Source organism: Phyllobates terribilis, unplaced genomic scaffold, assembly GCF_046119375.1.
Source record: "Phyllobates terribilis strain yellow unplaced genomic scaffold, ASM4611937v1 Scaffold_13__5_contigs__length_258822181, whole genome shotgun sequence".
Taxonomy (NCBI): Eukaryota; Metazoa; Chordata; class Amphibia; order Anura; family Dendrobatidae; genus Phyllobates; species Phyllobates terribilis.
Window position 1 is genome coordinate 28,337,611 of NW_027362773.1, and position 126,528 is coordinate 28,464,138.

Genomic DNA, 126,528 nt, shown 5'->3' on the forward strand with positions numbered 1-126,528 from the left:
CACTGTAGTCTATATATATTATATAGGTGATTCTGTGACTGCTGTATATACATTATATAGGTGATACTGCAACACCGGTTTATAGTCGCAGTATCACCTACATAACATATAAAGCAGTTGCAGTATCACCTATATAATGTATATACAGCAGCAGTCGCTATCATTTTTATTCACCAGTCGCAGTGTCTCCTATATGATAAATATATATCTAAATACACATATGTGTGTCTCCTATGTGATATATGCATCATAAAATAGTATATAGTGTAATGCTGTCTTAATGTAGTGTATAATGTAGAGTTTTGTATATATAGTATATAGTGTACAGATGTTTATATAGTATGGTGCTGTGTATATAGTGTGGAATCCATTTTATATACTATGCCATATCTCAACACTATATAGTATATACACAGCTCCACTGTATATTGCTTAACACAGTATATATTGTGGAGCTGTCCTGTATACATATTGTAAGGTAGTGCTATTCATCACGCTGGGGGCACCCGCTTCACCGGGTCAATCAAAGCACACATGCAACGTCTTTCGGTAATTCACAGTACAGCAGTTTATTACATCTCATAAACCGCTCATAACATAGTCCATCTCAGTGGCTCGCCGACATGTTACACATAATATCCCAGAGCCTTTCTAGTGACAAACATGCCCACTTGGCTCCAGATACAGCCTTCAGCAAGGTAACAATATCAATGTCCACATCAAGCAGCATTTTTACCTTTGCCGGGTCGTAGCTGCTTCAGTCAGCTCAATTCTGCCACAGCTGTGGCTTTAAGGCTTCCCAGATGGGGCCTCCGGGCCACGTACCTTCAAAGGCTACTGGTATCTCAAACACAGGGGGGATCCAGCCTCTTCCTTCCAGGCTAGTGGAGTCCCACACAGGGACCAGGCCTCTCGCCCTCCAAGGCTACTGGTATCCTAAACACAGGGGGATCCAGCCTCTGCTTTCCAGGCTTCACCAGGCCTCTCTTTCTCTCCCTGTTTCAAAACTACCAGGGTTTATATATCCTTTTGTGCACACACGACCTGTGATGTCACAGTCACGTGATCAGTCACCTGAGGGTGAGGTAAATGGTCAGCTAGAGCACACCCCCTGGACATTCTAGCAATGCAGCAAGCCGCTGCATTACATACCCCCCCCTCTGTTCAAACTTGTGGGGTTGAACACATAGCATACACAATGAGATTATAACCCACGGTTCACACAGAGACCATGTACTTGACAATTGCGCTGCTCAGCCCCTGGAACATTAGTCATCGACATTATCCCATTCCTTAGGGACCTACCATCTGTCATTGTCACTAACTTCGTCAAGTCACATTTCCGAGTAGTAACCGTGTCAGACTTCCCCCGCTCCCAGCGGTCAGTCGTAACCTTGTCAGACCTCCCCCGCTCCCAGCGGTCAATACAGCAGTGTGACTTACTTGCCCTTGTATCTACGGTCAGGTCTGACTTTGTGCTGTCCCGTACTCTATTGGGTCGTTTCTATGGGCCTCTCAGACCTGAGTTACTGGAGGTCTCACTACCTCTAAAGCCACGCCCACTATCCTCAGGACATCTTGAAAGGTCTCTAACTTCTACTGTAGCCGTCCTAATATTTGAAGGGCCCTTTCTCTGTCTGGTCTCACAATTTATAGATGGCTGCCATCTTCCGCTGCTCAGACGATGCTGTCTTTCCATTCGCAGTCTGGCGAGATTCAACTGTTCTACGTCTCGCAAGTAGGTCACTCGGTACCCTATCAGCATTCGTATATATGCAAGATTTTCTTCCTTTCCTACAGCAGAGAATGACACCATGCCGTCTTCATCTGGTATCCAGTCCTGATGATCATGTGGACTGCTTACTTTCATCACACCAGACTTCTTTACCATCATTTGCATGACTTGGCCATTTCTCCCAATGAGCTTTCTTACCAGAGCATGAGGCACCCGGATGACTTCTTCCTGCAGACTTTGAGCTTTTCTCATTAACATCCCCATTGACACTTCCCTCTCAGCTGCCTCTAAGCTTCTATCCCTCACTTCCTCCTTTGGTCTTACTCAGTGGTCTTCCACACCCACCCACAAAGACGGCCACACACTGGACCTCATCTTCACCCGCTTCTGTTCCCCATCTAACCTCTCTAACTCACCTCTCCCTCTTTCTGACCACAACCTACTCACATTCTCTTCTCTCTCCTCCCCGGGGCAACAATCCCCACTCCACAAACTTGCATACCCTCGCAGAAATCTCAAACACCTTGACCTACACTCACTCTCTGAATCCCTCCTCCCTCTTACAGACATTAGTTCCTTACATGATGCAGATGTTGCTGCCACTTTATACAACACCACAACCGCTGCAGCTCTCGATTCGGTCGCCTCCCTCACACATTCCAAGGCTCGCACAATCAACAGACAACCCTGGCACACCAGCCTAACTAAAGAACTGCGACGGGCCTCCAGGGTTGCTGAGCGTAGATGGAAAAGGTCCCACTCCCATGAGCACTTTATCGCATTCAAACAGTCCCTCACTACCTTCAAGTCCACACTCACTGCAGCAAAACAAACATACTTCACATCTCTCATATCCTCCCTGTCTCACAACCCCAAAAGACTATTCAACACCTTCAATTCTCTCCTCCGTCCCCCAGTGCCTCCTTCCTCTCCTCTTATTTCAGCCGAAGACTTTGCCTCATTCTTCAAGCAGAAGATTGATACCATCAGACACAGCTTTTGCCTAAAGCCCCCACAGCCCCTCCCCACACCTACTCAACCCTCTTCCTCCAAAACCACCTTCTCCACCATTTCTGAAGATCAACTTTCCTCCTTACTCTCCAAATCACACCTCACCACCTGTAAACTTGACCCAATCCCGTCCCACCTCATCCCAAACCTTACCACTATCTTCATCCCAGCCCTAGTCCACCTCTTCAACCTGTCACTAACAACTGGTGTCTTCCCCTCATGGTTCAAACATGCCTCAATCACACCCATCCTCAAAAAGCCCTCCCTTGACCCATCCTCTGTGTCTACCTATCGCCCCATATCACTTCTCCCCTATGCCTCAAAACTACTGGAACAACATGTCCATTCTGAACTGTCCTCCCACCTCTCCTCCTGCTCCCTCTTTGACCGCCTACAATCTGGTTTCCGACCGCACCATTCTACTGAAACTGCACTGACTAAAGTCACCAACGACCTACTAACCGCCAAATCTAAGCGACACTACTCTGTCCTCCTCCTCCTAGACCTGTCATCTGTCTTTGACACAGTGGACCATTCCCTCTTACTACAGACTCTCTCATCTATCGGCATCACAGACTTGGCCCTATCCTGGATCTCCTCATACCTAACAGACCGGACATTCAGTGTCTCTCACTCACACACCACCTCCTCATCTCGCCCCCTATCTGTCGGAGTCCCCCAAGGTTCAGTTCTAGGACCGCTGCTCTTCTCCATCTACACCTTTGGCTTGGGACAGCTCATAGAGTCTCACGGCTTTCATTATCACCTCTATGCTGATGACACACAGATCTACCTCTCTGGACCCGATATTTCCTCCTTACTAACCAGAATCCCACAATGTCTGTCTGCTATTTCATCCTTCTTCTCTGCCAGATTTCTAAAGCTTAACATGGACAAAACAGAATTCATCATCTTTCCGCCATCTCATTCAACCCCCCCAACTGACCTATCTGTCAACGTCAATGGCTGCCCACTCTCCCCAGTCCCTCAAGCTCGCTGCCTTTCGGTAACCCTGGGCTCTGAACTCTCCTTCAAACCACATATCCAAGCCCTTTCCACTTCCTGCCGACTCCAACTCAAAAATATCTCCCGGATCCGCATATTCCTCAACCATGAATCTGCAAAAACACTAGTGCACGCCCTCATCATCTCCCGCCTTGACTACTGCAACCTCCTGCTCTGTGGCCTCCCCTCTAACACTCTCGCACCCCTCCAATCTATCCTAAACTCTGCTGCTCGACTAATCAACCTGTCCCCCCGCTATTCCCCGGCCTCTCCTCTCTGTCAATCTCTTCACTGGCTCCCCATTACCCAGAGACTCCAGTTCAAAACCCTAACCATGACATACAAAGCCATTCACAACCTGTCTCCTCCATATATTTCTGACCTAGTCTCTCGTTACATACCCGCACGCAACCTCCGATCCTCACAAGATCTCCTTCTCTACTCCCCTCTTATCTCCTCCTCCCACAATCGCATACAAGATTTCTCCCGTGCTTCCCCCCTACTCTGGAACTCTCTACCCCAACGTATCAGACTCTCGCCTACCGTGGAAACCTTCAAAAGGAACCTGAAGACCCACCTCTTCCGACAAGCCTACAACCTGCAGTAACCACCGCTCCACCATACCGCTGCACGACCAGCTCTACCCTCACCTACTGTATCCTCACCCATCCCTTGTAGATTGTGAGCCTTCGCGGGCAGGGTCCTCGCTCCTCCTGTACCAGTCGCTGTTACATTGTGTTCAAGATTATTGTGATTGTTCTTGTATTATACCTTTTTCACATGTAAAGCGCCATGGAATAAATGGCGCTATAATAATAAATAATAATAAGCTCCAGTTGTGTAATGGCTTGTTCCGTCTTCAACAGGACAAACCGCTTCGTGCGAACACATCACCAGTGCATGTCACTTAGGATAGCCACCCTCTTCACTGTGAGTTCGGTTGTGGACAGGACCACCAGCTGTTTAGCTTCTGAGGTCGAGTACACCTTACAGGCTCCCACGGCCTTCTTAAACTCTTCATGCACTGACTCTCTGGTGCATTCTTCTCTCAAATTTTCGTGTACATCTATAAGACACTTGTACCGAGACATTTCTGTCTCACCAGTGGTCTCCAAATGATCATCTGGCTCAGGTTTCAGGGACAACTGACTTTCAGCTTCTTCACCCTGTATGCTTCCCCTGAGCTGACTCACAGCTATGAACTCAAGAATTCTCGTCTTGACCACTCCCATTTCATACTTATTTTCTTTCAACACTCTCTCAGCTCTCCTCAGGTTCACCCTCTCATGGCCAAAAGGACTGAGAGCAACTTGTTTGCCATTCCCCAAGGAGGCCTCGTTCACTGATTGGTACTTTGCCAGGCGACCTTTGAGCTCGACAACTTCTTTCTCTAGCTCAGCTATTCACCTCTCAGCAGCCCATCTCTGAAGCTCTTCCGGCTTCAACTGCTCCAGAATTTTCTCAGAGCTGTCTCCAATGCGCCCACTCGGCTCTCGACAGCCAGTCTCTCAAGCTTCTCTTGCTTCAAATGGGCTTGTAGCGACTCCTTGATCTCGGCTCTCACATCCACCGAATCACCCAAGCTCGCATTATCCGAAGAGGCATTTGCTTCATAACTCCCTTCTCCGATGGACTCCTCCATCCTGCAGATTCTATCCTTAAAGCACGTCTCTGCCCTCTGGAGATCACCACAGAACATCTGCAGCTCCTTCACCTGAGCTTCCAGACCTGGGATCTTTCTGCGGAGATCATCATTCTCAGCACGGGTGTCCTGTAGAGTAGTCTCAATCACTTGGCGCATGAGCTCTGCATCAGTTTTATCCTCTAGTTTTTCCTTAACCTTGAGGAGATCCTCATAGTCTCTCTTGATTTGTTGCAGTTCCCTATTGAACTTTTCATGCCTCTTTTCTGCCTCACGGTCGAGACCCGACACTTCATCTTTTATTGCCTCTTTCAGGGCGGATAGCTCCCGGTCTCGCTGGTACAGAGAGTCCACCAGCCTCTCCTTCTCCTGCATATACTGCTGCCTGATAGGCTCCAGCTCTTGGTCATGACTGGCCGCCTCCTCTTTCAGGGCTGTCGGATCCTGATCCTTCTGTCTCAGTACTGTACCGGAGGTTGCTACTGGCAACGTCACCTCCTCTTCTGCTTCTAAAGGAGGACCCACACTCGGAATAAAAGCACACAGCATTGCATTTTCTTTATTTGCGCTTTCAGCAAAGGCTACAGGAGCAACCTTTTTGTGGCCCTTGCGCCGTCGACGACGAGAGGGGGACTTTCTCACCTCGTCTAGCTCCTCCTGACTGAACTCTCTTTCTACTTTCGTAGTGTCACCGTCAGTTGTGGGGTCTGTGTCACTCCCCATGGTGTTGTGGACCAACAAGTCACCTCCCACTTTGACGTCAACCCCTTCTACTGGAGCTACCCCGTTATCAACGGTCAAATTGTCATTTTTAGGCGGTACCAACCCACAACCAGTAACCAATTTTGGTTTTCTATACTCTACGCTCTTTTGAAACTCCGCCCCCTTTTGAGACACCCACACCTGTAGGGGGATTTTTACAACAAAAACCAGCAATAGTCTTAGGACCCAGTTCACAACATCTCTTACCACCTCCCCGGGCACTCTGGGACAATATCGGCGCCCCAGGAGAACTCACAGAATGGTCCTCTGCCGCCATTCTGTCCAACAGCTCCTGCTTTTTCCGCAGCAATTCCTGATGTCGTTTCTCAAATGCTTGCTGCGAGTCCTGTTGCTGTTTCTCAAATGCCTGCTGCTGCGCTTTTGACAGGCACTTTAACCGCTCAATAGCTTCAGTCTCATTTGCTGCTCCTTTCACAGCCATCTTTATCAGCTCCTGCATTTCTTCAGGACACTCCATTATGCCGAAGAGCGATTGCACCCGGTCATCCAACCACTTCTCCATTCCGTCTGGGGATACTGCTCCATTCATAGCCATCGCGGTACGGTACACTGTTCACACTAGACACTTCACACCGCTCTCCCCGGAAAATTTTCGTGGCCCCACAAAGCCAGAGCAAACCAGGTTTGAGTGCGACGAAAATTTTCGTAACCCCGCCGTGTTACAGCCAGATGCTTTAATCTTCGTAACCCCGCCGAGCCACAGCAAGATGCTTGCATCCACAATCGTCGTCCTGTGCCGTTACCCCTAGCAACAAGGCTGCAGTTGCCCGCATTTTCCAACCACATGAAAGGTAGCGGTATTCATCACGCTGGGGGCACCCGCTTCACCGGATCAATCAAAGTACACATGCAACGTTTTTTGGTAATTCACAGAACAGCAGTTTATTACATCTCATAAACTGCTCATAACATAGTCCATCTCAATGGCTCGCCGACATGTTACACATAATATCCCAGAGCCTTTCTAGTGACAGACATGCCCACTTGGCTTCAGATACAGCCTTCAGCAAGGTAACAATATCAATGTCCACATCAAGCAGCGTTTTTACCTTTGCCGGGTCGTAGCTGCTTCAGTCAGCTCGATTCTGCCACAGCTGTGGCTTTAAGGCTTCCCAGATGGGGCCTCCGGGCCACGTACCTTCAAAGGCTACTGGTATCTCAAACACAGGGGGGATCCAGCCTCTTCCTTCCAGGCTAGTGGAGTCCCACACAGGGACCAGGCCTCTCACCCTCCAAGGCTACTGGTATCCTAAACACAGGGAGATCCAGCCTCTGCCTTCCAGGCTTCACCAGGCCTCTCTTTCTAGGCCTCACCAGGCCACTCTTTCTCTCCCTGTTTCAAAACTACCAGGGTTTATATATCCTTTTGTGCACACACGACCTGTGATGATGTCACAGTCACGTGATCAGTCACCTGAGGGGGAGGTAAATGGTCAGCTAGAGCACACCCCCTGGACATTCTAGCAATGCAGCAAGCCGCTGCATTACAATATGTATATGTATCATCTGCTTCTTTCAATGTTCCATGGAAATAGAGGTGAATCCTGACAGTGTGTGCATTGCACACTGTCATGATTCCACAGTCTGCAGCCATATAGAATGACTATAGAATTTTTTTCTTGAGCCAGAAAAAACCCTTCAAATATGACAAGGGAGTATAATGTAAGCGGGTAAGACTAAAATTTACATTCAATAACAGGACAACCTCCCCCATAAGAATGGAGATACATGGCCAAGGATTGCAATTTGTCGCTACTACATCACAGCACAGTGCATGTAAACGGGGACTTATTGCATCCTGCAAGGTACTGCGACCGTGAAAAGCAAGTCACAAAAAACCCAAATGACTTTTTGTGACTTTCCTGTTGTGCTATCTGGTGGGTTACAATTTACTTTGCACTATGCTGCGATGTTGCAGTAGCATACAAGGGTCTTTGGCCGCGTGACCTATGATAACAGCAAAGTCCTCAGCATTACACCGTGAAATAATGTACCTGATCTAGGACGGCAACGAAGCCGACCGATTCATTTCTTCAAGACGCAAATATCCTAAACTCAGTCACAAGTGTTTGGTTGTTTATTTCAGGAATGGAACAGGAGAATATATTTCTTGTATGAAAAGACATTTGTGGCAGAAGCAGAAATGCAATGGTTTTCTTCTAGATCTGGGTGCTGGCAGTCAATCAGGTTAGTAAATCAGTTCTGCTAGAAGTCAGGAGAGCGTAGATTGTGACTGAGGCATTACGAGGTGTGGACTCCGGCTTTGTGGCCAGTTTACCCACATGAGAATTGTGCAAAAGTCAGAATAGACGCCAGCAGGGGGAATAAGGAAAACTCCCCTGCTACTGATCCAAAACATAAAGTGAATATGGAGGTCAGGTCTCATATGATTGAGCAGTTAGTACATTAGAGGAGATGTCACTGTTCCTAAAGTGTCTGTTTCAGTGAATAATTGTAATTCTAATTGTATAATAATTCTGAAACATTTTTTTCTTAGAACTGTTCCTCTGTTATTCCTCCTAGAAATTTATGGATAAATTGAGAACTCCGTGTTACCAGCTGGCGGTGGAGCCCCTTTACACTATGGCACAGATATAGTAACACCTAGTTGTCAATTTATTCATAAATTTCAGGAATAACAGAGGAATGGAACAGTGTAGGGTTCTAAAAAAATCCTCCAGAATTCTTATGTAATGAGAAATGTTTACTAAAAGGTTTCACAGACAAATCTGCATTAAGACCTCTGGTTCTGATTTAAAGGGAAAGATGTTAGAATAACCATCAGCCTCCACCCTAAGACTGGTCATTCAAACCATCCCATATTGCTTGTAAGATAGCCGCAGCAGCTTTGGCCCCTGGATCTGGACGGCTGAGCGTGGAGGACCCGATGTAACTGGCCCGGCCAGCTCCGGCTGTCATGTGCTTTGTCTCTTCTGCAGCATCAGACGCTTTCTACAAGAAAAGACACCATCAGTTCACCCTATACCAATGTTCCCAAACTTTACCTACACTTCATGAGATCTCACCTTTACAGCCCGGCCAAGAATCTCCATGGCCTTGGAGCCCGGGGAGCCCATAGACTGCAGGACAGCATTAGCAGCAGACAGGGAGTCCAGCTACAGAAAAGGGGGAAGGCATGAAGCAGACGTAGACTCGCAGGATGGAGACTGCGGCTGGTACTTACCATTGTCCTGTCACCCGGCTCTGCACCTCCATATCTGGGGACAAAATCAGAGGGGGCAACATGCAGTTAGAATCAAAAGGTGTCTGCTCTGGGGTCACCGATCCACATTCTGGTCTGGGCACTAGTATGTAGTTATTGCTTTTTATTTCCCCGAGAAAAAAAAGGAATGGACTAGTATGGTCAAAATATGAGTGATGACCAAATGTCTATAACTATATGGCACAACACATCAGAGAACATCTCCGAGCAGATAAGCTCTATCTAAGGGCACAATACAGCGAGACCCTTGGTACGACATCAGCGTTGATCGCCCCTATTAACCAAACAGCACTGTGTTTTTGAGTCTTTTGGGGCACGCACTTACACAAAGCAGTATATTCAGGTAACATCCTCCATAAAGGGGTTGTCCAGGATTAGAAAAACATTGATATATTAGAGTTAGCCCTGGCCTGAATCCTAGCTTCAGAACATCGGGGTATTCTTTTTCTACCACTCTTTACCTTTTCATAGTCTCTATCCCAGTGTCCATTGCGGCTGCCCATGCCTGGGGTCCAGATTGATTTTGCAAGGGTTGAGCAGCAGCCATTAAGAAAAGACTGTACAGCTAAAGTTAACGAGAAAATGGACAGATGTCAGCACAGTGATGTTTAGAACATAAAAAAAGAATAAAATGTGATTGCACTCTAGGCCGGCTTTACATTATATGATTTGTGGCATTAAATGACCAGTAATCAGTGAGATTTTTGCCCTTTGACGGATGTTTAATAACGCATTTAGAAAGGCTCCGATGTGCACAGAACAATCAGTAACAGATTGTACTATGTACACGAAGGCTAACGCCGAAACGCGCATCGGGGTAGGCGCTTCATCGCGTGTCCCCCTTGGCGCCAAACTCCTACTCAGGTACATACACCTATATTATCTAGACCATTTATCTCTACTTGGGTCTGCTCTACTGAAGCATACATGTCAGGAGCTCTCTCCATCATTGCGCTTGCCTTTCATTTTTGAGGCTTTCCTGTACTATAGCACTTTACATATGGCCTGACCTGAGAGATCTATAATGCCTCACATATTATATACCTTCCATGTTAAAAATATTCCTTGTTCTATTTTGCTCTGATGTATTGATATATTTATTCTAATTATGTTCACTTGATATATATGCACATGTGGGGAACACATTATGTTTTAGCGCCTTCTTCCTGGTTGTTTCCTTCCCACCACCTTCTTCCTGGTTGTTTCCTTCCCACCCCCCCTTATATGTATTTTAACTTGATTCAATAAAGTTTGTTATATTTTACTAGATTTGGCCTCCTTTTCGGTTCAATATCTTTGGTTTAAATGCATCTTTAGTCAAATCTGATGAGATCAGGCGACTTCTGCTAAACAATGAGTTGCTCCGCACTATGTATGTTACCCATCCCAGCACTCAGCTGTAGACTGGGGTTCACTGTTGCCATCCTCAAGGTTTGTGGTTCAGATCAATCCAAATTGAAGCTTATAGTAAGCACTTCAGTACATGATTTTTATTTATAACTAGAGTCACACTTTACACAAGACAGTGGCATATTAATGCAATGATATTTCCTCACCGCGCCCGAAGTGCCCCCCATCTTCTCCAGCAGTACGTGTGACAATGCTGCCAGGAACTGCGACGGGTGAGAGGGAAGCTGCCCACTGCGGATCCAGTCCTCGATGGCTGCAGAGATTCAATGCTTAGAAGCAATGCACAGCCGCATCATACATCACCATTTTATAAGCTGTAACTCACCGTGGGCTGCTCTGGCATGTGTGCTCCCACAATCACCGTCCCCGGCAGCCCGGTCCAGATCATTTAACTCCCCCTCTAGGGATAGAAGAGAGCTGCACACGTACCCGAGCACCCGGCTGTAGATCTGCACACTCACGGCTGACACAAGGAAGTCATGTGAGTCTATATATAACACTCAATATATCAAACAACTATAATGCTTGTAATAGTCAGATTAAAGACAAGAGCCAGGAGCCACTTGTGTGGTACGGGTAGCTACCTATTCACAGTTATTAAATGAAGAATTGGTTTGAATGGTGAGGGGATACAACTTTATTTTTTAACAGGATTATAATTTCATTTTGCAACTTCACCTACAATTATTATTATTTCTTTTTAGAGCACCACTGATTTCATGAGAAGGGGTTACATATAGGATACAAACATAAAATAGTGAACACACTAGCAGTGACAGACTGGTACAGAGATGATCAGGTCTGCCCTTGTGGGCTTACAGTCTGCAGACATATAAGTTCTTTACAGTTGTGCTAATGCAAAGATCAAGACATGGTGACATATCAACAGCAATCCTATACCCGGAGAAGAGAATCGGGGGGTTGCCCTCGTCTCATCTAACAAGAGAACCCTCCACAGTTTTGGATGCTGCCCATGTGTCAAATAAAGAGGTTTTACCATAATAAGAAAAATCAGTCTGGTCTAAAATATTGTGGAAAAACAATACACTTTTCAAATAGAATCCAATTATAGAAATGTACCTGTATCCTACAGCTGGCGTATCTATGTACCCGATCATTGGTCTTCCCATTTGCCTCTGACTGCATAGTCGTCTTCCATCGGCTTCTCCTGCTGTGTCCGAGCATGCACAGATGATGTCTGTAGTATCCAGATGGACAGGGCACATATAGTTCACATGGGCCCAAACAGAGCCAGGTGTCAGAACCAGGCCGGGCAATGACCACTGCAAGCAGTACTCATGATTATATGCCAGTCCGAGCAATCATTAGGGTGCATGAACCATGCAGTTAGATTTAAATTAGAAGACCAGGTATGTAGGGGGCCTGATGTGGAATAAGGGGGCATCTCTGGAATTGGATTCTATTTGTAAAGTGTATCCTATTTCCGAGATCTTTTACATTGGCTGGATTTCTTGCAAAAGAGTCACAAAGGAAATTTCTTGCCCAATCCTTCTCCTCTCTAGCAGATATGTGGGTAGAACTAGATTAACCAGCACTTCATGGATGCTACTATATGAACCCTGCTCTGTGATGTTATCGCATACGTGACACAGACACATGCATTGGACTCACCGTCTGGCTGAGAGTCCTTTGGCTGCGGACTTTCAGGAGCACATGGGAAAGTGCGTGTCCGACCGGTCACAGACACAGGTGGAATCCGTGGCCAAGCAGGAGCAGATGTGCCCTTGTCTGACGACACATTGAACGGTTATTAGAAAATGACAATAAGATGAAGCGCAAGTACGTGGCCTACAGCAGAAAGCAAAGATGTCATTACCAAAGAGCTGCAGAATTTCTGCAGATGTCTTCATTACAGAGAGGGAGACTCCGCTCATCTCCAGCGCCGTCATGAAGGATCCAGTCATTGCACGCTCGATGTGTAGCCCACGACCCTCTGTAGCAGGAGATGATTAGTGTTACGGTCAGGTTAATAATGAGCTGTATGGAAGGCTGATCTACAGGAATGGCTCATGTATTTGTACTCACCTAGAAAACGCACAGCCGAGCTGGCTACGACCTGTAGCTCCAGACAGGACAGACCTCCCAGATTATTCACAATCAGTATAATGGAGTCCCCTGAAGGAACAACAACATCATGAGAAAAGCAATCCATGGAGAGAACTAAAACTGGACACAATTGGCAAAAAATGGAACAATTTGGTTAACATTATATTAAATTTGTGTTCTTTTCACTAGGATTTTGGATGTGCATGAAGACCAGATTCTGATCTGCATCTTTTTGTCACATGAATGAGTGTGACAGATGCAGTTCAATGGTATAAATCTGTTGAAAAATGTGTTTCTTTTTTTTTTGGGCAAGTGCTGTAGTTGCAAAGTTGTTCATGACCTTGTGATTTTTTTTATTTTAATTGGTATCCAACATCCTTTACAGACTAACAAAAAACAACCAATCATTCAGAAAGCAGCCATGTTGAAATACCTAATTGTTTGGCCGGATTGATACCAGCTCTTATAATGCCTTCAGACCGATGTAAAGACTTTGGCCCCAGAAATATAGTGTAAAACACTTTGAAAAGTCGCAAAAATGTTTGTGATGACAAGCCTTGTTTACACAGGATGATGTGCTGCCAAGCGCTAATATTTCTAAACAAGCTTAAATTTCGTTTCACCTGACGAACAAGGGTTTTGCACTTTTGTTGAGTGATTGTCAGCCTGTTCACACCGCACCATTATGGGGAAATGGGTGTTCCTAGGAATGAGAGTCCATATAATTGTGCGGTGTAAACCTGACAATACAGATCACCATTGACCAGCAGAACAAAAGGGTATACAGCAAGTAATGTGACCCCTTCTCTGGTGAATGAGATCCAGCCTTACAGAAGAGCCGCTGTGCGGAGGACAACAATGAACTGCTCCGGCACACACCGCAACGTGTGTGATCCGCTGACCTGAAGGATAGGCCTTCTGTGTAAACTCCTTATACTATAAATCTACAGGTAAAGTCGGTTGGCTTGTGCTCACCTGACTGTACATCCACTCTGGACTTGCTGGCTGGATCAGTCATATGATCAATCATGATCTTCACAACTTCATCACAAGACATCATCTGTTGTATTACAATGTCACGGTAGAGGCAATCAGAGGAAGCCATTGCAGGAGGTTCCTACTAATCAGTATTCAAGGAGATGGGATCACCCAGACCTGGCCCATCTTCCCTCAACGGCCCTAATAGCAGAAGTGTGGTTTGTCTAAATGGTACATAGGCTCCTGTCTAATGTGAGGTGAGAACTAGAAGAGTTAGGGACCGTCTTGATGGGTACACCTTGTCGCGGTGGGATGGCTTTTTAGCTTTTTTGATCAAAACACTGTCAATTAAGTGCTCTATGTTATTTACATGTACTATAACTATTCACTTACTTATTACAGGGTATTTGCTCATTTTATTTTAGGTTCTGCTTGTGTGAATGTACACCTATGCATTGCACTTCTACCAACATGTGCTCATTTTTTTGGATGTCACTTTAAAGCGACACTCAGTATATAAAAGGCTTAAAAATCCATAAAATGCCACAGAAACAGTACATACCTCTCTATTATGCCGAAATTAAGAAAAAATGTGCTGAAACAGTTCAGGCTACATAGGATAAGGTGAAAAGTAATTTTATGTAATCGCAAAAATTGCATTTTTTTGTCCAGACAGTTTCAGCAGCGCTTTTATATTGTCATCAATCATCTAATCAGGATTATAGGGACAGTGAGTTCACACAGTGTTGTGCCTGGTGGCTGCACATCCACATAAGTGGATAGGTGGGGGATGAAATTATGGTTCATAATGATGGGGCTTATTTTGATCTATGCTATGGGGCTCTATCTTTTCTAAGTACGCCCCATCTCGCCAGGGTTGTCACCTTCACCATAAAGGAAACCACATGAAAGATGACAATGGGTCAGCGGAATACCTTGTATCTCTGCACCCCGGCTTCTCCATGTATACCTGAGCAAACACAAACCGTTCAGTGTTAGCAAGTGAGTATTTCCCTAATGTGCCCCTGTACAGAGATCATAGAGATATTTACAGCACTGGACCGCTGCTGTCAGTCTCCATACCTAGTCCCAGTTCTAGCTCATCAGAGCTAAGTGTAAAAGTTGGTCCTGAGCCTGGCACACTGCATGGCGAGAGGCTGACTCCCAGTGTACCTACAGAAGGTAAGAGAGAAGTAATCATCCATGTAAATCAAGCTTGTCTGAACACATATGTACTTATCACATTGAAAGCGATAAGTAGGGATTGCTATGATAAATCTGCATGCCGATATATAGACCAAGCCCAGTGATCTCTGTTACAGAAGTACCAATAGCGCTCATTCATTATGCAGTAGAGGAAGGACAGTGGCCCCCAGGTCTGGCAGGTAGCCATATGGCAGATACCAGAGCAGGAAGACAAAAGAGACAGGGTCTCACTATCAGAGAGCTGCAATTGCCCCACCTAGTGGCAAACAGATATAACTGCATATTCAATAAGCCAGGGTGTTGGTAAGTGAGGAAATGCTATGACATGAGATCTCAACAGTTTCATACATTCAGTTTTATTGTAGGAAAATAATGAAACTTTTTTATACCAATTCCTGCAGCAGCAGTTTTCACAAATGAAGAAATTTCTTGCAAACTTTTTCCTTCCTCCGCTAGAGCTCCAGCGATCTACAAGTAGTAAAAAAAAGAAAAAAAAACATGAGAAAAGTTCACAATACTGACATAACTAGAAGCAACGGGGGACATGGTTGAGTGAAATAGTTTCTAATTATTCCCAAGGTCATGGCCGCTGTCTTTGCATGAACGTTACTACACTTAGATTACGTCCCTGTATTCTGGGGATTAGTCTTTCCAATCCTGAACCATATGTAACCCTCAGACCCTGCGCATTAGCCGGTGGGAAAGGCTGATACAAACAGCTTCCCTCCCTCTCTTTGGAGGACTGGTTCATGCATTACATCAGACCTGTGCACATTAGGCCCAAACCCTGGAAATGAAATGAAATGTAAGCAATGGTGCAGTGCTGGCTTGGATCCAGTGTGCAATGATATGGTTATGATTAGCTTTTACTGGAAAGGATAAGCGGCAGGGAGCGTCGACCACAGAGCTGCAGAGATCAGGTGCAGGAGTGCACAGCATTACATGTGGTATGTGCTCCTGACCTGCGCCTAAGGCTCAGGTCTATGTGTCTACGCAGGTCAGGAGCACATACCATATGCAATGCTGTGCGCTCCTGCACCTGATCTCTGCAGCTCTGTGGTCGACGCTCCCTGCCGCTTATCCTTTCCAGTAAAAGCTAATCAAAACCATATTCCCATCTCCAAGATCCTATCCCAATATGTAGTAGGTGTAATAATAATATTATTAGCAAATACCTCCAATTAGAAATGTAGTATAGTTCTTCTGATTCACTATGTTGCCTACCCCATGTGCAGGGCATTACAGTAGCTTAGATATCCATGGTTACGACCAGTAACAACTAACTAACTGTCACTATATGAGTGGTCATAACCATGGATACCTAAGCTACAGCAATGCCATGTACGTGGGGTAAGTGACAAAGCTAATCAGAAGAACTATACTACATTTCTAATTGGAGGTATTTGCCAATATTAATATTACACCTACTACATATTGGCATAGGATCTTGGAGATGGGAATACCCCTTTAAGTTCTGCCTATTGATTCGGTCCTACACAACAGTCTCCAGTCTCTCATGTGGACCATTAGAAATATGAATTTCCCACCCCTGGATTAGACATTTGTCCGTTGCATTTATACTACAGTAAAAAAATTGTCTTCCCTGACTACAGAAGTGGATCACCAGGGGTGTCAGTAGCTGGGCGTATAAAAGAGGATGGACACCCCCTTGAAGAATTATACAATGTAATCAAAACTAGACTAAACCTACTTCCAGTACAAGAAATTCTTATTATCAGTTACGTTTTATTGCGGTAATAGAAAGTGCGTAAATGTAAAAATGTAATAATGTGATCCTTGGATCAAAAAATGTCATGTACCCCTCTACTGGAAAGTATTTATTTAGCAAAACATGAATGAACACTATTCCCAGGCAGCTTGGAAATCTGAATTGATGGGTGGATCCCTGAAGAATTCTACCAGATTTCCTCCTGCCTGGGATCGGGGTTCATTCATGTTTTGTTGAATGTATACTATCTAATAAAGCAGGTGTGCTCATCACGTTTTATTTTAAAGGTCCCATTGTTCACTGCAATCCAAATTAATAGAAGGATCCCTACATGTGACACTGTCAATACTATGTGCAGATCATTTTTCACCTATAGTTTGATATTCTCACCTTATGAATCAGTATGATGCCGCACAGCCCTCGCCGTCCAGCCTTGCGAGGTGAGACGAAAGCGCAATCATCAGCGATCACCGCCATGTCCACATCCGCCCCATCCCTCCTTGCACGCTCAAGAGCCAAACCAAAATTCAGGCGGTCACCTGTGTAATTCTTCACCAGTAACAGAACTCCAGCTGTCAGGAAGAAAGAAAAGAAGTTTTTGTTTGGACGGTAACTTTAACCCTTTGCAGCTATAATGGGTCTTGAGGTGACAGGGATTTTTCGCCTTTGAATCTCTGCGCTCCAAGACTCCTACATTTTTTAGCTTTTCTGTTTATGTGGCCATTTGAGGGCTTGTTTTTTGTTTTTTTTGCGGAAGCATTTGCATTTTTTTCATGGCAAAAAATATTATTCATTTTTGGAGAGGAGGTTAATAGGGAACAAAACTCCAATTTTTGGGTTTTGTTTCTACAATGTTCACTGTGTAGAATAAATGAGGTCTGAACTTCTTCTGTCGGTCACTATGATGTACAGTAGGTACCAAACGTGTTACTTCTGTGAAGGGTTAACATGACTTTTTGACCACTTTCTATTCCATTTTTTTGTAAGGTAGAAGGAATAAAAAACACAATTCTATCACTGTTGCTTTTTTTATTCATTGTTTTCCTTTTACCAGCATTTGTTGTGTCGGATAAATAATACGTTAGTAATTATAGTCTGCGCGGTTATGATTGTGGTGATACAAAGTACGTCTACTCTTACATTATTTTTTACATAATAAAGCAATTTTTGTGGTGCCATCCCAGGCGTGGATGCTACGGATCACAGAACCAAAGTGGTTAAAGGGTTGGGATTTGAGATTTCTCTAACTATTTGACTCAGAGGAGGGTGAGGGCGCAGCGTCCGCAGGGGAGGGTGAGGGCGCAGCGTCCGCAGGGGAGGGTGAGGGCGCAGCGTCCGCAGGGGAGGGTGAGGGCGCAGCGTCCGCAGGGGAGGGTGAGGGCGCAGCGTCCGCAGGGGAGGGTGAGGGCGCAGCGTCCGCAGGGGAGGGTGAGGGCGCAGCGTCCGCAGGGGAGGGTGAGGGCGCAGCGCCCGCAGGGGAGGGTGAGGGCGCAGCGCCCGCAGGGGAGGGTGCCTGGAGACGATTCCCTTCTTGGTACTCCCTTTTAGGTCAGAACAGAGAACCTCTCCCTAAAAGAGGCTTCTGCTCTGGTGCACTTAGCACATCCGTATATTGCAGCATCAACGGCATGAAAATATCAGGCTAGCTGCGGCTTCCACTGGCAATTTCAGCTGATCTCAGCACTGAATTAGTCATCCAGCTTTTGTTTAAGGAGGAACTGCCTCCATGAAACAACCTCTTTAAAGGGAATCTGTAAGCAGGCTTTTGCTATGTAATCTGACAGCAGCATGAAGTAGGGGCAGAGACCCTGATTCCAGCGATGTGTCACTTAGTTTACTGGGTGCAGCAGTTGTATTCCAATGATTTTTACTGGCATTTTTTAATTGGGAAAGGGAAGAGATAAATATGGGGGAAGGGGGAAAGGGTTGGGAATGAAGGGAAAGGAAAGAAAAGAAGGGAAGGAGAACTCAATGATTTACATAAGGTAAACAATCAAGAAGAAAACAAAATAATATATTACATACAATAGGTAACCAATAAGTAACAATAGAGAGTTACTAAAGAATTATAATAAGTTAACAGGCCCAGTAACGGTTTCATATATAAGGGACAAATAAGACATAAAACGCGTTGATCTAAGAAAAAACTTCAGACCAACGTAAACATTTTTTGGAATATTTGTTGCGATAGTTATTTATGGTAGCAAATTTTTGTTCGGAAGTTTTATGAAGAGCACTTCTCTAAAATGTCAGAAAAAGATGGTGGTTCTGTTTTTTTCCAGTGAAAAGCAATAGCATTTTTAACGACGAGGAAGATGTGGATTAAAATAGGTCTGTCCGAAGGATTAATGTTTTCCATTCCGATAGATAATAAAGCCATCTGTGGAGTAATAGTAATTTTACTATTGGAAATCTTATTTATGGAGGTCTGATGTTTGCGACCATAAAAATTTAATTCTCGGACAACTGCAGAATATATTAAGTAGATTTCTGTTTAAACCACAGTTTCTCCAACACCGTGGCGGGTTGTTTGGATTTATGTGGGAGAGTCTGGTGGGTGCATAGTACCACCTGGAAATTATTTTATAATATGATTCGTGGAGAGACATTGATATGTTGGATGCATAAGAGTATGATAAAGTATTTTCCCAGTTCTCTGGAGGAAGAGATAAGTTTAAGACTGATCCCCATTTTGTCATATAGGCGTTTTTTATTAGTTCAGTGTCATTATTAAACCAATTGTAGATGTTTTTGAGACTCCAGAATATTTTAGGATTGCTGTTGCTTAGGAGGTTTGAAGTAGCTTCAGAACATAGAGGCTTGTTGCGAAGAAAGTTATGGATAAGGTCTTTTAAAATCACGTAGTGTAGAAAATCAGTTGAGGGAAGATTGAATTTATTTTTAAGATCTTTAAATGGGAAGAAATTTTTCCCATCAAAAATGTCTTTAAAGTTTTTTGATTCCACATTTTGTTCAAGAAGGGGGGTAGAAGATTTGAATAGAGAGGCAATTGAGGGTAATGGGAGGGTTTTCAAATGATTGAATCTAGCTAGTTTTTTCCAGGTGTAGATAAGAGCATGAAAAATAGGATGAGAAGGGGGATTAGGAGATTTTGTAAATAAGTGTTTAAAAAGCAGGTCACGAGGGTGTATATTGTTATTTAAAGTAGTCTCTAAATCAAGCCAGGCCGGTGAGTCTGATTGTAATAACCAATAAGAGCGTTGTTTAATGAGGTTGGCTAAGTGGTAAGCCGTGATGTTTGGGAGATTGAGTCCACTGTGTAATTTATTTTTATATAAAATGTTTGTGGCAATTCTGGCCTTTTTATTGTTCCATATATAGGAATTGACTAAGGATTGAAGACTTATTAAGTATGAGGTGGAAATTTTAAGAGGAAGCGTTCTAAAAATGTAAAGTATTTAGGGAGGATAAGTGTCTTTATTGTTAAGTTTTTGTCTATCCATGAAAGATCTTGATTTCCATATAAAGAGAGGTCTTTTGAAATTGAGTTAATCAAATAGTCTAGGTTAGAGGAAACTATAGAGTTAACTGTAGTTAACTTAATTGTTAACGTATATTTTAGCGCTGGGGTTTGAATATAACGCCATGATGTTGGACACGGATTGATTATTAAAACCGAATTTCAGTAGCGTCAGTTTTAAAAATTCCCAGTTCAGCCTATCGAATGCTTTTTCTACATCCAGGGAGATTAAGATAGAGGGAAGTTTTAGAGAATTAATCAGTTTGATGATGTTGATGACTCTTCTGGTGCCATTAGTGGCCTGCCTACCTTTAACAAAGCCTATTTGATCATTATTAATTAAATATGGAAAGACACAGTTCAGTCTGTTAGTTAAGATTTTTGAGTATATTTTTATATCTGAGTTTATTAATGAGATAGGTCAGTAGTTTTTTACTTTATCTGGTTCGCTATTTGGTTTGGGGATTAAAATGATCCTGGCTTCTAGCATTTCTTGCGGGAAAGACCCCTGGGATGATGCCATGTTGAAGGTTTGGGTTAAGTGTGGAGTTAATATTTAATTGAAAATTTTATAGTATTCATTACTGAAGCCGTCTGGTCCGGGGGATTTAAAAAGTTTTAGATGTTGAATAACATCGGCTGTTTCTTTGAGTGTAAACGGGGCAGCTAATAATATTAAGTCAGTAGGGTTTATTTTTGGGAGCTTAATGGAAGAAAGAAATGATACGATGGTGTCCTTCACTGGTTGGGGAGTGGGGGACTGGGGGTTTATATTATAAAGGTTATGATAGTACTTAGCGAACATATCTGCAATGTCTTTGGGGTGTGATTTGGAACTACTATCATCAGAGGTAATTTTATCTATTCTATTGTGGATCCTTTTCTCTTTTATACGATTCATCATGAATCTAGTAGGTTTATTTAAGGATGAGTAGAGTTTGAATTTAGAAGTTTTTTTCATGGAATCGTAAGATGAAAATATTTCGTTTTTTAAATCTTGTCTTAGTTTAAGAATTTCTTGTTGAATTGTTGTTGAAGGGAAAGGAAGATTGGTTTGATGGGATTCTTTATCTTTAATTTGGGATTGAAGATTCATGATTTTGGTCCTGTTTATTTTTTTATGCCTAGAGGAAATTTGCATCATTATACCTCTTATAAATGCTTTATGGGCATTCCAGCCAGTGAAAGGATTTATTGATTCAGAACTATTATCGGTAAAGTATTTTTTTTAAGGCTGCCTCTATTTCTGATTTATTTTTGGGATTATGTAGCAGAGAAGAGTTGCACTTCCATAGAAAGTCATTTTTTATTGAAGTGCCTAAGATGATTTCGCCAATAACTGGGGAGTGAGCAGATACAGTTTTTGCACCAATTGTGACCTTCTTAAATTTAGAAAGGGTGAATACGTCAGTAATGAATAGGTTAATGCGTGAAGCAGACTGATGGGTTTCTGAAAAATTAGTATACCGTATTTTTCGGACTATAAGAAACACTTTTTTCCTCCAAAATTTTGGAGGAAAATGGGGGGGTGCGTCTTATAGTCCGAATGTTGGGGGGGGGGGGGGTATATATATATATATATATATATATGGGGTGTGGGGGGAGCGGTAGCGGTGGAGGAGCGGGGCACAGGAGGCAGCAGCCGCCCGCTGCAGCCTACACTGTCCCCGCTGCTAAAGAAAATGAATATTCAATTGGCGTGGGGAGCACTGAATATTCATGCTCCTTATTAGTGGCACACAGTGTAGCCGCGCTGCGGCTCCTGCTGCTGCCAGAATCGCCTGTGCCCGCTGTTAAAGGATATGAATATTCAACCATTCTCTCCACGCCCATGGGCGTGGGAAGGGGGTGAATATTCATGCCCTTTAATGAGCGGGCATCCGAGATAGCCGGCAGCAGCAGGAGCCACAGTGCGGCTCCGCTTTGTGCCGGCTCTGAAGGAGAGTGAAGTCACTGCTCCCCGCGCACACAGACCCGGCGTGGGGAGCAGTGACTTCCGGCAGCTGATCTCTCCATGTAAGCCGCGCATAGCAGTGACGTCATGCGCGGCTCACATGGAGATATCAGTGCGGGCAGACCGGACGCAGCGCTGGAGGAGAGAAGAGAGGTGAGTAGGAGTGTTTATTTTTTTTTTTTATGTGCAGCATGATGGGGATTAGGGGGACCATGCATACTAGGATAGGGATTAGGGGTGCTATGCATACCAGGATAGGGATTAGGGGTGCCATGCATACCAGGATAGGGATTAGGGGTGCCATGCATACCAGGATAGGGATTAGGGGTGCCATGCATACCAGGACAGGGATGAGGGGTGCCATGCATACCAGGACAGGGATGAGGGGTGCCATGCATACCAGGACAGGGATGAGGATTAGGGGTGCCATGCATACCAGGATAGGGATGAGGATTAGGGGTGCCATGCATACCAGGATAGGGATTAGGGGTGTCATGCATACCAGGATAGGGATTAGGGGTGCCATGCATACCAAGATAGGGATTAGGGGTGCCATGCATACCAGGATAGGGATGAGGGGTGCCATGCATACCAGGATAGGGATGAGGGGTGCCATGCATACCAGGATAGGGATGAGGGGTGCCATGCATACCAGGATAGGGATGAGGGGTGCCATGCATACCAGGATAGGGATGAGGGGTGCCATGCATACCAGGACAGGGATGAGGGGTGCCATGCATACCAGAATGGAGGGATGCCAGGCATACCAGGATGTGGATGGGGACCATGTATAAAAGGAAGGGAGGGGCATATATACCAGGATGGGGGATATTGTCAGAATTGGAGGACATTACCCCTATACCAGTGTCAGCAGAAGACCCCCCCCCTTAAAAGTGCATCATGACCACATTTTTTGCTTAAATTTTTTTTTTTTATTTTCCTCCTCTAAAACCTAGGTGCGTCTTATGGTCCGGTGCGTCTTATAGTCCAAAAAATACGGTATTCTCTAGAGGTGGTGTTGATGCATCTAAAAACGTCGAATAGATCATTTTTAAATAACCAGCTGTTGAGAGTAGTGGATAAGTGGCGAGTTGAGGACGAAGAGTCCAGGTTTCCCTCTGGGACTATGTTAAAATCACCCAGCATGAGTAAATCTCCTTTTTTGATTAATGAGATCTTTTTTAGTAGTTTATTAAGAAATTTGGAGTGACCTTTATTGGGGGCGTATATGTTAACAATAGTACAAGGTTGGTTGTTTAAAAGGCAAATTAGGATAGGATATGTACTTTGGGTGTCGTTGGGTTCTTCGATGAATTTGAAAGGAATGGAATTTTTTATTATTGTGGCTACGCCATTTAGGGATTCAAAAATATGTGGGAAGTTTTTGTGGTGGAATCTAGGGTGTTTGATCTTTGGAAATCTTGTTTCTTGTACGCAGATTAAATCAGCGTGGGAGTTTGTGATTTCTTTGCATAAGGTGAATCTTTTATTGGGACTATTTAGTCCCCTCACGTTATATGTCAGAAAATTGAAACTCATATTGAAGACTAGTAAGTTATGGTTTATAAGATTTAGTATATGTCTGTATGACCCGGGAATGTGTCACGAAATGAGACTCGAGTAAAAAAAAATGTGATTGACAGATATAGTCCAATAGTTTGTAACAGAACACAATGATTCATAATATAACAGTGTACAGCAATTCAAATACAGAAACTAAGGATGATAGTAAAGAATTAAAACAAAATAATATTCTGAACCAGAGTCCTCCTGAAGGAATCCAGCACTCTGGTGGATTCTACTTCTTCTTTTGGGGAAAAGTTTGTGGAAGGTGACTACCTCGTTTATAATGGATACAGTAAGAATGTAAATTAAAAGATAAAAATGAGACTTATATAAGTACTACATTGGTGTATAAGACCAACGAAATGATCACTTTGATAACAGTAGCTTATGAAATGAAGAGTTAACATAGTTATATATAAACTTAGTGAAGACTAAACTCATGTAATTAGAGTGGAATAGTACTTTAGGTGTGGCTTAGGAACCTTAAGATCTTTAGGGTAGTAATAATAAGGTGGTATAAGAAGTAGACTAACCTTATACCAACCGAGGGTTAATGTCAGTCTTAATTATTAATGAAGGAGCCTTCAGCGCTTGTCGTTGGATGGAGGATTGGATAAAGTTAAGACCTTCCGCAGGAATGTAAATGGGGATAGTTTTCCCCTTGAAGAATATAAGAAGTTTTAATGGAAAACCCCATCTGTAGGGTATTCCCATATTTCTAAGAGAGGAGGTGACTTCCGTAAATGTTTTCCTGGCATTGAATGTATCTTTTGACAAGTCTGCGAAGATTTTTAAGTGACAGTACGGATCAGGAAAGGATTTATTCTCTTTGATGTAATTTTGGATTTTTTTCTTGGTGCTGAAGAAATGAATATGAAGTATGGCGTCTCTAGGGGTGTCTGGTGGGATAGTTGTTGGGCGGGGCAGACTGTGGATTTTGTCTATATTTAGATCAGAATTGGATAATGAGGGAATAGTTTTCTTGAAAAATAGTTTTACGTAATCAGATAGATCTTTTGGAGTGATGCTTTCTGAAATACCGGGGAACGTCAGATTGTTCCTGTGGCTGCGGTCTTCTAAATCCGCAATTTTGGATTTAAGTTTTGCCAATTTCTACGTTAAGATCTTGTTTGTCACTGGTGAGTGTAGCATCGGAGTCTCTGCCCCCTGCCAGGCAGAGACGCCATCCCACTCACCTCCTCGCTCCCCGCGCTGCGTTCTCCAGCGCTCCTCTTCCTGCTGCCAGCGCGCCCAGCTCCCCGGGCACTGTGCTTAGGGCGCGCGCGCGCTCCCTCCCTCTTGAAGGGGCCGTGCGCCGTCCTAAGGAGTCCCCGGCCAATAGCCGAGGGTCCTCCCATATATAAGGCACCTCCTCCAAAATGGAGGTGCCCGAGCAAAAGTTGTTGCACAGTGTTTCTTACCTCTGCTTCAGCCCTCAGGTCCCGCTGCTAGCCTGACTATCAGTCCTGCCTGTTACCTGCCTGTTACCTGCCGTGCCTGCCCGCCCGCTCACCTGGGAGCACTTGCCTGTTGCCTGCCTGTTACCTGCCGTGCCTGCCAGCCCGCTCACCTGGGAGCACTTGCCTGTGACCTGCCAGTTACCCGCTTGTTACCTGCCGTGCCTACCCGGAGGCTCCTGCCGTCACTTGCCGTGACCACCTGCCAGCCCACCTAGAGACTCCTGCCGTCACTTGTCATGTCTACCCGATAGCCTACCTGGAGGCTTCTGCTCGCCAGCCTGCCTGCTATGCCTACCTGCTATTCCGGTCAGTCCCTGCCATCTGTACCGTGGGAGTCACCTGCTCCCTTACAAGGTCGTCCCCAGAGTAGCACCTGGTCCCTCTGCTCGGTCCCTCCCTGGTCACGGAGTTGTTAGCCGCCGTGCGACCAGGGTCGGTCCGAGTTGATACTTAGTTACGCCCCTCTGGGTCCCTCCTTGCACCGTAGCACAGAGGTTCCACCTCCCGGACCCGTAACAGTTGGCTCGGGCCATGGAATCTGGTGCCTCCCTGACCCCCGCATTCTCTAACCTACACCAGGAGGTCTTACGTCAGAGTGTACAACAAGAGACTGTCTTATCCTTTCTGCGGTATGTTAACTCTCGCCTAGGTGCATTATCCGCCCTGTCTGAGCCAGTCTCTGGCCAAACGGAGCCTGAACCCGCGGCAACGCAACCCAGTCTTCTATGGCTTCCAGCTATGGATCCCGGCTCTTGGCACCCCTACGTTTTGCTGGCAACCCTGCTTTAGCTCGTGGGCTTCATAAACCAGTGCACCCTGCACTTTGAACTCCTGGCACACCAGTTCATTTCCGACCGAGCCAATGTAGCATTCGTCATGTCTCATCTCACTGGTGAAGCACTGGCATGGCAAAACCCCCTGTGGGAGAGGGGGGATCCTCTGGTGTCCGATCTATTGTCCTTCCTCGCTGCTTTCCGGAAAGTCTTCGATGAACCAGGACGTAAATCCTCTGCTGCCTCCGCTCTGCTACGTCTCCGCCAAGGGAGTCTCACCGTGGGCCAATATGCCATACAGTTCCATACCCTCGCTTCTGAGCTTGCATGGAACAACGAGACCCTGGTATCCATCTTTTGGGAGGGTCTTTCCGGTCGGATCAAGGACGAGCTTGCCGGCCGCGACATTCCTACCACCCTGGACAACCTGGTGTCACTTGCTACCCAGATTGACATCCGATTCCAGGAATGAGCTAAGGAGATTACCCGGGAGAGAGGATGCCCTCGCCTCGCTCCTATTCTCCCAAGACCTGTCTCCCAGCCAGCAAGTCCTCGGGCACGCTCGCCTGAACCGTTGCAGATTGACCAAACCAGGATGGTCAAGTCTCGTCTGGAGACGCGCCGAGCCGAAGGGAGCTGCTTCTATTGTGGCAGTAAGGGGCACTTCATCCGTTCCTGCCCGGAGAAGCCGGGAAACTCCAGTGTCTAGGACCACTCGGAGAGGTCGTCCTAGGCAAAAGTAAATCCTCTCCGTCCCTGACTTTGTCTGTCTCTATCTCCTGTGGAGAGAACCGTCACTTTGAAATTGCTCACCTGGATTCTGGAGCTGCTGGAAACCTCATTTCCCAGTCCCTGGTAGAGAGATATCGGATTCCCACCAAACCTCTGGCTGAACCATTGGCAGTCGCCTCCGTGGATGGAAGACTCCTTCCGGTGACCATCCTGCTCGTCACAGAACCTATAACCCTGCAGGTGGGAATGCTGCACTCGGAGAGGATCTCCTTCCATTTGCTGTCCGGACTCTCTCACCCCCTATTGCTAGGTCTACCCTGGCTTCAAAGACATGAACCCGTGCTGAACTGGCAATCCGGTGAAGTACTCCGTTGGGGGCAGGATTGCCATAGGACCTGCCTGGTTCCGGTTCGCCCGGCTCGTCCTCCGCCTACCCAGGCTAATTTACCCGGTCTACCGGCACCTTACTGGTCCTATGCAGATGTCTTCGATAAAAAGGAAGCAGAGACACTGCCACTTCATAGGCCATATGATTGACCGATCGACCTGGTACCCGGTGCCACTCCACCCCGTGGGCGTATTTACCCGTTGTCGTTGGCCGAAACCCAGGCCATGTCGGAGTACATCGAGGAGAATCTGGCCAGGGGATTCATCCGGAAATCTACCTCCCCGGCTGGAGCCGGATTCTTCTTCGTCAAGAAGAAAGATGGTTCATTACGCCCCAGTATTGACTACAGAGGTCTCAACCAAATCACGGTCAAAAACAAATACCCCCTGCCGCTCATCTCCGAGTTGTTTGACCGTCTTAAGGGAGCTAGGATCTTTACCAAGCTAAATCTACGTGGGGCGTATAACCTTGTCCGGATCCGTCAAGGAGACGAGTGGAAAACGGCATTCAATACCCGGGACGGTCACTATGAATACCGTGTGATGCCCTTCGGTCTCTGCAATGCTCCCGCCGTCTTCCAAGAATTGGTCAACAACATCTTCCGTGATCTGCTTTACTCTTGCGTGGTGGTGTACCTGGACGATATCTTGGTCTTCTCTCCGGATCTTCCCACACACCGGAGGGATGTTCGTCAGGTCCTGCTTAGGCTCAGGCAGAATCACCTCTATGCAAAACTCGAGAAGTACCTCTTCGAGCAGACCTCTCTTCCATTCCTGGGCTATGTTATCTCCCAGACAGGCCTACGAATGGATCCCGAGAAACTCTCTGCTGTCCTGAAATGGCCCCGTCCGGAGGGGTTGAAGGCGATTCAGCAATTCCTGGGCTTCGCCAACTACTATCGTCTCTTCATCCCGCACTTCTCTTCCCGGGCTGCTCCCATATCTGCGCTCACCCGTAAGGGAGCAAATCCCAAGGAATGGTCGCCCGAAGCTGAGAAGGCCTTCCTTTCCTTAAAGCAAGCCTTCTCCTCTGCCCCAGTGCTGCACCGTCCGGACTGCAGCAAACAGTTCTACCTGGAGGTTGATGCTTCCTCCTCCGGAGCCGGAGCGGTGCTCACCCAAAAGTCTTCATCCGGGAGAATGGTAACCTGCGGCTTCTTCTCCAAACTCTTCTCCTCGTCTGAGCGCAACTACTCCATAGGAGATCGAGAACTGTTAGCCATTAAATTGGCGCTGGAGGAGTGGCGTTACCTGCTTGAAGGGGCTCTATACCCGGTGATCAGAAAAACCTGGCATATCTCCAGAATGCCCAAAGACTCTATCCGCGTCAGGCCCGGTGGTCTTTGTTCTTCGCCCGCTTCGACTTCATCCTACATTTCCGTCCGGCGGACAAGTATGTCAAAGCAGACGCCTTGTCCCGATCCTTCCTGTCCTCCGATCAAGAGGAGGAGCCTATGCACATCATCGACCCCTCCAAAGTGATGAATGTGGCCCCCTTGGATCTGACTCGTCTTCCACCCGGTAAGACGTTTGTAGCGGTACCAGATCGTGAGAAGGTTCTTCACTGGGGTCATTCATCTAAACTAGCTGGCCATGCTCATCAAAAGAAGACCTTCCTGCTCATTAGCCGGCATTACTGGTGGCCTACCCTGCGCAAGGATGTTGTAGACTTCATCTCGGCCTGTTCGTCCTGTGCCAACAACAAAGTTCCCAGTCGGTCGCCTCCTGCCTCTTCCCGTACCTGCTGCCCCGTGGCAGCACATTGCCATGGACTTTATTACTGATCTCCCTGTTTCTGCCGGTAGTACAGTCATTTGGGTGGTCGCCGACCGCTTCTCTAAAATGGCCCACTTCATCCCTCAGCCTGGTCTCCCGTCTGCATCGGAGCTGGCCAAGGATTTCTGGGTGGAGCTCCTACCATGGGCCGAGTTCTCCTACAACAACCATGAGAGCGAATCTACTTCTAAATCCCCGTTCTTCGTGGTCTACGGTCAACTTCCCTGGATTCCCTTTCCCATCTCCGCCTCGGTGGACAACCCTGCCGCGGAGGCTCTTGTCAGCGAATTCTCCACCATTTGGGAAAATACTAGGTCCGCACTTATTCAGTCCTCCGAGCGAATGAAGAAACATTTCCCAACTCCTTCCATGTATCTCTCCTCAAACCAGTTGTGTTTAACTCTTTTTCCAACAATCCAGGTACTACCCCTGCTCCGGTTTCCGCTGAGGATGTTTTTGAGGTAGAGAACATTCTGGCCACTAAGAGGGTAAGAGGAAAGACCCTTTTTCTAGTGGATTGGAAGTGGTTTGGCCCAGAGGAGAGAACTTGGAAACCCAGGGAGAACATTCATGCCCCACTTCTCCTTGAAAAATTCCTTTCTGGCCTAAAAAAGAGGGGGCGTAAAGGGGGGGGTACTGTAGCATCGGCGTCTCTGCCCCCTGCCAGGCAGAGACGCCATCCCACTCACCTCCTCGCTCCCCGCGCTGCGTTCTCCAGCGCTCCTCTTCCTGCTGCCAGCGCGCGCAGCTCCCCGGGCACTGTGCTTAGGGCGCGCGCGCGCTCCCTCCCTCTTGAAGGGGCCGCGCGCCGTCCTAAGGAGTCCCCGGCCAATAGCCGAGGGTCCTCCCATATATAAGGCACCTCCTCCAAAATGGAGGTGCCCGAGCAAAAGTTGTTGCACAGTGTTTCTTACCTCTGCTTCAGCCCTCAGGTCCCGCTGCTAGCCTGACTATCAGTCCTGCCTGTTACCTGCCTGTTACCTGCCGTGCCTGCCAGCCCGCTTACCTGGGAGCACTTGCCTGTTACCTGCCGTCTCCAGGGGATTTCATATGTAACAGCCTCTTGCACATTGCACCTTTTTTCTGTCAGGGTAAGCCATGGACATTATACTTGTTGGTACTTTACTGTTATGATATTACTTGTTCATGCTCATGAATGTGACTAAGTTCTGTTTCACACTACCCTGTACTCTGCATGTGGCAATTTGTCAATCACCATGTGTAGTTCCTATTGATTTTTGATACCATCCATTTAGGCATGTAACTAAAAATCCTCAACACGGGTTTTAGTTAATTTGGTGCATTAATCTTTGTATGTTTACATTCTGTGCTGTATACATATTTTCTTGTCATATTTATTCTTGTCTAAACTGTCTTTGCACTAGAAATTCACTTTTTACATATATTTAATAAAAAAAATTGATTTTATTTCATCTACAAATACTCCATTTTCTCCTTATTAATTATGCTATGTTCGGAGTGTGATGTGGTTGCAAAGCCGTAATTTCACGGCAGTGCTCCAATGTCTATATGTATAATGCCCCTTCTGGGATTGTCTGTGTTAATCTGTTACCTGCCGTGCCTGCCAGCCCGCTCACCTGGGAGCACTTGCCTGTGACCTGCCTGTTACAAGATTGTTACCTGCCGTGCCTACCTGGAGGCTCCTGCAGTCACTTGCCAGCCCACCTAGAGACTCCTGCCGTCACTTGCCGTGACCACCTGCCAGCCCACCTAGAGACTCCTGTCGTCACTTGTCGTGTCTACCTGATAGCCTACCCGGAGGCTCCTGCAGTCACTTGCCGTGACCACCTGCCAGCCCACCTAGAGACTCCTGCCGTCACTTGCCGTGACCACCTGCCAGCCCACCTAGAGACTCCTGTCGTCACTTGTCGTGTCTACCTGATAGCCTACCTGGAGGCTTCTGCTCGCCAGCCTGCCTGCTGTGCTTACCTGCTATTCCGGTCAGTCCCTGCCATCTGTACCGTGGGAGTCACCTGCTCCCTTACATGGTCGTCACCAGAGTAGCACCTGGTCCCTCTGCTCGGTCCCTCCCTGGTCACGGAGTCGTTAGCCGCCGTACGACCTTGGTCAGTCCGAGTTGATACTTAGTTACGCCCCTCTGGGTCCCTCCTTGCACCGTAGCACAGAGGTTCCACCTCCTGGACCCGTAACAGTGAGTTTTTCAGTGTTTTCTTCCACCGCCACTAATCTCTTTTCATGGTCCTCTAGTTTCTTATTGAAAAGGTTGAAAGCAGATTGAAAAAGTTCTGCCTGTTTCTCAAAATTTATCTTCATGTTTTCATTAATTTTGTTAGCGAGGTCTCTCATATATACCTCAGCGTTATTTCCCTCTGGTATTGGGAGTTTGCCTAGTTTAATTGTGTTAATGTCTATAGTGTTTGAAATGGTAGAAGACTCAATGTTTGTTATTTTCCCTTTTTAGGGGAGATCTTGATTTTAAAGGGATAATAAGGTTGTGGAGGTCTTCTGGAGGTGGTATTGGGATTGTTTCTCCCTCTGTGGTTTGGGTTGTTTATTAGAGGAGGAATATTAGATTTTGGGATAGTACCCGATTTACTCATTTTGTATAAAGGTTACACCAATAGTATCGGTTAATTGTAATAGAGAATAAGCAGGCGTGTCAAATGAGTTGTAGAAGGTGGTGTAAAAATAAAGAAACAATAGAGGAACAGTATTAAATCACAATAAATTAGTGAAAGTAGAAAGACCTAGATTAGGTAATTAAAACTGCGTAATGGATTAAGCAGGCAAATATAAAGCCTTGGAAGTGAGAGAGTTGGATTTTTCAGAATTAAGTTAACCAGGGTTCAGCCAGAGTACACATATACTTATTTCTAAATCTTCAAGCTAAAATAAACGGTAATATAGTGTTAGATCAAGAATATTCCCCTAAATATTTAATAATATCTTAGATTATCCTAAGTAAATAAAACTGGGTTTAGCTGTTGCTATAAATTCTTATGAATTAGGGAAAAAGAGGAGTATAATTGAAGACAGTACCCAAGGTTCACACTAGTACACTTGTTCCAGTGGTAGAACTACTGAGGTTAGAAAACAAAGCAGGATTCAGGTAGGAAGATCTTTCTGCAGCAGATATGTGTATTTAAGGACATGGGTAATATAAAACAAGCATTAAGCCTTATAAATCAAATATAATACCCATAAGACTGGTAAGTGGTTTGAGTGAAATAAGAGGGGAGCTTAGTTTGTACAGTAAAGTTGTTTCTTGTTAAGTTAAGAATCAAAGTATAATGAAAAAGTTGGGAGTCAAATAAGAACCGTGATGGTTCTAAAAGGGACCATACAGAAATCCAGGGCTTAATTATCACCTTAGGTACCAGACTCCACCAACCCCTATTAACTCCAGGGCTCAAAAGCCCCAAGTAAGTGGAGGTATCAGAGGAGAGCAGAGCAATCTGCAGTATAAAGAAATGGGGACGAGATATAGAGCTCCCCAAAGGTACAAAACCTAAGAGACCAATTGATCCAAGGACCACACACCAAGAGCTCCCCCCTACTGGAAGCTACAAAGCTCTTGCTGGGGTCCTGCTGCTGCTGTGCACTTAAATCCCCACGTTACATAGTTACATAGTTTATAAGGCCGAAAAAAGACAAGCGTCCATCCAGTTCAGCCTATTTCTTGCTTGGGCCCTACAGTTTATGCACCAAGGAAACGTCACTTAAGATGGTTGATATCCGTACTCCGGCCACTGCCTCTGGGAGGCACCACCGCACAAAAACTGTCGGAGCTTCCGGTCAGCCGCTGGCAAAGGTTTCTGTTACCTTAAGACTACCTGGCTCCTGCAGACTGTCACCTTCACTTATCGCCCGAGAGTATCAGGTATCGGGACACGGCGGGAGATCACGCCTGTTGAAGGCTCAAGCTAATGTGTCACCGGATTTACCCCTGTTCAGCGTTGATCTCTCAATTCGCGGTGCAGCTCCAATCAGACCGAGCAGCGGCTCTCTCTCCTGTTTGTCAAGTCGTCCAGAAGTCGCGGTATCTCCAGGATCGACTCTCCCAGAACCTGAGACACCTCCGGTCCACAGTGTCGGGCTGCGATGAGGGATTCTTTCCTCCGGTGATCCACCTGTGTCTCCTCTCTGTCGGGTCCGCTTGCCGCTGGCCAGAGTCACTCCCTTGGAGAGCAGTCCGTCTCCTAGCAAACGCTCCTACACCTCACTCTTGGTTAGGGAACACAGGAACCTCAGAGCCTCCGTTCCAGGCTCCCTGTCACCCCAGGTCTGGGTACAGGTGCCGAGGTGCTGCGCCAGAGACGTCAGTCCAGCTGGCTTGTTTCCGCAGCCTCTGTGTGCTGTAAGCAGAGCAGGGGAATTCCCGGCCTGCAGCTCTGCAATCCCGCCGGCTTTAGAGAGGAATAACTCCGGCTAGAGAGGACCGATTTTCTTGTTTTTTGTCTCAAAAGATTCCTGAGACGTTCCTTGTTAAGTCTATAGTAAAAGGTTTGTGAAAATCCTGTTCTTGTAGCATTATTCGTCGGTTTTTAGAGTAGCCAACACAGAGCTCCAGACTCTCGCGTCCTACATCCTCCGAGTCCAGGCCATGTAGATGTAGCAGAGCTCGGAGTGCTGAACCCTGTATAACCCGACAGCTGCTAATCAGTGGTGGTGCTGGGGTATACAGAGCAGGATGACCAGGAAGCATGATAACCTCCTGCTGATAAAACACTGATTGTACTGAAAACAGCAAAACACAGAGCAGTAAGTGATACATCACTAGAATTAGGCTTTCTGCCCCTGCCTTGTGCTGCTCTGAGATTACATAGGAAAACCCTGCTGACAGATTCCTTTTAATATATTTTAAATGACAGTAATAACTAGCATCCAATGGCGGTGAGTGAGTAAGGGTCATATTACTAAAAACAACAAGTGATAATATATCATTGTAAAGGATTTTTCTTGTATCATATTTTAAAATTGTAAAAAGTTGAAAAAAGTTAATGCTAAACACATAGAAAACAAAGACAATGACTGCACCTGCTCCGGCCTCTGCTACTGTTCTGATAGCGGCTACGATGCTTCCAACTGGAGGTGATGTGAAGACAGGACCAGCAATGACCCCAGTGAGCATGCCCTGACCAACGTACCCTGCGGATAGGGAAACGTGAGAGTTACAAGTACATTAGATGGGCTTTCCTTAACCCTTTCATGACATGTGACGTAAACTTAAGTCATATGTCGTGTCACTGCCTTTGATGTGGTGCGGGCTCACAAGCTGAGCCCGCACATGATGGCTGATTTAATCAGCCATCATGTGCCTCTGGCAGCTGTGCTCTACCCGCGTCTGTTAACCTGTTAAATTCCGCAGTCAATCTTGGACAGCGGCATTTAGCACGCACCGGCAGGGGGGTGCATCATTCCAGGCTTCCACTGTCACACCTGATCGCGGGGTGCTGATGGGTTGACATGACAGCCAAGGGTCTGCTGAAGACCCCCCGTACCTGTCATTACAATCATCCTGTAAAAGTCCGCCTGTAGCTGGTGTTTATAGAGATAAAAATCACAGACTCTTATAGATAGCAACGCTGAAGCCCTGCTATGTACTGTATAACACAAGCAGACGATCGCAGCTTCAAGTCCTCTAAGGGGACTATAAATACAGTAAAAAAAAAATGAAAAAAAAAGTTTCAAAAATATGAAAAAAAAATAAAAAGAACACAAAAGTTAAAATCACCCCAATGTTGCCCCATTCACACTGAAGGCATCAAAACTATGAATTAACACATGTGGAATTATATACTTAACAAAAAAGTGTGAAACAAACTGAAAATATGTCTTATATTCTAGGTTCTTCAAAGTAGCCACCTTTTGCTTTGATGACTGCTTTGCACACTCTTGGCATTCTCTTGATGAGCTTCAAGAGGTAGTCACCGGAAATGGTTTTCACTTCACAGGTGTGCCCTGTCAGGTTTAATAAGTGGGATTTCTTGCCTTATAAATGGGGTTGGGACCATAAGTTGTGTTGTGCAGAAGTCTGGTGGATACACAGCTGATAGTCCTACTGAATAGACTGTTAGAATTTGTATTATGGCAAGAAAAAAGCAGCTAAGTAAAGAAAAATGAGTGGCCATCATTACTTTAAGAAATGAAAGTCAGTCAGTGCGAAAAATTGGGAAAACTTTGAAAGTGTCCCCAAGTGCAGTTGCAAAAACCATCAAGCGCTACAAAGAAACTGGCTCACATGAGGACCGCCCCAGGAAAGGAAGACCAAGAGTCACCTCTGCTTCTGAGGATAAGTTTATCCGAGTCACCAGCCTCAGAAATCGCAGGTTAACAGCAGCTCAGATTAGAGACCAGGTCAATGCCACACAGAGTTCTAGCAGCAGACACATCTCTTCAACATCTGTTAAGAGGAGACTTTGTGCAGCAGGCCTTCATGGTAAAATAGCTGCTAGGAAACCACTGCTAAAGGACAGACAACAAGCAGAAGAGACTTGTTTGGGCTAAAGAACACAAGGAATGGACATTAGACCAGTGGAAATCTGTGCTTTGGTCTGATGAGTCCAAATTTGAGATCTTTGGTTCCAACCACCGTGTCTTTGTGCAACGCAGAAAAGGTGAACGGATGGACTCTACATGCCTGGTTCCCACCGTGAAGCATGGAGGAGGAGGTGTGATGGTGTGGGGGTGCTTTGCTGGTGACACTGTTGGGGATTTATTCAAAATTGAAGGCATACTGGACCTGCATGGCTACCACAGCATCTTGCAGCGGCATGCTATTCCAACCGGTTTGCGTTTAGTTGGACCATCATTTATTTTTCAACAGGACAATGACCCCAAACACACCTCCAGGCTGTGTAAGGGCTATTTGACCAAGGAAGAGAGTGATGGGGTGCTACGCCAGATGACCTGGCCTCCACAGTCACCAGACCTGAACCCAATCGAGATGGTTTGGAGTGAGATGGACCGCAGAGTGAAGGCAAAAGGACCAACAAGTGCTAAGCATCTCTGGGAACTCCTTCAAGATTGTTGGAAAACCATTTCGGGTGACTACCTCTTGAAGCTCATCAAGAGAATGCCAAGAGTGTGCAAAGCAGTCATCAAAGCAAAAGGTAGCTACTTTGAAGAACCTAGAATATAAGACATTTTCAGTTGTTTCACACTTTTTTGTTAAGTATATAATTCCACATGTGTTAATTCATAGTTTTGATGCCTTCAGTGTGAATGTACAATTTTCATAGTCAAGAAAATACAGAAAAATCTTTATATGAGAAGGTGTGTCCAAACTTTTGGTCTGTACTGTGTATATGTATATATATATATGTATATATATATATATATATATATATATATATATATATATATACACACACATACACACATATTATAAATTAATCCAATTAATAAATGGCATAACCAGAAATAAAATTAAAAACGGCAAAATGAATTTTTTTTGGCTGCCTCAACATTGTATCTATTCCGAAATGGTATCTATAAAAACATCCGCTCAAGGTGCAAAATGTAAGCCCTCACACAGCACTATATCCGAAAAAATAAATATGTTATGGGTCTTGGAAAATGGTGACAAAAGCAACATTTTTTTTTTTTTTTTTTTACAAATTTCCAATTTTTTTCTCACCACTTAAATAAAAAAAACAAACTATGCATGATTGGTATTTGCGAACTTGTACTAACCTGAAGATTCCTATTGCAAGGACAGTTTTACCATATAGTGAACATGGTTAATAAAAAAAAAATTTTGAAATTGCACTTTTATTTTTGCAATTTCATGGCACTTGTGAATATTTTTCCAATTTTCCAGTACATCCAGATAGGAAAGCGGAGTTACCATCTTGGATGGGGCTAAGCTTAAAGGGAATCTGTCACCAGGTTTTTGCTCCCCCATCTGAGAACAGCATGATGTTGGGGCAGAGACCCTGATTCCAGTGATGTGTCACTTACTGGGCTGCTTGCTGTCATTTTTATACAATTGCTGTTTAATCTGCTACAGATCTAGCAGTTCTATGAATGCTGAGCTCCACCTCTGATTGGAAGCTTTCTGCCAATGCAGTGTACACAGAAAGCAGACAATCAGTGGCGGGGTTATACACAGCTCATGAATATTCTTGACTACTTAGCAGGAGGTTTATTAGTCCGCTAGCTAATTTCCTGCTGTTACAAGTTATTTTATCAAAACTACAGTAAGCAGCCCAGTAAATGATACATCACTGGAATCAGTATCTCTGCCTCTATATTATGCTGCACTCAGATTGGGTGGCAAAAACCTGGTGACAGATTCCCTTTAATGAAGATGATTGATGAGCATCTGATAAAGGGGAGCAGCCGTCATCATACACAGCATATATTACTGTACTACCTGCATGTGCGGGCTCATGTCCTGAGCCGCCCCCGGACAGCAGCGCTACACGTCCCTTTACACGATCAAGATCAGCACGTAACACTACGCGGTGTCCCTGAAGCACCCGCAGCCCCGGAGAGCAGGATGACAGGCCGTGGAGGACATCATCAACACAACCGGAGACAGAGTTTAAGAGCTTCTTACTGACCTAGGAGAGAACAGGACGTTACAGGAGTAATGAACCGACACAGGATGGGAATGGACAATCCTGAGCGCAGATAAGTCACAAACCTCCATACTGTAGTCGCCTTCAGCCAGTAATGATGTATCCTGTGCAAGAAACAGAGTGTTAACATGTAGACGACACTGCAAAGTATATGGGTGACCCCTCAACAGTGACTGGAGAATATGAGTGCAGCATGAGCAGAGACTGGAGAATATCGGCACAGCATGAGCAGTGACCGGAGCATATCGATGCAGGATGAGCAGTGACCGGAGCATACCCGTGCAGGATGAGCAGTGACTGGAGAATATTGGTGCACGATAAGCTGTGACTTGAGAATATCGGTGCAGGATGAGCAGTGACTGGAGAATATGAGTGCAGGATGAGCAGTGACTGGAGAATATGAGTGCAGGATGAGCAGTGACTGGAGAATATGAGTGCAGGATGAGCAGTGACTGGAGAACACAGGATATACAGTATGCAGCAGTTAATGCTACACAATGACAAGACAGAAGACAACATGACAGCAATAAAAGGGGAAACTTACAGCTCACTGATATTGTGCGCTCATATCGAGCACAAGGGACATCTATAAAGCAAATCTCAGAGAACTTTACACTTAGATCAGAGTATACCAGTGGTCATGTGACAATGTGGATGCCAAGAGTTGTGCAAATCACCAAGGTGTATTCTGGGTAGTCTCTAACCTGCAAATAAGCCGGCTTATTATATAGGCAGGAAACGTGTATTAGAAAACCAGCAGCATAGTTAATAAAATAATCATGATTGTTCTGCCACTAACTAAGCAAGTTAGAAACAAAGATAAAAGTAAGGGGCAGACGCAATAACTTTTGTATGTGGAATAATAATTAATCCGGGTCATGTACAAGTCCTATATTATTGACTAGAATTAATAGCATTGAAAACAGTGTCGCAATGATCAGTCACAAAGTGAATGCAAAAACAAAGCGAAAGCCATCGTTACTTTATAATTTGTGCTTTACAGTCGCGGCCAAAAATTTTGAGCCGGACACAAATTTTGGTTTTCACAAATCTTAGTGCTTCATTGTTTTTAGAGTTTAAAGGGAACCTGCCATGTAAAGAGTAACGCTATTAACCAGCAGATATGAGGCTAATCTGCAGGTTAATAGCGTTCTGAGAGCCCCACTGCCAGGAGGAAATTAACTTTATTTCCCCGGGCAGCCTCGCTCAGTCAGTCATAGGGGTGGTGCCAGCACGGCTTCAGTCACTGCTCAGCGCAAGGAGAGCAACGGCTGATACCATGCCCACAGCAGCAGGCCCGAATGCTTATGCAAAAAATTCAAAATTCACAATGTTGACCCTTATTTTTCTGCCCTTGCAGCTGGATATCAGCAGCTGGGCCAAATCATGACTGAGGACAACACATTCTTGCCTGATCAGTACTTGGAGTTAATCACAATTTCTGTGTTTTGATTGTCCATCAGCTTTTGTAGGATAGACCACAAGTTCTCAATGGGATTGAGATCTGGGGAGTTTCCTGGCCATGGACCCAAAATATCAATGTTTTGTTCCTTGAGCCACTTAGTTATCACTTTGGCCTTGTGACTTGGTCTACATCATACTGGAAAAAGCATTGTTCATCACATTACATTGCTCTTAGATGGTTGAGAGAAGTTGCTCTTGGAGGATATTTAGATCTCATTCTTTATTCATGGTGGTGTTCTTAGGCAAAACTGCAAGTGAGCCCCCTCCAGGGATGAAAACCCCCACATGAATGGTGTCAGGACAAGTGACTGACTCCTCGCTGCTAGCAATCCCACTCAGCATGTGCCATAGGGGACATTTATAGCATATTTATCTGATATGTCATAGATGTCCAATAGATCGGAACCCAGCATCTATCTTGAGAACAGGGCCCTAACTTTCCTCACAAATTGATTCAATCATATTAAAATTGGTGCAGAACTTCCTTGGTAAAAGGTTTAAGAGGTTGTATCAACAAACAGAAAATTCTTAATCTACCAGAACAGTCACCTAATTGTAAAAACAGCCCCATCCATAGTACATAACCCAGCCTTTAGGAAGTTTATTAACCCTTTGGTTGTTTTAACAGGATATAATGTAAATGAAGGTAACATTTATTATTGTTTTCATTTTGAATGTTCACATTCGATCTTTTCCTCTGTAACACGGCAGGTGTTAATGGTGAATTGCAATTCAGTATTTATTATGTAGCATGTAGAGATATATATACATATCTCTATGCTATACATATCCACATGCTATCTACATATATATTCCATCTGTGGCTTTAGAGTGCAACTTGTCACAAGTGACTTGTATACTGTGCTCAGCAAAAATGAGTACACCTCAATTGAAAATTAAAATTTTAATCAATATCTCACTGAACACAAGAACAATTTCCTATATTTTGACAAAACGGAGTTTCATAGGCCATTTTTTTTTTACCATAACATGAAAGTAAGGTTAATAATATAACTTTCGAAATGCTCAGTTTTACTCAAATTAGTTGATGCAAAAATTAATACACCCCACATCAAAAACTACTACACTCATTATTTTGTATGACTTCCATGATTTTTAAAGGCCAGCATCGAGTCTTTATGGCATGAAATGAACAAGTTGGTGACATATTGGAGCATCTATCTTTTTCCATTCTTCAAGAACGAGATCTTTTAGAGCCTGTATGCTGGATGGAGAGTGATGACAACTTGTCTTTTCAGAATTCCCCATCGGTGTGCGGTTGGGGTCAGATCAAGAGACACTTGGCCACTGAATCACTTTCACCCTGTTCTTCAGAAATGCAACAGATGTGTTTTTTGGATCATTGACCTGTTGGAAAAGTGTTTGTCTACTAAGGGCACAGAGTGATGGCAGCATCGTCTCTTTTAATATATAGCAGTACATCTGTGAATTGAAGACACTGTCAATAAAATGTAGCTCCCCGACACCAGCAGCCCCATAGAAGGACACTGCCACCACCATGTTCCAAAGTGGGCACAAAGCATTTTTCTAAATAGAGGAATTTTAGCCCAGTCCTCTCTACAAAAGAGCTTCAACTCTGCTATGTTGGAAGGTTTCTTCCATGAACTGCTCACTACAGGTCCTTCCAATATATTTCGATAGGATCAAGGTCAGGTCTACTTTATTCATTCATTCTTTTGTAGAACAACTTATGTGCTTTGGGTCTTTGTCTTGCCACATGACTCTCTTGAAATTCAGTTCATGGACTGATGTCCTGACATTTTTTCTTAGAATTTGCTAATATTCAGAATTCATTGAGCAGTCAATGATGGCGGCCGTCCTGACCTACAGTTGTGCTCAAAAGTTTACATACTCCAGCAGAATTTTTCATTTCTTCGCCTTGTTTCAGAGAATATGAATGATAGCAAAAAATACTTTTTTCTCCACTCATGGTTATTGGTTGGGTGAAGCCATTTATTGTCAAACTACTGTGTTGTCTCTTTTTAAATCTTAATGACAACCAAAAACATCCAAATGACCCTCATCAAAAGTTCACATACCCTGGTGATTATAGCCTGATAACATGCACAGAATTTGACACAAATGGGTTTGAATGGCTACTAAAGGCAACATCCTCACCTGTGACCTGTTTGCTTGTAATCAGTGTGTGTGCGCGTAAAAGCTGAGTGAGTTTCTGGGATCCAGACAGACTCTTGCATCTTTCATCCAGCCACTGACGTTTCAGGATTGTGAGTCATGGGGAAACCAAAAGAATTGTCAACGGATCTACAGGAAAAGGTAGTTGAACTGTATAACACAGGAAAAGGATACAAAAAGATATCCAAGGAATTGATAATGCCAGTCAGCAGCGTTAAAACTGTGATTAACAAATGGAAAATCAGGGGCTCTGTAAAAACCAAACCACGGTCAGGTAGACCAACAAAACCACAACTGCCAGGAAAGTTGTTCGGGATGCAAAGAAAAACCCACAAATAACATCAGCTGAAATTCAGGACTCTCTGAAAACTAGCGGTGTGGCCGTTTCAAGATGCACAATAAGGAGGCACTTGAAGAAAAATGGGCTGCATTGTCGAGTTGCCAGAATAAAGTCATTACTGAGCAAATACCATAAAGTATCTCACCTACAATACACCAAACAGCACAGAGACAAGCCTCTAATCTTCTGGAACAAGGCAATTTGGAGTGATGAGACCAAAATTGAACTTTTTGGCCACAACCATAAACGTTACATTTGGAGAGAGGTCAACAAGGCCTATGATGAAAGGAACACCATTCCTACAGTAAAGCATGGAGGTGGATCGCTGATGTTTTGGGGTTGTGTGAGCTACAAAGGCACAGGAAACTTGGTAAAAGTTGAAGGAAAGATGAATGCAGCATGTTATCAGCAAATACTGGAGACAAATTTGCACTCATCGGCCCGGAAGCTGCGCATGGGACGTACTTGGACATTCCAACATGACAACGATCCAAAATACAAGGCCAAGTCGACCTGTCATTGGCTACAGCAGAACAAAATAAAGGTTCTGGAGTGGCATCTCAGTCTTCTGACCTCAATATCATTGAGCCACTCTGGGGAGATCTCAAGCGCGCAGTTCATGCTAGACAGCCCATGAATTTACAGGAACTGGAGGCTTTTTGCCAAGAAGAATGGGCAGCTTTACCATCTGAGAAAATAAAGAACCTCATCCACAACTACCACAAAAGACTTCAAGCTGTCATTGATGCTAGAGGGGGGCAATACACTGTATTAAGAAATGGGGTATGTGAACTTTTGATCATGGTCATTTGGATGTTTTTGGCTGTCATTAAGATTTAAAAAAGAGAAAACACAGTAGTTTGACAATAAATGGCTTCACTCAACCAATAACCATGAGTGGAGAAAACGTTTTTTTTTTGTTATCATTCATATTCTCTGAAACAAGGCCAAGAAAGGAAAAATTCTGCCAGGGTATGTAAACTTTTGAGCACAACTGTAAATGCAGTAAAACAAGCCTCTCATTCAGGCTGTGTGCCCACGTAGCGTTTTTCAAGCGTTTATGCTGCGGAATTTCCGCAGCGGAAACGCTTGTAAAACGCTAGGTAATCCGCACCCCATGGTCCCCAAGGGGATTCCGCATGTTCTATGCACATGCTGCGGATTTTTCCGCAGCGTTTATGCTGCGTACAAAAATCCGCAGCATGTCATTTAATTTTGCGGAAGTGCAGCGGAACTCCCGCCATTGACTTGCATTGAGACGCACAGAAACCGCGACTGTACATTTGTACAAGCGGCTTCTATGCGTCTCTATGTGCGGATGGCACCCAGTTCTGGAGGAGAGGAGACTCTCATCCAGACCTGGGTACCATTGTACCTGTAAAAAAAGAATAAAATAACAAATAAAGTTTATATTCACCTGTCCGGCGTCTTCTCTCTGAATGCCAGCAGCGCTGAAGGACCTTCGGTGACGTCACAGTCATGTGACCGCAGGCCCTTCACCGCTCTGTCTCGCGATATGCCGGCAGCCAGGAACCAGCCAGGAAGCAGCGCTGCAGCCACGCCGGGGCCTCGGGGGTGAGTATAGCTTTATTTGTTTTAATTTTTACGGTTCACACTGTATAAATCCATGCTGTTTGCATGGATTTATACAGTGTGACCTAGTTGTCAAGCACTTTCCAAGTGATGCTATTGCCTGGAAAGTGCTTGTCAATCTGCATGCGGAAACGCATGTGAACCCGCATGTGGATCCGCATGTATTCTGCAGGAAAAACGCATGCACAATCTGCATGCGTTTTTTTCTGCCAGGGAGATGCAGAAATGCTGCAGAAATTTTCTGCTTCATTTCTGCATCGTGGGCACATAGCCTTAAACCAAAAAGCTGTATTATGCTCTTATCCATCTGTAAAATATTGTTCTAGTAGCCTTCTGGCTTGTCCAGGTGATGTTTAGCAAAATTGCTGATGGGCACCAAATGTTCTTTTTTGGAGAGAAGTGACTTTCTCTTTGCATTCTGCCACGCACATCATTGTTGTTCAGTTTCACACTGATAGTGAACTCACGAACATTAGCTAATGTGAGAGAGGCCTTTAGTTGCTTAGAGGTTACCTTGAGCTTCTTTGTGACTTGTGTACTATTATAATCCTTACTCTTGGAGTGATATTTATTAGATGACAATTCCAGAGGAGGGTAATAATGGTCATGAATTTCCTCCGTTTGTACACAATTTCTATTGATTCAAATGCTTTATAGATTGTTTTGTAACCTTTTCCAGCCTGATGAGCATCCTCAGAAATCTTAAAATTATCTGTTAACCTTAAAGGTTCACATACTTTTTTGCCACTCAAAGACACGCAACACTGAATGGTATTCCTCAATAAAAAAAAATGAAAGTTTAATATGTTTGACTCATTTGTTTGAAGTGATTTTATCTACTTTTAGGACTTGTGTGAAAATCTGATGTAGTTTTAGGTTAACCTCTTTATAGCCCATGACGTACTAATACGTATCTGCGCCTTTGGACTTAAGAGCCAGATACATATTAGTACATCATGGCGATTTCGCCCGTACACAGGCTGTGCGGGCGAAATCGCCGCCGGGTGTCAGCTGATCGTCACAGCTGACACCCGGTACTATGTGCAAGGAGCGGTACCACACCGCTCCCTGCACATTAACCCCCGAAATGCTGCGATCGAAGCATTCCGGAGGTAAGCGCCGATACTCACCTCCTCTCCGGCGTCCAGCGCTGTCTGAGGCCGGGTCCCGTGGTTGTCATGGTGACCCGGATGTCGTCATGACAACATCCGGGTCACCAGATAGCAGGAAGATAATTTGATCAAAGTATCTTCTGCTTGCAGCGCTGACAGGCTGTATAGCACAGGGATGGTGCTGCATTCCGATGCTATACAGCCGATCAGACTGTAAAAAGTGAAAGTCCCATAGTGGGACAAAGTAGGAAAACTGTCAAAAAAAAAAAAAAAAAAAAAAATCCCCAAAAAATAAAAATATAATGTACCCATCAATAAATATTATTATGAAAAAAAAAAAAAAGTACACATATTCGGTATCGCCGCATCCGGAACGACCTGACCTATAAAAGTATGGCACTAGTTAACCCCTTTAGTGAACACAGTAAAAAAAATAAAGAAGCAAAAAACTATGCTTTATCATCATACCGCCAAACAAAAAATGGAATAAAACGTGATCAAAAAGACAAATGTAAATAAAAATGGTACTGCTGAAAACGTCATCTTGTCCCGCAAATAACCCGCCATACAGCTCCATCAGCCGAAAAATATAAAAGTTATAGCTCTCAGAATAAATTGATGCAAAAAAATTAATTTTTAATATAAAATAGTTTTTATTGTGTAAAGGCGCCAAAACATAAAAAAACAATATAAATGTGGTACCGCTGTAAACATACTGACCTGAAGAATAAAGCTGCCTTATCAATTTTACCACACGCAGAACGGCATAAAAAAGACAAAAAAAAAAGAATTCCTGAATTGTTGGTTATTTATTCTGCCTCCCAAAAATCGGAATAGAAAGCGATCAAAAAATGTCACATGCCTGAAAATGGCACCAATAAAAACGCCAACTGATCCCGCAAAAAACAAGCCTTCACATGACTCTGTCGGCCAAAATATGGAAAAATTATAGCTCTCAAAATATGGTGATGCAAAAACTAGATTTTACAAAAAAAAAAGTCTTTTAGTGTGTGACAGCTGTCAATCATAAAAACCCGATATGAATCTGGTATCGCTGTAATCGCACCGACACGAAGAAAAAAGTAGTCTAATCACTTATACCGCACGAGGAACGGCGTAAAAAATAAACTCTAGGGTTAGAGTTGTGCTAGGGTTAGGGTTGTACTATGGTTAGGGTTGTACTATGGTTAGGGTTAGGGTTGTACTATGGTTAGGGTTAGGGCTGTACTATGGTTAAGGTTAGGGTTGGACTATGGTTAGAGTTGTGCTAGGGTTAGGGTTGTACTATGGTTAGGATTGGGATTTTTTCAAAAGTAAAGAAAAAAAATGATGACGATATGGCGACTAGTGTTGAGCGCAAGTGCTCGCTACTTGAATTTGCATCGGGTGCTCAGGAATGCACTGAGTATCACGGGTGCTCGAGTGACATGCTCGAGTCTCTGCCCCATATGCTTAACGGCCAAAAAAACCTTGCGGGGATTGCCAGCCATGCACGAGTGATCCCCGCATGTTTTGGGTGTCTAACAACCGTGAAACATGAGGGGAGAGGACTCGAGCATGTAACTCGAGCACCCGCGATACATGGTGAGCACCCGATGCAAACACAAGTAGCGAGCACTTGCGCTCAAGACTAATGACAACTTATTCAATATGATGACCTAATGTTATCAAATTCTGTGTCGTACCTCTGGGTTCAAAGTGTTCACTATACCCCTTGATAAAATCCTTGAAGGGTCTAGTTTCCAAAATGAGGTCACTTGTGAGGGGTTTCCACTGTTTAGGCACATCAGGGGCTCTCCAAACGCAACATGGTGTCTGCTAATTATTCAAGCAAATTTTACATTCAAAAAGTCAAATGGCACTATTCCCTTCCGAACCCTGCAGTAAGCCCAAACAGTGGTTTTCCCCCACATATGGGGTATCGGTGTGCTCGAAATTGCACAACAAATTTTAGGGGTCCATTTTTTCCTGAGACCCTTGCGAAAATAAAAAAATTGGGGTCTAAAGTAAAATTTTTGTGAAAAAAGTTAAATGTTCATTTTTTTCTTCCACATTCCAAAAATTCCTGTGAAGCACGTGAAGGGTTAATAAACTTCTTGAATGTGGTTTTGAGCACCTTGAGGGGTGCAGTTTTTAGAATGGTGTTACTTTTGGGTATTTTCTGTCATAAAGGCCCCTCAAAGTCACTTCAAATGTGATGTGGTCCCTAAAAAAATGGTTTTGTAAATTTTGTTGGAAAAATGAGAAATCGCTGGTCAACTTTTAACCCTTATAGCTCCCTAACAAAAAAATAAATTGGTTCCAAAATTGTGCTGATGTAAAGTAGACATGTGGGAAATGTTATTTATTAACTATTTTGTGTGACGTATCTCTCGGATTTAAGGGCATAAAAATTCAAATTTTGAAAATTGCAAAATTTTCAATATTTTCGCCAAATTTCCGTTTTTTTCACAAATAAACGCAAGTGATATCGAAGAAATTTTACCACTATCATGAAGTACAATATGTCCCGAAAAAACAATCTCAGAATCAGGGCGATCCGTTGAAGCGTTCCATAGTAATTACCTCAAAAAGTGACAGTGGTCAGAATTGTAAAAATTGGCCTGGTCATTAACGTGCAAACCACCCTCGGGGGTAAAGGGGTTAAATAATGCAGAAATATGAAAAATTCCAAAGGGTTCATAAACTTTCAAACACCGCTGTACATTACTACATACAGCCAATGTCTAAGGTTTTTTTTCAAAACTTCTTAAAAAAAAAACCCACTAAAAAACTTGTTTGAAAAGCAAAGTGGATTTCCCATAGAAATGAATGGGAGCATTTTTCATAGATATATATAAGGCTGTCAGGAGACCCGCGACCAGTCCGTGTATCGTGCTCCATACTCAGATTGTGATATACGATTTTGGCATCACATACACAGAAGACATTTTACCTCGGCAAACAGGCTCTATAAGGCCTCATGTGGATGGACACATTTCAGCACTGGTATTTTGGTCACAAATTCTGGCCCAATGATAGGTTTTATTATCTGAACTAACCACATAACGACCCATTTGGCTGTTAGTTTGGGGATGTAGACTCTCAATGTCTGAAGTGGATCCAATTCTTAGACAGTGCAAACTTAGACTAGAGAGTCATAAAATTGTTCATATTTTTAAGAGTAGATCAGGTCATTTGCTAAATTTTGTGAATTTTTAGACTCATGTACTCTACATCACCTATAAGAAGGCTTACTTAAAGGGAACCTGTCAGCAGGTTTTTACCATATGAGGTAAGACCTTTCAGCCCTGATACACAGCATTCTATAATGCGGTATACAGTGGGTACGAAAAGTATTCAGACCCCTTTACATTTTTCAGTCTTTGTTTCATTGCAGCCATTTGGTAAATTCTAATTCATTTTTTTTCTCATTAAAGTACACTCTGCACCCCATCTTGCTTGAAAAAAACCCAAAAACAGAAATGTAGATTTTTTTGCAAATTTATTAAAAAAGAAAAACTGAAATATCACATGGTCACAAGTATTCAGCCCCTTTGCTCAGTATTGAGTAGAAGCACCCTTTTGAGGTAGTACAGCCATGAGTCTACTTGGGAATGATGCAACAAGTTTTTCACACCTGGGTTTGGGGATCCTCTGCCATTCTTCCTTGCAGATCCTCTTCAGTTCCGTCAGGTTGGATGGTGAACGTTGGTGGACAGCCATTTTCAGGTCTCAATTGGGTTTAGGTCAGGGCTCTAGCTGGGCCAGTCAAGAATGGTCACAGAGTTGTTCTGAAGCCAGTCCTTTGTTATTTTAGATGTGTGCTTAGGGTCATTGTCTTTTTGGAAGGTGAACCTTCGGCCAAGTTTGAGGTCCAGAGCACTCTGGAAGAGGTTTTCATCCAGGATATCTCTGTACTTGGCCGCATTCATGTTTCCTTTAATTGCAACCAGTCGTCCTGTCCCTGCAGCTGAAAAACAACCCCCATAGCATGATGCTGCCACCACGTTTCACTGTTCTTCATGTGTTTTTGAGCAAACTCTATGCGGGCTTTCATTTGTCTTGCACTGAGGAGAGGCTTCCGTCTGGCCACTCTGCCATAAAGGCTCGACTGGTGGAGGGCTGCAGTAATAGTTGACTTTGTGGAACTTTCTCCCATCTCCCTACTGCATCTCTGGAGCTCAGCCTCAGTGATCTTGGGGTTCTTCTTTACCTCTCTCACCAAGGCTCTTCTCCCACAATTGCTCAGTTTGGCTGGACGGCCAGGTCTAGGAAGACTTCTGGTGGTCCCGAACTTCTTCCATTTAAGGATTATGGAGGCCACTGTGCTGTTAGGAATCTTGAGTAATGCAGAAATTATTTTATAACCTTGGCCAGATCTGTGCTTTGCCACAATTCTGTCTCTGAGCTCCTTGGGCAGTTCCTTTGAGCTCATGATTCGCATCTGGTCTGACATGCACTGTGAGCCGTGAGGTCTTATATAGACAGGTGTGTGCCTTCCCAAATCAAGTCCTATCAGTTTAATTAAACATAGCTGGACTCCAATGAAGGAGTAGAACCATCTCAAGGAGGATCACAAGGAAATGGACAGCATGTGACTTAGATATGAGTGTCTGAGCAAAGGATCTGAATACTTATGACCATGTAATATTTCAGTTTTTCTTTTTTAATAAATTTGCAAAAATTTCTACATTTCTGTTTTTTTTCAGTCAAGATGGGGTGCAGAGTGTACTTTAATGAGAAAAAAATGAACTTTTTAGAATTTACCAAATGGCTGCAATGAAACAAAGAGTGAAAAATTTAAAGGTGTTTGAATACTTTCCGTACCCACTGTATGTGCCCCCAACCTGGTCTGCTAGACAAGAAAAAGACCTCTGTGACGACAAAGCTTTTCTTCTTAATTATGCCAGACATACTTTCTGTAGGCCAGGAGCAATATACCTTTATTTTTCTGTTGACTTTTGAACCCGTGTTCTTCTTTGGTTGCTCAACACAGACTATTGTTCGTATAAACCTGAATGCTGATCACTTGAGGTGATATCGGTAATTGATGAATGGCTGCTATTCACATCTTATATCAGCTCTCACAACATATCATTTACCAGTTTTGCAATACAGGGACTATGAACAATGGATGTTTGCTAAGATATGTTAAATATCATTGTAGGGTGTTTGCCAGCCAACATTGGGGTGGATGAGCTGTGGATATTCGAGCATTGCAAATTAATATCATGATCCCTGACCCTTGACCTGTGAATGATGGCTTGAAAGGACAAATGTAAACTATAAAAAGGGGGTGTCTGCGTCTGTTCAGAGAAACTACAGGATGACAGCCTAAAGGCCCCGTCACACATAACGAGATCGCTAGCGAGATCGCTGCCGTGTCACGGTTTTGGTGACGCAACAGTGACCTCACCAGTCGCTGTGTGTGACACTTTGCAGCGATCAGGCCCCTGCTGTGAGGTCGCTGATCGCTGCAAAGTGTCCTGGACCATTTTTTGGTCGTTGCCCTCCCGCTGGTCAGCACACATCGCTGTGTGTGACCAGCGGGACCAACGATCAGGCTGGTAACCATGATAAACAGCGGGTTACTAGGGGCACGCGCGCACTTAGTAACCCGCTGTTTATCATGGTTACTACTCTACTATCGTGAGCGGTAACCTCCCGCTCATCGCAGCAGGCCTGTAACCATGATAAACAGCGGGTTACTAAGTGCGCGTGTGCCCCTAGTAACCCGATGTTTATCATGGTTACGAGCCTGCTACGATGAGCGGGAGGTTACCGCTCACGGTAGCAGAGTAGTAACCATGATAAACAGCGGGTTACTAGGAGCGCGTGTGCCCCTAGTAACCCGATGTTTATCTTAGTTACCAGCCTGCTCCTGCTTCAGCAGCAGGCTGCTAACCAGGAGCAGGACATCGTGGAACGATTCTTTCCACGATGTCACTGCTCCCTGATCGTTGGTGAGCCTGCCTGTTTGACAGCTCACCAGCGACCACATAGAGACGCAGCAACGATCCCTGACAGGTGGTATCGTTGTCGGGATCGTTGTAGCATCGCTATGTGTGACGGGGCCTTAAGGGACCACAGCACTGGCTGGAAACATACAGATCTGCTCCATTGACCATTGCTGAACTCTCAGAGACAATTTGAAGAATCCAGGTGGGGACAATCCGGTCACCTGGCCACATATCTCACGACTCTAATCCCGGCGGGCCAGCGGAATGGTGAGACTCTGTAGCTTGCACCATCTCTTGTATTTGTTGGGACTGTTCTATATGTTAGTGATTGCTGGTGGGTCAATAAATTATTACAATCACTCTGTGTTGTCTGAGTAGTGTTCTGCCCACGGAAGACCCCGTGTCTTCACAACCTTTTATAATACTAACCTACGGGGCGGTCCAGTAGGAGGGGTGTTGCTGGTCTTGGTCCGGCACCTCCATTCTTCTTGCAATGGTGTCCTCCTTCTTGCTTTGTGTGGATGACGCGTCCCTACAGTGTCCCCGGTATTGTGCTCCGGTGCAGGTGTTCTTCTCTGCCTTGTCGTGGGCAGAGAAAAGTACTGCAGTGTGCATGCACCAGAAAAGGTCAAAGAGCCCCAGCGCACTGCAGTGAAGTACGCTTGTGCAGGAGCGCGATGTTGACGGACTGTGACTGCCAATGTCACGCTGACTGACAGCTGGCTAACTCCAGGAAGCATACTGTCAATTAGCATCCCGTCAGCAGAGGAGCATGGGAGAAGAAGACCTGTCTGGTTGCTGTGGAGCAGCTGAATGGCCGGCAGGAGCGGTTGGTGACTGCTCTGTGCCAGGTAGAACAGGCAGGTAGTTGATAACTGATTACCAACTACCTGTCTGTTTAGTTTCTTGGCTTATAGTAAAAAAAGCCTTAGTTACTTACCGGTAACGGGATTTTTCGGAGCCCATGACAGCACCACGTGAGAGAGAGGATCCGCCCATCAAGGACAGGAAACCTACAGGTTAAATAGGGCGGCCCTCTCTTTCCGCCTCAGTTTAGTTAACAGAGCATGAGAGTACCGCCAAGGTTAGTTATAACAAAACATAATCACATTAAGTACATTATTTTTCATCAATTTCCCACAAGGGTGCACAAAAAGAAATCAAATCTACAGGAGTGCACAACACCAGTGAAGGGAGGGAATATACGGGTGCTGTCATGGGCTCCGAAAAATCCCGTTACCGGTAAGTAACTAAGGCTTTATTCGGTCTTCCATGACAGCACCACGTGAGAGAATTACAGAGACAAAGGAAATTAGGGAGGGACCACAGCTTGAAGCACCCTTCTCCCGAAAGTGAGATCTGCAGAGCCACCCAGATCCAATCTATAGTGCCTATAGAAAGTAGAGGGAGAAGACCAAGTGGCAGCCTTACAAATCTCCTCAATGGAAAGCCCTGTCTTCTCCGCCCAGGAGGTTGACACCGCTCTGGTAGAATGCGCCCTCAATCCCTCCGGTATCTCTTTATCCCCTGAGGAGTATGCGAGGGAAATGGCCTCCTTGATCCATCTAGCGATTGTAGCCTTTGAGGCCTTACAACCCTTCCTAGCCCCCTGATAGGATAAGTCCCTATTTATTTGCTTTCTAAAGCCATGTGATACTTCTAAGTACCTTAGTACGCACCTCCTAACGTCTAAAGTGTGAAGTCTCTCCTCTTTTTGATTTTTGGGCGGAAAGCAAAAAGTTGGGAGAACTATTTCCTGGGTTCTATGGAATCGAGTGGCCACTTTAGGAAGAAAGGCTGGATCAGGTTTTAATATAATCCTATCGTCCAGAATTTGCGTGAATGGAGGGCATATTGAAAGGGCCTGTAGGTCACTGACTCTCCTGGCTGAAGTTAGGGCTACTAACAGGACCGTCTTTAGGAAAATAATTTTGGGGGAGACTAAATCTAGTGGCTCAAAAGGAGGACTGGTCAAGGCATCTAAGACATAATTCAAATCCCAGGGAGACATCTTTGCTTTGGTAATGGGTCTACACCTAAAGAAAGCTTTTATAAAACGGCCTATCCAATAGTTATCTGCAATATTGGAAGAAAATAAAGCTCCCAACGCTGACACCTGTACTTTCAAGGTACTGGTAGTGAGACCTAATTCTAAGCCTCGCTGCAGAAATTCCAGAATTTTCCCAATAGGGGGCCCCTCCTCCACCTTAACTTCTGCAAAGGACAGAAACTTCCTCCAGGTCCTGGCATAAATACGGGTGGTAACAGGTTTTCTGCTAGCCAGGAGAGTATTCACTACATTTGCGGGGAATCCTTTGTTGGTCAATAACACCCTCTCAAATTCCACGCCGTCAAATGTAGACTCGGGGTTGGAGGATGGGAAAGTGGCCCTTGAGTGAGGAGGTCCGGAATCTCCGGAAGAACCCAGGGATCTGATATGGACATCTTCCGGAGACAAGGGAACCACGGTCTTTTGGGCCAAAAGGGACATACGAGTATCACTCTGGCCCGGTCTGCCCTGATCTTTTTTATCACCGCTGGGAGCAGGATCATGGGAGGGAAGGCATATGCCAGAGGAAACCTCCAGGGAACCATAAAGGCGTCCACTGCCAGGGGTCCTTCTCTGGGGTCTAAGGAACAAAAATTTTCCACTTTCCGATTGGCTCTTGTTGCGAATAAGTCCACAGACGGAAGGCCCCACATCTCTACGATTCTGGAGAATATTTGTGTATTTAGGGACCACTCTCCTTCTTTTACAGAAGTACGGCTGAGGAAATCCGCTGTGATGTTTTCCTTGCCTTTTAGATGAGTAGCCGAAAGAGAGAGACAGTGATCTTCGGCTTTCAGCAGAAGTGCGTTCGCTACCCTCATCAAGTTTCTTGAGCGGGTTCCCCCTTGGTGGTTTATGTAAGCTACCGTGACTTGATTGTCCGAGAGTACACGGACATGCTGGTCCTGAAAATATATAAGGAACTCGTTGAACGCATGCTGCACCGCCAGAAGCTCCTTAACATTTGATGACAACTGTTGCTCACTGCTTGACCAGGTTCCCTGCACTAATTTCCCTTCAAAGTGAGCTCCCCAACCTGTAGCACTTGCATCAGTGGACAAGACTGCAGTTGGACTACATTCCCAGGGAACCCCTTTAGCAAGATTGTCTTGTCGTAACCACCAACGAAGGGACCATATGGCACGAGGACCTAGCGTAAACTTACGGTCTAGATGCCCCTCTAAAGCTGCGTTATTGTACAACACATCCCACTGAAAGGCTCTTGAATGCAATTGTGACCAACGAACCGCAGGAAAAGTGGAGGTGAAGGTTCCCAATAGTGACATGGCCTTACGGAGTGACATAGAAGGTTTACGTATACATTGTTCTACCAACTCCCGGATTCTATCAATTTTCTCTTCTGGAAGACAACATAGCTGTTTCCTGGAATCTAATATGACCCCCAGATATTGTTGTACCTTGAGTGGAGATAGTCTAGATTTTTCTAAATTTAGAAACCACCCCAAACTCTTTAAGACCGACATGGTCTCCTGCAGGTGGGTCTCGCATTGAACCAACGAATTCCCCACTATCAGGAGATCATCCAGGTAAGGGATAATTAGAATGTCCCTTTCTCTTATATGGGCCATAACTTCGGCCATTACTTTAGTAAAAACCCGTGGGGCTATAGCTAAACTGAAGGGGAGTGCAGTGTATTGGAAGTGTTTAACCACCCCGTCTATTTCAATGGCCAGTCTCAAGTATTTCTGGTAATCACTATGAATTGGGATATGGTAATACGCATCTTTGAGATCGAGCACTACCATATAGCAGTGGGGAAAAAGTAACTTTATTACAGATTTTAACCCCTTAAGCCCCGCGGGTGGTTTGCACGTTAATGACCGGGCCAATTTTTACAATTCTGACCACTGTCACTTTATGAGGTAATTACTCTGGAACGCTTCAAGGGATCCCCCTGATTCTGAGATTGTTTTTTCGTGACATATTGTACTTCATGATTGTGGAAAAATTTCTTCGATATCACTTGCGTTTATTTGTGAAAAAAATGGAAATTTGGCGAAAATTTTGAAAATTTTGCAATTTTCAAAATTTGAATTTTTAAGCCCTGAAATCAGAGCGATATGTCACACAAAAGAGTTAATAAATAACATTTCCCACATGTCTACTTTACATCAGCACAATTTTGGAACCAAATTTTTTTTTTGTTAGGGAGCTATAAGGGTTAAAAGTTGACCAGCGATTTCTCATTTTTCCAACAAAATTTACAAAACCATTTTTTTAGGGACCACATCACATTTGAAGTCACTTTGAGAGGTCTTTATGACAGAAAATACCCAAAAGTGACATCATTCTAAAAACTGCACCCCTCATGGTGCTCAAAACCACATTCAAGAACTTTATTAACCCTTCAGGTGCTTCACAGGAATTTTTTGAATGTGGAAGAAAAAAATGAACATTTAACTTTTTTCACAAAAATGTTACTTTAGACCCAATTTTTTTTATTTTCACAGGGGTAACAAGAAAAAATGGACCCCAAAATTTGTTGTGCAATTTCCCCTGGGCACGCAGATACCCAATATTTGGGGAAAAAATACTGTTTGGGCGCACGGCAGGGCTCGGAAGGGAAGGAGCGCCATTTGACTTTTTGATTGTAAAATTTGCTTGAATAATTAGCGGACGCCATGTTGTGTTTGGAGAGCCCATGTGTGCCCAAACTTTGGAGCTCCCCCACAAGTGACCCCATTTTGGAAACTAGACCCCCCAAGGCACCTTTCTAGATGCATAGTGAGCACTTGGAACCCCCAGGTGCTTCACAAATTGATTCGTAACAATGAAAAAGTGAAAAAAAAACCCACTTTTTCATTTTTATGAATCAATTTGTGAAGCACCTGAGGGTTCCAAGTGCTCACAATGCATCTAGATAGGTGCCTTGGGGGGTCTAGTTTCCAAAATGGGGTCACTTGTGGGGGAGCTCCAATGTTTGGGCACACAGCGGCTCTCCAAACGCAACATGGTGTCGCTAACAATTTGAGCCGATTTTCCGTTAAATTTGTTAGAGGACACCATGTTGCATTTAGAGAGTCCCTGTGTGCCCAAACATTGGAGCTCCCCCACAAGTGACCCCATTTTGGAAACTAGACCCCCCAAGGCACCTATCTAGATGCATAGTGAGCACTTGGAACCCCCAGGTGCTTCACAAATTGATTCGTAACAATGAAAAAGTGAAAAAAAAAACACTTTTTCATTTGTATGAATCAATTTGTGAAGCACCTGAGGGTTCCAAGTGCTCACTATGCATCTAGATAGGTGCCTTGGGTGGTCTAGTTTCCAAAATGGGGTCACTTGTGGGGGAGCTCCAATATTTGGGCACACAGCGGCTCTCTAAATGCAACATGGTGTCCGCTAACAAATTTAACGCAAAATCGGCTCAAATTGTTAGCGGACACCACATTGCGTTTGGAGAGCCCCTCTGTGCCCAAACTTTGGAGCTCCCCCACAAGTGACCCCATTTTGGAAACTAGACCCCGCAAGGCACCTTTCTAGATGCATAGTGAGCACTTGGAACCCCCAGGTGCTTCACAAATTGATTCGTAATAATGAAAAAGTGAAAAAAAAAAACACTTTTTCATTTTTATGAATCAATTTGTGAAGCACCTGGGGTTCCAAGTGCTCACTATGCATCTAGATAGGTGCCTTGGGGGGTCTAGTTTCCAAAATGGGGTCACTTGTGGGGGAGCTCCAAAGTTTGGGCACACAGGGACTCTCCAAATGCAACATGATATCCGCTAACAATTTGAGCCGACAATTTGTTAGCGGATATCATGTTGCATTTGGAGAGTCCCTGTGTGCCCAAACATTGGAGCTCCCCCACAAGTGACCCCATTTTGGAAACTAGACCCCCCAAGGCACCTATCTAGATTCATAGTGAGCACTTGGAACCCCAGGTGCTTCACAAATTGATTCATAAAAATGAAAAAGTGTTTTTTTTTTCACTTTTTCATTTTTACGAATCAATTTGTGAAGCACCTGGGGGTTCCTAGTGCTCACTATGCATCTAGAAAGGTGCCTTGGGGGGTCTAGTTTCCAAAATGGGGTCACTTGTGGGGGAGCTCCAAAGTTTGGGCACAGAGGGGCTCTCCAAACGCAATGTGGTGTCCGCTAACAATTTGAGCCGATTTTCCATTCAATTTGTTAGCGGATACCATGTTGCATTTAGAGAGTCCCTGTGTGCCCAAACATTGGAGCTCCCCAACAAGTGACCCCATTTTGGAAACTAGACCCCTCAAGGCACCTATCTAGATTCATAGTGAGCACTTGGAACCCCAGGTGCTTCACAAATTGATTCATAAAAATGAAAAAGTGTTTTATTTTCACTTTTTCATTTTTACGAATCAATTTGTGAAGCACCTGGGGGTTCTAAGTGCTCACTATGCATCTAGATAGGTGCCTTGGGGGGTCTAGTTTCCAAAATGGGGTCACTTGTGGGGGAGCTCCAATGTTTGGGCACACAGGGGCTCTCCAAACGCAACATGGCGTCCGCTAACAATTTGAGCCGATTTTCCATTCAATTTGTTAGCGGACACCATGTCGCGTTTGGAGAGCCCGTGATGTGCCTAAACAGTGGAGCTCCCCCACAAGTGTCCCCATTTTGGAAACTATACCCCTCAAGGATTTTATTAAGGTGTATAGTGAACATTTTGAACCCAGAGGTACGGCACATTATTTGTTTACATTAGGTCATCATATTGAATAAGTTGTCATTATTCTTGAGCGCAAGTGCTCGCTACTTGAGTTTGCATCGGGTACTCAGGTATGCACCATGTACAGCGTGTGCTCGAGTGACATGCTCGAGTCCCTGCTCCGCATGTTTCACGGTTATTAGACACCCAAAAAAAAACATGCGGGGATCGCTCGTGCATGGCAGGCAATCCCCGTAAAGTTTTTTGGCCGCGAAGCATATGGGGCAGAGACTTGAGCATGTCACTCAAATACCCACGATACTCAATGCATACCAGAGCACCCGATGCAAACTCAAGTAGCGAGCACTTGCTCTCAACACTAGTCGCCATATCGTCATCTTTTTTTCTTACTTTTGAAAAAAATCCCAACCCCAGCCCTAACCCTAGCACAACCCTAGCCCCAGCACAACCCTAGCCCCAGCACAACCCTAGCCCTAGCACAACCCTAGCCCCAAACCCAGCCCTAACCCTAGCCCAATCCTAACCCAAGAGTTTATTTTTGACGCCGTTCCTTGTGCGGTATAAGTGATTAGACGACTTTATTCTTCGGGTCGGTGTGATTATAGCAATGCCAGAATCATATGGGGTTTTTATGACTGACAGCTGTCACACACTATAAGACGCATTTTTTGTAAAATCTAGTTTTTGCATCGCCATATTTTGAGAGCTATAATTTTTCCAGATTTTGGCAGACAGTCATGTGACGGCTCGTTTTTTGCGGGATGACTTGACGTAGTTATTGGTGCCATTTTCAGGCACGTGACATTTTTTGATCGCTTTCTATTCCGATTTTTGGGAGGCAGAATAAACAAAAACCAACAATTCAGGTTTTTTTTTTTTTTTATTCTGTTCCGCGTGTGGTAAAATTGATGAGGCAGCTTTACTCTTCGGGTCAGTATGTTTACAGCGGTACCACATTTGTATCATTTTTCTATGTTTTGGCGCTTATACACAATAAAAGCTATTTTATAGAAAAAAATATTTTTTAGTATCGCTTTATTCTGAGAGCTATAACTTTTTTATTTTTCGGCTGATGGAGCTATATGGCGGCTTGTTTTTTGCGGGACGAGATGACGTTTTCAGCGGTATCATTTTTATTTATATGCGTCTTTTTGATCGCGTGTTATTCCACTTTTTGTTTGGCGGTATGGTGATAAAGCATTGTTTTTTGCTTGTTTTTTTTTTTTTTTTTTTTTACCGTGTTCACTGAAGGGGTTAACTTGTGGGACAGTTTTATAGGTCAGGTTGTTCCGGACGCGGCGATACCAAATATGTGTACTTTTATTGTTTTTTTTTTATTTTTTTTATAATAATATTTATTGATGGGTACATTATATTTTTATTTTTGGTGTATTATTTTTTTTATTTTTTTATAATATTTTTGCACATTTTTTTTTTTTTTTTTTTCCACTTTCACACAGTTTATCCACTTTATTACTTTGTCCCACTCTGGGACTTTCACTTTTTTTTTCTGATCGCCTGCATGGCACAGGAATGGAGCACCATCCCTATGCCATGAAGGCTGTCAGAAGTGCACAGTGTGAAGATTGCTTGGAGATGCACTGCGCATGTCCAAGCAATCTTCCTGCTCTCTGGTGACCCGGATGTTGTCATGACGACATCGGGTCGTCATGGCAACACCCGGGAAGCCTTTGCAGACTGCGCTGGAAGCCGGAAGAGGAGGTGAGTATCGCCGATCACCTCCCCTTGCCCCCGCAATGCCGCGATCGACTTCGATCGCAGCATCGCGGGGGTTAATGTGCTGGGAGCGGTGCGTGACCGCTCCCTGCACATAGTACCGGGTGTCAGCTGTGACAATCAGCTGACACCCGGCGGCGATCGCGCCCGCACAGCCTGTGTGCGCGCGCGATCGCGATGACGTACTAATACGGGTCTGGCTCTTAAGTCCCAGGGCACAGACGCATATTAGTACGTCAGATGTTATTAAGGGGTTAAAGACTCCATTTTAAAGGTGTGTATTTTAAGGAAATTATTCAGGGATTTCAGATTTATAATTGTCCTGAAACTTCCATCCGGTTTCGGAATCAAGAAGAGCGGGGAGTAGAAACCAAGACCCTTTTCAGCTTCCGGAACCTCAATCAGGACGTGCTTTCTTATTAGGGTTTGTACTTCCGAAACGAGGGCAGCCTGGCGTTCTGGGGAAGAACTGGAGGGAACAACCCTGAACCTTTTGTGAGGCAATGCTTTAAATTGAAACTTAAGACCATACTTAATCAGGCTCAAAATCCAATTACTATGAGAAATCTGTTCCCAAGCTGGGACAAAAAATGACAATCTCCCTCCCACCTGGGCTGATTGTGTATCCCCTGGCTTCTGCTCAATTTTTGGAGACGGACCAAAGAGTAGACCTCTACCTTTTCGACCTCTTTCATCAGACTTGTCTTGCTCCCTGAAATATCTCTTCCGGAAAAATTTCCTCTTCCGGAACGATCTCTTAAAGGAGGGTAGAGGAACTGATGGAAACCCCTTCTTAGGGTCCCCCGCTTTCTCCAATAAGTCGTCCATGGTCTGACCAAAGAGGTATTCCCCTTCACACGGGATTGTACACAGTCTGGACTTAAGCCCCCGTCTCACATAGCGATATCGCTAGCGATATCGCTGCTGAGTCACGGTTTTGGTGACTCACCAGCGATGTCGCTGTGTGTGACACTTTGCAACGATCAGGCCCCTGCTGTGAGGTCGCTGATCGTTGCAAAGTGTCCTGGACCATTTTTTGGTCGTTGGCCTCCCGCTGGCCAGCACACATCGCTGTGTGTGACCAGCGGGACCAACGATCTGGCTGGTAACTATGGTAAACATCGGGTTACTAGGGGCACGCGCGCACTTAGTAACCCGCTGTTTACCATGGATACCACTCTGCTACGGTGCACGGAGGCTCCCGCGCACCGTAGCAGAGTGGTATCCATGGTAAACAGCGGGTTACTAGGGGCACACGCGCACTTAGTAACCCGATGTTTACCATAGTTACCAGCCTGCTCCTGCTTGCAGCAGGCTGGTAACGGGAGCAGGACATCGTGGAACGATTCTTTCCACGATATCGCTGCTCCCCTGATCGCTGGTGAGCCTGCCTGTTTGACAGCTCACCAGCGATGTATTAGCGATGCAGCAACGATCCCTGACAGGTCGTATCGTTGTCGGGATCGCTGCTGCATCGCTTAGTGTGACGGGGCCCTTAGTCTGTAAATCCCCTGGCCAGCTTTTAATCCACAAGGCTCGCCTAGCCGCATTTGACAGTGCTGCTGACTTTGCTGCCAACCTCACCGAGTCCACAGATGCATCAGCAAAAAAAGCTGCCGCCCCCTGAACCAGTGGAAGGGAAGAAATAATGTCTTTCCTAGAAGTCCCATCCTTCAACTGACTGTCTAGCTGTTCAAGCCACACCATCAGGGCTCTGGACGTACAGGTAGCTGCTACTGTTGGTCTCAGTGCTCCCGCAGCTGTTTCCCATGCCCCTTTCAGGAAAGTATCAGCCCGTCTGTCTAGGGGGTCTCTCAATGCACCCATATCATCGAACGGGAGGGAAGTTCTTTTCGCTGCTTTAGTAACAGCAACATCCAGCTTGGGTGCTTTTAACCAGGAGGAACACATAGCATCCTCAAACGGATATTTCCTTTTAAAGGATGGAGGAACACTACCCTTCTTGTCAGGCTTTCTCCACTCCTTATCAATGAGGTCTTTCACCCTTGAATTTACTGGAAAGACCCTTCTCTTCTTTAGCCCCAGACCACCAAACATAACATCCTCAGCTGACTTCTCTACCCTCGAGTCCACTATCCCCATTGTAGATCGGACGGCTTTTACTAGGGCATCGACCTCCTTCAGGGGGAAGCACTGTCTGTCTGGCTCACTATCAGAGGAAGAGAAGGCGGAGGAGGAAGCGACCGATAGCTCAGAGTCTGAACCCGGCTGGGTTTCTTGAGGAATATGCCCAGACTCTGAACCTTGCAATGCTTTGCCTATTTCTTCCCTTATTAAAGTTCTTAGGCCTAGGGAAAAATCTGGGGTCTCCTCCGATATCATTTTGCTGATACAAAGCTGACACAACCTTTTGCTATAAGAATCAGGGAGTGGACAGCTACATAAGGCACACTCTCTGTGCTTGGACTTCGAGGAACATTTCTTGCTCTAAAAGAAAGTCATAGATAGAAAAAAGGAGGAAACATTAGTAGAACTTTCACGAAGATTCCACTCACCCCACAGAACCTTCGGTACCGTAGAAGCAGAAGAATCCAGCATGCATGGCGAGGAATCACGCCGCACCGGACCGTCCTTCCTGCTCTTAGTGGTAGCTCTTCTAGTTGCACGACCAGACCCTAGCCGGGAATGATGCTGCGCCACTAGTTGTGAGGGCTCCCCAGAGGGCTGCTCCTGCAGCAGATGTTGCCTAGGTGACAGCTCCTGTGAATCTTCCATAGCTTACAATGTAAGAATGGGCTGGGAAGCACCTCTGTATGTTACCAGACTCTTTATATACTGGCCATACCGGTACCATGTGTGGGTGTGTGTTTCCTTTTTTTTTTTTACCCAGGAGGGTGTTACCTGCTCCTTGGTCTTCCTCCCCAGGTCCAGGTGGGATCCAGGTGGGCTACTCGCCGCCAGGTCCTCAATCCCCCGGCGTTCAGCTGCTCGCGCCAAAAAATTCAAACGAGCCCCGCCCCTTCCGGTGACGTCACAGGGCTTCCTGCCCGGCGCACCGGAAGTCGCGTCAGAAGGTCGCGCCCGTCACGTGCGCCGCCGGCGCGACCTGGATCTCCTGCAAGCGGTAGCGAGGGGGGGGGGGAAGCCCGCTAGCGGCCCCACACCTGGCGGACATCTACCTCCCGTGAGGCGATGTCGCGCCTGCCGCAAGGCTCACGGAGGCGCCCCCATGAGCCCTGCCGTGGCGTCTCCAGAGGACCGGGACGGACCGGCTCCAACCACCTGCTGTGGCCCTCTCTGGGACAGGAGTCCATCTTCTGCAGGTAAGCCTGCAAGGTCCCCCATCATGGACAGGAAACCTAAACTGAGGCGGAAAGAGAGGGCCGCTCTTTTTAACCTGTAGGTTTCCTGTCCTTGATGGGCGGATCCTCTCTCTCACGTGGTGCTGTCATGGACGACCGAATAAAACTACATAGTAAAAAAAAACTACTTAGTACTGGACAAGCCCTTTAATGTCAGGAGCTGTGCACCACAATTGTTGACACATGGGATTGCACACCTATTTTTCAATAACTCACACCCCTCTTCAGTGAGGTCTTGCCCTCTTGTCAGAAAGGCACAGAATGTGTCTAAGGTCTCGTGCACACGACCGATGCTATCCGTGGTTCTGCAGCAACACGAGGCAGGCATGTCTCACTACAACAGCTTGTGTATACATATGGGTGTCGTATAAAATATGACAAAAATGGAAAGGGAATGTCACCCCTTGGCACTTATCTGACCTCTACTATGGGCATACAGGTGATAGAAATCTAAATCTATACCTACCTGTATGGCCCATATTAGAGGTCTGGTTGCAGTGAATTGAATTGCTTTTTATTCTTTCAGGTTTCTGATGCTTGCAGGCCCAGAAGAAATCCCTGTCTCCTGAGTGAATTACAATGCTTTCCCCATAGCCTCCATGTAACAGTGCCCCGTGAAGTGCAGTTTCGGCATCCAAATCTTGTGCATATCACCTGTCACACAAGGCGCACTTTTTGCTCCCGGCTATGTTGTGTACAGCAGTGATCTTGTGTGCAGGTGCTGGTGAGTCACTGTGACTTCCGCTCCAGTGACTTCTGGCGTGCGCAACACTAAGGTGTTCTCCCCACTTCCTCCCTGCATCGTCAGGAACCATATGCATAGCGAGGAAGTGGGGAGAACACCTTAGTGTTGCGCACGCCAGAGGTCACTGGATCAGAAGTCACAGTGACTCGCCGGCGCCTGCACACAAGATCACTGCTGTACAATGAGAATAGAAGGGAGGGAGAGGTATGCAGGCGCGGGATTTGCCCGTGGCACAGGGCACTGTGACGTGCAGAAGAGGAGGGAAACAGGATTTCTTACGGGCCCTGGGCCTGCAAGCATCAGAAACCTATCGGAATAAAAAGAAATTTCACAGCAACCTAACCTCTAATATAGGCCATACAGGTAAGTATAGATTTACATTTCTATCACCTGTATGCCCATATTAGAGGCCAGATAAGTGCCAGGGGGTAACAGATTCCCTTTAAAGTGCACCTGTCAGCAGGATGTGCTCAGTAAACCACATAAACTGTTAGGTGGGCGCTGTTACACTGAGTAAAATGATACCTTGGGTGATGAAATCCGTCCTGTGGTTCTTTTATAATCTTTACTTTCAATTCTGCAATAATGATATGAATGTTGCTCTGGTGCTCTCATTATGTATTCATGTATGCCTATCTCTGCCTTGTGACAGGTCACTGTGCTTTCAGTGACCTGCCTACTATTTTACATACTATGTAATTTGTGTCACAAAGTGAAATTTACATTTCCACCCAAAATGACTGAGGCGGCCATTGCATGTGCAGTAGCATCTCACGTTTGCCGAGAGATGCTACTGCGCACACCATTTGGCTTTTGGAAAAAGAGTGCGAGTGCAGCAATATGGCGCCGCGCATGCGCAATAGCACCTCTCAACAACCGAGAAATGCAACTGCGCAAGCGCGGACGGCCATATTGCTGCAGGAAATTTATTTTTCCTGTACCAAACTGGCGTCAGTACGTGCGCAGTAGCTAAGCGTTCACGCAGTAACTAGGTGCCAAGGCGCTTGGCTACTGTGCACATGCCAACGCCATTTTGCTACAGGAAAAATAAATTTGCCTGCAGCAAAATGGCCCCCGCGCAGTAGCATTTCTCGACTGCCGAGAGATGCTACTGTGCATGCGCGGCGCCATATTGCTGCACCCAGGGCTGTGGAGTCGGAGTCGTTGAGTCGGTATAAAATGGACCGACTCCTAAAATATATAATAAATTGGGTACAGTAGTTCAATACAGAATGTGCTGAATATTTTTTCATAGGAATTTGGGAAAGTTATGAAATGTCCTATAAATGGCTGTTCTATTCCAGATCTAAGGTTACATTCACACACAGCGTTTTTGCTGCATTTTTTGAGGATACGTTTTTCAGCTGCAAAAGCAGATCAGCTTTTTAAAAAACCGCATCACCTGAAAGGTTTTTGAGCTCATAGATAATGTTTTCAATAGCAAAAGCAGATTAGAAAAACACCGCACAAACTGACATGCTCATTCTTTGTGAGGATCCGTTTTTGAGCCCAAAAACGGATCCTCACAAAACGATGTGTCTGAATGTAATATCTTGAAACCCATTGACTTTGCTGGGATGCCCAGAGTCACTGCATTTTACTGCAAAAAACGGATCCGCAAAAACGCTGTGTGTGAATCATGGCGGTAGCCAGCGAGGGGCAGCTGCCCCCCCCCCTAGAAGCAGGGGCACGCACCTATCAAAACTCACTTGTATGCTGCAGTGCTCCCGTCCTGCACTGGCTCCAGACTGCAGGGAGCAATCTCCCCTCCTCTGTCCTGTCTTCTGCCGTCTTCACCAGAGAGAGGAGGGGGAGGGGTGCCTGCCCTGCACAGGATCCGATTCCTGGGCCCCGAGCTGGAGAAAGTGAAAGTACTGCTGCTCATCTCTGTCACAGGAAGGTAACTAATGCTAATATTGTAAGTGATTATTATGTGCTCTCTGTACAATGTGTGAACTATATGTGCGATATGTGGAATGTACTATTTGCTGTCTGTAGCTGTCATCTGTCTATCACACTCTATCTATCCCTCCATGTATTCATCTATCTATTCATCCCTCTATCTATCCCTCCATCTATCCGTTCATCTATCCTTTCATTTATCCTTCTATCTATCCATCCATCCATCCATCCTTTCATCTATCCCTCCATATGGCTATCTATCATCTATCTATCCATCCATCCATCCCTGTATCTATCTATCTCTCCATCCCTCTATTTACCTATCCATCCCTCCATCTATCACACTATCTATCCATCCCTCTATGACTTTATCTATCCATCCATATCTGTCTATCCATATCTTATCTGTACCAAAAAGAATGAAAGCCGGGTAGCACACAGACTAACACTCCTTTTATTTTTTTAGCTCCAGTCAGGTACACCTCATAGCTGCCCAAAAGGAGGCCCATGACAGGCATTGCTCGTCTTCAGTAACACATCAACATCAATTGATAGTAGGAATAAATAGACTGCATTCACCACATCTTCTTAAGGTGCAGGCTTTATTTTCAAGTGTAGGGGTGTGCAGTATGAGGTTCTGCAGCAGCTGAGGTGTGCAGTATGAGGTTCTGGCTCCCCCTGCTAGTTTTGATCCTGGCTACGCCCATGGTGTGAATGTAGCCTGAGGATCTAGGCTTTGTCTTAGCTAAGATAAGTCGGTGCTGCACTCCAGCACCAGTGAAGCTCCTCCTCTACAGACAAGGGTAAAAAGTAAACACACTCAGAAAGAAGGAAGGCCTGCACTCAGAAAGAAGGAAGGCCTGCACTCAGAAAGAAGGAAGGCCTGCACTCAGAAAGAAGGAAGGCCTGCACTCAGAAAGAAGGAAGGCCTGCACTCAGGAAGAAGGAAGGCCTGCACTCAGGAAGAAGGAAGGCCTGCACTCATCTCAGAAGAATTGCTAGAGTGAACAGGATAACAAGATTAAGATAATTACTTCTTAAAGCATATTTAAACTTTCAATAAACTGTGCATAAATCAGTATACTGTATGTTCTCTCTGTATGCTTGATGCTTGTTTGTTTTTCCTTTAAGCTCATATACTTTTGGGAAGCTAGCTTCTATACAATATACAGGGAAAATACAGCAACAGGATTGATGAGGACTTATATGAGGACTTGTATAGGTATAGAAGCCAAAGCATCAAGTTATTAGCTGTTATCAGTTTCTTTGTTCCTGGAGTATGATACACAACAAACTTGCTCCCTCCCTCCTCCCCTCTTTATAGACTGTGAAGCATTTAGTGAGCTGTACCCTAAGAAAAGCCTGAGATTGGAAATTCAAAGTAAAGCTATCTAATAACATATTTTACAAACTTTATATTTATCATCTGTACTATTGATTTATGCAAAGTTTGTTTTATTTCTATCTAAAATTATACATTGGGGAAAGTATGTATTTGATACACTGTCGATTCCCACCTACAAAGAATGGAGAGGTCTGACATTTTTAATCATAGGTACACTTGACCTGTGAGAAACAGAATCTACAGGAAATGTCTGACTTCTGTAATTGCAAACAATGGTTTCTGTACCAAATATTAAGTTATGTTTCTCTATTGTATCAAATACGTATATTATGCAATAAAATGCCTATTATTTAAATCATACAATGTGATTTTCTGGATTTTTTTTAGTCTGTCTCTCACAGGTGAAGTGTACAATTGCAGACCTCTCCATTCTTTGTAGGTGGGAAAACTTGCAAATTAGTCAGTGTATCAAATTCTTATTTTCCCCACTGTACATGGTTCCCTGTTCTTGCTGGAATTATAATATACAGTATAGACCAAACGTTTGGACACACCTTCTCATTTAAAGATTTTTCTGTATTTTCATGACTATGAAATTGTACATTCACACTGAAGGCATCAAAACTATGAATTAACACATGTGGAATTATATACTTAACAAAAAAGTGTGAAACAACTGAAAATATGTCTTGTATTCTAGGTTCTTCAAAGTAGCCACCTTTTGCTTTGATGACTGCTTTGCACACTCTTGGCATTCTCTTGATGAGCTTCAAGAGGTAGTCACCGGAAATGGTCTTCCAACAATCTTGAAGGAGTTCCCAGAGATGCTTAGCACTTGTTGGCCCTTTTGCCTTCACTCTGCGGTCCAGCTCACCCCAAACCATCTCGATTGGGTTCAGGTCTGGTGACTGTGGAGGCCAGGCATTCTGGAGTAGCACCCCATCACTCTCCCTCTTGGTCAAATAGCCCTTACACAGCCTGGAGGTGTGTTTGGAGTCATTGTCCTGTTGAAAAATAAATGATGGTCCAACTAAACGCAAACCGGATGGAATAGCATGCCGCTGCAAGATGCTGTGGTAGCCATGCTGGTTCAGTATGCCTTCAATTTTGAATAAATCTCCAACAGTGTCACCAGCAAAGCACCCCCACACCATCACACCTCCTCCTCCATGCTTCACGGTGGGAACCAGGCATGTAGAGTCCATCCGTTCACCTTTTCTGCATCGCACAAAGACACGGTGGTTGGAACCAAAGATCTCAAATTTGGACTCATCAGACCAAAGCACAGATTTCCACTGGTCTAATGTCCATTCCTTGTGTTCTTTAGCCCAAACAAGTCTCTTCTGCTTGTTGCCTGTCCTTAGCAGTGGTTTCCTAGCAACTATTTTACCATGAAGGCCTGCTGCACAAAATCTCCTCTTAACAGTTGTTGTAGAGATGTGTCTGCTGCTAGAACTATGTGTGGCATTGACCTGGTCTCTAATCTGAGCTGCTGTTAACCTGCGATTTCTGAGGCTGGTGACTCGGATAAACTTATCCTCAGAAGCAGAGGTGACTTTTGGTCTTCCTTTCCTGGGGCGGTCCTCATGTGAGTCAGTTTCTTTGTAGCGCTTGATGTTTTTTGCAACTGCACTTGGGGACACTTTCAAAGTTTTCCCAATTTTTTGCACTGACTGACCTTCATTTGTTAAAGTAATGATGGCCATTCATTTTTCTTTACTTAGAATTTGTATTATGGCAAGAAAAAAGCAGCTAACAGTCTATTCAGTAGGACTATCAGCTGTGTATCCACCAGACTTCTGCACAACACAACTGATGGTCCCAACCCCATTTATAAGGCAAGAAATCCCACTTATTAAACCTGACAGGGCACACCTGTGAAGTGAAAACCATTTCCGGTGACTACCACTTGAAGCTCATCAAGAGAATGCCAAGAGTGTGCAAAGCAGTCATCAAAGCAAAAGGTGGCTACTTTGAAGAACCTAGAATATAAGACATATTTTCAGTTGTTTCACACTTTTTTGTTAAGTATATAATTCCACATGTGTTAATTCATAGTTTTGATGCCTTCAGTGTGAATGTACAATTTTCATAGTCATGAAAATACATAAAAATCTTTAAATGAGGTGTGTCCAAACTTTTGGTCTGTACTGTACATAATTTGTCCTATAAAATAAAATAATTTTGAGAGTGAATTTATATTACAAAATGTGTAAGAAGCTCCCCATGAAGTCAGCTGTATTTGAGCATTTCACAGTGACTCAAGATGAAAAATATTTTGTGTGTCAATGTATGACAAGTGACCCAAAGGAAAACAAATGCTGTGATGCCAAAATCAGTGCATACTCAGGCAGTGATAAAAATGCTCCTACAAGAGCTTCCAATCTAAAAAGACATTTACAACGTTTCCACCCAGAAGTTTTCAAAGCTGTGACTGGGAAAGATAGCAGCACCAAGAAACCCGCACCCAGCACCAAGAAACTCGCGCCCAGCACCAAGAAACCCGCGCCCAGCACCAAGAAACTCGCGCCCAGCACCAAGAAACCCCGCGCCCAGCACCAAGAAACCCCGCGCCCAGCACCAAGAAACCCCGCGCCCAGCACCAAGAAACCCCGCGCCCAGCACCAAGAAACCCCGCGCCCAGCACCAAGAAACCCCGCGCCCAGCACCAAGAAACCCCGCGCCCAGCACCAAGAAACCCCGCGCCCAGCACCAAGAAACCCCGCGCCCAGCACCAAGAAACCCCGCGCCCAGCACCAAGAAACCCCGCGCCCAGCACCAAGAAACCCCGCGCCCAGCACTTCCTGCCAGGCAGAGGAGGAGGAAAGAGCATCTCAAACATCATTAACAAGATATTTTGTAAGTGACAAAGTTACTGTAACAATGACAGCAGATATGTTTAAAAGACAGCTCATACAGCTTGTTGTGGAGGACGGTGTACCAGTATCATTATTTGCACGACCAGCTTTTACAGCTCTTAATGGAGAAATGGCCGGCAAACTTGGTGTTTCTCTGGAAAGAGAAAGTATTAGAAAAGCAGTGACTTAAGAAGCCCTTAAACAAAAGGAAGATCTTATAAAGACTCTCAAAAGACGCTTCATGTTTCTTAAAATGGAAGCCTGCATACGTCACAGAGTGAACTATTTTTCCATCAATGTTCGATATGTTTGTGATAAAGAAATTGTTACCAAGACACTGGCAGTAAAAGATCCTAAAGCTCATCACAGCAGCCAGTTTCTCCAGGCCTCAGTGGAAAAAGTTCTGCAAGATTACAAACTCAAAAAAGAACAGGTTCTTGCTATTGTAACGGACAAGGCTTCAAACATGATAAGTACAATTACTGATGAATGAGAGGAATGAACAACAGCTAGAAGAAAATGTAGGATTCAGTATGTTTGAGATGGAAGGCCACAGTGCTGTTCATGTAACTGAGGAACAAACAGATATTACAACAGAAGAACAGCAAAATTATACTTTAGAAATAGATGATCTTGTTGAAGCTGCTTCACACCTCTTTCCTATTCATCACATGCGCTGTGTTGTGCACACGCTGCAGCTGGCAATAAGAGATAGTCTGCAAGAGGGACATGCTGGAAATCTGATTGGAAAAGTGAGGAAATTGGTTATTGCCGCCAGAACCCCTAAAATTGATTCCATCTTGAAGAGACGTGCTGGGAAAGGGGCAATTGTCGATCAAGCCACTCGGCGGGGCAGCACTTATTTAATGATTGAGCGATTGCTTGCACTAAAACCGTTTCTTCTAGATATGGCGAACCCTCAGGTAACCCTAAATGAAGGTCAATGGACACAGGTGGCTGAATTGAAGTAATTGCTTAACCCCTTTACAGCCCATGACGTATTAATACGCGTCAGTGCCCTGGGCTTTAAGAGCCTGACCCGTATTAGTACGTCATCGCGATCGCGCCCGCACACAGGCTGTGCGGGCGCGATCGCCGCCGGGTGTCAGCTGATTGTCACAGCTGACACCCGGTACTATGTGCAGGGAGCGGTCCCGCACCACTCCCGGCACATTAACCCCCGCAATCGAAGTCGATCGCAGCATTGCGGTGGCAAGGGGAGGTGATCGGTATACTCACCTACTCTTCCGGCCTCCAGCGCTGTCTGCCGCGGCTACCCGGGTGTTGCCATGACGACCCGATGTCGTCATGACAACATCCGGGTCACCAGGCAGCAGGAACATTGTTTGGTCATGCGCAGTGCACGACCACACAATGTTCTCACTGTGCAGCGCTGACTATCTGCATAGCACAGGGATGGTGCTCCATCCCTATGCTGTGCAGGCGATCAGAATAAAAAAAGTTAAAGTCCCAGAGTGGGACAAAGTAAAAAAGTGTAAAAACTCTCAGAAAGTGAAAAAAAAAAAAAAAAAAAAAAAAAATTTAAAAAAAAAATAAAAAAAAGAATCCACCAAAAATAAAAATATAATGTACCCATCAATAAATATTATTATGAAAAAAAAAAACAAAAAAAACAATAAAAGTGCACATATTTGGTATCGCCGCGTCCGGAACGACCTGACCTATAAAACTGTCCCACTAGTTAACCCCTTCAGTGAACACGGTAAAAAATAAAAATAAAAAACAATGCTTTATCATCATACTGCCAAACAAAAAATGGAATAACACGCGATCAAAAAGACGAATATAAATAAAAATGGTACCGCTGAAAACGTCATTTCGTCCCGCAAAAAACAAGCCGCCATACAGCTCCATCATCCGAAAAATCAAAAACTTATAGCTCTCAGAATAAAGCAATGCAAAAAAATATTTTTTTCTATAAAATAGCTTTTATTGTGTAAAAGCGCCAAAACATAGAAAAACAATATAAATGTGGTACCGCTGTAAACGTACTGACCCAAAGAATAAAGCTGCCTTATCAATTTTACCACACGCGGAACAGAATAAAAAAAAAAAAAAAAAAAAAACAATTCCTGAATTGGTGGTTTTTGTTTATTCTACCTCCCAAAAATCGGAATAGAAAGCGATCAAAAAATGTCACGTGCCTGAAAATGGCACCAATAAAAATGTCAACTCATCCCGCAAAAAACAAGCCATCACATGACTCTGTCGGCCAAAATATGGAAAAATTATAGCTCTCAAAATATGGCGATGCAAAAACTAGATTTTACAAAAAATGCGTCTTTTAGTGTGTGACAGCTGTCAATCATAAAAACCCCATATGATTCTGGTATCACTGTAATCGCACCGACCCGAAGAATAAAGTCGTCTAATCACTTATACCACACGAGGAACGGCGTAAAAACTAAACTCTCGGGTTAGGGTTGGGATTTTTTTCAAATGTAAGAAAAAAAGATGACGATATGGTGACTAGTGTTGAGCGCAAGTGCTCGCTACTTGAGTTTGCATCGGGTGTTCTGGTATGCATTGAGTATCGTGGGTATTTGAGTGACATGCTCGAGTCTCCGCCCCATATGCTTCGCGGCCAAAAAAAACTTTGCGGGGATTGCCTGCCATGCACGAGCGATCCTTGCGTGTTTTTTTTTGGGTGTCTAATAACCGTGAAACATGCAGGGCAGGGACTCGAGCATGTCACTCGAGCACACGCAGTACATGGTGCATACCTGAGTACCCGATGCAAACTCAAGTAGCGAGCACTTGCGCTCAAGACTAATGACAACTTATTCAATATGATGACCTAATGTTATCAAATTCTTTGTTGTACCTCTGGGTTCAAAATGTTCACTATACCCCTTGATAAAATCCTTGAGGGGTCTAGTTTCCAAAATGGGGTCACTTGTGGGGGGTTTCCACTGTTTAGGCACACAGGGGCTCTCCAAACGCGACATGGTGTCCGCTAACAAATTGAATGGAAAAATCGGCTCAAATTGTTAGCGGACACCATGCTGCGTTTGGAGAGCCCCTGTGTGCCTAAACATTGGAGCTCCCCCACAAGTGACCCCAATTTGGAAATTAGACCCCCCAAGGCACCTATCTAGATGCATAGTGAGCACTTGGAACCCCCAGGTGCTTCACAAATTGATTCGTAAAAATGAAAAACCTGGAAAAAAAAAATACTTTTTCATTTTTACGGATTAATTTGTGAAGCACCTGGGGATTCAAAATGCTCACCACCCATCTAGATAAGTTCCCAGGGGGGTCTAGTTTCCAAAATGGGGTCACTTGTGGGGGGTTTCCACTATTTAGGCACATCAGGGGCTCTCCAAACGCAACATGGCGTCCGCTAATTATTCAAGCAAATTTTACAATCGAAAATTCAAATGGCGCTCCTTCCTTTCCGAGCCCTGCCGTGCGCCCAAATAGTGGTTTTTCCCCACATATGGGGTATCTGCGTGCCCAGGGGAAATTGCACAACAAATTTTGGGGTCCATTTTTTCCTGTTACCCCTGCAAAAATAAAAAAAAATTGGGTCTAAAGTAAAATTTTTGTGAAAAAAGTTAAATGTTAATTTTTTTCTTCCACATTCCAAAAATTCCTGTGATGCACCTGAAGGGTTAATAAAGTTCTTGAATGTGGTTTTGAGCACCTTGAGGGGTGCAGTTTTTAGAATGGTGTCACTTTTGGGTATTTTCTGTCATAAAGACCCCTCAAAGTGACTTCAAGTGTGATGTGGTCCCTAGAAAAATGGTTTTGTAAATTTTGTTGGAAAAATGAGAAATCGCTGGTCAACTTTTAACCCTTATAGCTCCATAACAAAAAAAAATTTTGGTTCCAAAATTGTGCTGATGTAAAGTAGACATGTGGGAAATGTTATTTATTAACTATTTTGTGTGACATATCTCTCTGATTTAAGGGCATAAAAATTCAAATTTTGAAAATTGCAAAATTTTCTAAATTTTCACCAAATTTCCGTTTTTTTCACAAATAAACGCAAGTGATATCGAAGAAATTTTACCACAATCATGAAGTACAATATGTCACGAAAAAACAATCTCAGAATCAGGGGGATCCGTTGAAGCGTTCCAGAGTAATTACCTCATAAAGTGACAGTGGTCAGAATTGTAAAAATTGGCCTGGTCATTAACGTGCAAACCACCTTGGGGTGTAAAGGGGTTAATCACCCATTTACCGTGACTAAAAAATTACAAGCTGAGGATTTAACTCCTGGCATTTTCATAAGGGAGTGGAAGAACTTGCTATTTTGCCTGTCCCAAAGAGGAGGTTTAATCGCAGATGGCATTTCTGTTTCAATGAAACAGAGAGAGACTCAGCTATTGGAAAATAACATTTTTCTGGCAGCTGTTTATGTGGACCCAAGTCATCGTATACTGCTTGATGATCAACAGCTTACTAAAGGAAAAGAAGCTCTGACTGAGGTAGCAGTTAGGATGAGTGGCCTACAGGAGGACTGCCAGGCGCAAGAGGACTTGGGTCCTGACAGTGCTACTGCTGCCATATCTTCATCCTCATCAGATGAGGAGTTTGACTTTGACAAGTATTTGGATGACATGGAGCAGGCAAAGCGTTGCCACAAGGAAAAAGATTTCACTCCGTCTCCTATAGCAAGCAGATTGACCATATTTCAGCAAAATGTTTCACTTGCTCTCAAAGAAATAGAAAAATTCAACCGTTCATCAAAACTGACTGTGCACGAGGCAATTCCTTTATACCCGGAAATTGTTAGAGATGTTGCCCATGTGGTTACTGCTTTGCCACCTACCCAAGTTAGTGTAGAGAGCTTGTTCTCTAGCCTTAAAATTATTAGGTCAGGTCATCATCTATGAAGGAGGATCTGATGGAGGCAATTCTATTTCTTAGAACAAATTCATAGACTGCAGAAATGTTATTTAGTATGTTTTTGTTGAAAACTGTTTTTTTGCCACTTACATAGTTTATTACATAATCGATATTACATAGTGTATTACATATTTACAATTTATTAGTTTTTTGTGTTCTAAAGTTGTATTCCAATAAATATATATTATGTTCTATCTAAATATCTTGATTATTGTATCACAAAAATGATTAAATGTCTGATGTTCACGTTGTACTACAATAAATTTTTCACTTAAATATAAGCAATATATGTGGGAGTCGTGGAGTCGGTGTAAGGGAAATTGAGGAGTCGGACTCGCAGGTTTGGCTTACCGACTCCACAGCCCCGGCTGCACCCAAATTCTCTTTCCAAAAGGAATGCGCATTTCTACATGTCTGGCCGCCTGTGCAGTGAGGGTGCGTAGTTTGCAGCTTCACTGTGCATGCGAGGAACATGTAGAAATGCGCATGTGCCCCACAGTAATAGCACTTGCCAGGAGCAGTATTCAAATACGTGGGCAGCGCCAGCAGTGAGTGAACGCGGCGCCTGCCCCTGACTGAATACCAGGATCACACCCCTATGAGTGAATACAGCAGGTAGGACAAAGTGTATATAATGTTATAGAATCATTATACTACCACCGATTTTAATGAAAAAAGCTTCTTCGCGGTGCACATTGCATCACTAACAACATTGTGGGGGCAGTGTAGATAATAGATCGGACAAGACAGGTTCCCTTTAAATATCAAACAGAGAGGGTCCCCCCCCCAGCTCGTGACATGTTGACAGCACGTAGCACCGATGCAGCCAATCACTGAGCTCAGAGGCTGTAGCTGTCATGAGCTGCTAAGCTTGCTGATTGGCTGCAGCGGTCATGTGCGCTGTCACTGTTATGTTACCACTACAAGCTAAGCACCCTGACCTGAGCAGCAGTGGGGCGCAGGGAGGGCGAGCACCTGCTGTACTAGTGATTTTAGGCCTATATTATAGATTCAGGTTATAACAGCATTTGGGGGCCACTTTCCTTACAGCTGGAAACCCCTGTAACTCCATATCTGCTGCTCTCTCATCCTGGAGGGTTCTCTCCAGTCACAGCCTTGGTCTCCATAGACACACACTGCATGTACCTTCCTGCACACAGCAGCCACATCCAGGCCGTGCTCACACGCAGCCGCTGCCGCTGCTGTGGGGTCGCTCTGTCCCTCTCCGCTCTATCACCCTGCAGCGCCGCTCTGGCCCGGAGTCCTCCCAGCTCTATGGTAGACGCTGGTACAGCGCGGCTCTCCTCACCACAGAAGCGCAGCTCCCCCGGGCCGGTCATTATATGTCCCGGGTAAACGCGCTGCCCTCTGTGCGGTTTCCTCTGTCTGGCATCCCTTTCTATGTGTATAGGAGACAGTCTGGCCAACAACTTGCTCTCTATGGTGTAGCAGAGCCGCCTGTCCCATCTCTATCGTTTACTCTTTCCGGTTCCGGTGGTCGGAGGCCTGTTGCAGTCTGTTTTCGCGCCTGTCGCTACGTGAATTGCAGCGACAGGAGCTCAGCCCCGTAGGCAACATGTCTTACAACTACGTGGTGACTGCGCAGAAGCCCACTGCGGTGAACGCCTGTGTGACAGGTCAGTGCCGGGATCAGAGCCCGAGTATGTGCAGCTACTAATGCAGGGAGCAGTGCGGCCGGGATCAGAGCCCTAGGATGTGCAGCTACTAATGCAGGGAGCAGTGCGGCCGGGATCAGAGCCCTAGGATGTGCAGCTACTAATGCAGGGAGCAGTGCAGCCGGGATCAGAGCCCTAGGATGTGCAGCTACTAATGCAGGGAGCAGTGCAGCCGGGATCAGAGCCCTAGGATGTGCAGCTACTAATGCAGGGAGCAGTGCGGCCGGGATCAGAGCCCGAGTATGTGCAGCTACTAATGCAGGGAGCAGTGCAGCCGGGATCAGAGCCCTAGGATGTGCAGCTACTAATGCAGGGAGCAGTGCGGCTGGGATCAGAGCCCGAGTATGTGCAGCTACTAATGCAGGGAGCAATGCGGCCGGGATCAGAGCCCGAGTATGTGCAGCTACTAATGCAGGGAGCAGTGCGGCTGGGATCAGAGCCCTAGGATGTGCAGCTACTAATGCAGGGAGCAGTGCAGCCGGGATCAGAGCCCTAGGATGTGCAGCTACTAATGCAGGGAGCAGTGCGGCCGGGATCAGAGCCCGAGGATGTGCAGCTACTAATGCAGGGAGCAGTGCAGCCGGGATCAGAGCCCTAGGATGTGCAGCTACTAATGCAGGGAGCAGTGCAGCCGGGATCAGAGCCCTAGGATGTGCAGCTACTAATGCAGGGAGCAGTGCGGCCGGGATCAGAGCCCGAGTATGTGCAGCTACTAATGCAGGGAGCAGTGCAGCCGGGATCAGAGCCCTAGGATGTGCAGCTACTAATGCAGGGAGCAGTGCGGCTGGGATCAGAGCCCGAGTATGTGCAGCTACTAATGCAGGGAGCAATGCGGCCGGGATCAGAGCCCGAGTATGTGCAGCTACTAATGCAGGGAGCAATGCGGCCGGGATCAGAGCCCGAGTATGTGCAGCTACTAATGCAGGGAGCAATGCGGCCGGGATCAGAGCCCGAGTATGTGCAGCTACTAATGCAGGGAGCAGTGCGGCCGGGATCAGAGCCTGAGGATGTGCAGCTACTAATGCAGGGAGCAGTGCGGCCGGGATCAGAGCCCTAGGATGTGCAGCTACTAATGCAGGGAGCAGTGCAGCCGGGATCAGAGCCCTAGGATGTGCAGCTACTAATGCAGGGAGCAGTGCGGCCGGGATCAGAGCCCGAGGATGTGCAGCTACTAATGCAGGCAGCAGTGCGGCCGGGATCAGAGCCCTAGTATGTGCAGTTACTAATGCAGGGAGCAGTGCGGCTGGGATCAAAGCCCGAGTATGTGCAGCTACTAATGCAGGGAGCAGTGCGGCCGGGATCAGAGCCCGAGTATGTGCAGCTACTAATGCAGGGAGCAATGCGGCCGGGGTCAGAGCCCGAGTATGTGCAGCTACTAATGCAGGCAGTGGTGCGGCTGGGATCAGAACCCGAGTATGTGCAGCTACTAATGCAGGGAGCAGTGCGGCCGGGATCAGAGCCCGAGTATGTGCAGCTACTAATGCAGGCATCAGTGCGGCCGGGATCAGAGCCCGAGTATGTGCAGCTACTAATGCAGGGAGCAGTGCGGCCGGGATCAGAGCCCGAGTATGTGCAGCTACTAATGCAGGCAGCAGTGCGGCTGGGATCAGAGCCCGAGTATGTGCAGCTACTAATGCAGGCAGCAGTGCGGCCGGGATTAGAGCCCGAGTATGTGCAGCTACTAATGCAGGCAGCAGTGCGGCCGGGATCAGAGCCCTAGTATGTGCAAGCTACTAATGCAGGCAGCGGTGCGGCCGGGATCAGAGCCCGAGTATGTGCAGCTACTAATGCCGGGAGCAATGTGGCCGGGATCAGAGCAGGGGATATGTGCAGGCGGCAGGGATCAGTGCAGGGGATATGTGCAGACAGCTGTGTGGCCGGGATCAGAGCCCAGGATATGTGCAGCTACTAATGCAGGGAGCAGTGCGGCCGGGATCAGAGCCCAGGATATGTGCAGGCAGCAGTGCGGCAGGGATCAGAGCAGGGGATATGTGCAGACAGCAGTGTGGCCGGGATCAGAGCAGGGGATATGTGCAGACAGCAGTGTGGCCGGGATCAGAGCAGGGGATATGTGCAGGCAGCAGTGCGGCAGGGATCAGAGCAGGGGATATGTGCAGACAGCAGTGTGGCCGGGATCAGAGCAGGGGATATGTGCAGACAGCAGTGTGGCCGGGATCAGAGCAGGGGATATGTGCAGACAGCAGTGCGGCAGGGATCAGAGCAGTGGATATGTGCAGGCAGCAGTGCGGCAGGGATCAGAGCAGGGGATATGTGCAGACAGCAGTGTGGCCGGGATCAGAGCCCAGGATATGTGCAGCTACTAATGCAGGGAGCCGTGCAGCCGGGATCAGAGCACTAGGAAATCCAACGATTAAAATTTGACAGTTTTTTTTTTTAAATTGCTATTACACTTTAAAAGTGTTTTTCAGTTCTAAGATAATACTTTAAGTCAACGCAATATGGATTCAAATAACAGAGTTGTACCCAGTCCTCTAAAATACCGGTGCCAAATGCTGCCTGTTCCCCTTCATGATGATTTGACGCCTTTATTGTATAACCCCAGACGACGGGCCCTGGACGCAGCTTTGATGTCAGCCGAGATGATGTGTCAAATCAAAGAAAAGAAACACCGACCACCTTATTGCATTCTCTCACATGCATTCAGTCGATTTACTAGTGTAGTGTTCATGTTGTGGAAAAAAAAACAACTTGTGTTTGCGTTGTGGTTAATTTAGTCATGTATTTCCAGAAGGAAAAAGAGGGGAATGTGATGATGATGATGATGATGGCTTTTAAAGGTTATTTCATAGGGAATACAAGCAGGGCTGTGGAGTTGGTAAGCCAAACCTCGGACTCCTCAATTTCCATGACACGGACTCCGACTCCCTCATACACGGCTCATGTTTAAGTAATAAATTTACTGTAGTACAGATTCATCTCAGATGAAAGTCTAGACCCTTAGATCAGGAATAGGTCAGACATTTATAGGACATTTCATAACTTTCCCAAATTCTTATGAAATAAATATTCCTCACAAATTGCATTGAATGACTGTACCCAATTTATTATATATTTTAGGAGTCGGAGTTGGTCCATTTATACCGGCTCCGACTCCACAGCCCTGAATACAAGTATTTCCAGGCAGGCAGGGGAGGATGTGCACAAGAGCTGCAGGGTCAGTGTTTCATCCTGAAGCACTGGCTGCTCATTTGCATACAATTTTAATGATGGATTTCTCAGAAACAACAAAACGGATTTCTACAATCAAGGTAAAGATTTGCATGAAAGCGCCTGTATATACATGCAAATTAGATTAAGGTGTAAAATCCTCATGAGGGGTTACCTTTAATGGCTAATATTAACCAAATTTTGGATTCTCTTATATACAGATATATTTTGAACAGTTACAGCTGAATAAATTCCTTTCTAAATTCTCCTTTTTATTACAGGACACTTCACATCTGAAGATGACTTGAATCTTCTGATAGCCAAGAACACACGTCTGGAGATCTATGTTGTGACTCCGGAGGGGCTGCGTCCTGTAAAGGAGGTCGGGATGTATGGCAAGATCGCAGTAATGGAGCTCTTCAGACCCAAGGTGACTGCGCTGATCGCTGTTTGTGAGCTGGTAGTTATTGATTATGGATGTGTAAAGCGGATATCTGGGCTTCATAAAACCCTAACTGTCCATGTAACCGCGTTAAAGAAGTAGTTCTACTATATATTTTTTATTCTTTAGTCCCCTTACGGGAGTTAATTCTGCAATCATCTGATTGCATACACTACATGCAGCAGCTGCAGGCTCTGCACCCCTTCTTTACACTGATTATCACATCCTCTAGATGAAAGTGATGAATACATTGATGGGTAATAAATGTCCTTCCTTCTGTCCAGGGTGAGAGTAAAGACCTGCTTTTTGTACTGACTGCTAAATACAATGCCTGCATCTTGGAATATAAGCAGACAGGAGACAGCATTGATATCATCACCCGCGCACATGGCAATGTCCAGGTACAGGTGACTGCAGCCAACCCTCTCTTCCAACTATTATTTAATTAAAATGGTATTTTGAGACATTTCCGCTAACTTTATTCCAAAATTCGTCTCTCCCCGATCAGGATCGCATCGGACGACCTTCTGAAACTGGAATCATCGGGATTATCGATCCAGACTGTCGCATGATCGGATTGCGCCTTTATGATGGTTTATTCAAAGTAATCCCCCTTGAGAGAGACAATAAAGAGCTGAAAGCTTTCAACATCCGATTGGAGGAGCTGCATGTCATTGATGTCAAGTTCCTGTACAGCTGTCAAGCCCCCACTATTTGCTTTGTGTACCAAGATCCTCAGGGCCGACATGTAAAGACTTACGAGGTCTCCCTCAGGGAAAAGGAGTTCAGCAAAGGTCCATGGAAGCAGGAAAATGTGGAGGCTGAGGCGTCTATGGTGATAGCAGGTACCTGTAGAAGTATAGTATGAAATCACACATGGCGGGCAGAGAAGAGTGTGGCTTATAAATCTGGTACAACATGCATCACCGTTATCATTCATACTGGCTGAAATTCCAGCCCTTTTTCTACACCAGGATCTGTGTTGAGCAGAGGTGTGATATTTTTCTTCACCTGCTGTACTTTAGATAACGTAGATAGCAACCGAGCTGCGTTTCTGACTTTTTGGCAATTTTGTAAAAACATTGCATTTAATGAATCTGTTTAAAACATGGCCAAGTAGTGAATGAACTATGCCCACTTTTCTCTCCAATGTAAAGTGCATACACTCCTGCACTGACATCGGGTGTGCAGAGGCAACATGACAGTCAATAAGGCCCATATCATGCATAGGTCCTAGTCTAATAATTAGGCCGGGGTCACATTAGCGTATAGCACGCATTGCGAGAGCTTCAGATGTGATATGCTAATGACACTCTGCTCAAACTTTGCTGCGAGCGGGAGCCAAGTTTCAGTGCTCCATGCTTTTGTCCTCTTACGTGAGAGAATCGCAGCGCAGGAGACAGAGGAAGTAATTTCTCCATCTCTTCCATCGCCAGCATCCGCAGTAATCGGACTGCACTTGGATGACATCAGAGTGCAGTCCGATGTTTCGCACACACCCATAGACTTGTATGAGTGCATGCGATCCGATTATCTATTGCAATCGCAGCATGCTGTGATTATTTTCTCATGTCGAATCAGCATGAGAAAATAATCGCAGATCTGAGCTGCCCCACAGAATAATGCTATGTTCACACATTGCGTTTTTGATGCGTTTTTACCTGCAAGTAAAACTTGCTCTCTTGGCAGTAAAGAAGCAACGTCAAAAAAAGCAGGTTTTGCTGAGCTTTTGCCGTGTTTTTGTCAGGGTACATTTGTCTCTTGTGCATGCTGATAAAGTTAAGTGCATAAAAAAATGTAACCTGATTCAAGTTCATCAGGTTTTGGCACCAAAGACTCAGCAATACCTGATACCTGCCTTTTTGCACTACTTTCTATGGATGAAAAACCCAGAAAAAATGCTTAAAGAAGTGACCTGCTGCATTTTGCAAAATTCAGCTTTTTGACAAAACAGTCAGAAAAAAAAAATGTGTGTGCATGAGATTTCTGAAATCTTTGCTGGTTCTGTAAAAACGCAGCTGAAAATTTGCATAAAACACACAGCACAAAAACGCTGCAAAAAAACCCAATGTGTGAACATCGCATAGCACTTGGACCAGTGTTAGGCTGCGTGCCCACTATGCTTTTTTGCCACGGAATTTCGCGAAAACGCTTAAAAAAAGCGCTTGGTAATACGTGCCCCATGGTCCCCAATGATAATCCGTATGTGCTGTGCATATGCTGCGGAAATTTCCACTGCGGATTATCATTGCGGAAAAATACGCAGCATGTCCATTAATTTTGCGGACACGCAGCGTAATTGCCGCCATTGACTTGCATTGAATCGCTTAGTATCCCCATGACTACATGTGCACATGCGGATATTAAGCGATTCAATGTGTGGATGGTACCTGGGTCTGGAGAAGAGGAGACTCTCTCCTCCAGACCCGGGTACCATAGTACCTGTTAAAAAAAAGGAATTTAAAATAAAAAAATATAGATTATACTTACCTTCTGATGGCCCCCGGTCTCCTCTGTGGTGCGTCCTGGCTCCCCGGTGGCTCGCGGTGGTATAGAAGGACCTTCCATGATGTCATTTAGACGTCGGCGGTCGCGTGACCTGTCACATGACTAAATGACGTCATGGAAGGTCCTTTTACACCACTTCGAGCCGTACGAGAGACCGGATGCACAGGAGAAGGAGACCGGGGGCCATCAGAAGGTGAGTATAATGTTTTTTTTTACCATTTTTATTCTTTTTTTTAACTATTAACTTGGTCACACTATAAAAATCCATGCCGATTGCATGGATTTATATAGTGTGACCAAGTTGTCAAGCACTTTCCAAGTGATGCTAAAATCGCTTGATAACCCGCATGCAGAAATGCATGTGAAGAACGCTTGACAAACGCTTCTACCTGGCAGGAAAACGCATGTACAATCCCGCATGTACAATCCGCATGCGTTTTTCCTGCCAGGGAGATGCAGAAAAAATCTTCAGCATTTCTGCATCGCGGGCACTTAGCCTTAGGCTATGTTTTATCGCATAGCGCTTAGCTGTGTAAGCGAGCCCTTAGGAACAGTGCGCCATACTTTTCAGTCATCTCACAGATGCTGCAGTGCCATGTCTAGTTGAGAAAAGCTCTTAAGTATATCCAGCAAGATGAGATTTTTTTTTTCTTTCTCTTTTGTCCTGTAGAGTATGATTGTAATTATCTTTGCCTTTTTTACCCCCTGAAACTGGAGAAAACGGGACAAAACTTCTGTTTTTAGGATGTTCCCACATGCGAGAATGTCGCTGCAGAAATGTGTGCTACAAATCTGCCGGATGTGACCATACCCTTAACCACACTGCTTGTGTTTAGTTCATCTAGGAGGTTCTAACATGGAGAATAGTGGAAAGGTTTTTTTTTTATAGATATATATTTATAAAGTCTTTGCAGCGACTTTCTTCTACCTTCTCAGAGATTGGGATGGAGAGGTGCTGCTGCATACCAAGGAAGTCACTGAGCCCAGCGCCGGTTACCACCCTGCGTGCACCAGCGTCTCCACCCCCATCATCAGATCGGGAAGAGCCACTGCTCAAACTCCAAAAGTTACTTTTAGGATATCGCATAGATTGTAATGTACTCCTTATCTGTACCCTAATTTGCGGTCTCTGTTTCTCAGTTCCAGAGCCTTTTGGAGGAGCCATAATAATAGGTCAGGAATCTATAACTTACCACAATGGTGAGAAATACTTGGCTATAGCTCCTCCAATTATTAAGGTGAGTTTTCACACATGAGCGTAACATTTCCATTTTAAATAACTTTTTTGTGTAATTAAATATATACATATGTATCACTGATCATATAATATATACATTTTTTTTATATAGCAAAGTACCATTGTGTGTCATAATCGTGTAGATGTCAATGGCTCCCGCTATCTTCTCGGGGACATGGAAGGTCGCTTGTTTATGTTGCTCCTGGAGAAGGAAGAGCAGATGGATGGAAGTGTCACTCTCAAGGACCTCCGAGTGGAACTTTTGGGGGAGGTAGGAGACATTTATCAGTCATGGTTCTGCTTCTTGAATAAGTTTGGTCAAAGGACTGTACCACATGATTTCCTCCATACACATGACATTGTGGGTTATAGTTACATTAGTGACAATGTATAACTGGTGGAGGAAGGTTGAACTTGAAGACCTAAGTCTTTATTCAACCTACAGTGGTTACGGAAAGTATTCAGACCCCATTTAAATTTTTCACTCTTTGTTTCATTGCAGCCATTTGGTAAATTCTAGAAAGTTCATTTTTTCTCATTAAAATACATTCTGCACCCCATCTTGACTGAAAAAAAAAAACAACTGTAGAAATTTTTGCAAATTTATTAAAAAAGAAAAACTGAAGTATCACATGATCATAAGTATTCAGACCCTTTGCTCAGTATTGAGTAGAAGCCCCCTTTTGAGCTAGTACAGCCATGAGTCTACTTGGGAATGATGCAACAAGTTTTTCACACCTGGATTTGGGGATCCTCTGCCATTCTTCCTTGCAGATCCTCTCCAGTTCCGTCAGGTTGGATGGTGAACGTTGGTGGACAGCCATTTTCAGGTCTCAATTGGGTTTAGGTCAGGGCTCTGGCTGGGCCAGTCAAGAATGGTCACAGATTTGTTCTGAAGCCAGTCCTTTGTTATTTTAGCTGTGTGCTTAGGGTCATTGTCTTGTTGGAAGGTGAACCTTTGGCCAAGTCTGAGGTCCAGAGCACTCTGGAAGAGGTTTTCATCCAGGATATCTCTGTACTTGGCCGCATTCATGTTTGCTTCAATTGCAACCAGTCGTCCTGTCCCTGCAGCTGAAAAACACCCCCATAGCATGATGCTGCCACCACCATGTTTCACTGTTGGAATTGTATTGGGCAGATGATGAGCAGTGCCTGGTTTTCTCCACACATACCGCTTAGAATTATCACCTAAAAGTTCTATCTCCGTCTCATCAGACCAGAGAATCTTATTTCTCATAGTCTGGGAGTCCTTCATGTGTTTTTGAGCAAACTCTATGCGGGCTTTCATTTGTCTTGCACTGAGGAGAGGCTTCCGTCTGGCTACTCTGCCATAAAGGCCCGACTGGTGGAGGGCTGCAGTGATAGTTGACTTTGTGGAACTTTCTCCCATCTCCCTACTGCATCTCTGGAGCTCAGCCAGAGTGATCCTGGGGTTCTTCTTTACCTCTCCACCAAGGCTCTTCTCCCACAATTGCTCAGTTTGGCTGGACGGCCAGGGCTAAGAAGACTTCTGGTGGTCCCAAACGTCTTCTATTTAAGGATTATGGAGGCCACTGTGCTGTTAGGAACCTTGAGTAATGCAGAAATTCTTTTGTAACCTTGGCCAGATCTGTGCCTTGCCACAATTGTCTCTGAGCTCCTTGGGCAGTTCCTTTGAGCTCATGATTCTCATTTGGTCTGACATGCACTGTGAGCTGTGAGGTCTTATATAGACAGGTGTGTGCCTTTCCAAATCAAGTCCTATTAGTTTAATTAAACACAGCTGGACTCCAATGAAGGAGTAGAATCATCTCAAGGAGGACCACAAGGAAATGGACAGCACGTGACTTAAATATGAGTGTCTGAGCGAAGGGTCTGAATACTTATGACCATGTGATATTTCAGTTTTTCTTTTTTAATAAATTTGCAAAAATTTCTACATTTTGTTGTTTTTTTTCAATCAAGATGGGGTGCAGAGTGTACTTTTGAACTTTTTAGAATTTACCAAATGGCTGCAATGAAACAAAACAGTGAAAAATTTAAAGGGGTCTGAATACTTTCCGTACCCACTGTATGTAACTATGTACTAACCCTGTAGTTGCTGGTATCTTCCACCCATGCCTCATCACCTCTGGGTAGATAGTCATTCCTCTCTGCGGTCCCATAAATCTCATAAGAACTTTGTTGTCTTTTATTTACCTGTTGTAGACGTCCATTGCGGAATGTCTCACTTACTTGGATAATGGAGTAGTGTTCGTAGGCTCTCGACTTGGAGATTCCCAGCTGGTAAAGGTAAGCGGATGGTTCAAAATAATGGGAGAACTCCCATATTGCTGATGGTACACATGTAAAGCCTGCCAAGGAGTTTTCTGCTATCACCCTTCACTTAAATCATAATACTCCATATTTTATAGTCTAATATGTTTTCTCATACAGAGGTTATTTTTTATTAACCCTTTAACCACCTATAATGTACATTATCATCATAGGTTGCTGTAGGCTGTGGGAAGGTGGCTCAGGAGCTGAGCCTGCTTCATACGCTGCAGGTGACAGCTGCTACATAGCTGACATTATCTGTAACTGTAGGAACCGGAGCTAGCTCTCATATTTGCAGTTTAATTAAATACCACTGTCCATCTCTGACTGTGGCATTTATATGATGCTCGCAGGGCCCTAATAGCAGCCTGTGCATGCTATAGGCCCCCCTAACTGCCATGTTGGTCTTCTAGTGAAGGTCAGCCTAAGATTGAGCTTCATAGGAGAGCTGCAATTTCTCTATATATTGCAATGTTGGTTTTTGGTTGCCTCACAGCCATTTTTGGTTGCTGCACATCCCTGAAAAAAATACAGTAAAGAGTTTTTATTGGTACCAATAAAAACAGCTTTCACCCAGCGAGCGCACAAAAACAAAAAATGTCTGTGTCCTGTAGTAAGGGGGAGGAGGGGTCAGATTTAGAATGTTAGTTTCTAAGATACTTTAACCCCTTAAAGGCTGAGCTTAGTTTGGTCATAAGAAGCATGAGTAATCTTTCATATTTTGCCTCCGTAATATTCAATCAACTGTAATTTTTTTGACTACATAGCTATTTCAGGCCATATACAACACTAATATTTCTTAGCAACTGTTTTGGGCTAAATATACTATAGTGTCTAATTTGTGTAATTTATATGAATTTTATACAGCTTATGCAATTTTATATAGCTTATGCATGTAAGTATGTATAGGTGCGTTTATAGTACTTTACTGCGTACGCACAGACCTCTAACAGTCATTATTGTCCTGCAGATATGGGGTTAATATGCAGGTGAATAGCGTTGTGAACCTGCCCAGCATTGGCATTTAGACCACTGCTGCCGGGCGGAAATTAACTTTATTCCTCGCATCGTCCAGCAGCTCCTGCAGGACTATGGATGCCAATCACAGATACACTCCTGCACAGCTGTTGTGTTGTGCACTCAGACATGACATACATGGACGACATTTTGTATTAAAGGGCCTCTGTCAGCACAGAATGACTGCTGAAACCAAGTACAGGAGCTCGGCGCTTCATGGTGCAGCCAATCATTTATATACACCGTCCCACCTGCTTAGTTTTCTTCTATCTCCTCCCTTCTATGGCTCTGTGAAGCCAGAGCTGTCAATCAAAGAAGAGTAGGGTGGACAACAAGCAGGTGGGAAGGTGAATATTAATGTCAGTCAGTGTGATGGTGAGTGATCACAGCCTTATTCTCTGTACAGTGAGAGTGGGGACTGCAATCTGTCCTTGCACTGCTCCAAGGACTTTCTGCCTGTGGCCGCTGCTTTAGTAAGCTGGCTGAGCAGGTTATAAACACTATTTACCAGCAGATCACTCCTATTCTTATACAGTAGTGTTCAAAATAATAGCAGTCCAATATGACTAACTAGATTAATCACTGTTTTTGGTATAAATGATATTACCACATGTCAAATAATTTACCATTAGGTGCAGTAGATTCTAAGAAAGCCAACAAACTCTGCATTCATGATCTGCAGGTTTTTGAGTCTGTGAATGTGAATAATTAATTGTAAGGAGGTATGTTCAAAATAATTGCAGTGTGGAGTTCAATTAGTGAGGTCAATCATTCTGTGAAGAAACAGGTGTGAATCAGGTGGCCCTTATTTAAGGGTGAAGCCAGCACGTGTTGTATATGCATTTCTCCTTGAAAGTCTGAGAAATATGAGTAGTTCGAGACATTGTTCAGAACAGCGTACTGGAAGAAAATGGAAGACTACCATTCAAATGGATGGAAGAATAGCCAGAATGGCAAAGGCTCAGCCAATGATCAGCTCCAGGATGATCAAAGACAGTCTCAAGTTACCTGTGAGTTCTGTGACAGTTAGGAGACGCTTGTGTGACGCTAATCTCTTAGCAAGAAGTCCCCGCAAAGTCCCACTGTTAAAAAAAAAAAAAAAAAAGACATGTACTGAAGCGGATACAATTTGCAAAAAAACACATCAAGTGGCCTAAAGAGAAATGGAGAAACATTTTGTGGACTGATGAAAGTAAAATTGTTCTTTTTGGGTCCAAGGGCTGCAGACAGTTCGTCAGACAACCACAAACTCTGCATTCAAGCTACAGTACACTGAAGACAGTGAAGCATGGTGGTGCAAGCATCATGATATGGGCCTGTTTCTCTTACTATGGTGCCGGACCTATTTACCACATACCAGGGATCATGGACCAGTTTGCATATATTAAAATACTTGAAGAGGTCATGATGCCTTATGCTGAAGAAGATATGCCCTTGAAATGGGTGTTTCAACAAGACAATGACCCTAAACACACCAGTAAACAAGCAAAATCTTGGTTCCAGTCCAACAAAATTGAGGTTATGGAGTGGCCAGCCCAATCCCTGGACCTTAATCTGATAGAACACTTGTGGGGTGACATCAAAAACGCTGTTTCTCAGGCAAAGCCAACAAATGCCAGAAAAGTGTGGGACGTAGTCTTAAGCATCCTGGGCTGGAATAACAGATGACCGGTGCCAGAAGTTGGTTGACTCTATGCAACATAGATGTGAAGCAGTTCTAAAAATTGTGGGTATACAACGAACTGTTAGGTTAGCGATTTCCAGGAATGTGAAATTCTAAAAAAAAAAAAAAAAAGAAAAAAGTACATATTGTGAGTTTGTAGAGACAAATGCAGACACTGTTATCTTTTAGAACAGCCCAATGTTCATTTTTCATTTTCTGTAAAGTAGTTAAAAATTATATACATTTCTCCATGTTTTGAATTAGAAAACAGTGTGCAATGTTCCCAACGCATGGAAATAAAAACTGTATAAAGATTTTGTGCTTAACTCATGTTTTTGAACCCAGTGCTGTTATTTTGAGCACTACTGTATATCTGGATGTGACAGGTTCCCTTTAAACGTAGTGTCTCTCCTGTAGTTGGAGGTGGGCCTTCCTTCAGTAGTGGACGCACATGCCCAGTATCTTCGCTGCTCATGCAGTGTTGTGATCTGACAGGGATGGGGCTGATACTGTGCACTAATGATAAGTGCAGCATGTGCAGTACATGTAACAAGCGGTGAAGAGAGAGATATCAACATAGATAGATCTGAGCTATCAGGTGTGGGGGGGACATTTTCTTTTGTTTCCAATTTGTTTGATAACCCCTTTAAATGCTTGTGAAGGACATGAGTGTGTTGGTGGGGTGGCACGGTCCTGCACTAATTTTCCATTATTTCCTCACGTATTGCCACAACTCCTTTTTTAATACAAGCATTTTAGGAATATTTTGAACTACATGAAAAAAACTGCAATGAAATGAATATTTGGCATGCAGTACTTCCATTTGCCTGTGGGTGGCTTCGTTGCTCGCTAGTTGTCCTTTGGACAGGGCTGTGGCCATACACTACAGCTGCCAGCTTCTCGCTGAGGCAGGAGGCTTACATAAACCCTCCAGGACCAGTTTTGGCAGTCTGCAAGACTTAAACTGGTCACCTTAAGTCAAGTCCAAGTTAAGACTAGAAAATCCCTTAATGGGAGCAATTGTTCAGCCCGAGCTTTCCATGACTGATCTTTTTGGCAGATGTTGGGCAGTTTGGAGCTGTGCTAAAATGACAAACTGCTCTGGTTTATGGACTTCCCTAGAACAAGCATGACATTACATCCAACACCCAGCCCTGATTTCTGGTGACAGAGAAATCCTGTTTGCTTTTGGCTGATGAGATGCCAGGAGTCAGGTAGCCAATGCACATAGTAATTTGCTTTTCTATTGATATATGCGCAAGTTCTTGAAGCATAGCCGTCTTCACACACTTTCTGTAGAAAAGCTTACTACCTTCACCCCAAACAACAAATTAAGGTTGTTTTACATACACATATGTCTAGAGATTGTCTCTGTATCTTTTATGCTCTGTAACTTGCCATTGACCCTTTGCACCAGCATACTGCCAGCACTATAGGTGCTGATATTTCCTTTTCCCTCCCTCTCCCAGCATGTGTTTATCCTGCCGTTGTCCCATGGCTTGTCTTCCCTAGACTGACGGTCTGCCTTCCTGTTATGCCTGTGTGCAGTTTTACAGACCGAGGAGCAGAGACAGGGACCTTATTTGCAGATTATCCATTCAGTTGATTATCAGAAGAGATGAAGTTGTACAGTCGCCATTTAATATCTAACTACTAAAGCCTAAGTGGCTCCTAAAGTCTACAGTCATCTTTTACAACCCTTATTTGTTGTAAAGTCGAACAATAATGGCGTTGGCCTTGTGTAACAGAATGAAGATAACGAAAAATGCTTCAAACAATTTCCAGCTTTCTTTTGTAATGATAAGACCCTTGGCCGGGAGCTGCCCCATTTACTTATTCACTCATAACTTGTATTGGAAAAGTTATGACATATAAATATATTATAGGTCAACCTACAGAAATTAAAGTTAGCCCTATAAAACTGGCTCTAATCAGCTTGATGAGTTGTGACTTTCTAATATTCACCCCATCATGGTACCGTGTTTCATCAGGGAACCATGTGGGATGCTGTTTTGTAACTGTGCTCATTCTATCACTATTAAAAGGAATACTAGGTTGTTGCCACTTAATCAGAGAGCAGCATGATTTAGGGGCAGAGACCCTGCTTCCAGCGAGGTGTCACTTACTTAGCTGCTTGCTGTAGTTTTGATAATCTCCTGCTGATAAAACTGTGATTTTATCACAAGAGGGCTGTAAACCTTCTGCCAGGTAGTCCTCCATATTCATGAGCTCTGTATAACCCCGCCCGCACCACTGATTGTGTACACTGTGCATAGGCAGAAAGCAGCCAAAAAGCTGCCAATCAGAGGTGTGGACAGGGTTATACTGAGCTCAGCATTTACAGAACTGCTAGATCTGCAGTGGAGAAAACGGATTTTATAAGAATTGCAGCAAGCAGCCCTGTAAGTGATACATTGCAGGAATCCGGGTCTCGGTCTCTACATCATGCTGCTCCCAGATAGGTAGCAAAAACCTGGTAACAGATGGCCTTAATGAGCACCCTTTCTGCATCTCATCTAAGGGACTATGTATTATTCTGTCCTAATTCCACCCTGAGTATTTTGTCATTGTTCAGCACCCATTAAATAATTTTGTAATTTTGACAGGGTATATGTAAGTATGTTGAGCACATCAAAATTAAAAGTTGTTTGACATAAAGTAGTGATCAGGACACATTAATACAGATTTCTGATCCTATTGCAAAATCATGTCGTTTTTCTCATATTCGTCCCTGGTTCTTGAATGAGCTGTATATGTTGGACAATGATTTTATGTTAAAAACTTCCTTCTGAAGGTAAGACAATCGTGCAGTGTAACTCACTGAATCTTCCATCAATTGTGCTACTAAAGAGGAAAGCAAGAAGTCCATATTGCCTGATCAAATCACTGGCAGTCCACGTCCCCGCTAAGTGATAACTCTAAATCCCCTAATAGAGCATTTAGGGGTGCGTTTCCTAAACCAGACAATCCTTTTAAATGTGTTCTGCTACAATCGACATGCCACTCTAGTTATTTGGCAGGAGAAAGTCTTGAAAGGGACTGCTCGGCTTTAACATGGTAGCATTTTGGTAGAGATCCCAGCTGTCAGACCCGCTATACAGGAGACATTGATGACATACTTATCAGTACACCATCAAAGTTACTGGCAGAAAGTCTTTGTTAATACATCTTACAATTTTCATACCTTTTATCATATCATTTATTTTATACAGATACATACGCGTAAAAAATAGAAATGTTAATAGTTATTTGGTGTGACTGCCCTTTGCGTTCAGAACATTATTAGTTCCTCAAGGTACGCTTACACACAGTTTTTGAAGGAACTTAGTTGGGAGATCATTCCAAATGTCTTGGAGAACTAACCACAGATCTTCTGTGGATGTTGCTTGCACAAGTCTTTCTTTCTCTTCATGCAATCCAAGACCGACTCGATGTTGAGATCAGGACTCTGTGAGGCCATATCAACTTTTCCAGGACTCCTTGTTCTTCTTTACGCTAAACATCGTTCTTAAAGACATTATCTGTATGTTTGGAGTAATTTTCCTACTGCAGAATAAATGTGGAGCCATTCAGATGACTCCCTGATGGTATTATATGATGGATAAACATCTGGCTGTATCTCTCAACACTGAGAACAGTAGACGTAGTGGTCGGCCGAGGTAACTTGGTGCAGCAGATGAAAGACACATCATGCTTACTTCCCTTCTAAATCGGAAGATGTCCAGCAGTGCCATCCGTTCATAACTGGCAGCAACCAGTGGGACCCAGCTATGCTTGTCTATTGTTTAGAGAAGTCTGCAGCCAAAAAATATAGTTTTGACATAGAAACTAGGACAAGCAACTCGTCTATATATGAAATCATAGGAACAAGGGGCAAAAAAGTGGTAGCAGCTGCTCTGGACTGACGTGAAAGATTTAGCTGTAACACAAGGCAGTTTTTCTCTGAAAAACGGGAAAGCAGTACAATAATGAATGTCTTCAGGTAACAGTGAAGCAGGTGGAGGGTCCTTGCAAGTTTGTGGCTGCATTGCACCAATTGTAGTTGATGATTTGGTCAGGATTAATGGTGCCCTAATTTCTGAGAAATACAGGCAGATACTTAGTCATCATGTAATCTCATCAGGGAGGCATCTGATCGGCTCCAAATATATTCTGCAACAGGGCAACGACCCCAAACCTACAGCCAAAGTCACTATCTCCAGTGTGAAGAACAAAGAGTCCTGGAAGTGGTGATATGGTCTCCACTGAGTCCTAATCTCAACATCATCAAGTCTCCGGGATTACATGAAGAGACAAGGATTTGCACAAGTGACATTCACAGAAGATCCGTGGTTAGTTCTCCAAGATGTTTGGAACAATCTCCATGTTCCCCGATGCTGTGTTTACAGGCAGAGCAGTCACACTAAATACAGATGTGATTTAGATTTCTATGCTGTTCATTCACTTTGCATTTTGTTAATTGATAAAAATAAACTATTAATACTTCTAATTGTGGAAACCTTCTTACTTTGCAGCATTTTATTCCACACTTGCCCAAAATTTTTGCACATTTATTCATGCATATGTTTTTGTGTGCTGTCATTTCTCTTGTTCTCCTCACTGCTCACAATAACCAATATCTAATGTCTTTATTTATTTTTTTGTCTCTTCGTAGCTCACTGCGGACAGCAACGAGCAGGGCTCTTATGTTGTAGCCATGGAAACTTTCACTAACTTGGGCCCCATTGTGGACATGTGTGTTGTAGACCTTGAGAGACAGGGGCAGGGACAGGTGAGATTAAAGCATTTTCATTTCTCAAGTAATTCTTATCATTTTTTTTGCAATTTTTTTATATAATTTTTTTTCTCTGCAGCTTGTTACCTGCTCTGGAGCCTTTAAGGAAGGTTCGTTAAGAATTATCAGAAATGGCATCGGTATCCATGAACACGCCAGCATTGACCTGCCAGGGATCAAAGGTAATGCTGAAACCTGCAGACAATGAGCTTGTTTCTATTTAAAGCAATCAACACGCCTGTGGCCAGACAGTCACACTTCACATAGAGCACATGTGTCAAACTCCGGCCCATGGGCCAAATCTGGCCCGCAGGGTGATTATATTTGGCCCGTGACACCATAACCACCACCCCTATGTGGGGCCATTATACTGTATGGAGGACTATGTGGAGCCCATTATTCTGTATGGAGGACTATGTGGGGCCATTATACTATATGGAGGACTATGTGGGGCCATTATACTGTATGGAGGACTATGTGGGGCCCATTATACTGTATGGAGGACTATGTGGGGCCCATTATTCTGTATGGAGGGCTATGTGGGGCCCATTATACTGTATGGAGGGCTATGTGGGGCCCATTATACTGTATGGAGGGCTATGTGGGGCCCATTATACTGTATGGAGGGCTATGTGGGGCCCATTATACTGTATGGAGGGCTATGTGGGGCCCATTATACTGTATGGAGGGCTATGTGGGGCCCATTATACTGTATGGAGGGCTATGTGGGGCCCATTATACTGTATGGAGGGCTATGTGGGGCCCATTATACTGTATGGAGGGCTATGTGGGGCCCATTATACTGTATGGAGGGCTATGTGGGGCCCATTATACTGTATGGAGGGCTATGTGGGGCCCATTATACTGTATGGAGGGCTATGTGGGGCCCATTATACTGTATGGAGGGCTATGTGGGGCCCATTATACTGTATGGAGGGCTATGTGGGGCCCATTATACTGTATGGAGGGCTATGTGGGGCCCATTATACTGTATGGAGGGCTATGTGGGGCCCATTATACTGTATGGAGGGCTATGTGGGGCCCATTATACTGTATGGAGGGCTATGTGGGGCCCATTATACTGTATGGAGGGGCTATGTGGGGCCCATTATACTGTATGGAGGGCTATGTGGGGCCCATTATACTGTATGGAGGGCTATGTGGGGCCCATTATACTGTATGGAGGGCTATGTGGGGCCCATTATACTGTATGGAGGGCTATGTGGGGCCCATTATACTGTATGGAGGGCTATGTGGGGCCCATTATACTGTATGGAGGGCTATGTGGGGCCCATTATACTGTATGGAGGGCTATGTGGGGCCCATTATACTGTATGGAGGGCTATGTGGGGCCCATTATACTGTATGGAGGGCTATGTGGGGCCCATTATACTGTATGGAGGGCTATGTGGGGCCCATTATACTGTATGGAGGGCTATGTGGGGCCCATTATACTGTATGGAGGGCTATGTGGGGCCCATTATACTGTATGGAGGGCTATGTGGGGCCCATTATACTGTATGGAGGGCTATGTGGGGCCCATTATACTGTATGGAGGGCTATGTGGGGCCCATTATACTGTATGGAGGGCTATGTGGGGCCCATTATACTGTATGGGGGGCTATGTGGGGCCCATTATACTGTATGGAGGGCTATGTGGGGCCCATTATACTGTATGGAGGGCTATGTGGGGCCCATTATACTGTATGGAGGGCTATGTGGGGCCCATTATACTGTATGGAGGGCTATGTGGGGCCCATTATACTGTATGGAGGGCTATGTGGGGCCCATTATACTGTATGGAGGGCTATGTGGGGCCCATTATACTGTATGGAGGGCTATGTGGGGCCCATTATACTGTATGGAGGGCTATGTGGGGCCCATTATACTGTATGGAGGGCTATGTGGGGCCCATTATACTGTATGGAGGGCTATGTGGGGCCCATTATACTGTATGGAGGGCTATGTGGGGCCCATTATACTGTATGGAGGGCTATGTGGGGCCCATTATACTGTATGGAGGGCTATGTGGGGCCCATTATACTGTATGGAGGGCTATGTGGGGCCCATTATACTGTATGGAGGGCTATGTGGGGCCCATTATACTGTATGGAGGGCTATGTGGGGCCCATTATACTGTATGGAGGGCTATGTGGGGCCCATTATACTGTATGGAGGGCTATGTGGGGCCCATTATACTGTATGGAGGGCTATGTGGGGCCCATTATACTGTATGGAGGGCTATGTGGGGCCCATTATACTGTATGGAGGGCTATGTGGGGCCCATTATACTGTATGGAGGGCTATGTGGGGCCCATTATACTGTATGGAGGGCTATGTGGGGCCCATTATACTGTATGGAGGGCTATGTGGGGCCCATTATATTGTATGGAGGGCTATGTGGGGCCCATTATACTGTATGGAGGGCTATGTGGGGCCCATAATACTGTATGGAGGGCTATGTGGGGCCCATAATACTGTATGGAGGGCTATGTGGGGCCCATAATACTGTATGGAGGGCTATGTGGGGCCCATAATACTGTATGGAGGGCTATGTGGGGCCCATAATACTGTATGGAGGGCTATGTGGGGCCCATAATACTGTATGGAGGGCTATGTGGGGCCCATAATACTGTATGGAGGGCTATGTGGGGCCCATAATACTGTATGGAGGGCTATGTGGGGCCCATTATACTGTATGGAGGGCTATGTGGGGCCCATTATACTGTATGGAGGGCTATGTGGGGCCCATTATACTGTATGGAGGGCTATGTGGGGCCCATTATACTGTATGGAGGGGCTATGTGGGGCCCATTATACTGTATGGAGGGGCTATGTGGGGCCCATTATACTGTATGGAGGGGCTATGTGGGGCCCATTATACTGTATGGAGGGGCTATGTGGGGCCCATTATACTGTATGGAGGGGCTATGTGGGGCCCATTATACTGTATGGAGGGGCTATGTGGGGCCCATTATACTGTATGGAGGGGCTATGTGGGGCCCATTATACTGTATGGAGGGGCTATGTGGGGCCCATTATACTGTATGGAGGGGCTATGTGGGGCCCATTATACTGTATGGAGGGGCTATGTGGGGCCCATTATACTGTATGGAGGGGCTATGTGGGGCCCATTATACTGTATGGAGGGGCTATGTGGGGCCCATTATACTGTATGGAGGGGCTATGTGGGGCCCATTATACTGTATGGAGGGGCTATGTGGGGCCCATTATACTGTATGGAGGGGCTATGTGGGGCCCATTATACTGTATGGAGGGGCTATGTGGGGCCCATTATACTGTATGGAGGGGCTATGTGGGGCCCATTATACTGTATGGAGGGGCTCTGTGGGGCCCATTATACTGTATGGAGGGGCTCTGTGGGGCCCATTATACTGTATGGAGGGGCTCTGTGGGGCCCATTATACTGTATGGAGGGGCTCTGTGGGGCCCATTATACTGTATGGAGGGGCTCTGTGGGGCCCATTATACTGTATGGAGGGGCTCTGTGGGGCCCATTATACTGTATGGAGGGGCTCTGTGGGGCCCATTATACTGTATGGAGGGGCTCTGTGGGGCCCATTATACTGTATGGAGGGGCTCTGTGGGGCCCATTATACTGTATGGAGGGGCTCTGTGGGGCCCATTATACTGTATGGAGGGGCTCTGTGGGGCCCATTATACTGTATGGAGGGGCTCTGTGGGGCCCATTATACTGTATGGAGGGGCTCTGTGGGGCCCATTATACTGTATGGAGGGGCTCTGTGGGGCCCATTATACTGTATGGAGGGGCTCTGTGGGGCCCATTATACTGTATGGAGGGGCTCTGTGGGGCCCATTATACTGTATGGAGGGGCTCTGTGGGGCCCATTATACTGTATGGAGGGGCTCTGTGGGGCCCATTATACTGTATGGAGGGTCTCTGTGGGGCCCATTATACTGTATGGAGGGGCTCTGTGGGGCCCATTATACTGTATGGAGGGGCTCTGTGGGGCCCATTATACTGTATGGAGGGGCTCTGTGGGGCCCATTATACTGTATGGAGGGGCTCTGTGGGGCCCATTATACTGTATGGAGGGGCTCTGTGGGGCCCATTATACTGTATGGAGGGGCTCTGTGGGGCCCATTATACTGTATGGAGGGGCTCTGTGGGGCCCATTATACTGTATGGAGGGGCTCTGTGGGGCCCATTATACTGTATGGAGGGGCTCTGTGGGGCCCATTATACTGTATGGAGGGGCTCTGTGGGGCCCATTATACTGTATGGCGGGGCTCTGTGGGGCCCATTATACTGTATGGCGGGGCTCTGTGGGGCCCATTATACTGTATGGAGGGCTGTGTGGGGCCCATTATACTGTATATTGGTTGGCCCGTGGCTTTGTCCAAGTTTTTAATTTTGGTCCTCTGTGTGTTTTGAGTTTGACATCCCTGACTTAGAGGGAGACTGTCAGCAGAGATCTTCCTACTAAAGTAATTCAAGTAGCCAATTAACACCACCTGCATGTGGCGATTTTTTTTTTTTTTTTTCCTCCCCCTTTTCCAAGAGCAACAACTTTTTTTTTTCTTTTTTAATTCTTCCATCCACATAGCTGTATGAGGGCTTGTTTTTTGCGGGCGAGTTTTAGTTTTGAATGACGCCGTACTTTCTACCATTCATTTTACTGGAGAACGGGGAAAAATTTCCTTGTGTGGTGAAATAGGTCAAAAATAAAATTCCATTATTTTGGGGTGTTTGTTTTTACTGTGTTCGTTGTGTGACAACAATGGCCTGCAATATTATTCTCGATTATGGTGATACCAAACTTGTATGTATATTTTTATTTAAAGAAAACCCTTTACCAAATTTTTCTTGTTGAACTGTACACATGAGCGGGTTAAAACTTTTTTTTTTTTTTAAATTTCGCCAATTCTGTTCCTGAGATATCTAATGAGTTAATTTTCATGACGTTTAAGAGGGTGTTACCAGTTTTTGCTGGGGCGTGTACAGTACTTCTCCCTGTATGATGCTGACCAATCAAAATCAGGCAGTAACACTCAAAGGAAAGAAGACCACACCACCACCATAGCTTAGAGCGAGTTTCTTAGTGTGTGAAGTGCAATGATACTCTGATCTCCTGGTCTAACATCCTGCATGATTAGAAAGCACAGATGACTAACACCTTTCAGATAAGGTGCTTTTGTTTAGGGGCAGCACAGTTGAGCTTATTTGTGTCACAATACAAACCCTTCTATCAATTCTCCTAGCATAGTCACCCCTGCTGTATTGCCCCTCCATTGATGTGTCAGTATCACACTTATGTCTGTTTTGCTCAGGGCAACTTGTACTCTCTTTGCAATGAGCGCAGAGCAGGCTGTCTCACACAAGCGGTCTGTTCTGGCTACGCCTGACTGAGACATAATTAAACCTTGGTCTGCTCTCCCTGCCCTGAGCACAACAGACATAAGTGTGACTTACCTCAGGAGGGACAGAACAGCAGAGGTGACCATGGTAGGAGAACTGATGGAAGAGCTTGTAATGTGACACACTAAACTCAGCTGTGCTGCCCTATCCCCCACAAGGACCTTATATGAAAGTAAGTCATCTGTGCTTTTTAATTACACAGGAGGTTCGACCAGGAAATCAGGTCTGTATCCTTACATCTCATACACTGAGAAATCTGCTCTGAGCTATGTTAGGGGCATGTTCTTCTTTCCTTTGAGTGTTACTTATGATTGGTCAGCATCATAGAGGGAGAAGTACACGCTCCCAGTGAGAGGGTGTGTGTGTGTGTGTGGGGGGGGGATTTACTCATTAGATGGCAAATACTTTGCCAATATCTATGCAACAAAGAGGCGAAATTAAAGAGGATCTGTCAGTAGGATCAACCCTCTTAAGCCGTCTATATGGGCATGTAGGTCACGACCTGAATAAAATCATACATTGATAACTGCGATCTGATATCTCATTCCAGAGAAATCCATGTTTTTCTTCTATGTAAATGAGCTGTTCCAGGCTATGTGGAGGATGTTGCCTGGAAGATGACTGCCTCCAGAGTTATTTTAAATAAAAGGGCAGTTAACAGTGTGCGACAAGTAACTAACACAGAATAGGAGAAATGAAATGCGTTTTCTTACAAATACATTTTTTGCAGCTCTCTGAGCACTGCTGTATTGTAACCCTGTCTGCCTGTGAGATGGAAGCTGAGAGGAACCTGCAGATGTGTCAGTTATAACCACACACAGCTCTGCAGTGAGATCAGGAGTGTTTTTTTTAAACCCTTTTTTTTTGCTAATAATTATATTTTTTTCGTTCTTTTAGGGGAACCTTAACAATGCTTGTACTGTGTACTTCAATACCATAGTATTGCAGCATATAGTAGAAAAACCAAGGTCGTGAATGTCAGCGACAGGCTGGTTTTCATAGGAGTACCGTTATAACAGGCATGTAGGTCTTCAGTAGACCTCCACCTGTCATGGTAACCTAACTAAGGGATGTTAGCTGAGATTTGTCTCTGGTGAGCCTGTACTTTTTTCTTTGCATGACGCTGTACAATCATAAGTGGGAGGAATCATACAGTGATAAAAAAGAAAAGCTAAGAGCCAGCTTTCTCCTGTGAGACATGCAAGGACACACAGGCCTGCTCTCCTCCCTGATCTCTGCACCTACTGTGTAGACGAGCAGAGCTGTGTGTCATTATAAACACCTCTTGCAGCTTTCATCTCGGGGCACTGTCACATCTGCTCTACTCCCCTCCCTCATCACTGATTGGCATGAGATGAAAGCATTTAGGTGCTTGTAATGACACACAGCTCTGCTGTACTCTGTACAGTCAGTGCAGAGATCTGTGAGGAGCAGGGCATGACATGTCTCACGGGAGAAAGCCGGCTCTAAGCTTCCCTCTAGCCGTTCTCTATTTTTTTTTCCTGCATTATGCCCCCCACCCCACCAGAGGAGATTCTCGGCTAACGCCCTCTATGTTGAAAGGGAAATTATAATTTATACTTTACAGGTTGATATCTCTGCAAAAGTGATGAGAAATTTAAAAAATAAGTTGTATTCCGCTCTGCAGCCGCTGTTCCTTGATCTTGGCAGTTTAACATGACACATCTGGTGAAAGATCCTCTTGAAAGGGGTTTTCCTTGCATGATATATTGATGACCTACCTGTGGGATACGTCACCGATATGAGATTGGTGGGGGGTCCAACTCCCCACACTCCCACCAATTATGCTGAAATTTGCTCCATGCATGGTGAGAAATGCAACATTCAAGTGCAAGAGAGACAAAGTGCAGTATTTGGTAGCAGTAACTGAGTAAAGTATGAGGCTCCTGTGTCCTGCCCTGTACAAGGCTTATGTCCGGCTGCTGCCGAGCGCATTGCAGCTGACAAATGGGGGTCTTGGCTCTCAGACCCTTACCAATCTCATATTGATGATCTATCCTATTTATATGTCATCAGTGCCTTTAACTCTTAAGTTGAGATCCTAAAATCCAGCAGGACAGTTTTGTCATTGTATGGACAAAGCAAAAATAAAAAAAAAATAATAATAATAATAAAAAATAATAATAATTTCTTGTCCTATTTTTTGGGGTCCATAATAATGCTATAGCTTTTTTTCCCTATTTCATAATGGCCTTTCTGCTCTTCATCAGGTTTGTGGCCGCTCCGAGTTGCCGCCAATCGTGAGACGGATGACACATTGGTTTTGTCTTTTGTGGGACAGACCAGGTACGTTGTGAGCTGCATTTGGGGGTTTATGTCGCTTGTAACCGCGCAGACTTTATTTCGCCATAATAACATTTAGTTATCTTGCAGAGTTTTGACCTTGTCGGGGGAAGAAGTGGAGGAAACTGATCTTGCCGGCTTCGTTGATGATCAGCAAACGTTTTTCTGTGGGAATGTAGCCCATCAACAGCTCATTCAGGTAAAATGACAGATATTCCTAATATAGTAGTTCAACATGCCATGTACCCCATCATAGGTCAGCCATCCTGTCTTTTGGGACATACCTTGCAGAAGTGTTCACCTTTACCTTTTCTGTAAAAGATTTCTCACAAATCTATTACAGTTCTCAGCTTACTAGCAAAGCCATTGACAGACCGCAGCTCGCATCACAGGAACATGGCGTAGACATCTCGTGACAGTGTATCATGAAATCATGTTGTTTTTAAAAAGCTTATCACACATCTCAGGAGATGTCACGCCAAGAAAAAAAGGTTAGGAAGGACATATCTATAGGTACCTTCTTACTATAGCTATAATGACCTTACAAATATGCTATACATTATCAGTGAAAATAACAGAAATGTTTGGTATTTTTTTAGCCACAGTAACCCATATAATTAAAAGCTAAAATATTATTCTGGATAAAAGACACCACAAATTAATCTTGACACCCTCACATTGATGACCTTGTCTTTCAGATCACATCAGCCTCTGTACGACTGGTGTCGCAGGACCCACAAAGCCTGGTCAGCGAATGGAAAGAGCCCCAAGGGCGTAAAGTTAGCGTGTGCTCCTGCAACAGCCGCCAAGTACTGCTGGCAGTGGGCAGAGTCCTCTACTACCTGGAGATCCATCCAGGGGAGCTGAAACAGATGAGGTACGATGGTTTAATGTGTGCCGCCTCAATTCTCTGCTCATTACTGAATGAAACGCTCTCATGCAATGTGTTAGGCCTGTATAAATGTGTATGTATTGTAGTGAAAGTGCATTAATATACTCACCCATCACCATCTTCCCATATCAAGTCTTCTCACTCATGCTATTGCAATCACAACTCACCAGATCACACTGTGGGGGATCACACTGTTTGTGTGAGCTGGAAGTCACTTTAAGGGCTCTTTCAGACATCAAATCAGTCTCGAGACTGGACCACAATGCATGGTCTGGTTTTGGCTCTACCTCCTTTAGCGTCATACTCTAGTTGGGAGACCCGCGGGCAGTCTGTTCATTAGTGGTCTGACATCTGAACGAGCCTTTACAATGTCAGCCTGGTTCTGACGCTCCATATACTTGCATTTTGAAAGTGTCTCACACACAAACTCCAGTGTCATCTAGTAAGTCGGAATTACAGTTACGTGAGTAAGAATAGGACCAGATTGACGCTGGAAGATGGCGATCGGTGAGTATATTAATGCACTTTCACTACATTACATCTTTGCTCAGGTTTAAGGCATAACAAGTTTTTTTCATGGGAGCTCTTCTTTAAAATTCTCCCATTTCCAATAGTTGCACTGATATGGAGCATGAGGTTGCCTGCCTGGACGTCACTCCTTTGGGCGGCAGTGATGCGATGTCCACACTTTGCGCAATTGGCCTATGGACCGATATTTCAGCACGAATCCTTCGTTTACCAGGATTTCAGTTATTACATAAGGAGATGTTAGGTGGAGGTAAGTCACAATGAAACTTCATATAGGCGGGAGATGATTGACTTGAAGCATTGAGCAAGTCCAAGAAAATAACATATTATTAGTATTAACATTTTTTTATTTCTTTTTTAACCTCTTCAGAGATTATCCCAAGGTCCATCCTCATGACTTCATTCGAAAACAGTCACTACCTGCTGTGTGCGCTGGGGGATGGAGCGCTCTTCTATTTCAGCCTCAACACAGAAACTGGTAGGTGAGATATAACCTGGCTCCTCTCTGCCTGGGTACATATGTACTGGTAACCAGTTCCCATCCCTCTGACTTCTCAGGTCTTCTGAGTGACAGAAAGAAGGTGACCCTGGGGACACAGCCCACTGTTTTGAGGACCTTTCGATCTCTGTCCACAACAAACGTGTTTGCCTGTTCTGACCGTCCCACGGTCATCTACAGCAGCAACCACAAGCTGGTCTTCTCCAATGTTAACCTGAAAGAGGTCAATTATATGTGCCCCCTGAACTCCGAAGGATATCCTGATAGGCAAGTCATGCTTTTAGTTATAGGAAGAACTTTCTTAGTTTTACTTTCTTCGGTGTTAGTTTCTTTCTGGTCTGTTAACGCCTTCTTACATTTACAGTTTGGCCCTAGCGAATAACAGCACCCTTACCATTGGAACTATCGACGAAATACAAAAGCTTCATATCCGGACCGTTCCGCTGTTTGAGTCTCCCAGGTAAGTTCGCAGGAGGGGGAAGACATTTGTTGCAGTTCATTAATTTCTTGTCACCCGGGGAAGCGCTCATGGGCTTTTATTGTGTTGTTTATTAAAGGAAGATTTGCTATCAGGAAGTTTCTCAGTGTTTTGGAGTGCTCTCCAGCCGAACTGAGGTGCAAGATGCTAGTGGAGGCAGCTCTCCTCTCCGACCGAGCGCCAGTACCCAGGTCAGTGAAAATATTGCTCACATTTATATAACAGAAATAGATGTCTAGATGGTGTCCTCCACTTTGGACAACAATTTTTTGATAGAATAAACTTTCAACAATAAGTAAAAAATTTTACAAGTTGAAAATCCCCTTGTTCGGACCCCCGTAATAAGTTATCTGTGAGGAAACTTAGCAGTAAATGTTACATTTCCCTGCAGTGCCATCACACATTGGTCATATATCAATGGCTTATCTGTGTAATACATGACAGGACAGGTCCTCCAGACCACTCTGGCCAAGAAGTGAGGATCACACATAGAGGTCTCAACTCTAACTCCGACCAATAGTGATCACAGGTCAGATTATTCCCCCAGTGTGAATATAGTATTGAATGTGATCGCTGTTGCAAGTTTAGGCCCCTGACTTTTCTGTAGCATAGATGATTATGGTGGTCTCCGAAGGAGAGCACTGTAGCCACTAATGGGATGGAGCTTAATGCTGCCTGACTTCAAATCAGGTGGTGGGTAGCGGGTTCCTTTCTTCTAAAGGTTGTCTGAAAGTTTTCCTAACAAAGAATTACAATAGCCAACTCCTGTTTTCAACAGATAATATTAAAAGGGTTGTTTGTGATGGAGGAAAAATAACAGGCCAAAGGGGCAGAATGCTGTACCATAATAAAACTGTTACCAACTCCAGCAATCCCCATTGACCTAGGTTACCGTCAGCACTCTGAGTGCTGTGATCAACGATTGGCTGCTGCGGTCATGACATCTTGTCATGTCGACATGACATCATCGCTGCAGCATAGTAACTAAAGACCTGCTGAAGCAGCTGGGTAATTCATATCTGCCTCCATTTTTCTGATATCTGGACAACCCCTTTAATCATACATGTATATATTCTATATATATACTAGGCAAGAGTAGAGTACAGTGTCTCCACATAATATTTTGCCATTTAGATTGACGTTTTGTGCTTCTTTTAAACATGTCTCTCATCCTACTAGGCCCTTTCCTCCAGTGTGAGCAGCAGTAAGCTGTTTTCAGGAAGCACGTCCCCCCATGAAACCTCATTTGGAGAAGAAATTGAGGTCCACAATCTTCTCATCATCGATCAGCACACATTTGAAGGTAGTAAACCAAGCAGATTTCCATTAAAACCTAAGCCCTTTGTGTTTTTGTCTAGGAGGCTTATTCTCATTTTGTTCTCTCCTCCTTAGTCTTGCACACTCATCAGTTCTTGCAGAATGAGTACACCCTCAGCTTAGTGTCATGTAAGCTGGGAAAGGATCCAAGCACTTATTTCATTGTGGGCACTGCCATGGTGTACCCAGACGAGGCCGAGCCAAAGCAAGGAAGGATTGTGGTGTTCCAGTATTCTGATGGTGAGAAAAAGCAAATACTTTTATGTATGAATGGGTGAGAGGCTTTACTACCAGGTACTTCTGAATTTCTAAGCTGTATTCTGTTTAAAGGGACTGTCTTAATGAGAAAAACACTTTTCCCTATGCCCTACTGTGCATAATAGGGGTGTCTCTTCTTTAGTCATTTTTTCTTAAAGGACTCGTGATAAATGGCATTGAGGGTTATAATTTATCTTCTAGTTTAATGACATATTATTGATTGTGGAAGACTGAACTTGACGGACTGGTTTCTTATGTAACTAACGACCTGTGTTCTAATGTAACATCTAAAGTGTTGTTATGGTACAAATACAAAATTTTAAAACTTAAGATAACTTTTTTTTTTGTTTACTATCAAATAAGTATTTCTAAGCTCGTAATAGCACATACAATAAAGTTATTTTATCAATTACTGAGAATTATGGAGTATTGCATTTTTCATCTCTTCCACCAGTCTAAAAAATCAGTATGTCTTATGTACACCAAAATAGTTTCTTAAAAAAAAATCGACATCTTGCACCTCAGACAAAGAAAAGGCACTAAAAGACTACGTAAAAATGAAAAAACCTTATGACTGATACAATGCTGAGAGGCAAAAGCGAGAGATTTCCGGCTATTGTATTGGCCAAAATTAATTTGGTCCTTAACCCCTTCATGACATATGACTTACATAATATGTTGTATTCCTGACTTTGATGCAGGCTCACACGCCAAGCCTGCATCTTTCCCATCAGATGATGGCTGATTTGATCAGCCATCATGTGCCTCTAACAGCTACGAGTGGAGCAGAGCTCTGCCCTTGGCTGTTAACGTGTTAAATGCCGCTGTCGATCTCTGACAGCGACATTTAACACATGCCGGCAGGGGGGTGCATTATTCGGTTGCTCCGATGGGCTGCCATGACAGCCAAGGGTCTGCTGTAGACCTCCATGCTTGTCATAACGATCCTCCTGTGAAAGCCATCATTAGCTGATGCATTGCTATGTATAGTACAAGTTTCAAGTCCCCCATTAAATATAGTAACAAGTGAAAACAAAAGTTTTTAAAAGTATGAGAAAAATAAAAATTGATCCGATCTGTAAACTGCATAACAAGAAAAAGATTGAAGCGCCAAAATTACTGTTTTTGACCTTCGTGACATTGCAATAAAATGTAATAAGAGGTGATCAAAACATTGTATCTACCACAAAATGGTATCAGTAAAAACGTCAGCTCAGGGAGAGAAAAATAAGCCATCACACAGCACCATATTTCGATAATTGAAAACGTTACGGGTCTCGGGGAAATGGTGACACAAGCAAATGTTGTGTTTTTTTTTTTTTGTTTTTTTTTTTTTTTACAAATTTCCCCCCAAAATTTTCAACGCTTAAAAAAACTATTCATGTTTGGTGTCTGTGTAATAGTACTGACTTGGAGAATCCTATTGCCAGGTCAGTTTTACCAGTGTCAAAATTGCACTTTTTTGAAATTTCAACGCACTTGGAATTTTTCCCCCACTTTCCTGTGCATCACATGATAAAATGAATGATGGCTCTCAAATGGTACAAACACGTACCATAAAAAACAAGCCCTCATACGGTTATGTGGACTGGGAAAAAAAAATATGGCTCTTGGAAGACAGGGACGGAAAAACGGAAAATTGCCCTGAAAGGAAGGGGTTAAGAGCTTTAAACATGGCCAGCAAAAAAGTACAAAGTTTCTCTTGTGCTTTATTATGGGACATAGTATCATTCCTAGATCCGCTTCCCCCATGGTCACAGGGCTACTGCTTTGGACTCTGTGCAGCCCCACAAACCATAGGGGTCCCGAGGAATGTCCACCAATAAAGGCTACGAGAAAGATTTTATAGTGACTTTTTTTTTTGCCAAATTGCTGGTGTGCGAGTGGAAAGTATTGAATTCTTCACTCCATTAAATATAAAACGCTAGGTTTGTGAATGGTGGTCCTGACTATTGGGAATGAGCGGCACTGAGCTAATACAACCGCTGCTCTTTACAGGGAAGCTGCAGACTGTGGCTGAGAAGGAGGTCAAGGGAGCCGTGTACTCCATGGTGGAATTTAACGGAAAGCTACTGGCCAGCATCAACAGCACCGTAAGATTTGGAGGAATGAGATTTGGTATTGTACATTTATTAATCTGTAGTTTGGGTACATGAAGCCAACTGCCTTTTTTGTTTTGTTTCTTCACAGGTCCGACTGTATGAATGGACAGCGGAAAAGGAGCTGCGCACAGAATGCAACCATTACAACAATATCATGGCACTATACCTGAAAACCAAGGGGGATTTTATCTTGGTGGGAGACTTGATGCGGTCAGTGCTGCTGCTGGCTTACAAACCCATGGAAGGAAACTTTGAGGAGGTAAGAGATATGGGAGCTGTGAGTCACATCCAGTAAATCATTAATCCAGTATATACAAATCTTCTGTATACAATAAAAATGTGCTGGATACATGTGAAGTTACAATGCCAACACTTGATGTGGATGTTCCCAGATCTGGCTTGTGACGGCCAGAACACCTGGAGCGAGATATAAGAATAGGGATCCTCTAATTTTGGTGTGCAGTGCATACTCCTTTTTCCCTCCATCTTTTTTTGAGCTTAAAAGGGAGTCTGTCGGCACGCAATGACTAATCAAACCAAGCATGCGGCGTGGGCAAACATTTTAAGAGCACCTTCCCACCTACTTGTTTTTGTCCTATCTCCACCCTTCTCTGACAGCTCTGGCATTATGGAGCCGGAGAACGGTGGAGATAGACGGAAAGCAAGTAGGTCAGAAGGTGCTATTAAATGTTTGGCCACACCAAGCGTGCACCGAGCACCTGTGCTTGGTTTGACCAGTCATTCTGTGCTGACCGTCTCTTAAAAGGGAACCTAATTTCTAAAACTTTTTGTGCTTAAAGCGCACCTGTCAGCAGGATCATGAACCAAGGTACCATTTTAATCAGTGTAATGTCGCCCTCCTGACAGTGTAAGTAGTTTACTGAGCATAATCCTGCTGACAGGTGCACGTTAAAGTGGTATTCCCATGTCATAAAGTGTTGTTATATTGCCAGTTTATGACATAAAATAATGAAGGAGCAGCAGAGCCAATTCCCTGTACAGCTGTACCCTGCTTATAGATCCCATCACAACCTGGTGTCATTTGGACCCATAACATTTATAAAGGGATGACCTATTCTAGTAATATGTCATCACGATGTAAATGGAAATGTACATTTCTCTGCTGTATTTTGTATCTATGTATATGACATATTTATTCTTTAACCCTATAGATTGCCCGGGATTTTAACCCCAACTGGATGAGCGCAGTGGAGATACTAGATGACGATAACTTCTTGGGAGCAGAGAATGCATTTAACTTATTTGTATGCCAAAAAGACAGGTAAATGATGGTGGATAATTGGCCTATAAATAGTAGCACGCAGTTTATATTATTGTGAGGGAGGTTTACAAGCTTCATATGTGGATTAGATATGGATAATAATCAGATTACTGCTCCATAAACATATTTCTGCTTCCATTGCCAGTGCTGCCACGACAGATGAGGAAAGACAACACTTACAAGAAGTCGGACTTTTCCACTTAGGGGAGTTTGTTAATGTATTCTGCCATGGCTCGTTGGTGATGCAGAATCTCGGGGAGACCTCTCCCCCTACACAAGGCTCCGTGCTGTTTGGCACAGTTAATGGCATGATTGGTAGGTATAGAACCTGGTACTAGTTTCCCAATTGTCACTTGATATCTTCTTCTTAAGCAGACTTATTTCTGTTTTTTTGTATCTCAGGTCTGGTGACGTCCGTGTCTGAGAGCTGGTATAATCTCTTGCTAGACGTTCAGAACAGACTCAACAAAGTCATCAAGAGCGTGGGCAAGATTGAGCACTCTTTATATCCTTTTTGTTTTACCACCGAAGTAAGGGAGCTGATCAATGGGTGTATGTGCCCCCCTGCTACACAGATGGGGAGTACTAGGGAAATCCATGGTAGGTGTTCCTCTTAGTAGGGTTGGATTTTAATACTTTGTCGCCTGATGCAAAACTTTGAATTGTATTTCTGTACAAAAAAAAAAATATCTCACCTGATGAGTTCTCAATAAGAAAAGCACAGTAACACAAATGGTTATTCCCTGAAGTAGGTTCATTAGCACCAGATGTAGCAATATACATATGCATATACTGGGAGGGGGAGATCTGCTGATACGACCAGCCAGAGGGGGCTTGCAGGTAGATGCGGTAGTGTTGGGAGTGCTTGATGTGAGAATAATTGACAGGGGTAAGATGGGATCCCCTGAATGTAGGTATACTGCCTATAATGGAGGGGGGCACAAGGTCTAGTGTGATTTCTGTGTCTTTCTGGCTCTGGGGACCACTGATAAGAAGGAGGGGGGCTCACAACCATTTTGGAGATCACTGCCCTATAAGAACATCACTTGATTGGTGATGGGTTCTGGGCGACCTTAGGATTTATTTGAATCTATGAAATACCTTTTCCTTAACATACTTTGTTACCTGGAGGTCATTCCATACAGAGAGAAAGACTGAAGCTGCAACCGGGTTCATAGATGGAGATCTTATCGAGAGCTTTTTGGATATCAGTCGGTCAAAGATGCAGGAGGTGGTAGCAAATCTACAGGTGAGGACACAATGGTTTACTCTAGTGTCTGCAGATCCCATCTTCAAGAGGGGACTGGCTTTTACTTCTTTTCTTCATAGCCAGATTATTTTTATTACTCCCCTTTTTCTAAGAGACTTCCTTTTTTATGCTTCCATCAATATAGTGTTATCAGTGCTTGTTTTTTGCAAGATAAGTTCTGTTTTTGAATGATATAATTTACTTTACCATGTGAAAAATACGCAATTCTATCGTTGCTCAGTTTTCGGTTTTACAATATTTACTGTGCGGTAAAAATGACTTGTGTGCATATGTGGATCAGTAAGATTTCTATTATATTTACTGATTTTTAAAAAATTCTGAACTTTTTTTGTTTAAATTTTTATTGTGTAGCCAATATCTGAGACCCATAGTTTTTTCTTTTTCTTTTAAGCTTTCCAACCGTAGAGTTGTATGAAGGAGGGGTCAGATGTCATTTTTGCCTGTACTGTTTTGTGGGGTACATACAATTTTTTTTTTTGTGGTGACCAAAAATGGCAATTCTTGTGGTGGTATATGTTTTCACGGAATGGGATGCTGGCACATTGCCACTTCCTCTTCCTCCCAGAGGAAAAATGTCTGACTAACCATGCTGCAACGTGGCCAAGGATCCTATGCTCGTCATACACCCATCTGCAGCAGCCTTTTCAGGGTACTTGTCCCCCATTTGTACAGTGCACGGTTTGGCTATCTGAATGAGATGCAGATTTGGGAAGTGTACTGCATCTTATGGATGAGCAGTTTGGTATGGAGTTTTATGGGCAATACACCATGGGAATGAAACATGAAAATGAGCTTTTTCTTCCAGCGCAGAAAACCACTTCCTTGCAAGTGCCAGCTATTGAGAAAGCTCTTTTTCTTTTTTTGCAGATTGATGATGGCAGCGGCATGAAGAGAGAGACCACAGTGGATGACCTGATAAAGATTGTGGAAGAACTAACCAGGATTCACTGATTTATGTCCCTTCCAATCTGGTTTCCCCCTTAGGCTTCCCCAGTATCCTCCGAGCATTGCGGGAGCAGCCTCCCATAGGTCTGAAGGGCAACAAGATAAGCTTGTGTGCATCCATTCAGTGTCCGGGGAGGGAATACCTCGCTTTGCTGCCCTAGTGACACTTACATCTTTGCTTCCAGAGGTGGTCAGTGCAATGAAGGCCTTCCGCCATCCGTAAGGAAGGAAAAAAATGAATGGTTGTACAGGTTGCTCCCTGCCCAGCTCCTTTGCTCCATTCATATCGCTGTCCTTCTATATTGTATGTATTTTTTTTTCTTATATATTACGTTGTGAAAAGTAGGGTTCCCCCTATGGACTTTCTGCATAGCAAGGTTGAGCTGTGACATCATTACCTGTGCAGGAAATGGGGCATGTGACGTCATCTGCAGCAACTGTGGGGTGTTTCACGTGCTAGTTTTTGCCTAATGGTGCAGTGTCCCTCCCTTCCAGTCTTCTCTTTACGAAAAGGGTAAAAGGGGAGGTTATTTTCCAAAATTTTAGGAAATAAAACGGACTGCTATTGAAATTGCTGTCAGCGTCTTTACTGCGGCTAGCTCATAGGATCTGAATGTGTATAAGGACATCTCTTCTTGTGTGCTTGTTCTTTATTTTAGCAAAACCATATTTCCTCCAAGATTTTTGCAGGTTCATTCTTTCTATAAATGGCAGCACATGAGGGACAATCCATGGGCGCATGCACAAGCTGATCATTGCAGACAGTATTCCAAAATTAGTTCTAAAAATGGATTCCTGTTTGCTTCTGTCCCGTTCATAAGCTAAATGACTGAATCTGTAATTTTCAGAAATAAATACGTATGTATGTGCGATGTGTGTTTGTGTATACACAGTCATGGCCGAAAGTGTTGGCACCCTTGAAATTGTTCAAGAAAATTAAGTATTTCTCCCAGAAAAGTATTGCAATTACACATTTTTGTTATTCACATGTTTATTTCCTTTGTGTGTATTGGAACAACACAAAAAAAAGACAGAGAAAAAATGGCAAACTGGACATAATTACATAATTTCACGCAAAGACCCCAAAATGGGCTGAACAGAATTGTTGGCACATTTTCAAAAATGTGGGTAAACAACTTTGTTTCAAGCATGTGATGCTCGTTCAAACTCACCTGTAGCAAGTAACAGGTGTGGGCAATATGAAAATCACACATGAAACCAGATAAAGTGTGTCAAACCAAGCGTGGAGATGAGAACCGTCTGAGGACTTGAGAACCAAAATTGTTGAACGATATCAACAATCTCAAGGTTATTAGTCCATCTCCAGAGATCTTTATGTTCCTTTGTCCACGGTGCACAACATAATCAAGAAGTTTACAGCCCATGGCACTGTAGCTAATCTCCCTGGACTTGGACGGCAGAGAAAAATTAATGAAAGGTTGCAACGCAGGATAGTCCGGATGGTGGATAAGCAGCCCCAATCAAGTTCTAAAGAAATTCAAGCTGTCCTACAGGCTCATTTGAATGAAATGAAACGCTATGACAGGAGACCCAGGAGGACCCCACTGCTGACACAGAAATACACTACTCAAAAAAATAAAGGGAACACTTAAACAACAGAATATAACTCCAAGTGAATCAAACTTCTGTGAAATCAAACTGTCCACTTAGGAAGCAACACTGATTGTCAATCAATTTCACATGCTGTTGTGCAAATGGAATAGACAATAAATGGAAATTATTGGCAATTATCAAGACAACCTCAATAAAGGAGTGGTTCTGCAGGTCGGGACCACAGACCACATCTCAGTACCAATGCTTTCTGGCTGATGTTTTGGTTACTTTTGAATGTTGGTTGTGCTTTCTCACTCATGGTAGCATGAGACGGACTCTACAACCCACAGAAGTCGCTCAGGTAGTGCAGCTCATCCAGGATGGCACATCAATGTGAGCTGTGGCAAGAAAGGTTTGCTGTGTCTGTCAGCGTAGTGTCCAGAGGCTGGAGGCGCTACCAGGAGACAGGCCAGTACACCAGGAGACGTGGAGGGGGCCGTAGGAGGGCAACAACCCAGCAGCAGGACCGCTACCTCCGCCTTTGTGCAAAGAGGAACAGGAGGAGCACGGCCAGAGCCCTGCAAAATTACCTCCAGCAGGCCACAAATGTGCATGTGTCTGCACAAACAGTTAGAAACCGACTTCATGAGGGTGGTATAAGGGCCCGACGCCCACAGATGGGGGTTGTGCTCACAGCCCAACACCGTGCAGGACGCTTGGCATTTGCCACAGAACACCAGGATTGGCAAAGTCGCCACTGGCGCCCTGTGCTCTTCACTGATGAAAGGAGGTTCAAACTGAGCACGTGACAGAGTCTGGAGACGCCGTGGAGAGCGATCTGCTGCCTGCAACATCCTTCAGCATGACCGGTTTGGCAGTGGGTCAGTAATGGTGTGGGGTTTCATTTCTTTGGAGGGCCGCACAGCCCTCCATGTGCTCGCCAGAGGTAGCCTGACTGCCATTAGGTACCGAGATGAGATCCTCCGACCCCTTGTGAGACCATATCCTGGAGCAGTAGGCCCTGGGTTCCTCCTAATGCAGGACAATGCCAAACCTCATGTGGCTGGAGTGCATCAGCAGTTCTTGCAAGATGAAGGCATTGAAGCTATGGACTGGCCCGTCCGTTCCCCAGACCTGAATCCGATTGATCACATCTGGGACATCATGTCTCGCTCCATCCACCAACGTTTCGTTGCACCACAGACTGTCCAGGAGTTGGCGGATGCTTTAGTCCAAGTCTGGGAGGAGATCCCACAGGAGACCATCCGCAACTTCATCAGGAGCATGCCCAGGCATTGCAGGGAGGTCATACAGGCATGTGGAGGCCACACACAATACTGAGCCTCATTTTGACTTGTTTTAAGGACATTAGATCAAAGTTGGATCAGCGTGTAGTGTGTTTTTCCACTTTAATTTTGGGGGTGACTCCAAATCCAGGCCTCCATTGGTTAATAAATTTGATTTCCATTGATGATTTTTGTGTGATTTTGTCGTCCGCACATTCAACTTTGTACAGAACAAAGTATTCAATGAGAATATTTCATTCATTCAGATCTAGGATGTGTTATTTGAGTGTTCCCTTTATTTTTTTGAGCAGTATATAACCAAATATTAAGGTGATGGTGCCAACAAATTTGCCCGGCCCATATTTGGGGGTTTGTGTGAAATGATGTTTATTTTGCCTTTTTTTTTTTTTTTGTGTTGTTCCAATACACACACGGGAAATAAACATCTGTATAACAAAACATGTGCAATTGCAATAATTTTCTCTGAGAAATCCTTCATTGTCTGGAGATGGATAGATTGCTAAAAAAAAATAAAGGGAACACTAAAATATCACATCCTAGATATCACTGAATGAAATCTTCCAGTTGCAAATCTTTATTCATTACATAGTGTAATGCGTTGAGAACAATAAAACATAAAAATGATCAATGTAAATCAAAATTAATATCCCATGGAGGTCTGGATTTGGAATGATACTCAAAATCAAAGTGTAAAATCAAATTACAGGCTGATCCAACTTCAGTGGAAATGCCTCAAGACAAGGAAATGAGGCTCAGTATTGTGTGTGGCCTCCATGTGCCTGTATGACCTCCCTACAACGCCTGGGCATGCTCCTGATGAGGTTGCGGATGGTCTCCTGTGGGATCTCCTCCCAGACCTGGACTAAAGCATCCGCCAACTCCTGGACAGTCTGTGGTGCAACGTGACGTTGGTGGATGGAGCGAGACATGATGTCCCAGATGTGCTCAATTGGATTCAGGTCTGGAGAACGGGCGGGCCAGTCCATAGCTTCAATGCCTTCATCATGCAGGAACAGCTGACACACTGTTTGCGCATATATATTTATAATGTATGTATGTACAGTTGAAACCAGAAGTTTACATACACTATATAAAAAGACACATATGATGTTTTTCTCAATATCTGACATGAAATCAGAATAAACCTTTCCTGTTTTAGGTCAATTAGGATTACCATAATTTTTTAATATTTGCTAAATGCCAGAATAATGAGAGAGAGAGAGAGAATGCTTTAAGGTATTTTTATTGCGGCAAAGTCAAAACTTTACATACATTTCATTAGTATTTGGTACCATTGCCCTTAAACTGAATGACTTTGGTCAAACGTTTGGGATTTCCTCCCACAAGCTTCTCACAATGGTTGGAATTTGGGCCCATTCCTCCTGACACAACTGGTGTAACTGATCCAGGATTGTAGGTCTCCTTGCTTAAAACATTCTTTCTCATTCTCTCTCACTATTCTGGCATTTGGCAAATATAAAAAATGATGGTAATCCTAATTAACCTAAAACAGGAAAGGTTTATTCTGATTTCATGTCAGATATTGAGAAAAACATGAATGTGTCTTTTTATATAGTGTATGTAAACTTCTGGGTTCAACTGTATGTAGGTATATCGAGTATTAATTACTCTTGACGTTGAATACTATATGCCATATGGAGCACAAAAATCAATGAATTAAAGGAAAACATTAGAAAAAGCTGATGCTGTGTTCTGCCTATTACAGGGACTGAATGGGTGGAGAAACTTTGTCTTTACTGCCCCCTTTGGACCTGCACTAGTCATTTCACTGTTTATAAGTTCCTTTAAGGAACATACAAAAAGTGCAAACAAGTATTTCAATGATGTCTTATTATAGGATATCATATTTAATTTTACTATGAAGTTTAATTATAAATTAATAGTCAGCCATAGCAAAACCTGATGCACTTTTATTGCAGGCTTTATCAGGGTTGAATAGCTTTCTCAGTAACACATTAAGCTGAAGAAAAACATTCCTGTACTGCAGTATTAGAATAATTTATTATTATTTGTGTTTCCCTGCCATATACCACGGCCTTTTTTCCTCCATTGGTAATAAAACAAGAAGGCAGAGGAAAATGCAAATAGCAGTAACTTAAGTTAGACTCACAGGAACAATGAGAGAAAGAATGTCTGCGTATCCTTGTATACAGCTGCTATAAATCGCTGACAAGACAATTATCATTCTCTTTCCAAAATGAAAAAAAATAAATTAATTATATATATATATATATATATATATATATATATATATATATATATATACACACAGTACAGACCAAAAGTTTGGACACACCTTTTCATTTAAAGATTTTTCTGTATTTTCATGACTATGAAAATTGTACATTCACACTGAAGGCATCAATACTATGAATTAACACATGTGGAATTATATACTTAACAAAAAAGTGTGAAACAACTGAAAATATGTCTTATATTCTAGGTTCTTCAAAGTAGCCACCTTTTGCTTTGATCACTGCTTTGCACACTCTTGGCATTCTCTTGATGAGCTTCAAGTGGTAGTCACCGGAAATGGTTTTCACTTAACAGGTGTGCCCTGTCGGGTTTAATAAGTGGGATTTCTTGCCTTATAAATGGGGTTGGGACCATCAGTTGTGTTGTGCAGAAGTCTGGTGGATACACAGCTGATAGTCCTACGGAATAGACTGTTAGAATTTGTATTATGGCAAGAAAAAAGCAGCTAAGTAAAGAAAAACGAGTGGCCATCATTACTTTAAGAAATGAAGTTCAGTCAGTGCGAAAAATTGGGAAAACTTTGAAAGTGTCCCCAAGTGCAGTTGCAAAAACCATCAAGCGCTACAAAGAAACTGGCTCACATGAGGACCACCCCAGGAAAGGAAGACCAAGAGTCACCTCTGCTTCTGAGAATAAGTTTATCCGAGTCACCAGCCTCAGAAATCGCAGGTTAACAGCAGCTCAGATTAGAGACCAGGTCAATGCCACACAGAGTTCTAGCAGCAGACACATCTCTACAACAACTGTTAAGAGGAGACTTTGTGCAGCAGGCCTTCATGGTAAAATAGCTGCTAAGGACGGGCAACAAGCAGAAGAGACTTGTTTGGGCTAAAGAACACAAGGAATGGACATTAGACCAGTGGAAATCTGTGCTTTGGTCTGATGAGTCCAAATTTGAGATCTTTGGTTCCAACCACCGTGTCTTTGTGCGCTGCAGAAAAGGTGAACGGATGGACTCTACATGCCTGGTTCCCACCGTGAAGCATGGAGGAGGAGGTGTGATGGTGTGGGGGTGCTTTGCTTGTGATAATGTTGGGGATTTATTCAAAATTGAAGGCATACTGAACCAGCATGGCTACCACAGCATCTTGCAGCGGCAAGCTATTTCATCCGGTTTGCGTTTAGTTGGACCATCATTTATTTTTCAACAGGACAATGACCCCAAACACACCTCCAGGCTGTGTAAGGGCTATTTGACCAAGAAGGAGAGTGATGGGGTGCTACGCCAGATGACCTGGCCTCCACAGTCACCAGACCTGAACCCAATCGAGATGGTTTGGGGTGAGCTGGACCGCAGAGTGAAGGCAAAAGGGCCAACAAGTGCTAAGCATCTCTGGGAACTCCTTCAAGATTGTTGGAAGACCATTTTCGGTGACTACCTCTTGAGGCTCATCAAGAGAATGCAAAGAGTGTGCAAAGCAGTCATCAAAGCAAAAGGTGGCTACTTTGAAGAACCTAGAATATAAGACATATTTTCAGTTGTTTCACACTTTTTTGTTAAGTATATAATTCCACATGTGTTAATTCATAGTTTTGATGCCTTCAGTGTGAATGTACAATTTTCATAGTCATGAAAATACAGAAAAATCTTTAAATGAGAAGGTGTGTCCAAACTTTTGGTCTGTACTGTATATATACATATACTGCTCAAAAAAAATAAAGTGAGCATTCAAACAGAATATAACTCCGAGTAAATCAAAGTTCTGTGAAATCAAACTGTCCACTTAGGAAGCAACACTGACAATCAATTTCACATGCTGTTGTGCAAATGGAATAGAGAATAGATGGAAATTATTGGCAATTATCAAGATACACTCAATAATGGAGTGGTTCTGCAGGTGGGGACCACATCTCAGTACCAATGCTTTCTGACTGATGTTTTGGTCGCTTTTGAATGCTGGTTGTGCTTTCACACTCGTGGTAGCATGGGACGGACTCTACAACCCACAGAAGTTGCTCAGGTAGTGCAGCTCATCCAGGTTGGCACATCAATGCGAGCTGTGGCAAGAAGGTTTGCTGTGTCTGTCAGCGTAGTGTTCAGAGGCTGGAGGCACTACCAAGAGACAGGCCAGGACACCAGGAGACGTGGAGGGGGCTGTAGAAGGGTGACAACCCAGCAGCAGGACCACTACCTCCGCCTTTGTGGAAGGAGGAACAGGAGGAGCATTGCCAGAACCCTGCAAAATGACCTCCAGCAGGCCACAAATGTGCATGTGTCTGCACAAACGGTTAGAAACCGACTCCATGAGGGTGGTATGAGGGCCCGACGTCCACAGATGGGGGTTGTGCTCACAGCCCAACACCGTGCTGGACACTTGGCATTTGCCACAGAACACCAGGATTGGCAAAGTCGCCACTGGTGCCCTGTGCTCTTCACAGATGAAAGCAAGTTCAAACTGAGCACATGTGACAGAGTCTGGAGACGCCGTGGAGAGCGATCTGCTGCCTGCAACATCCTTCAGCATGACCGGTTTGGCAGTGGGTCAGTAATGGTGTGGGGTGGCATTTCTTTGGAGGGCCGCACAGCCCTCCATGTGCTCGCCAGAGGTAGCCTGACTGCCATTAGGTACCGAGATGAGATCCTCAGACCCCTTGTGAGACCATATGCTGGTGCGGTTGGCCCTGGGTTCCTCCTAATGCAGGACAATGCCAGACCTCATGTGGCTGGAATGTGTCAGCAGTTCCTGCGAGATGAAGGCATTGAAGCTATGGACTGGCCCACCCGTTCCCCAGACCTGAATCCGATTGAGCACATCTGGGACATCATGTCTCGCCCTCATACCACCCTCCTGGAGTCGGTTTCTAACCGTTTGTGCAGACACATGCACATTTGTGGCCGGCTGGAGGTCATTTTGCAGGGCTCTGGCAGTGCTCTTCCTGTTCCTCCTTGCACAAAGGTCCTGCTGCTGGGTGGTTGCCTTCCTACGGCCCCCTCCACGTCTCCTCTTGTACTGGCCTGTCTCCTGGTAGCGCCTCCAGCCTCTGGACACTACGCCGACAGACACAACAAACCTTCTTGCCACAGCTCACATTGATGTGCCATCCTGGATGAGCTGCACTACCTGAGCAACTTCTGTGGGTTGTAGAGTCCGTCTCATGCTACCACGAGTGTGAAAGCACAACCAACATTCAAAAGTGACCAAAACATCAGCCAGAAAGCATTGGTACTGAGATGTGGTCTGTGATCCCCACCTGCAGAACCACTCCTTTATTGAGGGTGTCTTGATAATTGCCAATATTTTCCATCTATTGTCTGTTCCATTTAAAAAACAGCATGTGAAATTGATTGTCAGTCAGTGTTGCTTCCTAAGTGGACAGTTTGATTTCACATTAGTTTGATTTACTTGGAGTTATATTCTGTTGTTTAAGTGTTCCCTTTATTTTTTTGAGCAGTGTTTTATATATATATATATATATATATATATATATATATATATATATATATATATATTTTGAACGTACATTAGAAATTTTAAACATATATATACACATACATACATAAGTGGTTGTCTAGAGACATGCGGTAGTTATTTGGATGTTTTGCAGATAGAAAATAATTGAAATTACTAATATAATAATACCAATTTTAGTCCAGAACCTTTTACCCTACAGGGTGACACCTCATATTATATGAACAAAACAAAGACACCGGAAAATAAAATAAAAATTGGATATCTAAAGGTGCATAGACATAAAGCGACGAAGTCTTAATACATATAATGAAGACTTACATAGAATAATGATCAAATCATTCACATGCTATGCTAATAATTAAAATAGATAGTTAAAGCAATATCATTGCAAGACAAAATATTATTCACAATAATTGACAGATATATATATATATATATATAAATAGTTTATATTGAGGCATAAAGCCCCCGTCACACTAAGCTAGATCGCTGCTGAGTCACAAGTTTTGTGACGCAACAGCGACCTCAGCAGCGATCTCGCTATGTTTGACACGTAGCAGCGACCAGGCCCCTGCTGTGAGATCACTGGTTGTGTCGGAATGGTCTAGACATTTCTTTGATCGTTGAAGCCCCGCTGGGTACTGGGTAGCATGCATCAGTGTGTTTGACACCTTACCAACGACCTTGTTGACGACTCAGACGCAGAAACACATAGGCGTGCATCGTTATACAGGTCGTTACGGGTTGCTGCGTCGTTGGGAAGATCTGACTGTTTGACATCTCACCAGCGACCACATAGCGAAGCAGCAACGATCTCTGACAGGTCGTATCGTTGTCGGGATCGCTGTAGCGTCGCTTAGTGTGACGGGGCCTTTAGTGCATAATAGACAACAGATTCGAATTAATAGATCTTATATACTTAAGTGCATATAGGCCAGTCAAGTAGCCATAGATATAGTAATAATGTCTTGCTTCAATGAAAGTGCAAGCTCAAAATACAATTTAATCTAAAGTGAATAAGCCAAAGATAGTTTCAGTACATACAAGTCTGTAAAGTAGCCATAAAGTGGTAAAAAAAACTTTACCTAAACAGAGATACATGAGACAGGATGCTTGCTGTGTCCCTCACCCCGACGCGCGTCTTTGTAATATACTATCATTTTGAAGTTGGTACTAATAACCCATTTTCACCCTCTCGCCTTCTTGCCATTTCCACTTATTAGCTAAGCCAGCCTCATTCTTTCTCAATATCAAATATGAAGAAAGAGGATGCATTAGCTAATAAACTGAGCCCCTTCATGTGCCAACACAAACAGAAGGGCATAGCGTTCTGTCTTGGTAGTGGATCTACTAGGATATCAGAAGGGGTTCTGAAATTAGAAAATTAATGCTGATTCCATAAAATCTATAAGAAAGTACAATTATTTTCAATGTGCAAAATATTCAAATAACCAACACCTTTAAAACTGTCTTCCCATTATGATGAGGAGATCCTCTCCCCTCTAATGCCCCCCTCATTAAATATGGGAATGAATATTAATCTTAAACAGAATTACCATTACCATTTTCCCATTTGTGCTAGCATCTATCTCTTCCTATTTTTAATGATAAAATTAAAAAGTCGTTTGAAAATTTGCCCTAGGTCATTCTTTTTTTAGATACCCACCATTAAAGCATGCAATTCAGTGCACCCTTCTGCTTTAAAATTATGGGGCAGTCCTGGCAGATTTAAAGCGAAAGGATAAAAAATATAAATTTTAAGATTCCCATCACTATTCTAATGGTATTCATGGTATGTACCTCATCGAGTCTGTCACAGCACACATCCTATGTCCATATGGGGCTCTGATTTTGGGAACTGCTGCCATTGCTGATGAAGATGAACACTTATTAGCATGTGCTATTTATTTTTTCTAACTTATAACTTCCAAATGCTTTCAAATAAAGGAAATGCTCCATGAATAAACCATAGGGTGTGCTTAGGTCTCCTTGATCCCCCGACTGAAGAGACAGCAGCACTGTAGGGGCATGGAAAGCTCAATCAAGATGGAGAGAATCCCAGCAGGAAATCGACCTCATCCTGGAGCCGCAGTGCCCCACTCCAGACTTGCTGCTAGGCCTTGGAAAGTTCTGTACAGTAATGATATTGTTGTATAAAGGATACCACTTCCTAAAAAACGTTCTTTTTTTTTCTTTTTATTCTCTGGCACATTTTACATTTCATTTTGAAAGGAGTCTTGAATAATAAAATAATTTTCTGGCAGCATCTACAGAGCAGTTTCAGATTAGAAAGAAAAGCCTTTATTGGTTGTTATGAGTATGACAGCACGGTGGCTCAGTGGTTACCACTGCAGCCTCGCAGCACTGGGTTCAAATCCCACCAAGGACAACATCTGCAAGGAGTTTGCATGTTCTCCCCGTGTTTGCGTGGGTTTCCTCCCACACTCCAAAGACATACTGATAGGGAATGTAGATTGTGAGCCCCAATGGGGACAGTGCCTATAATGTCTGTAAAGCGCTGCAGAATATGATGGCGCTATATAAGCAATGGATAATGAAATAATCTAGACAGTTTTGACACATGAGGTCCATTAAAAGAGTTTTTCTCCATACAAAAAAGGGATCAGGCATGTGGTAAAAACGGCATGTCTGATCATTCCTTTCTCTTACATAAGCCTTCTGGGAATAGTCAGGAGCTGTTAACACATTAGATTGCTGGGTGCAGGTGAGTTTTATGTATTGTGTATGACCTACATCTGTGCAGTTTTGTAAGAGAGTCCATGTCTATTTATTTATTTATTTATTTATTTTAAGAGAGGTTGCCTAATTAAGACCATCATAGTCCAAAATCCATTCAAACCCCGAACCTCCCCACACCCACCAGATTTTAATAATAAAGAAAAAAAAGGGCCTTTGTGAACCCAGCCTGATATCAGTAACCATCAGAGGGCTGTGTCACAACTGTTTTGTTCATGGGGTTGTGGGCACAACACATTGTACAACTTTACTATCTGAACCCCTTGCCGAGTAAAGCACTAACGAATAGGAGCTGTTGTGCAGTACCTAGCAGAAGCTTCACACATTGAATGGAATTACGCTTTGCATGTGGTGACCACCGGAAGAAAGAAACAGCTGATTGGTGGAGGTTCTGTGTGCTATGCGCCCACCGATCTGATAAAGATGGCATCCTATGGATGGGTCATCAATATGTTAGACCTGGACAGCCCGTAAAACTTTGATATTAGACCAGTTTCACTTGTCCACCAAAAATGTTCCAGGGGCCGAGCACACTGTCTGCACTCTGATTCTAGTGATGTATCACTTACTGGGCTGTGTGACACTTACTGACACATAGTAAAGGGATTCGGTCAGCAGGTTTTTGCTAACATAATTATTGTTATATTTGTTCTTTCTAGGTTCCAGGTAATAGCTGTAAATCTATACTGACCCACCTAAAAGTTTTAACAGAAAGAATAAAAAATGTTCACATTAGTGGTGAAAACTATCTATTTTACTCACTAAAACCTGAAAGGGGTTGTCTGGTCCAAACTGATAAGTCTGCAGTTACTCTGTGTGACTGTAGACTAATGAATCCCCCCAGTGCAGGCACTATGCACTGCGGGGATTCACCGGTTTCAGACCCGTTAGCGAAGAGTATGTATAAGTTATACATACCCCCGGCCAATGGACGCGGTCTCTCTCCATACACTTGAATAATATAACTTATACATACCCTTCGCTACCGGGTCTGAAACCGGTGAATCCCCGCAGTGCACAGTGCCTGCGCTGGGGGGATTCATTAGTCTACAGTCACACAGAGTGACTGCAGACTTATCGGTTTCGACCGGACAACCCCTTTAAATCTCCTGATGCGTAAACTAGAAAGGTACGCCACTGTGTGCCACATTTCTCAATCTGTGGTATAAATAGCCCTAAGGATTCTTTACATAGTTTCAAAAGATATTTGTACGTGATATAAAAACTCTAAAAAGACTGGCCATAACCAAAACACAAAGGCCCCCATTCACCAAACCTGTGGTTTTCTCGCCAGTCTTGAAGAAGAAGCATGGTGGAGTCAGATGCTTCTAATTCATCAAGAGGTGCTTGCTTATTCATGAATCAGGCTTCTGATGAGTAATGTGTACCCGCTAGAAACCTTACTCTAGTCAGTGACTGGAGTGAGATTTCTGGCGTAGGGAATGCCACAGCTCGTTATGAATTAGGCAAGATGTGGCGTCATGTCTGACCCGCAATGGCTCCACCTATTTTGGCACAGCTTTGAGAAACTAGCGGCAAATCTTTGGAAAGTCGCAAAATTTTGGTGCAACACTGAATTACGCCAAAAATTAGCTACTTTTAACAGCTTTTATGCCACTTTTTGGCATAAAAGCTTTGATGAATCAGGAGCTAAGGGGATAAAGAAGTATTTACATCTTGGACATTTACGGCATATCAAGTAAAGGGAAATGGCACTTTTCGATGTGTAGTAGATGAGACAATTTATCTGCATGCAATCCAAGAAAAAAAATGCATGCGACGTTTCGGTCCACAATCCGGGCCTTCGTCAGACCAGACAGTTTACATTTGCTACACTGTTATTCTTGTAAAGCACCGGGTAGAGACATCGCCACGTGTCAGGATGGATAGTCCGTGCAGATCTGTGATATGTCAGAAGCAGAAATCCGAGTATCAGCCTTTGGATCCTGCCATTTTTGTAAAATCCACCTTGTATTTGCCGCAGACAAACCCTCAATGTGTTAATTTAACCTTACCGTAGGGCCATACAGCGTCCATGCAGTGCTGTGCAAGCTTCAACAGGAGAATAACTCCATAAATTTAGGTAGTATTCCCATGGGACAATTCCGTTATGGACCTTCCACGGCTGAAATATTGTATGCCGCTACAGAAAGCATGAAAATGGGGCGGCTAAACGGAGTTCTTCACCCTTTGAGCTGGAAAAAGTGCAATCTGCCCTGACATCCGCAGCACAAATCGACAGGCGGTGGATTTCAAATCTGCAGCACAGGTCAGCAAATTTCCTCTACGGCATCTGAATAAAATTTCTTGAGATCTCATCCACAGTGCTGCACCTGTAATAAGTAGTGTATTGGTGCAGTGAGAACGCACCCTTAAGGTCCAAAGGTTTATAGGTAGGCGTTTGGAAGCAGACAGATCTGTAGAAGCTTCCTGGCCCCTGATGGAAGTCCTGTTGCAACTCCTTACAATACAGGGATGTAGTGCGGCTGTGTGCCTGAGCCCTTTCCTTGCCGGTCACTATCACTGTTGCATTTAGTCAGCTGAGAAATGTAATTTTGATCAATGCATGAGAACCAGAAACTCATGCAGTGTTTCCCTTCTTGCTCCTAAGACTCTCCAGCGTAGGTGGAATTTGAAGACCAGGCGTCAGTAGACAGGGGAGATATTGTATGCGGCCCTGTAACAAACCAAATCTGTGGGTTCACCTGCATTACACTTCCGTTCCTTAGGGCTTATAGGATGTACACAATGGTTGAGTCCAACGTAAACCTTCCCCAATAATATAGTTATAAATGATTGTACTCGTGTAGTACAGGATGCTCTGTAGGCCCGTGGTGATTAGCCTTGTGTGTTTGAGGGCCACATTGTAATACTGAACCATTCTCAAGGGTTGTAATAAAGTTTAAAGGTGCAGTACCTTCTGAGATATTTACAACCTATCAAAAGGTGTTGGTTTAACTTTTAGGACTGCCAACTTGGGACACTTCCCTATGAATGCGTCCCACAGACTATAATGTGGGCAGTGATCATAGAATCCTAGAATGTTAGAATGTTAGAGTTGGAGGGGACCTCCAGGGTCATCGTGTCCAACCCCCTGCTCAATGCAGGATTCAAATCGATGACGTCCTTAAGGTGCTGTGGAATTATTGGCGCTATATAAGTGAGTAAAATTAATAAATACAGTATCTTACTCTTTCTTGTATGTTTCTCTTTAAGATACACTTCTATATGGAGAGTGCTGGTCACTTTTTGGATCTTTGTCCCCAGGGAGACCCATGCTTAAAGCGAGGGTAAAGTTACAACTTCATGATGGCGAAGCTGCAACGCTGAAAGAACAATCTTGGCCCGATCTGTTGATAATATGAAGTTGTGGAGATGTTGGTCGTTAAAAAGACATGGCTTCTATGTGTAATTTGTTTTAACAGAGACTCATATATTGAATAGTTGCTGCAAAAGATAAAAAGTGACAGCGCCTCCTAAACCCAACATAAGATGGAGATAGGCTGGACTGGCCCACAGGAGAGCAGGAGAATCCTCCGGTAGGCCCCTGTGAGTTAGCTAAAGAGTAGTGCTGAAAAAAAGTATCATCTAATCATAAATTTGGCTACATTGCTTAATGAATATCACATAAAAGCAAAACTAACTTTGTGTAATAGGGTGAAGTTATTTTTGGATGTAGCTGAACAGTGAGCCCCAAAAATCAATGTTACTGGTGGGCCTTTGCCAACCCAGTCCGACACTGGGTGCAGATATAGGTAGATTAGTGGGGGTGAGCTCACCTTCTGGGTTTCTGCAATTACAGGCTCCTTTATTGGTAGATATTCAGGCTACGCATTTCAATGCCAGGCCACGTACCACTCTGCTCACCAATGAAGAACCCTTCACTACATCTTCTGTTCTTTGGACGGTCATTGCCAGCAGTGCCCGTGTCCTGCATCTTCTACTAGATCATATATTAAATGGATGATTTTGATCTGCTAAAATGGATCAGAATAGGACATGGACTGAGTGTAGAAAAATGATCACAAGGATCCATTAAAAAACAATTAACACTTATTAAATTTGATGGATACATCAGCTATCAGTCCTAATAACATGACAAGAGATACCGTCATCTTTGATATGCCCTTATAGAGAAGATCTGCCAAGGGGGGGGGGGGGGGGTGTGGAGTCACACTTGTAACATAGAGACTTTGCTTACCTACCCTTCCCACATGAGAACACCCCCCATTCTAGGTATTCATGTACATCCGTTGTATAAATAGGACTAGATCTGGACCCATTTTCTATACTTTGTTAGGTGGTTCCCTATTAGACATCGCTTATCTTTTAGACAGAAAGAAAAGCCCCCAAAAAGCTTGGAAGTGACCACTTGTCTGTGTATTACATGGACACCCCCCAGGATTTTTAAAGTACCAGTGTATTACTCCATGTGACCAGAGGTGGCACTGTCTAATGGCATGTTATTTCAATGAGGGTGCAACAGATGGGTTAAAATCCATTTTGATATCACCCAATAGAAAATCAAAGGGGACAACCAATCTGAGAGCCACGAGTCAGCTCCAGACGGAGATCCCCAGAAAATGGCCTGACAATTCAGCCGACCCCACATCCCATCTGTATGTAAAGTTACATGGCAACCAGTCACATGAATAGTGGGGCTATGGATGGTTGTGTGCCGCCAGAGTGAGACAACCCCAATTACTGGCCCTCCAGACTGACTAATGGAAGGGCCCCCCTCCTATGACATCCAGGAGTCAAGTGTGCAGTCTGAGAGCAGCTGTTTCTCTGGCTTATAGTGTTGCAAACCTGTTTATTTATTTATTTATTTTTTTACACAATTTGTCAATAATTCACACACAGCTGATATTTTGTTGCAAACTGGAAAAAAAATAAATTGTAAAGTGTCCCTGGTTGGGGCCCCCCCTGGTCTCCAGCAATTACCACTGCAGCCAATCACAGTTATTGCTGGAGGTGGGGAACTAGAGACAAGCTGTCAGGACAATGTCAGCGGAGAGGAACAGGGGCAGACTTATCATTGGTGCAACCACACAGGGGCCCGAGAGGTAGCGGAGCCACTACCAGCTCCAGAGCAGGTGGAATTGTGAATTATGAGGAGATATGGGACTGCAAGGGGCCCAGGCGCCGTTCTCGCACAGGGGCCCATGCGCCATTCTCGCACAGGGGCCCATGCGCCGTTCTCGCACAGGGCCCCCCTTGTCTAGGAGCCAGGAGCCTCTATTCTATTAGACACTCGGCAGGCAAATCCGCACTGCGCTGTGTGTGATTGGAGGCGGATTTCCCGGTGTCTTTGCAGTAAATCTTCTACACATGGCTGTCCCCTAAAGTTCACACGTCTCAGACCTGCGGTGAGGATTCTGTGCGTCAAATCTGCAGCGATTTACAGTAAAATAAATAAATAATAATAATGGGGTTTTTCAAAATCCCGTTCACACATTGCGACAAAAAAAAAAAAAAAAACCTTAATGAAAACATGGATTCCAAATCTACAGCGCGCTCCTTCTCCTGCGGAGCTTCTTTGTGGATTTCTCCCCTATGCCGAGCTTTGTAA

General features: G+C 44.4%; 2 protein-coding genes across 9 annotated transcripts; one reads left to right on the forward strand and one right to left on the reverse strand.

The window, feature by feature from the left end:
• Positions 1 to 8,235: 8,235 nt before the first annotated feature.
• TKFC (triokinase and FMN cyclase) lies at positions 8,236 to 75,008 on the reverse strand. 7 transcript variants are annotated; one of them, XM_073658005.1, is made up of 18 exons: positions 74,902 to 75,008; positions 37,551 to 37,589; positions 37,278 to 37,467; positions 33,938 to 34,048; positions 17,180 to 17,361; positions 15,450 to 15,528; positions 14,938 to 15,027; positions 14,790 to 14,824; positions 13,852 to 13,936; positions 12,856 to 12,945; positions 12,647 to 12,763; positions 12,442 to 12,558; positions 11,135 to 11,272; positions 10,956 to 11,062; positions 9,861 to 9,964; positions 9,361 to 9,394; positions 9,203 to 9,292; positions 8,236 to 9,128 (listed from the first exon to the last, which is right to left on the reverse strand). In XM_073658005.1, the coding sequence occupies exons 2-18, from the start codon at positions 37,554 to 37,556 to the stop codon at positions 8,970 to 8,972; spliced, it is 1,734 nt and encodes a 577-aa protein (XP_073514106.1). In that variant the 5' UTR covers positions 37,557 to 37,589; positions 74,902 to 75,008; the 3' UTR covers positions 8,236 to 8,969. The 7 variants fall into 7 exon arrangements, with proteins under 7 accessions (XP_073514106.1, XP_073514105.1, XP_073514107.1 ...); XM_073658004.1 differs by lacking the exon at positions 74,902 to 75,008 and adding an exon at positions 74,739 to 74,864; XM_073658006.1 differs by lacking the exon at positions 74,902 to 75,008 and adding an exon at positions 64,319 to 64,409.
• Positions 74,889 to 110,219, forward strand: DDB1 (damage specific DNA binding protein 1). 2 transcript variants are annotated; one of them, XM_073658001.1, is made up of 26 exons: positions 74,889 to 75,229; positions 78,718 to 78,866; positions 79,163 to 79,285; positions 79,387 to 79,723; positions 82,527 to 82,624; positions 82,736 to 82,894; positions 84,811 to 84,894; positions 92,253 to 92,369; positions 92,452 to 92,554; positions 100,005 to 100,080; positions 100,168 to 100,276; positions 100,776 to 100,954; positions 101,584 to 101,747; positions 101,868 to 101,975; positions 102,056 to 102,263; positions 102,361 to 102,456; positions 102,554 to 102,665; positions 103,654 to 103,777; positions 103,867 to 104,031; positions 106,048 to 106,142; positions 106,240 to 106,410; positions 107,324 to 107,433; positions 107,579 to 107,748; positions 107,836 to 107,938; positions 108,559 to 108,682; positions 109,571 to 110,219. In XM_073658001.1, exons 1-26 carry the CDS (start codon positions 75,169 to 75,171, stop codon positions 109,652 to 109,654), a joined length of 3,429 nt encoding a protein of 1,142 aa, XP_073514102.1. In that variant the 5' UTR covers positions 74,889 to 75,168; the 3' UTR covers positions 109,655 to 110,219. The 2 variants fall into 2 exon arrangements, with proteins under 2 accessions (XP_073514102.1, XP_073514103.1); XM_073658002.1 differs by having other exon boundaries at positions 74,894 to 75,229; positions 79,163 to 79,279.
• The last annotated feature ends 16,309 nt before the right edge of the window (positions 110,220 to 126,528 follow it).

Bases quoted from the DNA above. Each gene is read 5' to 3' on its own strand.
- TKFC (XM_073658005.1), bottom strand. The intron at 12,764-12,855 runs GTGAGTACAAAT...CTCCTGCTACAG, and splicing joins CTCGGCTGTGCGTTTTCTAG to AGGGTCGTGGGCTACACATC. The intron at 9,129-9,202 runs GTGAGATCTCAT...CTTTTCTTGTAG, and splicing joins TTCTTGGCCGGGCTGTAAAG to AAAGCGTCTGATGCTGCAGA.
- DDB1 (XM_073658001.1), top strand. From the start codon at position 75,169: ATGTCTTACAACTACGTGGTGACTGCGCAGAAGCCCACTGCGGTGAAC. The intron at 82,895-84,810 runs GTAGGAGACATT...TACCTGTTGTAG, and splicing joins GAGTGGAACTTTTGGGGGAG to ACGTCCATTGCGGAATGTCT. The intron at 102,666-103,653 runs GTCAGTGAAAAT...TCATCCTACTAG, and splicing joins GACCGAGCGCCAGTACCCAG to GCCCTTTCCTCCAGTGTGAG.